The sequence below is a fragment of the Solanum dulcamara genome, chromosome 3 (assembly GCF_947179165.1).
Source record: "Solanum dulcamara chromosome 3, daSolDulc1.2, whole genome shotgun sequence".
Lineage (NCBI taxonomy): Eukaryota > Viridiplantae > Streptophyta > Magnoliopsida > Solanales > Solanaceae > Solanum > Solanum dulcamara.
This window is the reverse complement of record NC_077239.1, coordinates 32,675,808-32,819,986: the sequence shown is the minus strand read 5'-3', so window position 1 is coordinate 32,819,986 and position 144,179 is coordinate 32,675,808. Positions and strand designations below refer to the sequence as shown.

Genomic DNA, 144,179 nt, shown 5'->3' with positions numbered 1-144,179 from the left:
GTTATAAAAAGTGTATTTGAGCATTATCAAAAAAGGGGTCATTGTCGGGGATTAGGTGGCTAGAATAAATGGATATTCTAGATTAAAAAATCATATGACAAGTATCTTTCAATCATTAGTCACCTATACATGCAAGCCCTCTCTAACCTAAACATGGGTGCTAATGCAAAACCCAATCCTTAGCATAATCTCCTCTTGAGAGAGAGATTCATAATTGACAAGCACATATTAATAGCTATTTGTTAATTCAACCACTTCACATAACCTTCTCAAGCCAATATGAAGATATAAAATAGAATTACGTTTGCAACCATAACTCATAAATGAATGCATGCTAAATTAATAAGACTTATATCAAATTAACAAATCTTGAGCTGATACAAGAATCCAAATTCAAAAACTATAAGTCAATTATATAAGCACCCCCTAGAAGGATGGGATTTAGCTAAACATTGAAAAGTTGAGAGAAATTTTACCAAATTAATTGTCTCCCATTATATTTAGCAATATTACACTTGAATTTCCAAATACCCAAATATAGAATTCCCTAATTTCACCCGAAAAGCAATATTAAAACCCAAAGTAACTATAATGTTCTATTCTTTATGATCACAGAAGTGCAAACATGAACTCCTTCGATGTTAAGCTTTGAAGATAAGGACACCTGTCAAGTAAGGTCGGTAAGCCAAAGGCTAGAAAGGTAACTTGCCAAAGTGAAAGTGCGGGACTGATCCATCTTGAAAATATGTGCTTAGAATACTACTCAGAAAAAGGAATAAAAAGGAAAGAGGACATGGAAGAATGTGACCCGTCAAAGTGGTAGGTGAGCTCGACTGAGCTCGCCAAAAATTCTTGTAATTTTTGAGTAGTTTGAGAGATAAAACAGCGAGGAGGAACTTCAATTAGTAACTCTCCAAGCTGATCTTCAATCTTAATCATGATGGACAAATAGCCAACCTGATTATTGAAGTGTTGAATGACTAAAGGGAGAAAATCATCCCCCCTTAGTGATACACCGACCACATCGGCGAGCACACTACATCGCCAAAATGGCCTAGGTGTGATTTTTTTGCTAATTTTTGAGTAGATATTATTTGTCTGGAAGAGAGAGAATTAGGTACTTTTATATTGCTGTGAACTTAGAGAATAGAACATTCTATTTACTTAGGGTTTTGATATTGATTTTTGGGTGAAATTGGAAAATTCTAGCTTTGAGCATTTAGAAATTGAATTGTAATCTTTCTTAATCTAATGGGAGATAATTACTTTGGTAAAAGATTTTTCAATTTTGAAATATTTAGCTAATCCCCATTCTTCTAGGGGGTGCTTATGTAGTTGACTTGTAGTTTTTAAATTAAGATTCTTGTATCAGCTCAAGACTTTTTGATTTGATATGGATTTTGTTAATTTTGAATGTATTCATTATGAGTTATGATTGCAAACATAATTCTATGTTATATCTTAATATCTGCTTGTGAAGTGGTTGAATTAACAAATAGCCCTTGATATATGATTGTCAATTGTGATTTGAGAGAGAAAGAGAGAAATAGGTGCTTATGCTAAGGATTTGGTTAATTTGATAATGCTCAAATACACTTTTTATAATTCAAAGTGCAGGTGATTGTTGTCAATAAAAATACCCAACTAAGAGTCAGGGTCGAATCCCACAAGGAACGATTTTAGAAAAGATTTCAAGTATGAAGTACATAAGAGCTCTAAATTTTTATAGAGTTTAAATAATAAAATTGCAACATAATATAAATTAGTATGTTTCAAATATCAATTAAAAGAGTTTACTAGTTTATCGCTAACAAGATCAATAGTAACAGTGGTCAAACAAGTTTTAGAAGACTTCTAGGGTAGGTACGTAGTAAGAAATGTTTTAGGAATGTGGGTAAATGTATATCTCAATATTATTAAGTATTAATGTATAGGCTAGGTTAGACATCATACGGCTCGTATCTTTTAATCACAAGTCGTCTATCCATGCAAACTCTCTCGAACCTAAACATAGGTTCTAACACAAATTAACCTAATCCTTAGCATAATCTCCTCGAGACAGAGAGATTCATAATTGAAAAGCATATATCCATAGCTACTTGTTAATTTGTAAAGACCCTCCAGGTCATTTTTTCCTTAACACTTTCTTTTTATCTTTTAGAGCATTTTTGTAGCGATTCTAAGTCATTTATGACTTGTTGGCACTGACTATTTGGTTGCATGGTCGTTTATTTGGATTTTAGATCCATTTCCCTATTTGGAGACTCATACTACACTCCACATCTATTTTTATGATGCAAGTCCGAGAATAAGTGGCCAGTATTGATTAAAGCTTGCAGCAGTCTAATCCGAAGACTGGAGTGAGCACTTGGCATTTTATATTGATCTAGTCTACTTTTAGAAGTTGTACTCTTTTTGTTTAGTCTTGTTATACCCCATACTTTCGTACCTTGGGACATTGTATTAAGTCTCGAAGAAAGTGCCATGTGATCTAGATTATCTACCATGCTATCAAATAACTCTAAGAAAGGGAGGACGTGACTCCCCATAAGAGTGAAGATTGAAAATAGGGTTAAAAGAACCCGGAAGGAGTTGAAGGCTAAGTAATGAGTCGTAGGACTCAATGTACTTACGTAAGCTACCGACTTGGACGTCTCATATAACTAATCTACTAGAGTACATATCGAGCTTATGTATCAAGGATTACATAGGCTCTTAAAGTGAGACGAGATTATGAACCCACGAAAGAGGCGAAAGGAGGCGTAGCACCTACTCAGAAGGAAGCAGGTGATGCACCTACTTGGAAGCAAGCAGGTGACGCACCTACTTGGAAGCAAGCAGGTGATTCACCTACTTGGACCAAGTAGGTGACACACCTACTTGAGGTGGGGCCCACATGGCCATGTGGCAGTCCCTAATAGGTTGCATGGATGAAGTGGCCCAATGAGAGTTTGACGCGTGTCACCCTTAGGGGATGACACGTGTCACATCTAAGAAAGGATATATATGTTCCCTTTGATGACTAAGTCATCTTATATTCATTTTACACTTTAAAAAATAGAGAGAGTTGAGAGAAAAACTAGAGAAGCCAAGGGAGGGAGCTATGGGTTGGCCAAGATAAAAAGGTAAGGCCCGATTTCATTCTGTGAATTAATTATTTAAGGTATACTATGATGATATATAAGTGTTTAATAATGAAAAAAATCAATTTGGGGCAATGAGGAGGTTTCTGTTCTTGTTAACAAACCCGTTTTTGAATGATACTGTTGTTAGTAATATGAGTATAATTCCTTGTGTAAGGCTTTGTTTTAAGTAATTCAAGATGTTTTGGAAAAATATTTCATAGGGATATAACTTTTATTTAGACTCTAAAACCCAGTTCTGCTTTTATATTCTCGAAAAAGGTTGAGTAAGTATAGGTGAGGTGCTGCCCAGGGTTCGTTTTAAAAATTCTACAAGGACTGCTGTTGGTATTTGGGGAGTATCGTTTTGTACAAAATCTCTGTAGGGGTGATTCGAAATTTTTTGCGACCCTAAGACACATGTCTATAACTTTCATTAAGGACACAAATCCTTTTTCCCTCAATTACCCCTTCGAAACTAAGCGACAATACAAGACAGTAGGCTGTCCAGAATCCACATTTTGATAATTTTGGCGAGTTTGACGAGTTTAGGTTAAAGTAAGGGTTTTTCTTTAAATATGGGGTTTATGGTGTTGTTATGAAGTGTATTATATGTTGTTTAAGTGGCTGGAAATGTGAAAACATCATAGAAATGCTTGACTTTTGAAACAAACTAAATTAGAGTTGCTATAGTTGAATTGTCGTCGAAGTAAAGTGTTGTGCTTGTGGTGTACTGCTGAAGGTTTGTGGTGGATTGTTTCAGGGCCTAAAGGTGTTATAAAAGGGGTGTAGGTGCTTCTGGTATCAGCCACACGACCCCTCATTTCGTATAAATAATGGCTTGCGAAATAAAGATTAGAAACCCTATTTTGGTGTAGTAATTTTCATCAGGTTGTTTGGAGCTTGTGTTGTGTGATGTCACCATGTTTTAGGTATATATATGCTGCAAGGTGTTGTTGTTGGTTGGCTTTAGTGATTAGGGATGTAATTGGAAATTCAGATAGGGCACTTTATAGGGGAGGTGCTACCCAATATTTGTTAACGCCTTAACTAATTAAAGAACTAGTCGAGGAGACGAATAAGGAAATAGGTTCCATGAATACTAAGGTGCAACTGAGGGCACTGAAAATTTAAGGTTGTTGATACTCGCATTTCTTACATGTTAAATAGGTTCGGAGAACGACGACGTGGACATGATTGAGAGAAGTCCATACGAGGTATGTGAAGCTTTCTTTTGGCAGATTTTTGGCATAAGTATGTAAAACTTATCTTCTTTTCTTTTGGCATGTCTTAGCCATAAGTGGTTGGTATATGTAATGTGGAGATAGTCCCATTCTTAGAACCCCGAGCATGATTCATTAATCTTATTCACTTCTTGATGTTAGAACTCCCGCGATGGTTGAGTTATGGTCTTGTAAGCCTTTTATGTGATAAAAAGTAATACACGTGAAGCCTATCTCTTCCTTTTCTTGAAATGGCTTAATGTAAGTGAAACTCATGACTTGTACTCACTCTTGAATAATCAGGGTCTTAAAAGTTGAACTACGATCCTCGAACCTTCTATAGGCTGAATAGTGATGGAATGTGTAAGCTCCTATACCTAGGGGCTTTGGAACATGTTTTATGGGGATACCTGAGGGATGTTTGACATATTACCAAGTCTTACAGGCAAGTATATGCATTGTTAGGTGTTATGTGGATCGGGCTATCGTTTCTCGGTATTATTATATGATATACATGTATACGGATCGGGCCGTCGTTCCTCAGCACTAATATATGAGATACGGATCGGGCCGTCGTACTTCGGCATTATCATGAGATATATGGATCGAGCCGTCGTTCCTTGGCATTATTACACGACATATGGATTGGGCCGTCGTTCCTCGGCATGTGCTTGCTATATATATGGATCGGGCTGCACGTTCCACAGTGCTAACAATGTGCATATGCCTATCATGATAGATGATGTATTTGTGATACTGAGTCTCCGAGCGGGACGGATACGGTACGTGATATTGGTATACAGGAATTTATTTTATGAGGTGCCGGTACAGTACCCTATTAAATGCTATACTTGATTTCCTACATCCCTAGTTCAGTTGTTATCTCAGTAATGTATGCTTATATAATCAGTACATGTATCGTACTGACCCCTCTTTCTCCGGGGGGCTGCATTTCATGTCCGCAGGTACAGATGTTCAGTTCAGAGATCCGCCAGCTCCGAATTTCCGCTCACCTATGATTGGAGGTGCTCCACTATTCCGGAGCCTAGTTTTTTTTGTACTAGTCCTCCGATGTATATATGTTTTTGTTTATTCAGGGGTACGGCGGGGGCCCTATCCTGCCATATGTTACCATACTATTCTTAGAGATCTGTAGACATGTATGTGTGGGTTGTTCATGAGGTTATTTCGATTGTGCCTATACGGCACTTTGTGAATGTTTTTGTTATGGCAACCTTGTCGGCTTGCATTCTCTTTCATGATACGATACGAATGAAGGAGACTACATGAACATGAAAAAGTTTTGACCTATTGGGGTTTTGGTTATATTTGAAAGTTACATATACAGGGGTCCAAGTTGGACCCCAGTCACGGCCTATGGGATTGGGTCGTGACAAGTCTGCTCTATACTTGTGACCTCCAGGTTCTAGGAGAGATCTTTTGTATATTTATTTTTCTTGTTTCTTCTTATCAATCTTGTTTACGGTAGAATGGATTATTATTGTTTAGTGTCTACCCTTAAACCTATTATTTGATATTTTGGATTATGGGTTGGCTTACTACTAGTGGGTTATAGTAGGTTCCATAATGTCTCGAGAAATTGGGTCATGATAATTTGGTATTAGATCCCCAGGCTCACCTGTCTCACTTCTATAGAACTAATGTCTAATAGAGTCCTGCGAATTAGTGCGAAAACATCAGTGTCTTATCTTCGGGAGGCTACATGATGTCGTTAGGAAGATTTACCCTTTTGTTTTGCTTGTGTTCAACTTGCGTATTATTGATTCCTTGAAATCTCATTTGTTTCACTCTTTAGCAGGATGGCTCACACGCGAGGTACAACAATCGGGGATGATGCACTCAGGCCTATGAATAGAGCCCCAACTAAGAGTAGAGTCTAACTTAGAGGTTGTATGAGGGATGCAGCACTAACCCATCATGGAAGGGAACTCTAGAGCCCAAGGAGGAGCCTTAGGTAGCATTTGTACCTCCATAATACGTGGAGACGGGACCAGCCAAGCCACAACCCATACCAATTGCAGCACCAGAGCTTCAAACCATGCTCACCCAGATTTTAGAGGCTATAAGTAAGATGCGGCATGTTACACCCCATACTTTTGTACCTTGGTACACGTTCTAAAGTATCTTGAAAGGATCTCAAGTTTTATGGAAGGATTGTACGCCTCTTAAGTTTCTTAAGGTTTCCTAAAGTTTCTTAAAACTTCTAAAAGCTTCTTAAGAACTCTTAAGCTTCTTAAGATTTTCCATATGAGCCGGATAATCTATAATGCTATCAAACAACTTTAAGGAAAGGAGAATGCAATACCCCATAGTAGAGAAGATTGGAAATAGAGTTATAAGAATCTGGAAGAAGTTGGAGACCAAATGATGTGTCGTAAGACACGACTTATTTACATAAGCTACCAACTTGGAAATCTTACATACTTAAGGTACTGGAGTACATACTAAGCTTACGTAGCAAGGATTACATAGGTTCGTAAAGTAAGATGAGATTACAAACCCACGAGGGGAAAAGAGAGCACCACATGGCAGCATGAGAGAGTGACATGTGGTAGCAGCTAGAGCAAGGATGGTGGACCCCACATGCCACGTGGTAGTCTGTGATTGGAGGAAAGGGGTGTGTTGTCCCAATGAGGGCTTGACACATGTCACCACTTAGGGCTTGACATGTGTCACCACTTAGGGGTTGACACATGTCACCCCATAGGTGGCCTACAAATATATGTCTTATGACTTATTTAAGTTCCATACTTATCTAGAAAATTCAAGAACAAGAAAGAAGAGAAGAGAAGAAACTAGAGAGTGAGAGAGCCACGGTTTTTGAAAGGAAAAAAAAGGTGAGTTCTTCAATTTTGCTCCGTGAATTAATTATCTAGGGTATACCACGATGTTATAAAGGTGTTATTGATGAAAATTTATGGTTTGGATCAGCCCAAAATGTTAGCAAACAGCCACGAAATTTTAGGCGCACTAAAGAAACTTCTGAGGCAAGTTTTGACGAGTTTCATGAGTTTCGGGCAAGGTAAGAGCTTCCCTTTCAAATTGAAGTTTATGATGTTGTTATGAGGTATATTAAATGTCTTAAATAAGGTTGGAAGTGGACACATTTCATAAGTATGCTCGACGTTAGAAACAAACTAAATTGAAGTGGTTATAGCTAAATCGAAGTCGAGTAGTGGGTCATCGTTGTGGTGTTGTGGGTCATCGTTGTGGTGTTGTGGGTGCAGATGGTTGGGTTACATGTTGCAGGGATTTAAAGTGTTTTAAAAAGGGTGTGGTTCTACTGGTTTCAGCCACATGACCTTCTGTTTGGTATGGTTAAAGATTTTGTGAAATAAAGATTAAAAACTCTATTTTCGTATCGTAGTTTTGAGCTAGTTGTTTGGAGTTGTATTGTATAATATTGAGGTGGTTTACTTGTATATATGTTTCTGGTTGTTTTTGTTGGTATGGCTTTTGACACTGTGGCCGAGTTGAAACCGCGGGGATGTTGAAGTTGCAGGGGAAATGTTGCCCGATTTTTGGTAGCATCAGAACTAGTAACAAACTAGTCATGGGTAATGGATAAGGAAATGAATCCTATTAGTACTTGGTTGTAGAGTGGGATATTGGAAAGTCAAAGTCTATTAATCTTAGTATTACTTTCATGTCAAATAGGTTAAGGAGGTATCATGACAAGCCGAATTTCAATTAATCTTAAAAAAGGTATGTGAAGGTTTCTTTTGGCATGTCTTAGCCTTAAGTGATTGATATACGAAATATGGGGATAATTACATTCATATAACCTCAAGTATGACTTATAAGTATTATTCACTTCTCGATGGTAGAATTCCTATACTAGTTGAGTTAGTGCCTCTCAAGGCTTCTATATGATGGAGAGTTGTAAGTATGTGAAGTTATCTCCTTTCTCCTGGCATATTTTGGCATAAGTACGTAGAGCTACCCTTCTTTCCTATTGATATGTCTTTGACATAAGTGTGGTTCTATGATGGTAAGGTAATGTAATAATAAGATTATGATACTAAGCCCATGACGGTTCGGGTACGATATATGTAATGATGACTCTTTGAGGAAAAGTAGAGACTAGGTAAAGCTTATTCTTTCTTGTCCTTTGACATGTCCTAATTGTAAGTAAAATGTTATATGAGCTCTAGTGTAACTCCACTTTTAAGTCCTAAATGTAATATGTATCTCTTATTCACTTCTGAATGTTAAACTCTTGTAGTAAGTTGAACTACTTTCCTTGAACTCCATAGGTTGAGAAGTACTGGATGCATAAGCTCCTACTCCTAAGGACTATGTGACGATGGGTATCCTTGATTCTATGAACTTTTAGTATTACTTTAGTACATATCTAGGTTCCTCAAGATCCTAAGTGATATAGGCCTCAATGAAATTTAGAAGGCACTCGAGATGGCTACACTACTATTCTAGTCCTTGGACGATAGCTTAATCTTCTTACATTGTCGATTCTCTAATAATGATTTAGATTGTATATGGTTACTCACTACTATATTCGTGTATATTGTATTACATCTTTCACTGAGTCCCAGGCCGGCTATAATATAATAATTATTATATGATATGTGGATCAGAACGAACGTTCCTCGACATTATTATATGATATGTAGAGCAGATCGAACATTCCTCGGCATTAGTATATGATATGTGGATCGGACAGAACGTTCCTTGGCATTACTATATGATACGTGGATTGGACCGAACGTTCCTCGCCATTACTATATGATATGTGGATCAGGCCATCGTTCCTCAACATTATTATACGATATGCAGATCGGGTCACATTCTTCGGCATGTACTTACTATATACATGGATCGGGCTATACGTTCCTCATCGCCAATAATATATATGTGCATATGATGACAGAATTATGTAAATGGTACACCGAGTCCCCAAAATAGACCGGGCACAGTACGTGATGGTAATATGTATGACTTTCTTTTATATGATGCGAGTACGGTAAATGGTTAAATGTTATACTTGCCCCTGCATCCCTACGCAAACTGTAATTTCCTTATGATGTCTATGCTTTCAATACTCAGTACATATGTCGTATTGACCCCCCCTTTCTTGGAGGGAGGGGGTTGCGTTCATGCCCTCAGGTACAGATACACACTTTAGGGATCCATCAGCATGGGAGTTCCACTCAAAAGTTCAGAAGCGGTCCATTGTGATGGGGCCTAGTTTTGGTATTAACCCTCGATGTATATATTTATTTATTCACTGGTACAACGGGGGCCCAGTGTTACACCCCGCACTCTTGAGCTCGGAACGTCTTCTTAAGTTCCTTAGACACTATCATGTGAGACGGATAAGCTACGACACTATCAAACAACTCTAAGAAAAGAAGATTGTGATACCTCGCGAGAAGGGAGGTTGGAGATAGAGTCATAAGAATCCGGAAAGAGTTGGAGGCTAAGAAATGAGTCATAGGACTCGATTTACTTACGTAAGACACTAAGTTAAGATTCTTATACACTTAAGTTGCTTAAGGATATATCAAGCTTACGTAGTACGGATTACATAGGCTCTTAAAGTGAGACGAAATTACGAACCCGCGAGGAAGGGAAAAAGACAACGCGTGGCAGCCAATGGAGAAGCGACACGTGGCAGCACCTCAAGCAAGCAGGTGATGCACCTACTTAGGGTCAAGTAGGTGATGCAGCTGCTTGGGGGAGGTGGACCCCGCTGCCACGTGGCAGCCCCTAATTGGCAGCATGACACGGTGGCCAATCATGGCTTGACACGTGTCATCCTTAGGGGCTGACACGTGTCACCCCTTGGGACCACCCATATAAATGATATATATCTGAAACTTCAGCTTGTTCACCAACATTTCCAGCAGCAACGTGAACAAACAAAACCTTAAAGCTAAGGAGAGAAAATTGCGACGCCTTGGAAAAAAAATAAGGTAAGTCCCGATTTCGTTCCGTAAATTAATTATATAGCATATACTACGATGATATGGAAGTATTAGTAGTATAAAATTAGGATTTGGTGCAGCAAAAAAACGGACAGCAAGCTGCCACGACGTTACAGCATGCTGAAAATATTTCCGAGGCGCGATTTTGGCGAGTTCTAGCCAATTTCGGGAAAGGTAAGTTCTTACCCTCTAATTTGAAGTTTATGATGTTAAATTATGGTGTATTACACACCTTAGGAGCTGCTGGAAGTTGGGGGAAAGGTTTGAAAAGTTCAGCGTTCGAAATTAACGAATTTAGAATCGCTATAGTTAAGTTGTTGTCGAAATAAAGTGTTGTACGTGTAGGGGCTGCTGCTGGTTGTGTTGTGGCGTGTTGTAGGGTCTAAAATTTATCTAAATGAGGTGTGGGAGCTTCTGGTTGCAGCCACAGGCTTTGCAATTAAAGAATTCGCGAAAGAAAGATTAAAAACTCTAGTTTTGGTATCTTAGTTTCGAGTGAATTATTGGGGGTTCATATTGAGTAATTTTGTCATAATATGTATATGTATGGGCTGCTGGTTGCATTGTTGGTTGGCTGCAGGTTCTAAGGACATGGTTGGGATTTCGGATAGGGCACATTATAGGGGAGGTGCTGTCCGATTTTCGTTAACATCCTAACTAGTTAAGGAACTAGTCGAGAAGGCGAGCGAAGGGATGAATATTATGAATACTCGTGGGTAGTCTAAGTTGCTGAAAAGTCCAAGGTTGTTAATACTTACATTACTTCCATGTCAAATAGGTTTCGAGGACAACGATGTGGACGTGATTAAGAGAAGTCCATACAAGGTATGTGAAGCTTTCTTTTGGCATGTTTTTGGAATTAGTATGTAGAACTATCTTTCTTTTCTTTTGGCATGTCTTAGATGTAAGTTATAAATGATATGTATATGATATGTGGGATTCAATCCATTCATAAAGCCCTGAATATAAGTCGAAACTCTTATTTACTTCTTGATGTTAGAACTCCTGCAATAGCTGAGTGGTTGCCCTTAAGTCTTTTATGTAATGAAAACTAGTACATGTAAAGCCTATTTCTTTTTTTCCTTTGGAATGGCTTAATTTTAAGTTAAATGGTATATGATATAGGTTTAGAGGTAATTCCATTTATGAGCTCTGATTGTAACTCGTGACTTGTAGTCACCCCTGAACATTAAGAGTCTGAAAGTAGTCAAACAATTATTCTCAAGACTGCTATACAGTGAATAGTAGGTGGAGATACAAGCTCCTTTCCTTGAAATCTCTGGAATGATTAATGTCACTGATTACATAACTGTGTCTCTGATTGCATAACTGTGTCTTTGATTGCCTAAACCATGTTTCTGATTGCATAAGCTATATATGGCATTGTCTGGATGCATGTCTGTGATTCTTGAGGCCCCAACTGATGTAAGCCCTAATGACATCTAAAGGGATACCTCGGATAATTACTCCCCAGTCTTCAAGTGACGGTTCACTTGACTGTTTCATCGAGTCTTAGATAATGATTTAGTTGCATATGGTTTCTCACTACTCTACTCGTGTATACTGTAACCCATCCTTCCTCGAGTCCCATGATGGGCCGGGATATGTTATCGTGCACAGTGTTACTACTTCTTTCACCGCGTCCCGGGCCGGATGTGTATAGTTCCACGCACGAGGAGACGATGCCGTACGTGAGGTGTGATATATGTTATATGTTATGACGATACGATTATTCACCGAGTCCCGGGCCGGCTGTAATATGATTGTATATGTGGTGAAATAAGGAAGGAACACCGAGTCCCTCCTTAGAGGGCCGGGTACATATGTATATTATGATGGTACGCTATAGACGTACACCACTCCATTCACCGAGTCCCTCACTAAAGGGCCGGTTACTTTATGTAGGCATGCATATGAGATTAAAGGAATACATTGTGACCCTGAGCCCCGCAGTGAACCGGGTGTGATACGATGATATACATGATAAGATGATACCGTATACGATGGTATGATACCGTATACGATGATATGATGAAATGAAATGCATTATGATACGATGATATGTGATTATGAAGAAGTGATTATAACACCGAGTTCACTAGAGGGCCGGGCACAGCATATGATGATGTGTATGATTTACGTGTCCTAAGGTGCAGGTACAGTAATTCATTTAGTTATTATACTTGTCCCCTGCATCCCTATTTCAGTTATGATCTCAGTTACGATGTGTTATGCTTTACATACTCAGTACATATATCGTACTGACCCCCTTTCTTCGAGGGGCTGCGTTTCATGCCCGCAGGTACAGATGTTTATTCTGGAGATCCATCAGCGTAGGAGTTCCTCTCAGCTGTGTCGGAAGTGCTTCACTGTTTTGGAGCCTAAATTTTGATGCTGATCACTTAATGTATATATTTGTACATTCAGGGGTACGGCGGGGGCCTTGTTCCGCCATATGTTGTTGTTACTATTCTTAGAGGTCTATAGACATATGTATATGTGGGTTGTTTATAAGTTTGTTTTGACTGTGCCTATATGTCATGTTGTAAATGTTTTTATATTATGGCAGCCTCATCGGCGCGTGCCCTTTCATGATATGATATGAATGGAAAAGGCTACAGGAACATGAAAAAGTTTTAACTCATTGGGGTTTTTTTTTCCGAGTAGTATCCCCTTGTTCATAGTTCAATACGACTATAACAGATAGGTAGGTATACGGGGGTCCAGGTAGGACCCCAGTCGCGGCCTACGGGGTTGGGTCGTGACAGAAGTGGTATCAGAGCAGTTCGTCCTTGGAATGTCTACAGACCGTATCTAGTAGAGTCTTGTTTATCGGTGTGTTGTGCACCACATCTATAGACAGGAGGCTACAGGATATTTAGGATGTTACTTTCTTTCATATCTAAGATCGTGCGATAGAGCCGAGCTATAGGAAATGAAATTCCTCATACTAACCTACGATTTTAGCAGGAAGACAACGCCGGTAGAAGGAAGTAACTGACGATATTAGATGTTATGAAGCACACAGGTAAGCAAAGGCACGAAGGACCTATGTCAGATAAGGTATTAAAATGCGATTGACAGATACAATTGAAAAGTGAAAGGAAAGGTAAACAGGAAAGTATAACAGGTGAAGCTCGAGTGGACATAACAGGTAAGTTCATTTCCATACTGTTAATTATGGGAGCCCTGTGCGGCCGCGATATGAGATGATATGACTATATATGTGTGCCCTGTGTAGCTGAGATGTTATACAATATGAATATATATATATGTGTCCTGTGAGGCATTGTTGGTATTTTCTGCGTGCAGGTGTTGAGATAGTAAGAAATACAGAGGAAACTCTGCCCAAATTTTCCTAGAAATAAGAGGAGAATGAGATACAAGGCTACAGTATGTCTTGAAAGGTTGTCCTCGCAACAATGATGAGATTTGACTAAACAAGTATGGCTGACCTCGAGAAATAAGTTAATTGCTGAGTTAATGGCAATAGAAACTAGGAGAACGATACTGGAATAGTAGAATAAGTTAGAAAGGACCTATAAGCCAAAGAAAATGACTCAGAGAGGAATGATAGATCAGGATAAAACAAGATAGTAAGGCATTGCCTGAATTGATATAGGGATAAACTATGACAAGTGATAGTTGAAGGAAGTAACAGTATGGTTAAGACAAGAGTAAGACAAGAGTACAAAGGGAAAAGAATTGTGACGGATATGAAGTGTTAATAAGATAGCTTGTGAGACATTAAGGACAAGACTAGCTAAGAAGGGTAAGTAACCCATAGTAAGAATCGTGAAGAAAGTCAAGCGGTATTATACTATTGGTCTGAATGCGAACAAGGTACCAGGTGAACATAACAAAAACCATTATTAGAATAAGCAAAACTTAGTAAGGAATTAACTAGAAGGTATGATGTGGTCCATGTAAATGGAATGTAAAGATAGGTGTGTAACGGAAAAGCAAGCTATAGAACAAATAAGGAAGATTTATCAAGTTCCATAAGGAAAGTTTCGAATAAAGGTTATATGATGACGAAAAGGATGGCTAGTGCAAGGAAATAAAGGGTAATATGGAAATTCCTTACGCCCAACCAAAAATGAAAATAAGTTGAAGGAATAATACAAAATTTCTAATAGAGGCACTCAAGATAGATGCGATTAATTAAGTATAAGTATCGAACAAAAAGAGACATAGACAGTTACGAACTGGAGGTATAGTATGATGAAAAAGTATTAAGACAAGGCCACTACTACCACGAAGTTGATGTGGTTTTAAGCAGGATTAGAAATTAGCCTTAGGCACACGACAAAGATGCAAGCTCAGGAGGCATAAAGAAGTATGGTGTACATGTGACTCCACTCTAATGATTAGTGGTATCCACTAGAATAAATTTAGTATAATGACGAAGCTCGAAACATGAGTCATTATAGTATAAGTACATTCGAGTGGGGAATGTGCACTAATTATGAGCCCTCGCTAATTACTGATTGGGATGAATGGAATGTGGATTTGAGTGCACTACTACATTACGGATACTACTCGAGTATCAATCATTAGATTCGATTCTATTCGAGATATTCCAAATATTGCAGCACCCTATGATTGTGCTAGGGTTTCCTAGAAAGGCAACCTAACGTGGGTATGATTTAATAGAAGGTGTAGATATGGTGCAGCCCGTTAAATATGTTGGGATAGAATCATTCGCGTGTCAAATAGCTGAAGATATACGGAGAATAACATAGGTACACCCTAAAAGGGGGGAAGTGGACAAAAGAAGTACAAGCATAAAAGAAAATCAACCGATGCTATCGCATGTAAATGGGGACACTTAAACGTCAAACGAGACCCCATAAGTGATGGACGTGATCATACCCAAACTGATGCACCGGATTCCGTCAAAACCCCGAAGTTAAGCGTGCTCGAATGAGAGTAGCACTGGGATGGGTGACCGCCTGGGAAGTGAGAAAGAGAACAAAACAAGTATGACAAAAAGAGATTATAAAGGTGTGTTGGTACAATGACACATATAGAACAGAGTAAGCCAAGAGCAGAAAAAGATTATGACTGAAATACAATGCACCTCGTGAAAATGGCACAAGAATAGTTGTGCAACCTATGAATATTGGCATACTAAAAGCGAGGTCAAATGATTACTCGATGAAAGAAAGTCAGTAATAACAATGTGATTGCCATATTTAGAATCTATTCAGGAAAAGTGTAAGATGGTTCGAGGCAGAACTATTCAGATATAATCGGTATTAAGGACAAGAGCCAAAGTGGAGCCTTGACCTCGACTAAAGGAGGTAAGCCACTAGTATAGCAACTCTAAGGAATTTTTTGGACTGCTCTATGTCCGTACACACGTTTATGTAAAGATTACAATATGATGTATGGTAAGAAAACTGGAAAAAAGATCTGAGTAAAAGAGAAAGATAGCATACCTAAGGTATTACAAGTTGGATTAAGAGGAGTTGTACTAGCTTAAGTTAAAAGAAGCATCAGCAGTCTGATAGCCTATCTCAGGGAATGAAAACCCCGACTCAGAGGTGGAAAGCAGTTAATATGTATTATAGTATGAGCTGACCTCGCATTCTAAGAAACTGGGAGTTCATACGGGCTATGGTAGATAGGCTGACAGAATCAACCTGTTCCCCTCCAGTTAGAAAGTCATATTCAGCTGAGGGTTCTGCGAAAGGATTGAGGAACACAAATGAATCTTAGTATGACATTTTGCCCTTCGATTAAGGGACAGGCCCAGATGGGATCCACTAAATTATTGATGAAGTAAAGCTTATTCCGGAACAAGATATTTATTAGCAGCCTAAAGTCAGCAAGAATGGGATACATTGATCCTTCACAGAGCATTTTTAGAATAGATAAAGCTCCCTATGAGTAGGACCTACCGTCCGATTTGAAACAATACATTCAGTTTTCACAAATCAATGCTCCGTAAGAATGGGAACGATGCTCCCAGAATATTTCCCATGGAGGAGGTCCACGTAACAGGGAGTTATCCTACGAGGGGCAACCTATCTCGATTCGGAATCAGTAGATTAAACGGGTTGCGAACTAAGGACATAGCTTCCGTCAAGGTACTGTGGCAGAATAAGAATCGTGAAGACATAAACTGGGAGGTTGAAAAGGACATGAAACACAAGTGTCCGTACCTATTCCCGATGTATACGGATAGCCCCAGTCGTGGAACTTGTATATTAATTACTTGGACGAAACTGTATGCCATTCCAGTAGAAAGGCATCTCCCTATGATCCGTAAAAAGTCTTAAGGAAAGTTTTATTCAATATTCGGGGACGAATGTTCTAAAGGGGGGAAGGATGTTACACCCCGCACTCTTGAGCTCGGAACGTCTTCTTAAGTTCCTTAGACACTATCATGTGAGACGGATAAGCTACGACACTATCAAACAACTCTAAGAAAAGAAGATTGTGATACCTCGCGAGAAGGGAGGTTGGAGATAGAGTCATAAGAATCCGGAAAGAGTTGGAGGCTAAGAAATGAGTCATAGGACTCGATTTACTTACGTAAGACACTAAGTTAAGATTCTTATACACTTAAGTTGCTTAAGGATATATCAAGCTTACGTAGTACGGATTACATAGGCTCTTAAAGTGAGACGAAATTACGAACCCGCGAGGAAGGGAAAAAGACAACGCGTGGCAGCCAATGGAGAAGCGACACGTGGCAGCACCTCAAGCAAGCAGGTGATGCACCTACTTAGGGTCAAGTAGGTGATGCAGCTGCTTGGGGGAGGTGGACCCCGCTGCCACGTGGCAGCCCCTAATTGGCAGCATGACACGGTGGCCAATCATGGCTTGACACGTGTCATCCTTAGGGGCTGACACGTGTCACCCCTTGGGACCACCCATATAAATGATATATATCTGAAACTTCAGCTTGTTCACCAACATTTCCAGCAGCAACGTGAACAAACAAAACCTTAAAGCTAAGGAGAGAAAATTGCGACGCCTTGGAAAAAAAATAAGGTAAGTCCCGATTTCGTTCCGTAAATTAATTATATAGCATATACTACGATGATATGGAAGTATTAGTAGTATAAAATTAGGATTTGGTGCAGCAAAAAAACGGACAGCAAGCTGCCACGACGTTACAGCATGCTGAAAATATTTCCGAGGCGCGATTTTGGCGAGTTCTAGCCAATTTCGGGAAAGGTAAGTTCTTACCCTCTAATTTGAAGTTTATGATGTTAAATTATGGTGTATTACACACCTTAGGAGCTGCTGGAAGTTGGGGGAAAGGTTTGAAAAGTTCAGCGTTCGAAATTAACGAATTTAGAATCGCTATAGTTAAGTTGTTGTCGAAATAAAGTGTTGTACGTGTAGGGGCTGCTGCTGGTTGTGTTGTGGCGTGTTGTAGGGTCTAAAATTTATCTAAATGAGGTGTGGGAGCTTCTGGTTGCAGCCACAGGCTTTGCAATTAAAGAATTCGCGAAAGAAAGATTAAAAACTCTAGTTTTGGTATCTTAGTTTCGAGTGAATTATTGGGGGTTCATATTGAGTAATTTTGTCATAATATGTATATGTATGGGCTGCTGGTTGCATTGTTGGTTGGCTGCAGGTTCTAAGGACATGGTTGGGATTTCGGATAGGGCACATTATAGGGGAGGTGCTGTCCGATTTTCGTTAACATCCTAACTAGTTAAGGAACTAGTCGAGAAGGCGAGCGAAGGGATGAATATTATGAATACTCGTGGGTAGTCTAAGTTGCTGAAAAGTCCAAGGTTGTTAATACTTACATTACTTCCATGTCAAATAGGTTTCGAGGACAACGATGTGGACGTGATTAAGAGAAGTCCATACAAGGTATGTGAAGCTTTCTTTTGGCATGTTTTTGGAATTAGTATGTAGAACTATCTTTCTTTTCTTTTGGCATGTCTTAGATGTAAGTTATAAATGATATGTATATGATATGTGGGATTCAATCCATTCATAAAGCCCTGAATATAAGTCGAAACTCTTATTTACTTCTTGATGTTAGAACTCCTGCAATAGCTGAGTGGTTGCCCTTAAGTCTTTTATGTAATGAAAACTAGTACATGTAAAGCCTATTTCTTTTTTTCCTTTGGAATGGCTTAATTTTAAGTTAAATGGTATATGATATAGGTTTAGAGGTAATTCCATTTATGAGCTCTGATTGTAACTCGTGACTTGTAGTCACCCCTGAACATTAAGAGTCTGAAAGTAGTCAAACAATTATTCTCAAGACTGCTATACAGTGAATAGTAGGTGGAGATACAAGCTCCTTTCCTTGAAATCTCTAGAATGATTAATGTCACTGATTACATAACTGTGTCTCTGATTGCATAACTGTGTCTTTGATTGCCTAAACCATGTTTCTGATTGCATAAGCTATATATGGCATTGTCTGGATGCATGTCTGTGATTCTTGAGGCCCCAACTGATGTAAGCCCTAATGACATCTAAAGGGATACCTCGGATAATTACTCCCCAGTCTTCAAGTGACGGTTCACTTAACTATTTCATCGAGTCTTAGATAATGATTTAGTTGCATATGGTTTCTCACTACTCTACTCGTGTATACTGTAACCCATCCTTCCTCGAGTCCCACGATGGGCCGGGATATGTTATCGTGCACAGTGTTACTACTTCTTTCACCGCGTCCCAGGCCGGATGTGTATAGTTCCATGCACGAGGAGACGATGCCGTACGTGAGGTGTGATAGATGTTATATGTTATGACGATACGATTATTCACCGAGTCCCGAGCCGGCTGTAATATGATTGTATATGTGGTGAAATAAGGAAGGAACACCGAGTCCCTCCTTAGAGGGCCGGGTACATATGTATATTATGATGGTATGCTATAGACGTACACCACTCCATTCACCGAGTCCCTCACTAAAGGGCCGGATACTTTATGTAGGCATGCATATGAGATTAAAGGAATACATTGTGACCCTGAGCCCCGCAGTGAACCGGGTGTGATACGATGATATACATGATAAGATGATACCGTATACGATGGTATGATACCGTATACGATGATATGATGAAATGAAATGCATTATGATACGATGATATGTGATTATGAAGAAGTGATTATAACACCGAGTTCACTAGAGGGCCGGGCACAGCATATGATGATGTGTATGATTTACGTGTCCTAAGGTGTAGGTACAGTAATTCATTTAGTTATTATACTTGTCCCCTACATCCCTATTTCAGTTATGATCTCAGTTACGATGTGTTATGCTTACATACTCAGTACATATATCGTACTGACCCCCTTTCTTCGGGGGGCTGCGTTTCATGCCCGCAGGTACAGATGTTTATTCTGGAGATCCATCAGCGTAGGAGTTCCTCTCAGCTGTGTCGGAAGTGCTTCACTGTTTTGGAGCCTAAATTTTGATGCTGATCACTTAATGTATATATTTGTACATTCAGGGGTACGGCGGGGGCCTTGTTCCGCCATATGTTGTTGTTACTATTCTTAGAGGTCTATAGACATATGTATATGTGGGTTGTTTATAAGTTTGTTTTGACTGTGCCTATATGTCATGTTGTAAATGTTTTTATATTATGGCAGCCTCATCGGCGCGTGCCCTTTCATGATATGATATGAATGGAAGAGGCTACAGGAACATGAAAAAGTTTTAACTCATTGGGGTTTTTTTTTCCGAGTAGTATCCCCTTGTTCATAGTTCAATACGACTATAAAAGATAGGTAGGTATACGGGGGTCCAGGTAGGACCCCAGTCGCGGCCTACGGGGTTGGGTCGTGACACCCAGTCCCGCCTTATGTTAGTGTTCTTACTCTTAAAGGTCTGTGGACATGTATGTGGGTTGTGTTGGGTTATATATGCATGTATGTACAGTGGTGCCTATGATAAGCCTCACCGGCTTATATGTTATCCTGCCTGTTGATGTGCTATAACTTAAGTAGGGGACAGATTTACTTACAGATAGTAGGGATATACGCGAGTGCCTAGTTCGGGCACCCGTCACGACCTATGGGGTTGGGTCATGACAAAATTGGTATCAGAGTGATCCTTTCTCGGAATGTCTACAGACCGTGTCTAGTAGAGTCTTTTTTATCGATGTGTTGTGCATCACATATTTAAACAGGAGGTTACAAGGCATTTAGGATGTCACTTTTCCTTCAATCTAAGATCGTATGATAGAGCCTTGCCATAGGATATGAAATTCCTTTTTCTAACCTTTGCTTTCAGCTGAAGAACGACATCAACAGAAGAAAATAATGGATGATATCGGAAGCTACCCAGTATACAGGTAAGTAATGGTGTGAAAGAGGCATGCTGGATAAGGTAAGAAGATTGAAATATGATTGAAATGTAAAGTCGAAGATTGAAGGGAAAAGTAGACAGGAAAGTGTAATGGGTGCAGTTCGAGTTGGACATACGAGGTGAGTCCATTATTTTATATATATGTTGTCCCTGGGAGGCATTGTTGGTATTTCTTGAGTGCGGGTTTGGGATAGTAACGAATATAAAGGAAGTTCTGCCAATTTTTTTTTTGAAATAAAAATAAAATGAGATATAAGGTTGTAGTATATCTTGAGAGATTGTATTCATGGTAACAACAAGATCTGACTAAACTAGGAGTACAACTGACTTTGGGAAATAAGTAAATTATGGTATGGGTGGTAATTAGAAGGTCGATACTGATATGATGAGAAAAATAGTGATGGATATGAACGTCTTAAGACTGCCTGCAAGGTATTAAGGATGAGAATGACGAGGAAGGATAAAGGGGTTAAGTACGCTTGCTCCACCAGGTGGAATTAGTCCAGAGTAAGGATCGTGAATAAAGGTTAAGAAATATTACCCTCCAGAATTGACCATGAGCAGAATATAGTGTGAATATAATGAGGATCATCATAGAAGTACATAGGGCCTAGTAACAGAGTAACTAAAGAATGTGATTATGAGTAAGATTAGGAGTCAGCATCGAGTACACGATAAGGATGAAAGCGCATGAAGCACAAAGGGGTATTGTGTATATGTACCTCAACTGTGGAAAATAATAAGACCCCTAAAGGATAAGGGAGGTAGCTCTACAAGACCATTGATGCGTTGCGAGTCCATTAAGAGGAACAAGTGGTATTCACTGGTATGAAGATAGTGTTATAGCAAAGCTAGAAACATGGGTCATTAGAGTATAAGTTCCCCTGAATGGAGAATCGGACACGATTATAAGCACTAGTGACGTATTAATTGGGATGGAGGAATTGCGGCTTCGACTATGCTACTACATTAGTTATATAACTTGAGTACCAATACTTGGACTAGATTGTGTACTATTTATCGAGAATTCTAAGCACCCCATGGTTGTATTAAGGTTTCTTACATGGGCAACCTAAAGTATAGATGAGTTAACAGAAGGTGTAGACATGGTCCAGTATGTCAAATGTGTTGGAATAGAATCATATGCGTATGAGCAGTTGAAAATAAATAGAGGATGACATGGGTACGCCCTAAAGGGGGGAAGTGGATGATAGAAATACACGTATGAGATGAAATCAAATGACACTATCACATGTTGACAGGAACGCTTAAATTTCAAGAGAGATCCCATAGTGGCACACGTTAGCAGGAGCTCGAGGCCAACAATAAATAGATAAGAGCGGCGGTATCTGAGACCGTGCGAAGAATCATTGGTAGAACCCAAAGGGATGGGTTCCTACCTCAAGGGGTGAATACGATAAGAGAGTAGGACTGAGCAAACTAAGGACTATGTAATGGGTAGTAGGGCCGTGTCTGGGTAAAGATTAATATATGGCAACAATGTCATTGGCCGCTGATATGGTGACATATAAGTAGCAAGGAGAAAGAATAGAAAATCTCTTACGGTAGGAAATGAGGAGACCAAGGAGTATGTAAAGGAAGAAAAGAAAGGTGTAGGACAAAATATCATTGGCGCGAGCAAGTTCTAGTGTGAAGTCGATATGTAAAGCAAGATGGGCTGGGAAACGAAAAGATTATGTCTATCTTATAAAGGTTGCATCAGAATGGTTATGCAACCTATGGATATGTATATGTTGAGTATAGGGTCAAGTGAGAGGTACACGAGAAAAGGAGCTAGGATGTTTTAGATACGTTATTGAGAGTTTTCAAGATGTGTTAGACCAAACTACCGAGATGGGGTGAGTACTAAGGGAAAAATAGGACCTAGCCATGGTTGAACCAATGATCTATCCTGATGTCGAGTGTAAGATAGGGGCGGAGAGGGCAAGGCGAAGCATGAAGACTAGCGAGAAGATGCTAAGGTAAATCTTGGGCTAGGTTGAGTGGCTTCGCACATTATTGCAAGGATTGCAATGGAACATAATGCAAGGACTTCCCGGGGGGTCACCCATCCTAGTACTACTCTCACCCAAGCACGTTTAACTTCAAAATTCCAATGGGATCCGGTGCGTTTGTGCTGCTATGATCGCACGAGATGGAAGAATCCGAACTAGTGGTGAAACAATGACACGAGATTATGTACCTAGAGTGTTATAAGTTATGTTAAGGGAATTATAAAAGGGCTTAAGCAAAGCAAGAAGGATTAGCTAATTACTAACAGATGGCGCACTTGTCTGCCATAGTTCTTCAACATAATACCAATTAATGATAGGCAAACCACGGAACGGCTATACAGATCATTGTGTGATGGGACTTCAGCACAACTTGGTAGCCAACTCTGATGGGCAAAAAGCAAAACCCAAAAAGATGAGGATACCAGTTGATGTCGTCTAATGGAGGCAAGAAGTAATTCATGAGGTCGAAGATTCCATAATACAACCCTGGCTACAAGACTCACTTTGCATTCATGGACAGATGATTCTATATGAAATGTTATCCGCAGATTAACAATATCAACCCATGTTCCTTCAATCAAGGACTTCCTGTTTAGCGGAGATGATGTGAATTTATAGGTCGAGAGGCCGGTGATACCTTATGAAGTTCTTATAGTTGGTGTCTCGGATGAAGAAGCCCAATTTACAACTAACTACTAAAGATTAGTCCACGAAGAGATTGGAAAGACAGATAGGTCTTCGTACACTATTGTACCCTCAGATCGAGGGATAGATCATGCTTACTAGCTAAACGCTAGAGGATATGTTGCGGGCCTATACAGTTGACTTCAAAGGTATCTAGGATAATTGCCTACTATCTATCAAGATTACTTACGATACTAACTGTTATTCTAGTATCCAGATGACCCCGTATGAGAATTTGTAGGGCAGATAATGTAGGTCGCTAATTGGTTAGTTGATATTGGTAAAAAATGACTAATGGGCTCAGATATGGTCTAATAAGTTGTATAGAAGGTGAAGCTCGTGTAGGAGAGGTTATTAGCCACCCAAAATCGATAGAAGTCATACGTAGGTAATCGACATTGACTTCTAGAGTTTCAAGTTAATGATTGGGCATTTCCAAAGGTACCACCCACAGAGAAAGTAATGAGATCTAGTATGAAAGAAGACCATAGTCCTAAATACATTGGCTCTATCAGATCCTCCGCCAAATTGGCAAGGTTTCCTATGAGCTGGACTTACCAGCGAATCTGAAAGCAGTATATCCAGTCTTCCATGTATCAATGCTTTGTAGTGTGTTAGTAATCAAGCCGAGTATATCTCGTAAAGGAAATCAAGGTCACAGAGGAGTTATCCTACGAGAAGCAACCTATCGCCATCCTGGATAGGTGGAATAAGAGATTGTGAATTAAGGATGTAGCTTCCATCAAGGTGTTGTGGGAAAAAAATCACGAAGAAATGACATGGAAAGCTGAAGAGAAAATGAAATACAAGTATCTGTACCTACCCCTTATGCTACAGATAGTCCCAACATTTGGGACTCTAATAGTATTGGCTCGATGAAAGTATATGTTATTGCAATGGAACAAAGAAACTCTTCATATAGTATGTATAAGATCTTGAGGAAGGTTTAGGTTTACATTCGAGGACGAATGTTCTAAAGGGGTGAAGGATGTTACACCCCATACTTTTGTACCTTGGAACGCGTTCTTAAGTTTCTTGAAAGGCTCTTAAGTTTCATGGAAGGATCATAAGCCTCTTAAGTTTCTTAAGGTTTCCTAAAGTATCTTAAAGCTTCTAAAAGCTTCTTAAGACTTCTTAAGAACTCTTAAGCTTCTTAAGAGTTGCCATGTGAGCCGGATAATCTATAACACTATCAAACAACTCTAAGGAAAGGAGAATGCAATACCCCACAGTAGAGAAGATTGGAAATAGAGTTATAAGAATCCGAAAGAAGTTGGATGTCACGACCCAACCCCGTAGGCCATGATGGGTACCCGAACTGGTGACTCGCATATATTCCTGCTATTTGTAAGTAAATTTGTCCTTTGTTTAAGTTATAGCACATCAATAGGCAGGATAACATATAATCCGGCGAGGCTTATCTTAGGAACCACTGTACATACATGCATATACAACCCATACACAACCCATATACATCTCTACAGACCTCTAAGAGTAAGAACAGTAATATAAGGCGGGACAGGGCCTCCGCATTACTCGTGAAAAATAAATATATACATCAAGGGTTAATACCAAAACTAGGCTCTGGCAAATGGAGTGCTTCTAAACTGCTGAGTGGAACTCCCACGCTGACGGATCCCTAAAGTGTGTATCTGTACCTGCGGACATGAATGCCGCCCCCCTCCCCGTAAGAAAGGAAGGTCAGTACATTATATGTACTGAGTATGTAAAGCATAGACATCATAAGGAAATTATAGTTGGCGTAGGTATGCAGGGGAAAGTATGACATATAATCATTTACTGTACTTGTAGCTTATAAAATAAATTCGTACATACTATCATCACGTACCGTACCCGGCCCGTTCGAGGACTTGGTGTAACAACTACATCACTCTGTTATCATAAGCATCTATATACTATTAGTGCTATCTCATATAATAATGCCGAGGAACGTATGGCCTGATCTATTTATCATATAGTAATACCGAGGAACGTTCGGCCCAATCTAGATATCATATAATAATACCAAGGAATGTTCGACCCGATCCACATATTATATAGTAATGCCAAGGAACGTTCGGCCCGATCCATATATCATATATTAATGTCGAGGAACATTTGGTCTGATCCACATCATCATATTATATCATTGCATACATATACCATACCCTTCCCTTCATGGGCCTCGGTGTCATCACATTATCATATACCGTACCTGGCCCTTTATGGGACTTGGTGTCATCATATCATCATATACCGTACCCGTCCCTTTATGGGACTTAGTGTAATCATAGCATCATATACCGTACCTGACCCTTTATGGGACTCGGTGTCATAAGCATCATATACCATATCCGGCCCTTTATGGGATTATGTGTAATCATATAATCATATACCATACCCGGCCATATATGGGACTCGGTGTCAGTTGTATTACAGTATACACGAATCAAGTAGTGAGTAACCATATACAATCTAAATCATTATCAGAGACTCAATAATGTAAGAAGATTAAGTTATCGTCTGAAGACCAGAATAGTAGTGTAGCCATCTCGAGTGCCTTCTAAATTCCATTGAAGCCTATATCACTTAGGATATCGAGGGCCCTAGACGTGTACTAAAGTAATACTAACAGTTCATAGAATTAGTGATACCCGTCGTCACATAGTCCTTAGGACTAGGAGCTATGCATCCAGTACTTCTCAACCTATGGAGTTTAAGGAAAGTAGTTCAACTTACTACAAGAGTTTGACATTTAGAAGTGAATAAAAGATACGGATTACATTTAGGACTTAAAAGTGGAGTTACCCCAGAGCTCATATCACATTTTACTTACAATTAGGACATGCCAAATAGAAAGAATAAGCTTTACCTAGTCTCTACCTTTACTCAAGGAGTCATCATTACATATATCGTACCCAGCCCGTCATGGGCTCGGTATCATAACCTTATTATTGCATTACCTTTAAATCATATAACCAAACTTATGTTAAAGACATATCAAGAGGAAATAAGGGTAGCCTCACATACTTATGCCAAAAACATGCCAAGAGAAAGAAGGTAGCTTTACATACCTGTTTCGGGATTAATTGAAATACGGCTTGCCTTGATACCTCCTTAACCTATTTGACATGAAAGTAATACTAAGATTAATAGCCTTTCACTTTCCAATATCCCACTCTACAACCACGTACTAATAGGAGTCATTTCCTTATCCATTATCCTCAACTAGTTTTTTACTAGTTCCAATGCTACCGAAAATCGAGCAGCATTTCCCCTGTAACTTCAACATCTCCGAGGTTTCAACTTAGCCACAGTGTCAACAACTATACCAAAAAAACAAATAGAAACATATATACAAGTAAACCACCTAAACATTACACAATATAACATCAAAAAACCAGCTCAACACTATGATACGAAAATAGAGTTATTAATCTTTATTTCACAAAATCTTTAATTATAACAAACAGAGGGTCGTGTGGATGAAACCAAAAGTAACCACACCATTTTTAAAATACTTTAAAGACCTGAAACACGCAACACAACCAGCTGCACCCACAGCACCACAACGACAATACACTACTCGACTTCGTTTTAGCTATAACTACTTCAATTTAGTTTGTTTCTAATGTCAAGCATCCTTATGAAACTTTTCCATTTCCAACCTTATTTAAGAAATTTAATATACCTCATAAAAACATCAGAAACTCTATTTTGAAAGGGAAGCCCTTACCTTGCCCGAAACTCATCAAACTCGTCGAAACTTGCCTCGGAAATTCTTTTAGCGCGCCTAAAACACCGTGGCTTCTTGATAACATTTTGGGATGATCCAAATCATAAATTTTCATTACTAAAACCATCATAACATAGTGTTGCACCCTAGATAATTAATTCATGAAATGAAATCCGAGAACTTACCTCTTTTTTCCTCCTAAAACCGTGGCTCTCTTTCTCTTCTAGCTAGAGTTTCTTCTCTTCTTTTTTTCTCTAGAGTTTTCTAGAATTTTGAAGATAAGAACGAATTTTTGGATAAGGATAATCATAAAACTTATATATATATAGGCTACTTTAGGGGTAACACGGTTCAACTCCTAAGTGGTGACACGTGTCAAGCCCTCATTGGGCCAATACACCCCTTTTCTCCAATCACAGGCTGCCATATGGCATGTGGGGGGGTCCACCACCCTTTCTCCAACTATTTCCATGTGGCACTATCTCATACTGCCACATAGCACTCTCTTTTCCCCTTTGTGGGTTCGTAATCTCATCTTACTTTATGAAACTATGTAATCCTTGCTACGTAAGCTTGGTATGTACTCCAGTAGCTCAAGTATGTAAGATTTCCAAGTTGGTATCTTACGTAAATAAGTCGTGTCCTACGACTCATCATTTGGTCTCCAACTTCTTCCGGATTCTTATAACTCTATTTCCATTCTTCTCTACTATGGGGTATCACATTCTCCTTCCCATAGAGTTGTTTGATAGCGTTATAAATTATCCGGATCACATGGCAACTCCTAAGAAGTTTAAGAGTTCTTAAGAAGCTTTTAGAATCTTTAAGAAACTTTAGGAAACCTTAAGAAACTTAAGAGGCTTACGATCCTTCCATGAAACTTAAGAGCCTTTTTAAGAGACTTCAGAACGCATTCCAAGGTACAAAAGTACAGGATGTAACATCCTTCCCCCGTTTATAACATTTGTCCTCAAACGTGAACCAAAACCTTCCTCAAGACCTTATACATACTATATAGAGAGTTTCTCTATTCTATTGCAATATCATATACTTTTATCGAGCCATCACTATTAGAGTCCCAAAGGTTGGGATTACCTGTAGCATAAGGGGTAGGTACGGATACCTGTATTTCATTTCCTCTTTATCTTCCTAGGTCATTTCTTTGCAATTTTTTTTGTCACAACACCTTTATGGAAGCTACATCCTTAATTCACAATCTCCTGCTCCACCGATCCAGGATGGCGATAGGTTGCTTCTCAACGGATAACTCATTTGTGACTGAGTATCCTTTACGGGATATACTCGGGCTGGATTACTAACACACTTGTAAAGCATTGATACATAGAAGACTGGATGTACTACTTTTAAATTCGCTGGTAAGTCCAGCTCATAGGCAACCTTGCCTATTTAGCGGAGGATCTGATACAGCCAATGTATCTGGAACTAAGGTCCTCTTTCTTGCTGGCTCTCATAACTTTCTCTGTGGATGACATTTTTGAGAGTTCTTAATTATAACTTGAAACTCTAGAGATCGATGTCGATTATCTGCCTATGACTTATGTCGATTCGGAGTTGCTAATAATCTCTCCCGAATAAGCTTTACCTTTTACACCGCTTATTCAACCACATATGGGCGTATTAGTCATGTTTTAATACCATCAAACCAATCAATTGGCGACCTACACTTTCCGCTATACCAAGTCTCGTATGGGGCCATCTGGATACTAGAATGATAGTTAATATCATAAGTACTTTTGACAGGTGGTAGGCAATTGTCCAAGCTACCTTTGGATTCAACTATATAGGCTTACAACATATCATCTAACGTTTATCTAGTAAGCTTAGTCTTTCCATCAGTCTGAGGGTAAAATGGGTTACAAAGACCTATCTGTCTTCACAATCTCTTCGTAAACTAATCTTCGGTAGTTAACTGTAACTTGGGATCCTTCATCTAGGACAATAGCTATAGGAACTCCATAAGGTCCTACCACTCTCTTAACCTATAATCTCACACCATCTCGACTGAGCAGGTAGTCTTTGATTGGAGGAACATGGGTTGATCTTGTTAATCTGCGGATAACATTCCATATAGAATCATCTGTCTAGGGAGTGCAAAGAGAGTCTTGTAGCCAAGGTCGTGTTGTGGAATCTTCGACTGCGTATATTACTTCTTGCCTTCTTTAGATGACATCAACTGGTACCCTCACCCTTTTGGGTTTTGCTTTTTGCCCATCATTAACTGGTATTATGTTGAACAACAGTGGCATACAAGTGCGCCATATGTTAGTAATAAGCTAATCCTTCTTGCTTTGCTTAAGCCCTTTATAATTCCCTTAACATAACTTATAACACTCTAGGTACATAATCTCGTGTCGTTGCTTCACCGCTAGTTCAGATTCTTTCATCTCGTGTGATCATAGCAGCACTAACGCACCAGATCCCACCAGAATTTCGAAGATAAACGTGCTTGGCCAAGAGTACTACTAGGATGGGTGACCCCCCTAGGAAGTCCTCATGTCACGTTCCATTGCAATCCTTGCAATAATGTACGAAAGCACTAAACCTAGCCCAAGATTTACCTTAGAGTCTTCTTACTAGTCTTTATGCTTCGCCTTTCCCTCTCCACCCCTATCTTACACTCGACGTCAAGATAGATCATTGGTTCAACCATGGCTAGGTCCTATTTTTCCCTTAGTACTCACCCCATCTCGATAGTTTAGTTTAACCCATCTTGACATCTCTCTGTAACGTATCCAAAACATCTTAGCTCCTTTTCTCGTGTACTTCTCACTTGAACCTATACTCAATATATACATATACATAGGTTGCATAACCATTCTGATATAACCTATATAAGATAGACATAATCTTTTCATTTCCTGACCCATCTTGCTTTACATATCGACTTCACAATAGAACATTCTCGCGCCAATGCTATTTTGTCCTAGTCCTTTCTTTTCTTCCTTTACGTACTCCTTGGTTTCCTCATTTCCTACCATAAGAAATTTTCTATTCTTTCTCTTTGCTACTTGTATGTCACCATATCAATGGCCAATGACGTCATTGCCATATCTTAATCTTTACCCAAACACAGCCGTACTACCCTTTACATGGTCCTTAGTTTGCTCAATCCTACTCTCTTATCGTATTCACACTTTATTATAGGCACCTATCCCTTAGTATTCTACTAATGATTCTTCACACAGTCTCAGATACCGCGGCTCCTATCAGTTTATTGTTGGCCTCGAGCTCCTACTAACTTGTGTCAGTATGGGATCTCTCTTGAAATTTAAGCATTCCTGTCAGCATGTGATAGTGTCAGTTAATTTCATCTCGCGCGTGTATTTCTCTCGTCCACTTTCCTCTTTAGGGAGTACCCATGTTATCCTATATTTATTTTTAATTATTCATACGTATATGATTCTATTCCAACATATTTGACATACTGCACAATGTCTACACCTTCTGTAAATTCATCTATATTTTAGGTTTCCCCTGTAAAAAACCTTAATACAACCATGGGGTGCTTAGAATTCTCCATAAATAGTACACAATCTAGTCCAAATACTAGTACTCGAGTCATATAACTAATGTAGTAGCTTAGTCAAAGCCGCATTTCCTTCATCCCAATCAGTATGTCACTAGTGCTTATAATCGTGTCTGATTCTCCATTCGGGGGCACTTATACTCTGATGACACGTGTTTTGAGCTTTGCTATAATGCTATCTTCATCCTATTTAATACCACTTGTTCCTCTTAATGGACTCACAACGCATCAATGGTCTTGCAGAGGTACCTCCCTCATCCTTGAGGGGTCTTACTATTTTCCACGGTGGAGGTACATATACACAATACCCCTTTCTGCTTCATGCGCTTTCATCCTTATCGTGTACTCGATGCTGACTCCTAATCTTACTCATAATCACATTCTTTAGTTACTCTGTTACTAGGCCCTATGTACTTCTATGATGATCCTCATTATATTCACACTATATTCTGCTCATGGTCAATCCTGGAGGGTAATATTTCTTAACCTTTATTCACGATCCTTACTCTAGACTAATTCCACCTGGTGGAGCAAGCGTACTTAACCCCTTTATCCTTCCTCATCATTCTCATCCTTAATACCTTGCAGGCAGTCTTAAGACGTTCATATCCATCACTATTTTTCTCATCATATCAGTATCGACCTTCTAATTACCACCCATACCATAATTTACTTATTTCCCAAAGTCAGTTGTACTCCTAGTTTAGTCAGATCTTGTTGTTACCATGAATACAATCTCTCAAGATATACTACAACCTTATCTCTGATTCTCTTTTTATTTCAAAAAAAATTCGACAGAGTTTCCTCTATATTCCTTACTATCCCAAATTTGCACTCTAGAAATACCAACAATACCTTACAGGGCCAAAATATATATATATTCATATCACCGCCACACAAGGCTTTCAATATCAATAACCATATGAAAATAATGGACTTACTTCATGTGTCCAACTCAAACTGCATTTGTTACACTTTCCTGTCTACTTTCCTTTCAATTTTTAATTTTACATTTCAAGCTCACTACCTTACTCAACATATCTCTTTCATACCTTTTCTTACCTGCGGGCTTTGTCACTCCCAACATTGTCAATTACTTTCTTTTGTTGATGCCGCCCTTCTTGTTCAAATCCAAGGTTAGTTTAAGGAGTTTTTCCTATGACTTGGATCTATCGCATGATCTTAGATGTAAAAGAAAGGTAACATCCTAAATGTCTTATATCCTTTTATTTATAGATGTGGTGCACAATACACTGATAAACAGGACTCTACTAGATACAGTCTGTAGATATTCTGAGAACCAAACCTCTCTTATACCACTTTTGTCATAACCCAACCTCATAGGCCGTGACAGATCCTTGAATTGGGCACTCACATATATCCCTGCTATTTGTAAGTAAATTTGTCCTCTGTTTAAGTTATAGCACATCAACAGGAAGGATAACATATAAGTCGGCGAGGCTTATCATAGGCACCACTGTACATACATGCATATATAACCCATACACAACCCACATACATGTCCATAGACCTCTATGAGTAAGAACAGTAACATAAGGCGGGACAGGGCTCTGCCGTACCCTTAAACAAATAAATATATATATCGAGGGTTAATACCAAAACTAGGCTCCGACACAATGGAGCGCTTCTGAACTGCTGAGTGGAACTCCTACGCTGATGGATCTCCAAAGTGTGTATCTATACCTACGGGCGTGAATGTAGCCCTCTGAGAAAGGGAGGTCAGTACGACATATGTACTGAGTATGTAAAGCATAGATATCATAAGGAAATTACAGTTGGCGTAGGGATGCAGGGGAAAGTATGACATCTAATCATTTACTATACTTGTAGCTTATAACATAAAGTCGTACATACTATCATCACGTACCGTACCTAGCCCATTCGAGGACTTGGTATAACAACTACATCACTCTGTTATTATAATCATATATATATTATTAGTGCTATCTCATATAATAATGCTGAGGAACATACGGCCCGATCTATTTATTATATAGTAATACCGAAGAACATTCAGCCCGATCCAGATATACCGAGGAACGTTCGGCCTGATCCACATATTATATAGTAATTTCGAGGAATATTCGAACTGATCCATATATCATATAGTAATGCTGAGGAACGTTCGGCCCGATCCACATCATCATATTATATCATTGCATACATATACCATACCCGGCCCTTCATGGCACTCGGTGTCATCACATTATCATATACCGTACCCGGCCCTTTATTGGACTTAGTGTCATCATATCATCATATACCATACCCGGCCCATTATAGGACTCGGTGTAATCATATCATCATATACCATACCCGACCCTTTATGGGACTCGCTGTCATAATCATCATATATCGTACCTGGCCCTTTATGGGAATTAGTGTAATCATATTATCATATACCATACCCGGTCTTTTATGGGACTCGGTGTCATTTGTATTACAGTATACATGAATCAAGTAGTGAGTAACCATATACCATCTAAATAATTATCAGAGACTCGACAATTTAAGAAGATTAAGCTATCGTCCGAGGACCAGAATAGTAGTGTAGCCATCTCGAGTAAATTCTAAATGCCATTGAGGCCTATATCACTTAGGATCGTGGGGAACCTAGACATGTACTAAAGTAATACTAACATCTCATAGAATTAGGGATACCCATCGTCACATAGTCCTTAGGACTAGAAGCTTATGCATCCAGTACTTCTCAACCTATGGAGTTCAAGGAAAGTAGTTCAACTTACTACAAGAGTTTGACATTTAGAAGTGAATAAGAGATACGGATTACATTTAGGACTTAAAAGTGGAGTTACCCCAGAGCTCGTATCAAATTTTACTTAATATTAGGGCATGTCAAAGAGAAAGAATAAGCTTTACCTAGTCTCTACCTTTCCTCAAGGAGTCATCATTACATATATCGTACTCGGCCCGTCATGGGCTCGGTATCATAACCTTATTATTGAATTACCTTACCATCATAGCACCACACTTATGTCAAAGACATATCAAGATGAAATAAGGGTAGCCTCACATACTTATGCCAAAAACATTCCAAGATAAAGAAGGCAGCTTCACATACCTTTTTCGGGATTAATTGAAATCTGGCTTGTCTTGATACCTCCTTAACCTATTTGACATGAAAGTAATACTAATATTAATAATCTTTCACTTTCCAATATCCCAATGTACAACCAAGTACTAATAGGAGTCATTTCCTTATCCATTACCTTCGACTAGTTTGTTACTAGTTCTGATGCTACCAAAAATAGGGCAGCATTTCTCCTGTAACTTCAACATCCCTGAGGTTTCAACTCGGACATAGTGTCAACAACCATACAACCAACAACAAACAGCATCATATATACAACTAAAACACCTCAACATAAACCAATACAACTCCAAACAACTAGCTCAACACTACGATACGAAAATAGAGTTTTTAATCTTTATTTCACAAAATATTTAACCATACCAAACAGAGGGTCGTGTGGCTGTAACCAGAAGCACCTACACCCTTTTTAAAACACTTTAAATCCCTTCAACATGCAACACAACCAGCTGCACCCGCAGCACCACAATGACACCCACTACTCGACTTCGATTTAGCTTCAACCACTTCAATTAAGTTTTTTTTCTAACGTCAAGCATACTTATACAATTTTTCCACTTCCAACCTTATTTAAGACATGTAATATACCTCATAAACACATCATAAACTCCAATTTTAAAAGGAATCCCTTACCTTGCCCGAAACTCATCAAACTCATCGAAACTTGCCTCGAAAGTTCCTTTAGCGTGCCTAAAACTTCATGGCTGCTTGATAACGTTTTGGGATGCTAAAAATGATAAAGTTTCATTACTAAAACTTCATACATCATGGTGCACCCTATATAAATAATTCATGGAACAAAATCAGAGAACTTACCTCTTTTTTCCTCCCAAAACCGTGGCTCTCTTTCTCTTCTAGCTAGAGTTTCTTCTCTTCTTTTTTTCTCTAGAGTTTTCTAGAATTTTGAAGATAAGAATGAATTGTTGGATAAGTATGATCATAAAACTTATATATATAGGCTACTTTAGGGGGTGACTCATGTAAACCCCTAAGTGATGAAACGTGTCAAACCCTTATTGGGCTAACACACCCCTTTCCTCCAATCACAGGCTGCCATGTGGCATATGGGGTCCTCCACACTTTCTCCAGCTGCTTCCACATATCACTCTCTCATGCTTCCACATGGCACTTGCTTTTCCCCCTTGTGGGTTTATAATCTCATCTTACTTTGCGAACCTATGTAACCCTTACTACGTAAGCTTGGTATATACTCCAGTAGCTTAAGTATATAAGAGTTCCAAGTTGGGTAGCTTATATAAATAAGTCGTGTCCTACAACTCATCATTCGGTCTCCAACTTCTTCTGGGTTCTTATAACTCTATTTTCAATCTTCTTTACTATGGGGTATCCCATTCTCCTTTCCTTAGAGTTGTTTGGTAGTGTTATAGATTATCCGGTTCACATGGCAACTCTTAAGATGCTTAAGAGATCTTAAGAAGCTTTTAGAAGCTTTAAGAAACTTAAGAGGCTTACGATCCTTCCATGAAACTAAGAGCCTTCCAAGATACGTAAGAACGCGTTTCAAGGTACAAAAGTATGGGGTGTAACATTGGAGACCGAATGATGAGTCGTAGGACATGAATTATTTATGTAAACTACCAAATTAGAAATCTTACATACTTAAGCTACTGGAGTACATACCAAACTTACGTAGTAAGGATTACATAGGTTCGTAAAGTAAGATGAGATTATGAACCCACGAGGGGGAAAAGAGAGTGCCACGTGGAAGTATAAGAGAGTGCCACATAGCAGCATGAGAGAGTGTCATGTGGCAGCAGCTGGAGCAAGGGTGGTGGACCCTCCCCACCCCCCACATGCCACGTGGAAGCCTGTGATTGGAGGAAAGGGGTGTGTTGGCCCAATGAGGGCTTAACACGTGTCACCACTTAGGGCTTGACATGTGTCACCACTTAGGGGTTGACATGTGTCACCCCCTTAGGTGGAATACATATATATGTATTATGACTTATTAAAGTTCCATACTTATCTAGAAAATTCAAGAACAAGAAAAAATAGAAGAGAAGAAACTAGAGAGGGACAAAGCCACAGTTTTGGAAGGAAACAAAAAGGTGAGTTCTTCAATTTCACTCCATGAATTAATTATATAGGGTATACCATGATGTTATGAAGGTGTTAGTAATTAAAATTTATGTTTTGTAGCAGCCCAAAATGTTAGCAAACAGCTACGAAATTTTAGGCGCACTAAATGAATTTCCGACGCAAGTTTCGACGAGTTTGATGAGTTTTGGTCAAGGTAAGGTCTTCCCTTTAAAATTGGAGTTTATGATATTTTTATGAGGTATATTAAATGTATTAAATAAGGTTGGAAGTGGAAAAATTGCATAAGGATGCTTAACGTTAGAAATAAACTAAATTAAAATGGTTATAGCTAAATCGAAGTTGAGTAGTGGGTTATCATTGTGGTGCTGCAGGTGAAGCTGGTTGGGTTGCATGTTGTAGGGATTTAAAGTGTTTTAAAAATGGTGTGGGTTCTTTTGGTTTCAGACACACGACCCTCCATTCGGTATGGTTAAAGATTTTGTGAAATAAAGATTAAAAACTCTATTTTCGTATCGTAGTTTTGAGCTAGTTGTTTAGAGTTGTATTGTGTAATGTTTAGGTGATTTACTTGTATATATACTGCTAGTTGTTGTTTTTGGTATAGTTGTTGACACTGTGGCCGAGTTGAAACCTCGGGGATGTTGAAGTTATAGGGGAAATGTTGGCCGATTTTCGGTAGCATTGGAACTAGTAACAAACTAGTCGAGGGAAATGGACAAGGAAATAACTCCTACTAGTACATTGGTTGTAGAGTTGGATAATAGAAAGTGAAAGGCTATTAATCTTAGTATTACTTTTGATGCCAAATAGGTTAAGGAGGTATCAAGGCAAGCCTTATTTCAATTAATCCCGAAAAAGGTATGTGAAGCTTTCTCTTGGCACGTCTTAGCCTTAAGTGATTGATATACGAAATATGGGGATAATTCCAGTCATATAACCCCAAGTATGAATCATAAGTCTTATTCACTTCTCGATGGTAGAATTCATGTACTAGTTGAGTTATTGCCTCTCAAGGCTTCCATATGATGGAGACTAGTAAGTATGTGAAGTTATCTCCTTTCTCTTGGCATGTTTTGGCATAAGTACATAGAGCTACCCTTCTTTCCTCTTGATATGTCTTTGACATAAGTGTAGTCTATGATGGTAAGGTAATGCAATAATAAGGTTATGATACCGAGCCCATGATGGGCAGGGTCTGATATCTGTAATGATGACTCTTTGAGGAAAACTAGAGACTAGGTAAAGCTTATTCTTTCTGTTTCTTTGGAATATCCTAATTGTAAGTAAAATGTGATACGAGCTCTAGGGTAACTCTACTTTTAAGTCCTAAATGTAATCCGTATCTCTTAATCACTTCTAAAGGTCAAACTCTTGTAGTAAGTTGAACTACTTTCCTTGAACTCCATAGGTTGAGAAGTACTAGATGCTTAAGCTCCTAGTCCTAAGGACTATGTGACGATGGGTATCCTTGATTCTATGAATTGTTAGTATTACTTTAGTACATGTCTAGGGTCCCCAAGATCCTGAGTGATATAGGCCTCAATGGCATTTAGAAGGCACTCGAGATGGCTACACTACTATTCTGGTCCTTGGACAATAGCTTAATCTTCTTAAATTGTCGAGTCTCTGATAATGATTTAGATTGTATATGTTTACTCACTACTTGATTCATGTATACTATAATACATCTTTCACTGAGTCCCAGTCCGACTATAATATAATTATTAGTATATGATATGTAGATCGGACCGAACGTTCCTCGGTATTATTATATAATATGGGGATCAGACTGAATATTCCTCAGTATTACTATATGATAGGTGGAACAGACCGAATGTTACTCGGCATTACTATATGATACGTGGATCGGAATGAACGTTCCTCGGCATTACTATATGATTTGTGGATCGGGCCATCATTCTTCGGCATTATTATACAATGTGCGGATCGGCCGTACATTCCACGGCATGTACTTACTATATATATAGATCGGGTTGTACGTTCTACTACGCTAATAATATATATGTGTATATGATGACAAAATGATGTAGATGGTATACCGAGTCCCCAAAATGGGTCGGGTACAATATGTTATGGTAATATATATGACTTTCTTTTATATCATGTGAGTACGGTAAATGGTTAAATGTTATACTTGCCCCATGCATCCCTACGCCAACTGTAGTTTTCTTATGATGTCTATGCTTTACATACTCAGTACATATGTCGTATTGACCCCCCTTTCTCAGGGGGTGGGGGGGCTACGTTCCTGCCCATAGGTATAGATACATACTTTTGGGATCTGTTAGCGTAGGAGTTCCACTCAGCAGTTTAGAAGCGCTCTATTATGCCGGAGCCTAGTTTTGGTATTAACCCTCGATATATATATTTATTTGTTCACAGGAACGATCGGGGCCCTGTCCTGCCTTATGTTACTGTTCTTACTCTTAGAGCTCTGTGGACATTTATGTGGGTTGTGTATGAGTTGTATATGCATATATGTACAATGATGCCTATGATAAGCCTCATCGGCTTATATGTTATCCTGCCTATTGATATGCTATAAGTTAAATAGGAGACAAATTTACTTAATGATAGCAGGGATATATGTGAGTGCCTAGTTTGGGCACCTGTCACAGCCTATGGGGTTGGGTCATAACACGGCAGACACCAGCTCCAGTTCTAGCAAAAGCATTGAGGGTCAACCAACAGTAGTGGCCCTAGAGGTTTAGCCATTAACAGCTAATATGGCTGCATAATCGGATTTAGATGACAGGTTTATGCCATTGTGTGAGTAGAACATGCTTAGGGTATTTCAAAGACTATCACCGTAGATGTTTACTAGGATGATTAGGGAGGATGCACATGAGTTTTGACTACATGCCAGGAGGAGCTTTAGTTCTTAGGCCTTGTGGAGTCGAAAGGAGCCTACTTCACTGCACATCAATTATGCGAGCCCGCCAAGCAGTGATGGCACTCGTACTTGCAGTCTAGCCAGCTGGGTCACCTCCTATAACTTGGGATGAGTTTATAGAGGCTTTCTTGGGACATTCTGTACCACAGATCTTCTGGGATAGGCTTCTTGACCAATTCTCCAAATTACAGCAGGGTTGCATGACCATCTCAGAGTATGAGGTGAGGTTCCATATGGTATCTCACTATGCCACCATGATCTTACCCATGGAGGAGGAGATAATATATTCTTTGTGTATGGGTTATGGTACAAACTGAAGGGTTGACACGGAGCATCTAGCTTCAATAGGCCATTCATTTCTTGATATGGTCGACCATGCCCGGTACATGGAGAATATTAATCGTGAGGCCCAAGGGTGCAGCGATAAGTGGGTTTGGTACAATGGCAGTTATAGTTGGTCTTAGACTCTTATGATAGGCTGTTACACCCCACATTCTCGAGCTCGAAATGTCTTTTAAGTTTTTTAGACATTATCATGTGAGCCGGATAAGCTACGACACTATCAAATAACTCCAAGGAAAGGAGAATGTGATACCCTATAGTAGAGAAGGTTGGAAATAGAGTCATAAGAATTCGGAAGGAATTGGAGGACAAGTAATGAATCGTAGGACTCGATTTACCTACGTAAACTACTAATTTAGAAGTCTTATACACTTGAGTTGCTTAAGGACATACCAAGCTTACGTAGCATGGATTACATAGGCTCCTAAAATGAGATGAGATTACGAACCCACGAGGAAGGGGAAAAGACGACACATGAAAGCCAATGGAGGAGCGACAAGTGGCAACACCTCAAGCAAGCAGGTGACCCACCTACTTAGGGTCAAGTAGGTGACCCACCTACTTGGGAGGTAGGGCCCACAAGGACGCATGGAAGCCTAGGGGTAAGGCATGGATCCATGGCCCAATAGGGGCTGGACATGTGTCACCATATGGAGATGACATGTGTCACCTCCTAGGACCACATATATACATGTATATGTGTCTTATACTTCAGTTCTGATCCATTAAACTTCAGCAAAAACTCAAGAACAAAACCCTAGTTTAGAGAGAAACTAGCGACGGCTAGGAGGAAAAAAAGAGAGGTAAGTCCTGATTTCGTTCCATAAATTAATTATCTAGCATATACCACGATGACATGGAGGTATTAGAAGTATAAAATTATGGCTTGGTGCAGCCAAAACGGACAGCAACCAGTCCACACAGTTTCAGCACGCTAAGAAGGGTTCCGAGGCACGATTTTGGCTAGTTTGGCCAATATCGGGTAAGGTAAGGTTTCTTATTTAAATTTGAACTTTATGGGGTTATTATGGAGTGTATTATGTACCTTTTATACTGCTGGAAGTATGGAAAAATCGTGGGTATGCTAAGCGAAAGAAATAATCTAAATTGAAGTCGTCGTAGTTAAATTGTAGTCAAAGTGAGGCGTGGTGTGTCTGGAGGCCGCTGCTGGTTGGGTGGTGTGTGTTCCAGGGTCTAAATGTGTTCTAAAATAGGTGTGGAATTTTCTGGTTGCAGCCACACAATTCCACGCTTCGTACGATTAAAGGTTTCGCAAAATAGAAACTAGAAACCCTATTTTGGATATCGTAATTTCGAGCGAGTCGTTCGGAGGTTGTAATGTATAATGTTGCAAAGTTTTCTATATATACGAGCTGCTGGTTATGTTTTTGGTTGGATGTATATATTAGGGACATGATTGGGAATTCGGATAGGGCACATTATAGGGGAGGTGCTGTCCGATTTTCGTTAACGCCTTAACTAGTTAAGGAACTAGTCGAGAAGACGAGCGAGGGAATGAGGTTTATGAATACTCTTAAGTAATGTAAGACGTTGAAAGGTAAAAAGAGGTTGATGTTCGTATTGATTTCATGTTACCTAGTTTCACGGGATGACAAGGCGACCGGGACAAAGACTAACCCATAACAGGTATGTGAAGCTTTCTTTTGGGATGTTTTTGGAATAAGTATGTAAAGCTTATCCCTTCTCTTGGCATGTTTTTGGCATAAGTAGGTAAAGCTATTCTTCTTTATTTTGGCATGTCTTAGATATAAGTTATGAATGGTTTGTATATGGAACTTGGGGATAGTTCCATTCGTAAAGCTCCGAGTACAGTCCATAATTCTTATCCACTTCGTAATGGTAGAACTCCTATAATAGTTGAGCTATTGCCTTTTTAAGGCTTCTATAGGATAAAAGGTAATATATGTAGAGACTATTGACTCGTGTTCACTTCTAAATGCTAAGGCTCTTAAGGTAGCTGAGCTATTACCCTCAAGCCTTCTATACAGGAAATAGCAATCGAATGCATGAGAAGCATGAACTATAACTCCTATTCATTTCTTAATATCGAAGTTCTTGAAGTAGTTGAACTGCTACCCTCGAGTCCCTATATGATGAATACTAATTGAATGAATGAGCTCCCATGCCTAAGAACTATACAATGACAAGTGACTCTGATTGCATAAGCCATTTGGTATTACCTTAATAAAAGCCTAGGACTGTTGAGACTCCGTCGATGTGGCCCCTAATGGAAGTTAGAGGATACGTGAGACGATGATAGTTTTGATCCTCAAATGATAATCCATGACGATTGTTATACCGAATCTCAGAGGATGAACTAATTGCATATGGTTCCTCGTTAGTTTACTCGTGTAGGCTGTTAATACGTCACTCACCGCGTCCCATGAAAGGCCGGGCAGGATAAACTCACCGCATCCCATGAAGGGCCGGGCATGATAAATTTACCGCGTCCCATGAAGGGTCGGGCATTATAAATTCACCGCGTCCCATGAAGGGCCAGGCATGATAAATTCACCGCATCCCATGAAGGGCCGGGCATGATAAATTTACCGCATCCCATGAAGGGTCGAGCATGATAAATTTACCGCATCCCATGAAGGGTAGGGCATGATAAACTCACCGTATCCCATGAAGGGCCGGGCATGATAAACTCACCGCGTCCCATCAAGGGCCGGGCATGATAAACTCACCACATCCCATGAAGGGTCGGGCATGATAAACTCACCGCATCCCATGAAGGGCCGGGCATGATAAATTCACCGCATCCCATGAAGGGCCAGGCATGATAAATTCACCGCGTCCCATGAAGGGCCGGGCATGATAAATTCACCGCGTCCCATAAAGGGCCGGGCATGATAAATTCACCGCATCCCATGAAGGGCCGGGCATGATAAATTCACCACGTCCCATAAAGGGTCGGGCATGATATATGATGCAATAATCATTCACCGCATCCCATGAAGGGCCGGGCATGATTATGATGAAATGATTATGATACCGAGTTCACTAGACGGCCGGGTACAGGGTATGATAAGGTTTATGACCGCATGTTCTAAGCTGCAGGTACAATAATCTGTTAACTGTTATACATGTTTTCTGTATCCCCATTTTAGTTGTTGTTTCGGTTATGATATGTTATGCTTTATATACTCAGTACATATGTCGTACTGATCCCCCGTTCTCTGGAAGGCTGCGTTTCATGCCCACAGGTATAGATGTTCATTTTGGAGATCGGTCAGCTTAGGAGTTCCTATCAGCTATGTCGGAAGTGCTTCACTGTCTTGGAGCCTAATTTTTGATACTGATCATTTAATATACATATTTATTTATTCAGGGGTACCGCAGGGGCCTTGTCCCGCCATATGATACAGTTATTACTCTTAGAGGTTTGTAGACATGTGTATGTGGGTTATTTGTAAGTTTGTTTTAGTTGCGCTCATAAGACATATTGCAAATGTTTTTGTGGTGTGGCAGCCTCGTCGGCTCGCATGCCCTTTCTTGTTATGATACAGGTGAATGAGGCTACAGGTTTATGAAAAAAATTGACCCATTGGGGTTTGTGTATGGTATCACATCACACACGGTTCCACTTAAGGGTAGTTGATAGATACATATAAGGGGGTCCAGGTCGGACCCCAATCATGGCCTACGGGATTGGGTCGTGACAGAAGTGGTATCAGAGCAGTTTGTCTTTAAAATGTCTATAGACCGTGTCTAGTAGAGTCTTGTCTATCGGTGTGTTGTGCACTACATCTATAGACAGGAGGCTACAGGACATTTAGAATGTTACTTTCTTTCATATCTAAGATCGTGCGATAGAGTCGAGTCATAAGGAATGAAATTCCTCATACTAACCGGTGATTTTAGCAGGAGGACCACATCAATAGAAGCAAGCAACTGACGATATCGGAATTTACACAGCATGCAGGTAAGTAAAGGCACAAAAGACATATATCAGGTAAGGTATTAAAATGCGATTGACATATACAATTGAAAATTGAAAGGAAAGGTAAACAGGAAAGTATTACAAGTGCAGCTTGAGTGGACATAACTGGTAAGTCCATTTTCATACTACTAATTGTGGGTGCCTTGTGCGGCTGCGATATGAGATGATATGACTATATATGTGTGCCTTGTATGGCTGAGATGTTATACAATATGAATATATATATATGTGTGTGTGCCCTGTGAGGCATTGTTGGTATTTTCGGGGTGCAGGTGTTGAGATAGTAAGAAATACAGAGGAAACTCTGCCCAAATTTTCGTAGAAATAAAAAGAGAATGAGATACAGGACTGTAGTATGTCTTGAAAGGTTGTGCTCACAATAATGATGAGATTTGACTAAACGAGTATGGTTGGCCTCGAGAAATGAGTTAATTGCTGAATTAATGGCAATAAAAACTAAGAGGTCGATATAGGTATAATAGAACGAAGTTGGTAAGGACCTATAGACCAAAGAAGACGACTTAGAGAAGACTAATCGATCGGGATAAAATAATATAGTAAGGCATCGCCTGAATTGATACATAGGGATAAACTATGACAAGTTATAGTTGAAAGATTTGTAGAACAACTGCTGTATTACGAGGTTAGTAGAAGGATAAGTGGTATCCATTGGAATAAGGTTAGTATAATGGCGGAGCTGGAAACATGGATCATCAAAGTATGAGTACTCCTGAGTGGAGAATTTGAACCAATTATGAGCACGAGCTAATTACTGATTGGGATGAATGGAATGTGGCTTTAAATGCACTGTTACATGACGGATATTACTCGAGTATCAATCATCAGATGAGATTTTATATGATATATTATGAATACCAAAGTACCCTATGGTTGTACTAGGGGTTCTTATAAGAGCAATTAAACGTATGGACGATCTAACAGAAGATGTGGACATGGTGCAGAATGTTAAAAATGTTGGAGTAGAATCATTCGCGTGTGAATAGCTGAAAATAAATGGAGGATGACATGGGTACACCCTAAAAGGGGGGAAGTGGACAAGAGAAGTACAAGTGTAAGAGAAAATCAACCGACACTATCGTATGTAAATGGGAATGCTTAAACTTTAAACGAGACCCCATAAGGGATGGACACGATCATACCCTTACTAATGCATCGGATTTTGTCAAAACTCCGAAGTTAAGCATGCTTGGATGAGAGTAGCACTGGGATAGGTGACCCCCTGGGAAATGAAAAAAGAAACGAAACAAGTATGAAAAAAGAGACTGTAAGTGTGTGGTAGTACAATGACACATGTAGAGCAGAGTAAGCCAAGAGCAGGAAAGATTAAAACTAAAATGGAATGCACTTCATGCAAATAGCACAAGAATAGTTCTGCGGCCTACGAACATTGGCATATTAAGAGTAAGGTCAAGGGATTACTCGATAAAAAGAAGTCGATAATAGCAGTGTGATGGCCACATTTAGAATCGATTAAGGAAAAGTGTAAGATGGTTCAAGGCAGAACTAGTAATATATATTCGATATTAAGGACAAAAGCCATAGTGGAGCCCTGACCTCGACTGAAGGAGGTAAGCAGCTAGTATAGCGATGCTAAGGCATTTTCTGAATTTCTTTAAGTACCTACACACGTTTGTGTAAGAATTACAACATAATGTTTGGTAGTAAAACTGGAAAGAAGATCTGAGTAAAAGAGCAAGATAGCATACCTAAGGTGTTACAAGTTGAATTAAGAGGAATTGTATAATAGCTTAAACGAAGTGGAGCATAAGAGGCTTGATAGCTTGTTACGGGGGATGGGAATCCCGACTCGGAAATGGAAGGCAATTAAGGTAGTTTATAGTCCAAGCTGACCTCACACTCTACGGAAGTATAAATTTATATGGGTTATGATGGATAAAGCTGCCTATGAGTGGGACCTACTGTCCTATTTGAAGCAATACATTCAGTTTTCGCAGATCAATACTCCGCAAGTATATAAACTGTTACACCCCACACCTTTTAAACTCAGAATGTCTCATAAGTTCCTTGGACATTACCAAATGAACCGGATATGCTACGACACTATCAAATGACTCCAACGAAGGGAGGATGTGATACCCCGTGGTAGAGAAGGTTGGAAGGGGAATCATAAGAGTCCGGAAGGAATAGGAGGCCAAGTAACGAGTCGTAGGACTCGACTTATCTACGTAAGCTGCTAATTTAGAAATCTTACATACGTGAGTTAGTTGATTACATACCAAGCTTACGTAGCAAGGGTTTCATAGTCTCTTAAAGTGAGACGAGATTACGAATGAAATTACGAACCCACGAGGAAGAAAAAAAAAATTCGCGGGGCAGCCAATGGGAGGGTGACACGTGGCAGCACCTGAGCAGGCAGGTGACCCACCTGCTTGGGGTCAAGTAGGTGACCCACCTGCTTGGGGTCAAGTAGGTGACCCACCTGCTTGGGGGAGGTGGACCCCACTGCCACGTGGAAGCACCCCATTGGCCGCATGTTGAGGTGGCCCAATAAGGGGCTGACACGTGTCACCCTTTGGGGCTGACATGTGTCACCTCATATATATATGTATATATGCTTCTTAAGCTGTTCATTATCCAGAAACAGCAGCTAACATAGAGAAAAAAACGTGAGAAGAGGCAGCCATGGTTGGAGAAAGTTTAAGGTAAGTTCCTTAATTTTCTTCCGTGAATTAATTAGCTACGGTGTTCCTTAAGCACGTGGAGATGTATATATGCATATATATGTATATTATGATGACTAAGAAGTCATTTCTTCAGCTGTAGACTTGGGAAAAATTGGACAGAAACGTGAGAGGAAGAAGAGAGGAAAGCTACGACCTAGGGGCTGCCAAGGTACGCCTCCGAGTTTCGCTCCGTAAATAAGTTATCTAAGGTATACTACGATGAATTTAGGGTTATAATAACATAAATTTACTGCTTGGGGCAGTGAGCAAGTCGCACAAACAGCCCGCTCAATTTCAGCGCGTTTGAAGAAGTTCTGAGTTGCGATTTGACAAGTTCTAGCCAATTTCGGGAAAGGTAAGTTCTTCCCCTTTGATTTGAAGTTTATGAGGTTACATTAGGGTTTATTACACACCTTAGGGTCTGCTGGAAGTTGTGGAAAAGGCTTGAAAAGTTTGGCATTCAAAATAAGCTAAAACGTAGTCGCTATGGTTGAAGTATCGTCGAAATAAAGTATTGCTTTGTGAAGTACTGCTGCAGGGGTATTGGCTTGTTGGTGCAGGGCCTAAATATGATCTAATGTGGTTTAGGTTGCTGCTGGTTGAGACCCCATGACCCCTTGTTACGTATAATTAAAGGCGTCACAAAAATAAAGGCTAGACGCCCTATTTTGATATCGTATTTTCGAATAAGTCATTTGGAGTTTATGTTGTATATTGTTGATATGAATTGCTGCAGGTTGTTGTTGTTGGTTGGCTGTAGGTCTTAGGGACCTAATTGGAAATTTGGATGGGGCACATTATAGGGGAGGTGCTGCCCAATTTTCGTTAACACCTTAACAAACTAAAGGACTAGTCGAGGAAACGACTAAGGAAATAGATTTCATTAAGTTTAAGGCATAATCCAAGATGCTGGAAATTTAAGAGTAGTTGATATTTGTATTACTTTCATATTGAATAGGTTCGGAAGACGACGAGACGAACAGGATAAAGGGTAACTCCCAAAAGGTATGTAAAGCTTTCTTGTGGCATGTTTTGGTATAAGCACGTACAATTATCTTTCTTTCCTTTTGGCAAGTTTTAGCCTTAAGTGAATTGTATGTGGAATGTGGGAATAATTCCATTCCCGGAACTCCAGGTATGCCCCATAATCCCTAACTACAGTTAAGTGTTAACACCCCTACAAGGATTGAGTATTACCTGTTAAGGCTTCTACGTGCTAAAAGAATAGTGTATGGGAAACTATCTTTCCCTTCTCTTGATATGTATTTGGTACGAAAGTGAGATTTGAATGCCATAGTGGCTCACCGAGCCCTATAATGGGTCGGGTATGAAATATGTGTATGAAGGTCATCTGAAACAAAGTACAGACTACACAAAGCTTATTTTCTTTCTTCTTTTGGGCATGCCTTTGTCTTAGCTGTAAGTTAAATATGACCTGAGCTCTAGGGTAACTCTATTCTCAAACATCTCTTATTTACTTCTGAATATTGAACTCCTACAGTAGTCGAACTATTTCCCTGGAAACTGTTATATGCTAAAGAGGTAACTAATATACAAGCTCCAAGTCTTACAGACTATATGTTAACAAATGTTTTTGGTTCCATAAGTGATTTGGCTTTACTTTAGTACATGTCTAGGAGCCCCGAGATTATAATTGAGACAGCCCATAATGGCATTTAGAGGACACTCGAGATGACTACACCATTACTTGGGTCCTCAAACAAAAGCTTAACTTTCTTATTCTGTCGAGTCTCTGATAATGATTTAAATTGCATATAGTTGCTCATTAATCTACTCGTGTATACTGTGACCCATCTTTCCCTGAGTCCCGGGCCAGGATATGTTCTCGTGCACAGTTCACTGCATTATTCACTGAGTCCCTCAATAGAGGGCCAGGATACGTGTATAAATATATGATGATGTGTTGTAATAAGGTGGTGATGGCACTGGGGCCATGATGGTTTTACAGAGATGATTTTACAGAGATGATTCACCGGACCCCTGAAAGGGCCGACTATATGATATGACTCGAACATGCATGTTTTTGTAATTCACAAAGTACAGGTACAGGTTTCTGAATTGATATCTTATCCCCTGTTTCTCTATATCAGATATGCTTCCAGTTGTATTATATTATATTTTACATACTCAGTACATATATCGTACTGACCCCCTTTCTCGGGGGGCTGCGTTCATGCCCGCAGGTACAGATATAGATTTTGGGAGTCCGTCAGCTTAGGATTCCATGCAGCTCAGCTGGAAGAGGCTCCATTGTATCGGGGCCTAGTTTTTGATACTGTCCACGGATGTATAGAAATTGTTTTATCTATTCAGGGGTATGGCGGGGGCCCTGTCCCGCCATATGTTGTCATTTATATGTTTAGAGGTCTGCAAACATGTATATGTGGGTTGTGTATGTCAGTTTAATTCAGCTGGGTCTACATGATATATGTTATTATGTTATGGCAGCCTTGTCGGCTTGCGTGCCCTGTCATGTTGTTATACAAACAAAAAGGGCTACAGTTTATGAAAATGTTATCGCCCAGTGGGGTTCTGTTACATGATATTGTCTTATTTACGATTCAATGTGACCTCAGCTAATAGATATGTGTATGGGGGGGTCCAGGTCGGACCCCAATCGCGGCCTACGGGGTTGGGTCGTGACAGAAGTGGTATCAGAGCAGTTCATCCTCGGAGTGTCTGCAGACCGTGTCTAGTAGAGTCTTGTTTATCGGTGTGTTGCGCGCCACATCTATAAACAGGAGGCTATAGGATATTTAGGATGTTACTTTTCTTCTACATCTAAGATCGTGCCATAGATCCGAGTCATAGGAAAATTCCTTATACTAACCTTGGATCTTAACAGAAGGACGACACCAACAGAAGGAAGTAATTGACGACATGGAAAGTTACGAAGCATGCAGGTAAGTGAAGTAAATCCACGGAAGATATCCGTCGGGTAAGGTATTGAAATATAAAGTTGAAACATGAAAGAAAAGCAGACAGAAAGTGCAACAGATGCAGTTTGAAGTGGGACATATGAGGTAAGTCCAGTATTTTTATATTATTGTTGACTTTGAAAGCCTTGTATGGCTGCGATATGAGATGATATTGAAAGCCCTGTGCGGCTGTGATGTGATATGTATATATATATGTTGGCCCTGTGAGGCATTGTTGGTATTTTCTGTGTGCAGGTTTTGGCATAAGTAAGAAATGTAGAGGAAACTCTGCCGAAATTTTCCCAGAACAAGGAAAAGGGAATAAAACATAGTTTTATAACATGTCTGAGAAGTTGATACCAAGTACCCCTACTGTGTTCAACTAAAGCTGTAAGAGGTACCCTTTAGGTGGTCGATAAGGGGCACCCTTTCCACTTGAAGAAATTTTATTTCGGAGGAACAAAGGCTTAATTAAGTAGTAAAGTTCATATTACGGTATCTCCAGCCGTATTTGTATTGTAGGAATATACACAAAGGGCTCAGAATGAAGGATAAGATGTCCCGTGAATGAGTTTCACTCTTTTAAAAAAATACCAAGCCCTCAACTCCTAATTGTAAATTAGATGAGTTGTTCATAACTCGAGGATAAACTCAGAAGGAGACCAGGTAGGTCAAGTACTACAAAAAAAAAGTACTGTGATGTTTAAGAGGTTCTGATCCCTTCCAACAATGGTTGGAAAATGATGTACGATAATAGTTTATAATTTGCCACCGACTAATTGGGGAAAGAACTTCTAATAGAAGTACCTCAAAGAGATGTCAGGAACTTAATACGAATATGAACAAAAAAAGGGGATATATAAGTATGAATTAAATAATGTGATACCAGTATGCAAGGATAAAGTGAGACCGCTAATAAGGCGCCATTAGTAGCGGCTAACTAAGTTAAAAGTCTGCGTTGAGTACACAGTAAGAGTATGGAGCTTAAGATACAAAAAATGACGCGGGTACACCACGTCGCCCCAAAAATAGTGGAACCCTCAAGGGACGAGAATGGCAAACTTAAAGAATAATTGGAACAACTTCCATTCATCCCAAGAAACAAAGGATATAGGTTAGGATAAAGCCACTACTTTAAGAAAACCTGGCATAGTTATTCCCAGAATACTAGTACCGCCTAATTGAAATTGGAATGACTACAAGTACATACTGAGGAAAGCACGAGTACCCTCTAAAGGGGGGAAGTTAATGAGAAAATGGTAAAAGTAAGGTGAAGGCAATCGATATGGTAATATATTTGAGATGGACGTCTAAACTTCAATAAGATATCCTGCCGAACCAAGTTAGAAAGGTCCGGAAGCTACCAATAATTGGATGGAAGCCAGAATGCTATATAAGGTAGCGTTAAGAAGTTTATGACGAGACCTTGAACAACATAACACTAGAAGGCGGCTGCGTATAAAAACAGAAGAAGGTACCAATGAAAGGATATCGAATAATTCAAGAGACACTACAAAGGATAACGATAGTATGCTATACCAAAAGCCAAAATGTTGGTTATAGAGTTAGTCGCAAATAAAGCGATAGATAAATAACGAAAGAAAAAGGAATAGAAAGCCTCCTTTGGTAGAAAATAAGGAGAACATAAAGTGAATAAAGGATCGTGGAGATAAAGGTCTACACCGATACTAGATGCAAGATAACAGACGAAAAGACGGGGCAAAACATAAAGACTCGCGAGACAACACTGAGGTAAATCTGGAGCTAAGCTGAGTGCCCGCACCTCGTGGAAAAGGTTATAATGAAACGCGACATGAAGACTTCCCATGGAGGTCACCCATCCCAATATTACTCTTGCCCCAGCACGCTTAACTTCGAAATTCTGATGGAACTTAATGCGTAAGTGCTGGTATGATCACACGAGATGGAAGAATCTGAACTAGCAACGGAGAAACGCTATGAGATTATGTACCCAGGGTATTATAAGATACGTTAAGGAAACTGTAACAAGGTCTTAAGAAAAATAATAAGGATTAGCTATTTGCTAACTGACGACACACTTGAGTACCACAGCTCTTTAACATAGAACTAGTTAATGAGAGGAAAACCGCAGAATGGCTATATGTGCTAGTGGGCGAGGGAATTTTGACACCACTTGGTATCCAACTCTGAGGGAGAAAAAGCAGAACCCAAAAAGGTAAGGGTACCAGCTGATGTAATTCACAAATGACGGGAAGCAGTGCCCAAGGTCGAAAAATCCCACAATCTGACCAGGACTACAAAACTCATTTTGCACTCTAGCGCCAGATGACTCTGGAGGGAATGTTCCTTGTGAAATAACAATATTAGTCCCTACTCCTTCGATCAAAGGTTACCTAATCCGCCGAGAAGGTGTAAAATTATAGAGTAAAAAAACATGGTAGGACCTTACGGAGTCCCCACAGCAATTATCCCAAATGAAGGAGCCCAAGTTGCAACTAACTACCGAGAGGTGCAAAGATAAGTTAAGCTAAACTACCGAGATGGAATTAGTACTACGGGTGAAGTAAGACATGGCCACGATTGGACCAAAGATCTACCCCGACCTCGAGTGTAGAAAGGGAGGAAAGGCAGGGCAAGATATGAGGACTGGCGAGGTAACACTAGGATGCTTCTTGTACCCTCTTATATACTTGTAAAGGTAAAGAATGACACAAGATAATGTGTCTAGAGGATTATAAGCGGGGGTAAGGGAAATTGTGAAAAGGTTTAAGTAAAACTGACTGAACTAGCTGGTTACTACAGGATAGCGAGCTTCTATGCCAAAACTCTTTTGGAATTACACCAGATCATGTTAGACAAAGCACATAATGACTACGAGCGCCGTTATATGGGGGGACTGTAACATTATTCGGTAGCCAACCCTAAGGATTGGAAAAAGAGGGGAAGAAGGACCCAAAAGATTGAATGCCAGTTAAAGTTCTGAAAAGAGTCGAGAAAGACTATACGAGGCTAACGGTTCCCAAATTATCCACGTCATTACGCACCCATTTTATACTTAGTAAGAGTAGGGTGCTATATAAGTTGTTGTGATTAGGCTAAGGAATCAGCCCATTTACTTCCAATCAAGAGCACCTATGCTGCTGAAATTAGAGGGAGTTATAGAACATGGAGAATGGTAAGGTTCCGTGAGGTTTCCTCCTCTAATATCCAGATAAAGGGATTTCAATTATAATTAATGCCTTGAGATCAGTCCAAGAAGAGGTCAGGAGCACAGACAGGTCTTAGTACCGCATTTCTCCCTCGAGCTACTAAATAGATTGAGCACACTATTAGACGCTAGAAGATACATCACGAGCCGGGAGATTAACTTTGAAGGTAGCCGGAATGATTATCTATCACTTATCAAGTTGCCTACAATAATAATTACTATTCTAGTATTCCAATGGCCTCGACATGATTAAGCAAGCTATTGACTAAAAGCCCAGAGTCGGCAGGAATGACATACAGATAATCAACGTCGACATACAGAGTTCAAGTTGATGATTGGATGTTCATCATAGGGTCACCTAGAAAAGGAACTTGACCCAGAATATATTAGACGGTATCAAGTTACTCATAAGGTGGGCAACGTGGCTGGTAAGTTAAGCTTACCACCTCAGTTGGAAACTATACGCCCAGTCCATTAGATACTGATGAGTCACCCTGGGTATATTCCATAAATGAGGTCCAGTAGATGGAATCCTATGAGGAAAATCCTACAACCATCCTGGATCGGCAAACTAGAAGATTGTAAACTAAAGACGTATCTTCCGTCAAGTTACGGTGGAAAAACCAAAACCAGAAAGAGGATGATCGGGGAACTGAAGAGAATATGGAATAAAAGTATTTGCACCTGTAACCGATGTCTACAGGTAACTCCAACTCTTGAGAACTCGTATGTTAATAATATAGATGGGAATGCATGTGATAGCATAAAGGAAAGGAACCCCTCTATAATTTATATAAAGTCTTACAGAAGGTTGCATTTAACATTCGGGGACGAATGTTCTAAAGGGGGGAAGGATGTTACACCCCACACCTTTTAAACTCAGAATGTCTCATAAGTTCCTTGGACATTACCATATGAACCGGATATGCTACGACACTATCAAATGACTCCAACGAAGGGAGGATGTGATACCCTTTGGTAGAGAAGGTTGGAAGGGGAATCATAAGAGTCCGGAAGGAATAGGAGGCCAAGTAACGAGTCGTAGGACTCGACTTATCTACGTAAGCTGCTAATTTAGAAATCTTACATACGTGAGTTAGTTGATTACATACCAAGCTTACGTAGCAAGGGTTTCATAGTCTCTTAAAGTGAGACGAGATTACGAATGAAATTACGAACCCACGAGGAAGAAAAAAAAATTCGCGGGGCAGCCAATGGGAGGGTGACACGTGGCAGCACCTGAGCAGGCAGGTGACCCACCTGCTTGGGGTCAAGTAGGTGACCCACCTGCTTGGGGTCAAGTAGGTGACCCACCTGCTTGGGGGAGGTGGACCCCACTGCCATGTGGAAGCACCCCATTGGCCGCATGTTGAGGTGGCCCAATAAGGGGCTGACACGTGTCACCCTTTGGGGCTGACATGTGTCACCTCATATATATATGTATATATGCTTCTTAAGCTGTTCATTATCCAGAAACAGCAGCTAACATAGAGAAAAAAACGTGAGAAGAGGCAGCCATGGTTGGAGAAAGTTTAAGGTAAGTTCCTTAATTTTCTTCCGTGAATTAATTAGCTACGGTGTTCCTTAAGCACGTGGAGATGTATATATGCATATATATGTATATTATGATGACTAAGAAGTCATTTCTTCAGCTGTAGACTTGGGAAAAATTGGACAGAAACGTGAGAGGAAGAAGAGAGGAAAGCTACGACCTAGGGGCTGCCAAGGTACGCCTCCGAGTTTCGCTCCGTAAATAAATTATCTAAGGTATACTACGATGAATTTAGGGTTATAATAACATAAATTTACTGCTTGGGGCAGCGAGCAAGTCGCACAAACAGCCCGCTCAATTTCAGCGCGTTTGAAGAAGTTCTGAGTTGCGATTTGACAAGTTCTAGCCAATTTCGGGAAAGGTAAGTTCTTCCCCTTTGATTTGAAGTTTATGAGGTTACATTAGGGTTTATTACACACCTTAGGGTCTGCTGGAAGTTGGGGAAAAGGCTTGAAAAGTTTGGCATTCAAAATAAGCTAAAACGTAGTCGCTATGGTTGAATTATCGTCGAAATAAAGTATTGCTTTGTGAAGTACTGCTGCAGGGGTATTGGCTTGTTGGTGCAGGGCCTAAATATGATCTAATGTGGGTTAGGTTGCTGCTGGTTGAGACCCCATGACCCCTTGTTACGTATAATTAAAGGCGTCACAAAAATAAAGGCTAGACGCCCTATTTTGATATCGTATTTTCGAATAAGTCATTTGGAGTTTATGTTGTATATTGTTGATATGAATTGTTGCAGGTTGTTGTTGTTGGTTGGCTGTAGGTCTTAGGGACCTAATTGGAAATTTGGATGGGGCACATTATAGGGGAGGTGCTGCCCAATTTTCGTTAACACCTTAACAAACTAAAGGACTAGTCGAGGAAACGACTAAGGAAATAGATTTCATTAAGTTTAAGGCATAATCCAAGATGCTGGAAATTTAAGAGTAGTTGATATTTGTATTACTTTCATATTGAATAGGTTCGGAAGACGACGAGACGAACAGGATAAAGGGTAACTCCCAAAAGGTATGTAAAGCTTTTCTTGTGGCATGTTTTGGTATAAGCACGTACAATTATCTTTCTTTCCTTTTGGCAAGTTTTAGCCTTAAGTGAATTGTATGTGGAATGTGGGAATAATTCCATTCCCGGAACTCCAGGTATGCCCCATAATCCCTAACTACAGTTAAGTGTTAACACCCCTACAAGGATTGAGTATTACCTGTTAAGGCTTCTACGTGCTAAAAGAATAGTGTATGGGAAACTATCTTTCCCTTCTCTTGATATGTATTTGGTACGAAAGTGAGATTTGAATGCCATAGTGGCTCACCGAGCCCTATAATGGGTTGGGTATGAAATATTTGTATGAAGGTCATCTGAAACAAAGTACAGACTACACAAAGCTTATTTTCTTTCTTCTTTTGGGCATGCCTTTGTCTTAGCTGTAAGTTAAATATGACCTGAGCTCTAGGGTAACTCTATTCTCAAACATCTCTTATTTACTTCTGAATATTGAACTCCTACAGTAGTCGAACTATTTCCCTGGAAACTGTTATATGCTAAAGAGGTAACTAATATACAAGCTCCAAGTCTTACAGACTATATGTTAACAAATGTTTTTGGTTCCATAAGTGATTTGGCTTTACTTTAGTACATGTCTAGGAGCCCCGAGATTATAATTGAGACAGCCCATAATGGCATTTAGAGGACACTCGAGCTGACTACACCGTTACTTGGGTCCTCAAACAAAAGCTTAACTTTCTTATTCTGTCGATTCTCTGATAATGATTTAAATTGCATATAATTGCTCATTAATCTACTCGTGTATACTGTGACCCATCTTTCCCTGAGTCCCGGGCCAGGATATGTTCTCGTGCACAGTTCACTGCATTATTCACTGAGTCCCTCAATAGAGGGCCAGGATACGTGTATAAATATATGATGATGTGTTGTAATAAGGTGGTGATGGCACTGGGGCCATGATGGTTTTACAGAGATGATTTTACAGAGATGATTCACCGGACCCCTGAAAGGGCCGGCTATATGATATGACTCGAACATGCATGTTTTTGTAATTCACAAAGTACAGGTACAGGTTTCTGAATTGATATCTTATCCCCTGTTTCTCTATATCAGATATGCTTCCAGTTGTATTATATTATATTTTACATACTCAGTACATATATCGTACTGACCCCCTTTCTCGGGGGGCTGCGTTCATGCCCGCAGGTACAGATACAGATTTTGGGAGTCCGTCAGCTTAGGATTCCATGCAGCTCAGCTGGAAGAGGCTCTATTGTATCGGGGCCTAGTTTTTGATACTGTCCACGGATGTATAGAAATTGTTTTATCTATTCAGGGGTATGGCGGGGGCCCTGTCCCGCCATATGTTGTCATTTATATGTTTAGAGGTCTGCAAGCATGTATATGTGGGTTGTGTATGTCAGTTTGATTCAGCTGGGTCTACATGATATATGTTATTATGTTATGGCAGCCTTGTCGGCTTGCGTGCCCTGTCATGTTGTTATACAAACGAAAAGGGCTACAGTTTATGAAAATGTTATCGCCCAGTGGGGTTCTGTTACATGATATTGTCTTATTTACGATTCAATGTGACCTCAGCTAATAGATATGTGTATGGGGGGTCCAGGTCGGACCCCAATCGCGGCCTACGGGGTTGGGTCGTGACATAAACGACCCTCCCAGAATATTTCCCAGGAAGGAGGTCTATGTAACAGGGAGTTATCCTACGAGGGGCAACTTATTGCCATCCTGGATCGACAGATTAAAAGGGGTGCGAACTAAGGACGTAGCTTTTGTCAATATGCCATAGCGGAATAAGAATCATGAAGAAATAACTTGGGAAGCTGAAGAGGACATGAAACACAGGTATCCGTACCTATTTCCAAATGTCTACAGGTAAACCCCCACTCCTGGAACTCATATATTAATTACTTGGATGAAAATGTATGTGATTGCAATAGAAGAGAATCTCCCTACAGTTTGTATAAAGTCTTAAGGGAAGTTTTATTCAACATTCGGGGACGAATGTTCTAAAGGGGGGAAGGATGTTACACCCCATACTCTCGAGCTTGGAATGTCTTTTAAGTTCTTTAGACATTATCATGTGAGCCGGATAAGCTACGACACTATCAAATGACTCCAAGGAAAGGAGAATGTGATACCCTATAGTAGAGAAAGTTGGAAATAGAGTCATAAGAATCCAAAAGGAATTGGAGGCCAAGTAATGAGTCGTAGGACTCGATTTACCTACGTAAGCTACTAATTTAGAAGTCTTATACACTTGAGTTGCCTAAAGACATACCAAGCTTACGTAGCATGGATTACATAGGCTCCTAAAATAAGACGAGATTACGAACCCACGAGGAAGGGGAAAAGATGACACGTGGAAGCCAATGGAGGAGCGACACATGAAAGCACCTCAAGCAAGCAGGTGACCCACCTACTTAGGGTCAAGTAGGTGACCCACCTGCTTGGGAGGTGGGGCCCACAAGGACACGTGGCAGCCTAGGGGTAAGGCATGGATTCGTAGCCCAATAGGGGCTGGACACGTGTCACCATATGGGGATAACACGTTTCACCTCGTAGGAACACATATATACATGTATATGTGTCTTATACTTCAGTTCTGATCCATTAAACTTCAGCAAAATCTCAAGAACAAAACCCTAGTTTAGAGAGAAACTAGCGACGGCTAGGAGGAAAAAAAAGAGGTAAGTCCTGATTTCATTCCGTAAATTAATTATTTAGCATATACAAAGATTATATGGAGGTATTAGAAGTATAAAATTATGGCTTGGTGCAGCCAAAATGGACAGCAACCAGTCCACACAGTTTCAGCACGCTAAGAAGGGTTTCGAGGCGCGATTTAGGCTAGTTTGGCGAATTTCGGGTAAGGTAAGGTTTCTCCTTTAAATTTGGACTTTATGGGGTTATTATGGAGTGTATTATGTAACTTTTATACTTCTGTAAGTATGGAAAAATCGTGGGGATGCACAGTGAAAGAAACAATCTAAATTGAAGTCGCCGTAGTTAAATTGTAGTCGAAGTGAGGCGTGGTGTGTTTGGAGGCTGCTGCTGGTTGGGTGGTGTGTGTTCCAGGGTCTAAATGTGTTCAAAAATAGGTGTGGAATTTTCTGGTTGCAGCCACATGATTCCACGCTTCGTACGATTAAAGGTTTCGCAAAATAGAAACTAGAAACCCTGTTTTGGATATCGTAATTTCGAGCGAGTCGTTCGGAGGTTGTAATGTATAATGTTGCAAAGTTTTCTATATATACGAGCTGCTGGTTATGTTTTTGGTTGGATGTAGATATTAGGGACATGATTGGGAATTCGGATAGGGCACATTATAGGGGAGGTGCTGTCCGATTTTCGTTAACGCCTTAACTAGTTAAGGAACTAGTCGAGAAGGCGAGCGAGGGAATGGGGTTTATGAATACTCTTAAGTAGTGTAAGATGCTGAAAGGTCTAAAGAGGTTGATGTTCGTATTGATTTCATGTTACCTAGTTTCACGGGACGACAAGGCAACCGGGACAAAGACTAACCCATAACAGGTATGTGAAGCTTTCTTTTGGGATGTTTTTGGAATAAGTATGTAAAGCTTATCCCTTCTCTTGGCATGTTTTTGGCATAAGTAGGTAAAGCTATTCTTCTTTATTTTGGCATGTCTTAGATATAAGTTATGAATGGTTTGTATATGGAACTTGGGGATAGTTCCATTCGTAAAGCTCCGAGTACAGTCCATAATTTTTATCCACTTCGTAATGGTAGAACTCCTATAATAGTTGAGCTATTGCCTTTTTAAGGCTTCTATAGGATAAAAGGTAATATATGTAGAGACTATTGACTCGTGTTCACTTCTAAATGCTAAGGCTCTTAAGGTAGCTGAGCTATTACCCTCAAGCCTTCTATACAGGAAATAGCAATCGAATGCATGAGAAGCATGAACTATAACTCCTATTCATTTCTTAATATCGAAGTTCTTGAAGTAGTTGAACTGCTACCCTCGAGTCCCTATATGATGAATACTAATTGAATGAATGAGCTTCCATGCCTAAGAACTATATAATGACAAGTGACTCTAATTGCACAAGCCATTTGGTATTACCTTAATAAAAGCCTAGGACTGTTGAGACTCCGTCGATGTGGCCCCTAATGGAAGTTAGAGGATACGTGAGACGATGATAGTTTTGATCCTCAAATGATAATCCATGACGATTGTTATATCGAATCTCAGAGGATGAACTAATTGTATATGGTTCCTCGTTAGTTTACTCGTGTAGGCTGTTAATACGTCACTCACCGCGTCCCATGAAGGGCCGGGCAGGATAAACTCACCGCATCCCATAAAGGGCCGGATATGATAAATTTACCGCGTCCCCTGAAGGGTCAGGCATGATAAATTCACCGCGTCCCATGAAGGGTCGGGTATGATAAATTCACTACGACCCATGAAGGGCCGGGCATGATAAATTTACCGCGTCCCATGAAGGGCTGGGCATGATAAACTCACCGCATCCCATGAAGGGCCGGTCATGATAAACTCACCGCGTCCCATCAAGGGCCGGGCATGATAAACTCACCGCATCCCATGAAGGGTCGGGCATGATAAACTCACCGCGTCCCATAAAGGGCCGGGCATGATAAATTCACCGCATCCCATAAAGGGCCGGGCATGATAAATTCACCGCGTCCCATGAAGGGTTGGGCATGATAAATTCACCGCATCCCATGAAGGGCCGGGCATGATAAATTCATCGCGTCCCATGAAGGGCCGGGCATGATATATGATGCAATGATCATTCACCACATCCCATGAAAGGCCGGTCATGATTATGATGAAACGATTATGATACCGAGTTTACTAGAGGGATGGGTACAGGGTATGATAAGGTATATGACCGCATGTCCTAAGCTGCAGGTACAGTAATCTGTTAACTATTATATATGTTTTCTGTATCCCCATTTTAGTTGTTGTTTCGGTTATGATATGTTATGCTTTATATACTCAGTACATATGTCGTATAGACCCCCTGTTCTCCAGGGGGCTGCGTTTCATGCCCGCAGATACCGATGTTCATTTTGGAGATCGGTCAACTTAAGAGTTCCTCTCAGCTATGTCGGAAGTGCTTCACTGTCCTGGAGCCTAATTTCTGATACTGATTATTTAATATATATATTTATTTATTTAGAGGTACGATGGGGGCCTTGTCCTGCCATATGATGCAGTTATTACTCTTAGAGGTCTGTAGACATGTATATGTGGGTTATTTGTAAGTTTGTTTTAGTTGCACTCATAAGACGTATTGCAAATATTTTCGTAGTGTGTCAGCCTCGTCGGCTCGCGTGCCCTTTCCTGTTATGATATAGGTGAATGAGGCTACAGATTTATGAAAAATAATTTGACCCATTAGGGTTTGTGTATGGTATCACATAACACACGGTTTCACTTAAGGGTAGCTGATAGATACGCATAAGAAGGTCCAGGTCGGACCCCAGTCGCGGCCTATGGGGTTGGGTCATGACATAGGCCCTACCAGAGATTCCAATAGGGTTAGTTCAGTAGGCCTATTCAGGCATGATTACCTACTTCTGAAGGAAACCAATATCAGAAAGGTGGTCTTGCATGGGATAGATTTCAAAGGGACCGGATATAGGTTTTTCAGGAAGTGGTAATCTTATACTTACAAGTCAATCTTATTAGGGCTCTGTAACTACAATAGCTTAGACCATTGATCCCGAGAATTATTAAACTAGCTCCCCCACCAGCTAGACCAATAACAGCATTGCCACCTTCAGTTAGTGGCAGAGTTCATGATCTAGATCATTAGGGCATCCGATAGGATGCTAGAGGCAGAGCACGGGGAGGCAGGTCAGGTGGTAGATTAGATGCATCGAGTAGATAAGATCAAGGTAATTTCTATGTACCATAGTAAGGACAGAGGTTAAGGCATCTCTCGATGTCATTACAAGTATGCTTCTACTATATTACCAGCCTTCCACATGTTTATTTCATTTGGGATCCACCTTTTTGTATGTATCCATTTATTATGCTCCCTGATTGGGATAAAGTCTGAGTTCTTGACAAATCTGATTTATGTTTCGGCCCCTATGGGTGAGTCTTTAGTTGTAGTATTAGGTGTTGTGGTCTTGCTTAGTGACCATCCAGGGTTATGATACAAAATTTGACCTTATTCTGCTAGATATTCATGTAGTCTTGGATTACTACACTAAGATTGTTATCTTAGTTATGCATGGCATTCATCTAGTATTATGGCATAGTAACAGTCACACACCAATGGGGATTATCTATTTTATGCAGGCTCGGTGGGTTGTTTTATCAAGTTTTCTATCTTACTTGGCCCATGTATGAGATGTTAGTTGAGAGAGCCATTTATTTGACTCAATTCCAGTGGTTGTAAATTATGTGGATGTGTTCCCTCTAGACCTACTTGGCCTTACCCCAGAGCATGATATTGATTTTGCCATAGACTTGGAGCCGGAAAGTCATCCTATTTCTATTCCACCTTATGAGATGGCACCTGCAGATCTTAAGAAGCTCAGTGTTTAGCTTGAGGAAATATTAGGTAAGGATTTCATTTGTTTGAATGTTTCACTTTAGGGTGCTCCTGCTCTATTAGTGAAGAAGAAAGACGAGACTATTAGGATGTGCATTAACTACAAGCAGCTGAACACAGTGACGGTAAAAAACCGTTACCCCATGCCTCGTATTAATGATAATTGATCATCTTTAGGGTTCCATACTATTTTCAAAGATTGATTTAAGATCCGATTACTATCAGTTCATAATTAGGGCAGCGGACATCCCTATGAATTTATTAATGACTCATTACGGCCACTATGAGTTTCTTATGATGTATTTTGGGTTAACTAATGCCCTTGCCACCTTCATGGATTTTATGACTTGAGTTTTCAGGCCATACCTTGATTCATTTATCATTGTCTTAATTAATGACATATTGGTATACTCATGGACCCGGAGTTAGCATAAGCAGCACTTGCAGACAGTACTCCAGATTTTGAAAGATCAGCGGCTTTATGCCAAGTTCTCAAAGTGATAGTTTTTGCTTGAGTCTGTAACATTTCCAACAAGGGTATTATGGTTGATCCAGTGAAGATTGAGGCTATTCGTGATTGGGACAAGCCCACTATTGTTACTACAAATGCTTTGTTGAGGGATTTTCTACTATTGCAGCCCTATTAACTAGCCAGGATGTTCTTTTCATATGGTCGGACGAGTGCTAGATGAGCTTTCTAAGGGTCAAATAGTTGATTACCACCGCTCATTTTTTGACTCTTCCTATTGAGGACGAGGGATTCACAGTATAATGTGATGCATCCGGCATTGGTTTGGGTTGTGTATAAATGCAAGGAGAGTCATATCTTATGCAATGAGGCAGCTTAAGCTACATGAGCGCAACCACCCCACCCATGACTTGGATTTGGCGGTGGTAGTTTTCACATTTAAGATGTAGAGGCACTATCTATATGGAGTTCGTTATGAGATCTACACTGATCACAAGATCCTTTAGCATATTATGAGTCAGAGGAACCTTAATTCAAGGCAGCATTGATGAATTGAGCTCTTGAAGGACTATGACCTTTCTCTATTACCTACCATCCAAGCAAGGCGAATGTAGTAGATGACACCTTTAGCGGAAAGACAGTGAGTATGTTTAGTCTAGACTTCCTTTCTATTTTGGAGCAACCATTAGCTTTAGACATCCAAACCTTAGCTAACCAGATGATTCGACTTGATATTACAGATTCCAAATGGGTATTAACTAATATGGGGGTTCAGTCATCTTTGCAAGAGAAAATTTGTAGTTATCACTCTGGATGATTCTTTGGTGGTACTCAGAGACAGGGTGTTAGTAAGTGATCCTGGGTAGGCTACTTTAAATTTAGATGGAGTTTTGAGATTCGTTGAATGATTGTATATTTTGAGAGTTAGCAGTTTGACTCAGCTAAGATGTATCGTGATTTAAGGCAGCACTACTGGTGGAGCGGTATGAGGAGAGACATCTCAGATCATATGTCTCATTGTTTTTGTTGCTAGCAGGTGAAGACCAAGCATATGAGGCCTGGTGGTGTATATCATGATTACCCATTCTATAGTGGAAGTGGAAGCGCATCATCGTAGAATTCATTGTGTGTTTGCCTTAGACTTCTAGAGGTATTGACAATATTTAGGTCATCTTGGATTGATTTACCAATTCAGTACACTTCCTTCCTGTTCATAATTCTTTCATCGTCGAGACATTGGATATTATCTATATTCTGGAGATGGTTCATCTTCATGGTGTGCTTTATCAATCAATTCAGACTAGGGTTCACAGTTGACTTCCAACTTTTAGAGGGCTTTTCAATAAGAGTTGGGTACCCATATTCACCTTAGCATAGTATTTCACCCAAAGAATGATGGCCAGTCAAAGCATAATATTCAGCTCTTTGAGGATAGATTGTGGGCCTTGCTATATATTTTATTGGTCAGTGGGACCAACTATTGCCTTTAGTGGAGTTTGCATACAACAACAACTACCACTCTAGCAAATAGATGGTCCTTTTTGAGGCCTTATATGGTAGACATTATCGCTCTTTAATTGGTTGATTTGATTCTATGGAACCTAGGTCGTGTGGTACATACTTACTTTAGAAGGTCTTGGATTAGGTGACGGTGATTAAAGATAGGTTTAGGACAAATCAGAGCAGACATCAGAGATTTGTAGATCATACAAGCCAGTTGTTCAGTTTTGCAGTTGGTGACCGAGCATTTCTGCGAGTATCATCCATGAAGGGCGTGATGATATTTGGGAGGCGGGGGCAAGCCAGACCCAGGTACATAGGGCCATTTTAGATTTGGCAGACAGACGGAGAGGTTTCCTATGATTTAGCCCTACCTCTAAAACATATTACGCCAATATGTTTTGGATGCATCTCATGTGCTTCGGTATAATTCAATTGAGTTGGATGATCGTCTGATATTTATGGAGGAGCCGATGACCATTCTAGACATAAATGTTCAATAGATACGGTCGATGGCCATTTCGGTTGTTAAGGTTCATTGGAGGTACTGTCTAGTCAAGAAGGTTACCTGGGATACTGAGAAGGAGATGTGGGAGCAGTTCCCCCGCTTATTTGAGCCTTCAGGTACTTCTTGACTCTTACTTTCACAGACGAAAGTCCTTTCTATTAGTGGATGTTATAATGACCCTCCAGGTCATTTATGACTTACTGGCATTAATAGTGAAGTTTCTTGGTCGTTTTTTAGGTTTGAGGCCCGTTTCATTATTTTGGAGCTTTTGAAACATGAAATGTTGATTTCTGTCATAAATTAGGCAAACAACCTCAGAACGGACATATGACAGTTCCATCAGTTGTGGAATGTCCAAATTGGCTAATAGAATGATCGGCATGAGTATCGAGTCATTTGGTACGAGTTTGGGGCCATTTGGCCTTTTAGCCTTTGAAATTTGGCCTAAGGTTGACTTAGGTAAATAATCTTAGAAAACGTGCTTAGATAAAAATTATGTCAATGCGGCTAGTTATAGAATATCAATTTTGGTCTAGAACAACCTTTTATTCCCTCTCTAAGGCTTTTGGTCTAATTTCGAAGTCCGTTGTGAAATTTGGCTAAAATAAAACTTGGGTATGGGACCCATTTTTCAATAAAATGACCTTGTATAGAAATTTTGAATGCACCATTGAGTCAGAAACGTTAATTTGGTCGGGTAGCATATCATATTTTCGTGCATGGGATTTTGAAAAAATATCGAGCACCCCGTCGATGACTTGGACAATGCCAAAATACATGTTGCAGTAGTTGCTGGTGCATGGGGTTTCTGTTCTCCGAGTTCGCAATCCCCTTAGCCACATTCGCGAAGAGGAGTCAATTTGGTCTCTACTTTCGTGGGCTACTAGATGCATTCTCCAAGGTCTGTAGGATCCTTCTCTGCATTCTCCGACTAGACTCCACATTCATGGAGTGTTAACTCCCTAACCTCCGTGGTTGCGGGCCACATTGGCTGCGTTCGCGAAGGACAAATCCATGTTCTTTTAATAAAAGACCAAGGACGAACTCAACTTATTTGAGCTTTTTCAAATTGCGATTGTAGGAGATTTACAAGTCCAAATTGGGTGATTGCAAGTGCTATAGGTACATAATTGTTCTGGCTACATGGGTTAGTGATCAGGCAATGTCGAGGAGGCTTTTTTGGAAATAAATTCTTCCTTTTAGCTGTTGTCCCTTATGCTTTAATGGTAGAAATTGTTGAATTTTTTTGCATGATCATGTTTGGGCTATTTCAATCCCCAAATTGTGTTCTATTTTGGAACACAAGTTCAGGGTGGTATTTAGGACCTTTTCACGGAGACAATTTTGAAATTATCATAGTGGTGCCACATTCTCATTTTTGATTCTGAAATTGGTCCATCTTCTATTTTAATTATTTTAATGTTGGATTGATATTGAATCATGCTTAGAAGTTTAGAAATCATATGAAAGAACGTCCCAAAATACTCACAAAGTATTTACAAAGCAAGAACAAAAATACAAACACTCACATTCACAAAGAACATCTCATGAACATTAGTACCACACCATAGGCTTGTCCTTATTGTCAATCAAAATTGACTCAAATTCATTGGTTAGAAATCTCAAAGGACTTTGTTGAGCTTGTATAGGCTTAGGGAAGGTTAGTATATCATTTAGGTATAAGTGATTGCAGCCTCCATGAACTACTTAACAACTCATTTTTTTTAAAATTTTCCACTTTTTCAAACCAATGCAGATTCAAAATTTTATTTCCACTCAAAATGCCCCCACACATGCAACCATTTTCATCTTTTGGAGGATTAACATCTCACTTATTCACTTTCTTTCCTTATTTTTCAAAACTTTTTTTATGACTTTTTAATCCATTCACCAATCTCTTTTTTATCAAGCTCTTACGGGATAGACATCCCTTTTATGATTCTTCCATAACACCCCCAACTTAGGCTCTTTGCCTATACTTTCACAATTTAAAATTCAAGGAGGGAAAAGGTTCAAAAGAGGAATGTCTTCTCAAAATGGGTGAGGCTTGTAATAAGATTACCAATAAATGAAATTAGGCTCAAAGGAGACAACTAAGAATATATTTAGTGCAAAGGTGGGATTTTTAGGCCAAGTGGACTTCAAGAACAATCAAAGAATGCCTAAGATTATTTCTCCAATAACAGTAAATCAAGACCAACATTAAAAGAATAACCAGGGCAAGTTCTAGCTTGCACAAATAAACACAATAAATTATTTCAACCATTCACCACACATAACATACAAACTATTCTGAATGGATCAATTTCACTTCCTTGTCAAGAACAAAGGAGTCATTTTTCACACTGACCACCTAATAAGTAAAGTGTCGCAAAAAGAGTCAAAGCATTGTCAGAACATTATTTAATTCCAAACATTACCTTTCACAAAAATATTTAGGAGGGGTTTGCTCATTTCAATAATTCACAATGCTTGACTAAATCTATTAATACCAAATCAGTCACAATCTCACATTAATCACCAACAAGGTCAACAATGTCATAGTTACTCAGACTTCACCATGACAAAAAAATTGGCTACTTAGACTTTATCGAGGACAATCCCAATTCACATTAGCTATGAGTACTCTGACTTCCTCTTCTGAAAGGAACACAACCATGATGATTTTTCCTTAAGAAAGTCATCAATCGATATCTATCATTGGGAAACTTCATTTCATATCTTATATCGCAATAAAAAAGAAGAAGTTCCATAGTACAAATCAAAACTAAATAAAATAGACCAATCCAACATAATATCATATTTATAATCCAAACCTGACAAGGATAATCAAAACATCAATCCATATCCAGTAAGAAAAACAATAACAACCCAAAGGGAAGCACCCCCAACTAAAAACATCATTGTCTCCTCATAGTATACATTAGAAAATATCAAAGGGAATACGAGGAGCTCCCTGGGCTGTATTAGTTTTCCTCACTCTTAGTAACCTCGCTATCCTCACCATCAGCATCATCATTATCCGACCACTCTATCAGTACCTCAACACTCTTATCCAGTCTCAATGAGAGAAATGGTTCCTTTTCCTTCAACACCTTCCATAGCCCTTTCACCCCTTTCCACATTCAGGTGAAAGACTTATCTCTTATTTTCTCCCTTTTCTTCATTTTTTCATGGGACCAACTAAACTCACCATATGACTTAGCCATGTCGACGTAAGCCTTTTTCAAACTAGATAATTGAGCTTTTTTATTTTTGTTGGTCCTCCAAGTAAGCATTGAAGTCCTTTTGTAGGACATAGGAATGAGCTCTCCCAGATTACACACCCAACCCATGAGTTAGGTTTTTAACTAACTCTTAGACCACTCTCAACTCATTGATCGATGTATCAAATGATCGTACCAATGATGGTTTGATAGAACACTCTTCAATGCTCACAAACTTTATAGAGCCTATCTTCCACATCTTTTTTTTGTGGTGGTTCCTTCACCTCGAGCTTTTAAAGGAAAAATAGGAGCCCAGGGACTTACCCAAGTATCATTCAATCCCTCCTCAACTCTGGTATGCTTGAATAGTTCTATGATGAGGGAAGGAAACATAAGGGAGGGCTTATCCTAAATCTTGAACTCTCGGAGCTCATTAATGATCAAGTGGCCCACATTCAATGGTATGTAATCAAGTATGCAAGCCACAATTTGTGCGCTTAACACCAAAATATTGCTAGTGTTTCCACTAGGAAAGACTCAGCTACAAATGATATAAAACCAATTCCTAGATTTTGTCATGAACTCAGTCTGTGTGATACTGTCTTTTGAAATAATCCAAGGAACATTCTTGCTTGGACACAACTTCGAGACTAAGAAACTATCGGGTGCATAATCCTTTGTCGTGAAGAGCTCGATATCATGATTAGGCGGCTCATACACCTAATTTATCACTTTTGGGCCATAGCTCATGGCCTTACCTTGAATAATCATCACTTTGGTGTCCATGTTTGTCACCATGAGGTTGGCAAAAAATTCTCTTACCCATTATTCATTTGCCTTGCAAGGCTCAGCTGCAAAGCATATCCAACCCGGGGTTCCGAGTCTTTCGTAGAATTTGGGGAGATTTTTGAGGACCTTGTCAAGTGAAATCCCTCTTTCGAGGAACAACTTATTACTCATCAAGTCTTTGTAGTAGATATTTTCCCTCGAGCAGAAGTGAATCTATTTCGATCAAATTCCTCATCTATTTACACTTCATCAATATATTGGCGTGCCATCTTACCTTTTAGAAAACCTGATAATCACATTTGCATGAAACTATGAGAAACTTATGTTAAACAATGTAAAAATATTGGTGGATGTCAAAGAAAAGCATTAGAAATCGATAGGGAGCCATTTAAAGACTTTTTTGGAAAATCAGAAAACTTAGGAGAAATACCTCAAATGTTGCAAAAGCAACAAATGATTGCTTTTGTTTATGTGGCTAAAGTGACCATTGCGAAACTCGCTTAAGTGATTCCTCGTGCCCCAAACAAGAAAATTAGTTCAATCACTATATTTTGCACTAAATTTTAGTCAACATGCGTTCAAATACAATCACAATCAACATTTATCTCAAAACATGAAACATTTCATCACACAACTTCCACAAATTGATTCAATTTTTTCACAAACCATTTATCAAACAGATGATGGGTCTAATATAATCACATAATTTTGAACACAAATGGGAACTCAAGACTTCTCCACTTGTTATAATTCAGTTCAAATTCATGTTAATTACAAGTAGGTAATTAATTTCACATAGATAAACCATATATCTAAGTTATGAACTTTTTCATCCCAAATAATACCCACCAAATTTAATTAAATCAAGGGAAAAAGGTTAATGAATTTTACCATCTAAAGAATACAAGAGATTAGAAAACATACCGGATTGTGTTCTTCACAAATCAACAAGATTTGGGGAGTTTAAGAGAAAAGAAACAGTGAGGTACCTTTTTGTTTCCCTTTTATTAGACCAAATTTTTCTTCTGCTCATCTTTTCACATACCAATAACGCTTAAATGGCTAACTTTCCACTTTTGCAAACTTCACTAAAAATGTGCGGCTCACTTTTTCAACAATATTATCGCATAATGGCATCCGCTTTTGCGGTCACACTGTCTCTGAAGCGAATTCTGAGGCCTGTCAAGTGCTGGCAAATTTTTGACAATTTGTTCCACGTGAGTATCCATGTGACGACTCGCCAAGCCAATTTTGGCGAGCTTGATTTCCCAAAAGGTGCTTCAAGCTTCATTTGAGGTATTTCACCCCCGAACATTATTTTTCTCAACATTCTTGCCTCCAAACCTATTCAAGTTAGCTACAAATATTTGAAATTATAAGTATTAGTCAAAAAATAAAATCCTAATCAATTCTAACAATTAAAAACTCAAAAATTAAACTAAAAATAAAAAAATTAGATACTGATAGGTTTCCTCCCATCAAACGCATAATTAAACGTCGTGGCACAATGCCGGTTTCATCACTCTTTGTTTTTCCACTTTGAGGCGATGAACCTTCTCCCCAACTTTATATCAATTTCTCATCGAAAATGAACAAATTAAGAATCTGAGTTGATCTCTCCACTTCGAAGACAAATTTCTTACCCAATTTCAAATTGTTCCTTCTTTGAGGATCATTGGGCATAAGTGAGAGGATCAATAAGTCTTTTGAACATTGAATTTCATAAATTTTAGCTTTAAAATAAAATATACTCTCACTTTCAAATGAACTAAAGTTGCCACAAATGATGTTTTTGACTTTTTCTTGCAACTTTAGTATCATTTCTTTTATTTTGACATCTTGCAATTTTACACCCAAGATTTCATCCATGTTAATCATAACCCCTTCTTCTTGAAAATCCAACTCCCATTTGCTATTTTTGACCACTTGATGAGGAGCATGACATGCTTCAATTCTTGTTGTTACATTGGTCTTCAAACTTGAGCATTAGATGTTGTAGCCTCTCACCATGTCCAAGATTTTGGTCCAAGATTTTGAGCCTAGTTTGACTCACCACACCCAATTTTTCGCACATTTTCTCATCTAGATAAACCTTCACATAACTATCCCTAACATAAAGTCCTCCACAAAAAGTTTATGGGTCATCAACATACGGATTACAACAACCAAGCATTGTTCCTTTACAAAAAGACATAGAAATAATAAAATAAAGAAAAAAATATTCACAATTTGGATAGAAACTAGTAAACTATAAATTCTAAATCAAATAAAAATGCCAAGTTGTTCCCCGGTAATGGTGCCATTTTTGATAACACTCAACTACACTCTTAAGAATCAAAGTATAGGCAATTGTTGTCAATATAAACCCAACGTAAAGTCGAGGTCGAATCCCGCAAGCAACAATGAGTAGGCAATTAAAAAATTAAGAAATACAAGCTACTAGTTTGAATCCGAAATAACAAATAAAATTCTGATATACTATGAAGGTATCGGTAACAATCAATGATAAAACAAAAGGAAAACAGGAACAAAGTGTCACGATTCAAACCTTGGGCCTAGATGTGACACGTCGAATTAGGCACCCAAAAGTACCTCAAATAAGCCTCTTAGCATTCATTTAGCCTTTCATAGGTATTGATAAAAAAATAAGTGGAAACCATAATAGTAAATCTTCAAATTATATATGACCAACAATATCTCTAATTTTTAGATTTACCGGGAGCTAAGACAAGTCTCTAGCCCACCCTCAATTAAAATAGAATGAATTGGCATAGTAAGTGTCTAGAGGTCTCAACATATCATAAGCTACAAAGACAAAGGTGTATTATTCACGAAACATGGGAACTCACCAAAACTAGCCTTCAAATAAAATTTCAACTAGCCCCGTGAAGGAGAACGAGGAGGAGCACCAGTCCCTACATGGTGATATCATGTAGGCAAAAGAGTATGAGTTAGTGCTTTTAATGTACTATATATGTAGGCATGCATGAACATTGAGGAAACATTAAAACATTTATGTAATATGAAGCATAATGCAATGTGTGCATAGTTAATCATATACATATCCTTTAAAATATTCATTTTGTGGGAAGATGACCATAACCGACATTTAAGACCATGCGAGCTATTACATGGAATCCAACATAACCCCTATGTTGGACGGAGAGACTACTTGCCGGGTAGAACTCTGTCAACTTCATTCATTTCTTTAACTTTAACTTTAAGGGCTTTCATGGATCCATTAGCCTAAGCCTACAAGGGCTCCTATGTTGGAACATAGTTAATGAGACAAGGGGTTGCTACTAGGATTTTCTTACCGAATACCACCTCAATAACCTTAAAAGAGATAAATAGAGAAATTACTTATAAACCATCAAATCTTAGATATAAAATTATTTTGCATCAAAATAGATCAATAATTATTAGCTTGACCATGATTCCTTCTACTAAGTAGAAATAAGAATTATCCATAAAAAATTATTACTTGAAATCAAAAGATTTCGTTGAAAGAGGTTTGGACTCTATGGGTGGAAGAATCTATGTATAAACACCCACATAACTTAGAGAAAACTTTAAATAAAATAAACATAATTTATCATATAATCAAAATACTTTAGGCATGGGAGTGAAGGAAATACTCTCATTAAAGCCTTATATACCTTAGAGTAAGCTTGAACAGAATTGAGTAAATAAACATAATTTATCATATAATTAAAGTAATTTAGGCATGAGAGGGGAAGTAATACTCTCATTGAAGTCTTATATATGCTAATATAAGATAGGTAATTAAACTTCAAATACTTAATAATCGATGCATTTGGAATCATGATATGAAAACCCATTAAGTTTTATACTTGAATCAAATAGAAGACTTTGATAATTCATTTGGGATTCATGGATGAAAGGATCCATGAATCAATACCCACATACCTTAGATCCAAAGCTTTACTCAAAATCGAAGAATTTAATGAACACTCTTATATCCTAGCATTTTCTCCTCGTTGGAGCGTTTTGTGTACTAACCGGAGTATATGAATCACCAGAATAGCATTTCTACACTACTAAATCCTAAAACTATATTTTAAGAATGAGTAAAGAAGGTATAGAGATAAGAGTTGCTTGAGAAAGCTTGATGAATAAAATAATGAAATAAGGTTGGCATTTATAGGTGTAAAAGAGAGACCTAACAATAATTAAAATAATTATAACGAAAAAATATGAAAATTTAATGGACAACTATGATGTCATGGTGATGTCAAATGGAGGAGTATTGATGTCATAGGTGATGTCAAATGGATCTAGATCTTCCATGGTTGGTGAGATGAATCTTGTTTTTACAGAATACCCTTTTTTGGAGCTACATTTGAACAAGATAACTTCCTAATTAGGATTTGGTATCTTCATAAAAATTATAGCTCTAGAAGTCTCCTTTTATGTCGTTTAATAATAAACTAATTTGGGACAGCCTATAGTGAGATATGATTTGTCCTCTACAAAAACTCCATTTTATCATAATACCATGTCTTGTAACGATTAATTCATTTGACCTACTTAACCTTTAAAACTTGAGATACTGTCTACAAAAGGTGTAGTTAATGATGTTGAGGTTATTTAGAAATTTGAATCACCTAATATAGACCAACCTATGAAAATTTATATCCAAAATACAGAAACAGTATCATTTTCATTGAGAATTGGAATACCATATACAACATTTTTAGAGGATGTTATATTATCTCCCCCTTGGGAACATTCGTCCTCGAATGAGATAATACATAGCTTGAGTAGAGTAGAGTGTAACCCATCATTTATGCAATAGTGCAATTTAAAGCATACTTCGAAACATATTTCATAATTATGCATGCATATGACAAGAAAAGTTGAAATGCAAGGCTTTAAAGTTATTGAGCAAGGACAACTTAATACCTTAGTCTTGAGTAGTGGGAAAAATGAGGTTTTCGCTTCATCATATCTGCTTCACATGTAGTACTTTTTAATTGTCTATCCCTCCCAAGGGATTTGATGGATGCAACTTCCTTGTTCCTCCACCTCTTGACTTGCCGATCCTAAATCTCCATCGGAACCTTCTCATAGGTCAAGTTTTTTTCAATATTCATTACTTCTCAAAGCACAATGGAACTTGGATCACCTACATACACTTCTTCAATATAGACACATGGAATACCGGATGAATCGAGACTAACTCTAATGATAAATCGCATTCATAGTCCACCTTACAAAAAAATCCTTAGGACCCTATACCTCTATACAAAATTCTATTCCAAGAGTAGTACTCCTTACTACCGTATTGAAAAATTATGAGACATAATAAAAAAACACCCAATACATCATACATTCACGCATATTCCATCAATACCACATTTAATTCTAGTTATAACCATTCAAATATACTTATTTAAAATTCTTAACAAAAAGTCATCAATAGCCTACTATAATCACTCACATATCTACAATCACGCATTCAAGTCTACTATTTTAATCACTTTATATCTCCCTTGAAGTAAACATTACTTAAGAATTTTAATGCCTACCTTAGCATCTCAACATCCACATTTGCATTAACCCTACATAGGGCACACCAATATATTGTTACCTATCTAATGCACACAGAAGATTCATCTAGCTCTTCTTCCATGTCTATAACCATAAAAGAAATAAGCATGCCGCCACCATCATGATATGGAACACCCACTCTCTCTCTATCTATCATGACTCATCTAATATCATTAATATTAGAACATAAAACCGACTTGATAACTAGGTAATCCATAACATCTACATTTACATTAACCCCTACATAGGGCACACCAATATATTGTTACCTATCTAATGCACACAGAAGATTCATCTATCTCTTCTTCCATGTCTATAACCATAAAAGGAATAAGCATGCTGCCACCATCATGATATGGAGTATCCACTCTCTCTCTATCTATCATGACTCATCTAATATCATTAACATTAGAACATAAAATCTACCTTGATAACTAGGTACTCCATCTCCCCTTTGTGAGAGAACTTCAATCTTCTTATCAACCACCAATTTCTTTAATTTAACTAAGATTGGACCCATGTCTTGCCTTACTTTTACATCTCTACCAATGATGATTTTGAACTATTTTGAATAAGAATACCACCCTCATTAATATCAATCCCCCTTTGGATTGGAACTCTTCTTGAAGGAATCTTCTGAAAATTGCAAAAAACAATTATTAGAAGGAAAATACCTACAGTATGCTCTATCGCATAAAATGGATAATCAAAGAAGGAAAACTTTCCTAAATGCCTCATAGTATCCTATTCATAATTGTGGTGCACTTAACAACTATGAAAAATACTTTATTCGACGCGGTATGTTGGACTCTGAGGACCATTCAAAACCTCAGGCTCTGATACCAAGTTTTTTAGGACCCAAACCTAGGGCCTAGACATGACACATGACACAGCAAATGAGGAACTCGAAAGTACCTCAAACAAGCATCTTTGTATTCATTTAGCCTTTCATAGGTAATGATAAAAATAAAAAAGTAAGCGGAAACCATAATAGTAAATCTTCAACTTATATATGACCAACAATACCTCTATCTTTTAGATTACCGGGAGCTAAGACAAGTCTCTAGCGTACCCTCAATTAAAATAGAATGAATTGCCATAGTAAGTGTCTAGAGGTCTCAACATATCATAAGCTAGAAAGACAAAAGAGTATAGTTCTCGAAATATGGGAACTCAACAAAACTAGCCTTCAAATGAAATCTCAACTAGCCATATGGAGTAGAACGAGGAGGAGCAATAGTCCTTACATGTTGATATCATGTAGGCAAAAGAGTATGCATTACTACTTTGAATGTACTAAGTATGTAGGCATGTATGAACATTAAGGAAACATTAACACATTTATGTAATATGAAGTATAATGCAATGCATGCATATTCAATCATATAGATATCCTTTAAAACATTCATTTTGTGGGAAGATGACCATAAACGACATTTAAGACCATGCGAGCTATTACATAAAATCCAACATAACCTTCTAAATTGGCTGGGGAGACTACTTGCCAGGTAAAACTCCATCAACTTCATTCATTTCTTTAACTTTAGCTTTAAGGGATTTTATGAATCCATTTCTCGAAGACTACAAGGGATCTTATGTTGGTACATAGTTAATGAGACAAGGGATTGCTACAAGGATTCCCTTATCAAATCTCACCTCAATGCCCCATTCAGTGTTAAGTCAATCCCATAGAATAGTTTAATACTTCAAAATATTCATAGCATATAGCTTGAGAATTCAAAATATCATATTCGCTGGAATAGCTCATTAAAACATTCAAATATGCAAGAATTATCCTTGTTGCATAAAGAATCCATCATTCATAGCATTTCATCATTCTTTTATTTCATAAGACTCCCTTTTGATTATAGACATTGCTTTCATAAATATTTATTTAGAGTCAAAGCTTTCAAGTCAAACTCATTGAAAAATATAGTAAAATTAAGTAGGTTCAAATCACTTCAAATTTCAAATATTGTATGTAAATGAAATTATGCATAAATACTTTGAAATCCATTAGTTTAAAAATTATATTTTTAACAACCCATCACGAATTTCAATAATCTTAAAAGAGGTAAATAGAGAAATTACTTGCAAACCATCAATTCTTAGATATAAAATTATTTTGCATCAAAATAGATCAATAATTATTAGCTTGATCATGATTCATGCTACTAAGTTAAAATAAGAATTACCCATAAGAAATTATTACTTGAGATCAAGAGATTTAATTGAAAGAGGTTTGGACTCCATGGGTCCTTAGAGTAAAGCTTAAAAAAATAAACATAATTTATCATATAATCAAAATACTTTAGGTATGAGAGTGGAAGGAATACTATCATTACAGCATTCTATACTTAGAGTAAGCTTGAAGAGAATTGAGTAAATAAACACAATTTATCATATAATCAAAATAATCTAGGCATGAGAGGGAAAGGAATACTCATTAAAGCCTTACATACGCTAATATAAGATAAGTAATTAAACTTCAAATACTTAATAATCTATGCATTTGGAATCATGATATGAAAACCCATAAAGTTTCATACTTGGATCAAATAGAAGGCTTTGATAATTCATTTGGGCTTCATGGATGAAAGGATCCATGAATCAATAATCACATACCTTAGATCTGAAGCTATACTCAGAATTGAAGGACTTAATGAACACTTTTGAATCCTAGCTTTTTCTCCTCGCCGGAGCGTTTTGTGTACTACCCGGAGTATATGAATCAACAAAATAGTATTTCTACACTACTAAAATCTAAAACCATATTTTGAGAATGAGTAAATAGGTGTATAGAGAGAAGAGTTGCTTGAGAAAACTTGATGAACAAAATAATAAAATAAGATGGGTATTTATAGGTGTGAACGAGTGACCTAACAATAATTAAAATAATTATAAAAAAATCTATAAATTTAATGGACGATTGTGATATCATGGGTGATGTCAAATAGAGGACTATTGATGTCATGGGTGATGTCAAATGGATCTAGATCTTCCATTATTTCTGAGATGAATCTTCTTTTTATAGAATACCCTTTTTGGAGCTACGTTTGAATAAGATAACTACCTAATTAGGATTTGGTATCTTCATATGAATTATATCTCTAAAAGTCTTGTTTAATATTGTTCAAGAATAAACTAATTTGGAATAACCTAAAGTGAGATATGATTTTTCTTCTACAAAAACTCCATTTCATCACAGTACCAGGTATTGCAAAGATTAATATTTTTGACCTACTTAACCTTTGAAATTTAAGATATTGCTTAAAAATTTGTAGGTAATGATATTGGAGTTATTCAAAAAATTTAATCACCTAATATAGACCAACCTATGAAAAGTTATACCCAAAATACAGAAGCAATATCATTTTCATCGAGAATTGATACACCATATACAATGTTTTTAGGTAGTGTTAAACGAGGAAAAAGATCTTTTCAAGAAAATAATCAAAGGGATTCGGGGAATGGGAGATCAATTAACATTCACATGATCTATTGCACCTTAATCCCATACAATCTCAATCAATCATGGGTAAAATTATTATATGCGTTGGAATCTAAATTATCTATCTACTTCTCACGAATATAGATAAATATTTTTCAACTAGTTCTCTCGAATCTAGTTAAGTGACAACCCAAATATTCCAATTATAGGCATTACATGGATTCACTATTTCTAGACAAAATCTGACGTAGAAGTTGCTAAACCTCTAACTATGCGCTAATCAACTTTTCTCAACCTCAATTGACTCTCTCAAGTTCAATCAAAGTAAATGGGAAAGTATAAGGAGTGATCAAATCCATAGAAAGTATTTAAAGCATGAAATTGATTAGATAATCAAAGACCCTATTCATAAATGAGAATATATTCAGTCAATTGCAAAAGCAAAAGAATAAAATCAACAACCCTATCAACTGTCTATTTCTAGATCAAAACCTCAATCCTACTATGATAATTATACCAATAATTTATGCAATAAAAAGCATGGAAGTGAAGAAAGGATAAAAATAGTTACAATTTAGAGTTCAATCTTCAATCCAAACGTGAATAGTAAGGAAATTTTCACTGAAAACCTAAGCTCAAGATATGGAGTGTTATTCAAGGTTCCAAGGTATCTAGATGTCAAGATGTAAAGATATTTTTTCCATAAGCTCCCCATCAGCTTTTGTGAAAATTTGGATTCCAAATGTATGAAGTTCCTTAATTTCCCCTGACACTGCTGTGCTAGTCGCTTAAGTGAACCTCGCTAAAGCGAGGTCTTGATTGCTAAGGCAAATTCTAACTCTGTTGACTATGTTGTTAAAGCTAACTCTGTCTGCTCACTAAAGTGACATTGACCTATTGTTGACTATCTGCAAAAGAGGTTCTTGTGTCGTTTTTGCGACATCAGAGACTCCATTTCTCCTTATTTCAGCTCTTTATTTCACTTTTTTCTCCTCAATTCTTGTACTTTTCATCAAAACCTCTTGTAAGCCATAAATACCTTAAATAAACACAATTCAAAATATAATTAGCCTCAATCTTTAGATTAACAACACAATCATAAAAAAGGAGCTCCAAATAAATGAAAATCATCCACTCACCATCTTCTTCCACAAGCAAGCTTTCAAGAGAATTTAAGTTCAAGTATCCAATTCAAGTGCATTTAGGGAAATAATTGTCTAAGGTATATGGGAATTCATCCATGGATACTTCCATCCATGGAGTCCCAAAGGTTTTCTCTCAAATCCTTCTTCTATGATTATATTCTAGCCCTAATTCTTATGGAATTGCATTGGATCATCTTAATTATGGTTTATTTTATTATTATTGACCTAATTAAGAATAATTCAAGTTTTATTGCATAATTTCAAGTTGATTTTCATGGACCCATGCCTTATGCTATTTTCAAGTATGTAATTCTCACACATTCAACTAATCACGGATTCATAAGGATACTCTTATGACTATTTTATAATACTGGATTGGTATATATTATTGTCTTTCATAATAATGTTATGACTAAGATTTATGATTTTCGTTGGGATATTGACTAAATACTAAGAGGACTTTAATGTGGAGTTCAATTCGGAAGCTTAAGTAGCAACCCAAGGAAATTGTAGTATCAACCTTTAGTCCCTAACTATGTTGCCCATGTAGTTTTGCCTTCATTTCCTAGCTAGTAGATCCACAAATATTTCATGTTTAAGATATTCTCATGTAGTCTACCTTGGCAAGTAGCCTCTCTCTTCTCGATGTGAGAGTTACATCAAATTACATATTATAGATTGCATGGTCTTATATGCCAGTTAAAGGTCATATCCCACACAAAGGTATATTTAATGGTATAAGTTCTCAGGATGTGTAAGATGCATTGATCGTATGATTATGATATTAAAATATTTTCAAGTTTTACTCATATTTTCAAGGTATTGGTCATGCATTCCATGTTAATATTGCTTATGTCCTATTATAATTTTTAATGCATTATTATCACATACTTAGTGCATTCCATCTACTAACACATAATCTTTCCTTATATTGTATCATAATATAGGATCAGATGATCACATACATCTCACTCATGTCTAGATTTTTAGCTTACTTTCTCCTATTATTGGCGAGTCCTCATGATTAGAGGACAAGACATTTATTTTACATTGTTCCTTATGACTTTTACTTTTGTATATTGCATGAGCTAGGAACTTGTCTTATGCCCCCATCTAGATTAGTAGAGGCATGATAGATATTCATGGAGTCTACGTTATCTTTTCCTTTAGAGTTGAGGTTGCTTTCTGTATAATCGAGATAATAATGTTTCTTGTTATGTCTTATTTGCCTTATGTATGCTCATGTATGATATGCAAAAAGGATTAGTTGCAGTCCTTCGAGATTTTAATAGTCGTGTCACACCTAGGATCTAGCTTGGGCTATGACACTAATGCCCCTACCTCCTTCATAGATTTGATGACTCATGTGTTTAAGCCATAGCTTAACTCCTTCATCATTGTCTCCATTGATGACATATTGGCATACTCATGAAGCTGGAGTGAGCATGAGAAAAATTTGAGGATAGTACTCCAAGATCAGCAACTTTATGTTAAGTTCTCAAAATGTGAGTTTTGGCTTGAGTCTGTAGCATTATTGAGGAACATTGTGTCTAAGGATAGCATTATGGTGGTTCTAGAAATAGTATTCTTGAGGAACGTGGTCTCCAAGGATGGCATTATAGTAGATCTCGAAAAGATTGAGGTTATTCGTTATTGGGCTAGGCCCACCTTAGTGATTGAGATTCGTAGCTTTGTCAGACTGGCGGGTTACTACAGGTGCTTTTTTTTGTTGAAGGCTTCTCTACTATTTCAATGCCTATGACTCGATTGACTTGCCAGGATGTTCCTTTTGAGTGATTAGAGGAGTGTGAAATGAGCATTCTGAGGCTCAAGGAGTTGCTTACAACTACTCCTATATTTACTCTTCTAGTTGAGGGAGAGGGCTTAAAGGTATACTGCGATGTGTTTGATGTTTGGTTTGGGTTGTGTATTTATGGAGCGAGTACGTATTATAGCTTATGCATTGATGCAGCTTAAGTTGCATAAGTGCAACTACCCCTCATGACTTGGAGTTGGTTGCGGTAGTTTTTGCTCTTAAGATTTAGAGGAACTACCTATATAGAGTTCATTGTGAGATCTACAATAATCACAAGAGCCTTCAGTGAGTCATAATATATCCTTTTGTATATATTATGACTAGTCTTTTTCTTTTTGAGATAAGTCTTATTTTTGTGGTCCACTTTCGGGACTTGTATCCATTTTATAGTAGCACTGTACATATGACTTCCAAGTTCTCAGAGGGATCTTTTATTTGTATATATATTTTTGGTTTTCTTCTACTTTTGATCCTGTAATTTCTACTATTGTTTAGTTCTTGCATAGTTTCTATCCTTAATCTCATTACTTACAGTTTTGGGATATGGGTCGGCTTACCTACTAGTGGTTATAGAAGGTGTCATCATGACTCGAGGAGTCGATTTATGACAAGTTGGTATCAGAGACCCATATTCTTTGAACTCATTTGTACAAAGATAACATCTAGTAAATTCATGCAGATCAATGCAGAGATATCTGTAACTTATCTTTGAGAGGCTTCATGATGTCATTAAGAAGATTTCCTCTTCTTTATTGCTTTTTTACAGTATGTGTCTAATTGATTTCATTGAATCTCAATTGCTTCACTCTTTTATAGCATGGCTCACACGCGCAGTAGTAGAAATGGGGGTGCTGCACTCGGTAGTGGTAGGACTACAGTACTAGCCCGAGAAGATTTCCTCTTCTTTATTGCTTTTTTGCAGTATGTGTCTAATTGATTTCATTAAATCTCAATTGATTCACTCTTTTATAGCATGGCTCACACGCGTAGTATTAGCAATGGGGGTGCTGCACTTGGTAGTGGTAGGACTACAGTAATAGCTCGAGATAGAGAGAGGACATCAAAGCTGGAGCCTCAGGCAACTTAAGGACCTCTATAATTAGTGGGTACAGGGCTAGCCCAACCACTACCTACACCAACTATGCCCCGTAATCTTCAGGTCACCATTACTCAGCTCCGAACTATACTTCGGGGTATGCAACAGACACTCGCTACATCCCAACCCTTGCTATGCCGGCACTATAGGGTTAGCCTATACTAGTGGCTCTATAGATTCACCCACCACGGGCATATATCGCCGCCCAGCTGGCTGTTATGGATGGTGTTTTGCCACTATAGGAGCAGAAGATGCTAGGGGTGTTTCAGAAAATAACACTGCCGAGGTTTTCTAAAGAGATTGGGGAGGGTGCCCATGATTTTCTACCATGCCCCTATCCTACACCCTGGACATGATAGGCATTGGGAAACCATTGTTGGTCCCAAGCAAACCACTTTGCCTAGGTAACTCACTTAGTGGAAGATTATTAACTCATAAACGTACTCAGATGGTCATAATAAAACATGCAACTTAATACTCTTAGCGTAACTCATAAAACTCAAATATGTACTAATGTAAGAGACTTAGCTCGGTGTTTTCAGAAATATACACAAGGAAATAAAATGAACAATGTGTGACTAGTCTAAAAGCTTCTAAAATACTGAATCTAAAATATGTACCAAGACAGGACCACGACTACCTCAAACTTATAAATAACAATTGAAAAGTAAAGACTTAAGAGTGGTTATGAATGCAAAGAAGTCTCACCAAAGCTGGATAGAAATATGGATCTCCAATGATGCATATGTTGAAGATCTCTACCACCTGTGTCTACATCACAAAACGATGCAGGTCGAATGATACCAATACATGAAATGTACAAGTATGTAAAATGGCAAAGAGGAACTCACATCAGGATACTTAACTCAAGAACTTAACTCTAAATTAACTCAACTCAATAAAGCATGCAATAAGATATGACAGTATTTTACTTCTTGAGAAGTTTCTCTAACCGACAACCATCACTTATAAGCTACATGATTAACAATGAACTCATGTCGTTTCCAAAGCCGTCCAATACCTTTCTAGGGTAAGGGACATAAACTTATCTCTAGATCCAATAAAAGTCCTCTTTTGGGACTATGAGTAGTGCATTAATGAACGGTACAATTCTATCCTATGCTGGCTACGTATTTTATGGGGTTCGAGTTATTCTATACTCTAATCCAATCGGTTCTCAATACTAGTTCCAAAATATAGTTCGTTGTGCTCATAACTCAAGTGAGTGTATTTACTCAACTAACTCATTTAGTCTCTTTTGGACTTAGCTCAAAACTCAATTGTTCTCAACTCAATGAATGCATTTAAAAATATAATTTAACTTCTTAACTCTATCACAAAATAGATGTTTCAAGTGTATTAATTCTCAACTCATTTATACTCAAAATATTCATGCTCAAAATAATTGTTAAGAGACTTCTCAAACTCATGTATGCTCAAACTCTCTCATTTAAAGATGAAAATATATCATGCTTTACGCTCAAACAATTCATAAAATATTTAATGTAAAAACTCATTTAGGGTTCATGTAAATGTAGACATGAACGTCAATCTCAAGGACTCAACTTATTAAAATCATCAACGTATATTCTAATATTACGAGAACTCAATAGAATTTATATAGATAACACAAAAATTCAATTTATCAAAATACAAAACTCAAACTCTACTGGACTGAATGAAGATGTAGGGCACGTTGACCAACTTAGTCCAATATTCTGATAGCCTTACATACCTATAACAAAAATTAATAAGGCAAAAATCAAAGACTTGAATTGAATCTTGTAAGACCTAGAAGTTGAAAAGTTGAAAAACAAGGTTCAAAGGAAGTTTCTCAGATAAATACTAGTTTTTGGCACCAGGTGGCTCTCCACGAAGCCCTTCATGAGCCATAGTGCTCTTCACGGGCCATGGAGAGCACCCGTGAAGGCCACTGATAACAAGGGAGAATTTGGAGATGGGACCACGAATGCCTTCATGACCTATGGTGTTAACAACGAGGCTTGATATGGTCTGTGAAGCCCAACTCATTAGGCTTCTATTCAAGGTACCTACCATGGAAGGCACTACGATCCGTGGTGAGAACCATGTTTCGTTGTGGTCACCGTAGAGGTCACCACATAGAACCCCAATTTCACAGATTTCAAGTTACCATGACCACCACCATAGGTCGTGGTGAAATTCATGGACCATGGGGGGACACTCGTCCAGGTGCAGTTTTAGTTTTAAGTTGACGGTATTTTGGTATTTTCCTATGTTTTCATTAATAAATGTGGATGGTTTTTGGGAGTTTATTCTAACCTATAAACTACCCTAAAGCCCTAATCTCATTCATTCTACCACAATTCACATATTCAAATAATTCTCTCTCTACAAAAAGCTCTCAAAAAATCCATTGAAGACCTTCAATGGATTCTCTCAAGCTCTCTATCAAAAATCCCAATTTCTTCCCATTTATTTGATCCTCTCATTCGAGGTGTGTAGTTAGTTCATCCAAGGGTACTTTCACCCATAGAGCCCAACAAATTCTCATGTTTTTGATAAATTAAAGTATGTATTATTATGGGTTTTATGAACTATATTTCAATTAAATAAATTATGATTCTAATTATGATTATGGGTCTATTTAAATATAAATTAATGATTATTGCATGAAATTGAAGAATTTTCTATGAATTTCTTACATTGATATTTAGAGTTCATGATATGGTTCATGGGTATTTTCAATCATACATCTAATTGATATTATATTTATGAATTATATATGGGTTGATATAAAGCATATGATCATGCATGTTTTCAATCCAATTTTATGATTTCCAAGTCAATTGATCATGTATTCATGTTTCTACCTTAATTTCAAGTATAAATCATGATCATGAATTTTAAGTATTCAAGCAAGTTTTATGTAAGAGGATGACATAAAACCCTAATGATGCTTTTATGAAAAGGATTTGTAATGATGGAAGATCTACACTCACATTACATGAATAACATGATAATGAGCTATTCTTATGAATAAGTTTTATGAATTATGACTATGGAAAGCTTATGATTTATGAGATGATATCTATTTCATGTGATGTTGACTTAGCACCGAGAGGATTTTGATGTGGAGACTCGACCCAAGGGGTCCTTAGTAGCAAACTCTAGTCTCTTAACTATGTTGCCATCGTAGGATTGCCTCTATGTCCTAGCTAGTCAATCCACATATAGCACATGTTTATTATACAGAATCTACCTTGGCAATTACCCTCCCCCTTCTCGATGGGGGGTCATCGGATTCCCTTATAATAGCTCGTATGGTCTTATTGTCGAATAATGTTATCTACGACATATGTATGGTTCTTATGATGTTTTAAATCAAAAATCCTATCCTTAACTTTATAATATCCTCTTATGGTTTATTGTGAATTGATCCTTCTTATGCCTACTTATGATTTTACTACTTCTTCATCATGCTATTTGAAATGGTCATTTGCCCAACATGGTTTTATTATCTATTGTGTTGCCTACATACTTAAGTACATTCAAACATGCTAATACATACTTCATTACCTATATTATATCACAATATAGGGATGGATGCTCCATCCCACTCTTGTGTCTAGTCGGTGATCCATTTAAAGACCATGTGGTGAGTTCTCAAGTTTTGAGGAAAAACCGAGTCATTCTTTCCTCTTATTGTTATTTCTAGAATATGATGATTGTTTGAGACTATTTCATGTTGTGTCCTTACTTTATTTGAGGGTGAGCTCGGAATATGTCCTTGTCACGACCCAACCCCGTAGGCCGCAACTGAGGTCCGACTTGGACCCTCCTATGCGTATTTATCAACTACACTTAAGTTGAACCGTGTGTGATGTGATACTATATACAAAAACCCCAATAGTTTAAAACTTTTTCATGTACATGTAGCCTCTTTCATTTGTATCATATCATGAAAGGGCATGCGAGCCGACAAGACTGCTATAACAAAAACATTCACAACATATCGAATAGGCAACATCAAAACTAACTCACAAACAACCCACATATACATATGTCTACAGACCTCTAAGAATAGTAACAACAACATATGGCGGAACAAGGCCCCCGCCGTACCCCTGAATGTACAAATATATACATTAAGTGACTAGCATCAAAATTTAGGCTCCAGAACAGTGAAGCACTTCCGACACAGCTGAGAGGAACTCCTATGCTGATGAATCTCCAGAATAAACATCTGTACCTGCGGGCATGAAATGCAGCCCCCCGAAGAAAGGGGGTCAGTACAATATATGTACTGAGTATGTAAAGCATAACACATCGTAACTGAGATCATAACTGAAATAGGGATGCAGGGGACAAGTATAATAACTAAATGAATTACTGTACCTGCACCTTAGGACACGTAAATCATACACATCATCATATGCTGTGCCCGGCCCTCTAGTGAACTCGGTGTTATAATCACTTCTTCATAATCACATATCATCGTATCATAATACATTTCATTTCATCATATCATCGTATACGGTATCACACCATCGTATATGGTATCATTTTATCATGTATATCATCGTATTATACCCGGTTCACTATGGGGCTCAGGGTCACAATGTATTGCTTTAATCTCATATGCATGCCTACATAAAGTATCCGGCCCTTTAGTGAGGGACTCGGTGAATGGAGTGGTGTACGTCTATAGCGTACCATCATAATATACATATGTACCCGGCCCTCTAAGGAGGGACTCGGTGTTCCTTCCTTATTTCACCACATATACTCTCATATTACTGCCGGCCCGGGACTCGGTGAATAATCGTATCGTCATAACATATAACATATATCACACCTCACGTACGGCATCGTCTCCTCGTGCGTGGAACTATACACATCCGGCCCGGGACGCGGTGAAAGAAGTAGTAACACTGTGCACGATAACATATCCCGGCCCATCGTGGGACTCGAGAAAGGATGGGTTACAGTATGTACGAGTAGAGTAGTGAGAAACCATATGCAACTAAGTCATTATCTAAGACTCAATGAAACAGTCAAGTGAACCGTCACCTGAAGACTGGGGGAGAAATTATCCGAGGTATCCCTTTAGATGTCATTAGGGCTTACATCAGTTGGGGCCTCAACAATCACAGACATGCATCCATACAATGCCATATAGCTTATGCAATCAGAAACATGGTTTATGTAATCAAAGACACGATTATGCAATCAGAGACACAATTATCTAGTCAAAGACTCAACTTATGCAATCAGACGCTTTTACCATTTCAGAGCCTTTAAATGGAGAGGAGCTGGTACTTCCACTTATTATTCATTATATAGCAGGCTCGAGAATAGTAGTTTGACTACTTTCAGACTCTTAATGTTCAAGAGTGACTACAAGTCACGAGTTACAATCAGAGCTCATAAATGGAATTACCTCTAGACCTATATCATATACCATTTCACTTAAAGTTAAGCCATTCCAAAGGAAAGAAGAAATAGGCTTTACATATACTAATTTTCATCACATAGAAGACTAAAAGGCAATGACTCAACTATTACAAAAGTTCTAATACCAAGAAGTAAACAAGAGTCTCGACTCATACTTAGGGATTTACGAATGGATTGAATCCCCAAATATCGTATATATATCATTCATAACTTATATCTAAGACATGCCAAAAGAAAAGAAGAATAGTTCTACATATCTATTCCAAAAACACGCCAAAGGAAAGCTTCACATACCTTGTATGGACTTCTCTTAATCACGTCCACATCGTTGTCCTTGAAACCTATTTAACATAGAAGTAATGCAAGTATTAACAACCTTAGACTTTTCAGCAACTTTGACTACCCACGAGTATTCATAACATTCATCCCTTCGCTCGCCTTCTCGGCTAGTTCCTTAACTAGTTAGGATGTTAACGAAAATTGGGCAGCACCTCCCCTATAATGTGCCCTATCCGAATTCCCAACCATGTCCTTAGCACCTGCAGCCAACCAACAATGTAACCAGCAGCCCATACATATACATATTATGACCAAAATTACACAATATAAACCCCCAACAATTCACTCGAAACTAAGATACAAAAACTAGAGTTTTTAATCTTTCTTTCGTGAATTCTTTAATTGCAAAGCGGAGGGTCATGTGTGTCACGACCCAACCCCGTAGGCCGCGACTGGGGTCCGACCTGGACCCCCCGTACATATATCTATTAGCTGAGGTCACATTGAATCGTAAATAAGACAATATCATGTAACAGAGCCCCACTGACGATAACATTTTCATAAACTGTAGCCTTTTTCGTTTGTATCACAACATGACAGGGCACGCAAGCCGACAAGGCTGCCATAACATAATAATATATATCATATATCATGTAGACCCAGCTTAATCAAACTGACATACACAACCCACATATACATGTCTGCAGACCTCTAAACATATAAATGATAACATATGGCGGGACAGGGCCCCCGCCGTACCCCTGAATGGATAAAACAATTTCTATACATTCGTGGACAGTATCAAAAACTAGGCTCCGATACAATGAAGCCTCTTCCAGCTGAGCTGCATGGAATCCTAAGCTGACGGACTCCCAAAATCTGTATCTGTACCTGCGGGCATGAACGCAGCCCCCCGAGAAAGGGGGTCAGTACGATATGTGTACTAAGTATGTAAAACATAATATAAAACAACTGGAAACATATCTGAGATGGAGAATCAGGGGATAAGATATCAATTCAGAAACTTGTACCTGTACTTTATGAATTACAAAAGCATGCATGTTCGAGTCATATCATATAGCCGGCCCTTTCGGGGGTCCGGTGAATCATCTCTGTAAAATCATCTCTGTAAAACCATCATGGCCCCAGTGCCATCACCACCTTATTACAACTCATCATCATATATTTATACACGTATCCTGGCCCTCTATTGAGGGACTCAGTGAATAATGCAGTGAACTGTGCACGAGAACATATCCTGGCCCGGGACTCAGGGAAAGAAGTGTTACAATATACACGAGTAGAGTAGTGAGTAACTATATGCAATTTAAATCATTATCAGAGACTCGACAGAATAAGAAAGTTAAGCTTTTATTTGAGAACCCGAGTAGCGGTGTAGTCATCTCGAGTGTCCTCTAAATGCCATTATGGGCTGTCTCAATTATAATCTCGGGGCTCCTAGACATGTACTAAAGTAAAGCCAAATCGCTTATGGAACCAGAACATTTGTTAACATATAGTCTGTAAGACTTGGAGCCTGTACATTTGTTACCTTTTTAACATATAAAAGTTTCCAGGGAAATAGTTCGATTATTATAAAAGTTCGATATTCAGACGTAAATAAGAGATGCTAAGAATGGAGTTACGCCGGAACTCATATCATGTTTAACCTACAACTAAGACATGCCAGAAGAAGAAAGAGAATAAACTATATATGGTCTGTACTTTTCTTTATGGGATCTGCATACACATATTTCATACCCAGCCCATCATGGGGCTTGGTGAATCATTATGGCATCATAATCTCACTTTCGTACCAAACACGTATCAAAGGAAATGAGAGATAGCTTTCCAAATACTAGTGTTTAATACATAGAAGCCTTACTAGGCAATACTCAATTCTTGCAGAAATTCCAATACTAAGCAGTGGACATGGGTTATGAGGCATACTTGGAGTTTTGGGAATGGAATTATCCCCACATTCCACACACACTTCACTTAAGGCTAAAACTTGCCAAAAGGAAAGAAAGATAATTGTACGTGCTTATACCAAAACATGCCACAAGAAAGCTTTACATACCTTTTGGGAGTTACCCTTTATCCTGCTCGTCTCGTCGTCTTCCGAACCTATTCAATATGAAAGTAATACGAATATCAACTACTCTTAACTTTCCAGCATCTTGGATTACGCCTTAATGTTAATGGAATCTATTGCCTTAGTTGTTTCCTCGACTAGTCCTTTAGTTTGTTAAGGCGTTAACGAAAATTGGGCAGCACCTCCCCTATAATGTGCCCTATCCAAATTTCCAATCATGTCCCTAAGACCTACAGCCAACCAACAACAACAACCTGCAGCAATTCATACCAACAATATACAACATACACTCCAAACAACTTATTCCAAAAATACGATATCTCAATAGGGCGTCTAGCCTTTATTTTGTGACGCCTTTAATTATACATAACAAGGGGTCATGTGGCTTCTACCAGCAGCACCATAACCCACATTAGGACATATTTAGGCCCTGCAACAACAAGCCACACCCCTGCAGAGCAACTCACAAGAACAACACTTTATTTCGACAACAATTCAACTATAACGACTACAAATTAGTTTATTCCGAACGCCAAGTATTTCTAAGCCATTTTCATATTTCCAGCCACCAATAGGGAGTGTAACATGCTCCATCAGAACAAATAAAGCTCAAATTTAAAGAAGAAACCTTACCTTACGTTAAACTTGTCAAACTCGCCAAAACTATCCAAAATGTGAAATCTGGATAGCTTACTGTTTTACCTTGTCGCTTCGTTTCGAAGGGGTAATGGAGGGAAACAGGATTTACGTCCTTCATGAAAGTTATATACATGGGTATTAGGGTCGCAAACAATTTCGAATCATCCCTACATCAATTTTGTACAAAAGGATATGACCAAAATACTCACAGCTGTCCGTGTAGGATTTCCAAAACCAAATTTGAGCAGTACCTCCTCTACACTTCATCACCACTTTTCAAGCTGATACAAGTGGAACTGGATTTTGGAGTCTGAATGAAAGTTATAGAACCACGAAATACCTTTCCAAAACATATTAAATCACTTGAAACGAATCTGTACACAAGAAGTTATACGATTATTACTAACCACTGTCCCTTCCAAAAACGGGTTTATTAATTAACGTTTTCTCTTATTTTCTCTTCCAAATTCCAATTGCAAAGCTGGAGTTTTACTTCCATGAAGGTCTTAAAATACATATATACATATCCACGTACTTAAGGTACACCGTATATAATTAATTCACGGAAGAAAATTGGAAAACAAACCTTTAAACTTCAAGAACCATGGCTGCCTCTCTATTTCTCTCCCTCACGTTTTTTTCTCTCTAAGTTGGCTGATGTTTTGATGGATAACTGAAGTATATGATATATATCAACATATATATGTGGCTTTAGGGTGTAACACGTGTCAACCCCAAGAGGTGACACGTGTCCAGCCCCTATTGGGCCACCGTATCATGCTGCCAACTATGGGCTGCCACGTGGCAGTGGGGTCCACCACCCCCCAAGCAGGTGGATCACCTGCTTGCTTGAGGTGCTGCCACGTGTCGCTTCTTCATTGTCTACCACGTGTCGTCTTTTTTTTTCCCCTTCCTCGTGGGCTCGTAATCTCGTCTTATTTTATGTACCTATGTAATCCGTGCTACGTAAGTTTGATATATGCTTAAGTAGCTCAAGTGCATATGACTTTTAACTTAGTAGCTTACATAGGTAAATCGAGTCCTACGACTCATTACTTGACCTCCAATTCCTTTCGGACTCTTATGATTTCATCTCCAACCTTCTCTAGTATGGGGTATCACATTCTCCCTTCCTTAGAGCCGTTTGATAGTGTCGTAACTTAAGTGGCTCACATGCTAACTTCTAAGTAACTTAAGGGACATTCCGAGTTTAAAAAGGGTGGGGTGTAACATCCTTCCCCCCTTTAGAACATTCGTCCCCGAATGTTAGCTAAAACTTCTCTTAGCACCTTATACAAATCGTAGGGAGATTCATTGCTATTTTCTTAACACGTACTTCCATACCAATATTTCATATACGTGTTTCAGGAATCGGGGTTACCTGTAAATATTGGGAATAGGTGCAAATACTTGTGTTTTATATCCTCTTCAATTTCCCAGGTCATCCCTTTTCTGGTTTTGGTTTTGCCACAGTATCTTGACGGAAGGCACGTCCTCAGTTCGCAACCTTCTAATTTGCCAATCCAAGATGGCAATAAATTTCTCCTCATAGGATAACTCTTCCATCTCATGGACTTCATTTATGAAACATACTATGGGTGGATCACCAGTACAGTTGCGAAACATTTATATTTAATAGACTAGGCGTATGGTTTCCAAATCAGGTGGTAAGCTTAAATTACCAGTCACATTGCCCACCTTATGAGTAACTTGATACCTTCTAACATATTTTGGGTTAAGTCCCCTTTTCTGGGTGACTCCGTTATGAACATCCAATCATCCATTTGAACTTTGAATGTCGATGTCGATTATCTGTATATCATTCCTGCCGACTCTGGGCTTTTAGTCAATAGTTTGCTTAATCTTGTTTGGCCTACCAGCTTAGTCTTTTTCCCATCAGGGGGACCTATAGGCGCTTCCTTACAACATCTTGTAGGGGGTCATTTGGATACTGTAATGGTAGCCCTTCTCGTAGGCAAACCTAATAATTGATGGACGATAGTCCTAGCTACACTTAAGCCAACCTCATAAGCTCGCAATATATTTTTTAGCAGTTGATAGTATGCTCAGTCTATTCAGAAGCCCGAGGTAAATGCGGTATGAAGGTTTGTCTGTGCTCTCGACCTCTTCTTGGACCGAGGTCCAAACGTTAACCATATTTGAAGTTCCTCTATCTGAGATATTAGTTGGGGAACTTCACGGAATCTTACTACTTCCTTGTCATATAGCTTCACCTAGTTCCAGTTGCATAGGTGGTCTTGCTTGGAAGCAAAGGGGTTGATTCGTTAGCCTTCTCGCAATAACCCGCATAGCACCCTACTCTTGAAAAGTTTAGAATAGGTGCATGGTGACGTTGATAATTTGGGAATCCTTAGCTTCGTATAGTTTTTCTCGACTTTCTTTAGAACTTTAACTAGCCTATATAGTTATTCTGTGGTTTTCCACTCGTTAACTGGTTCTATGTTGAAGAACTGTGGCATTCAAGTGCGTCGTCAATTAGCAATTAGCTAATCCTTCTTATTTTGCTTAAACCCTTGTTACAATTGCCTTAACGTATCTTATAATACTCTGGGTACATAATCTCATATCGTTTCACCATCACTAGTTCAGATTCCTCCATCTCGCGGGATCCCACCAGCACTAACGCATTAAGTTCCATCAGAATTTTGAAGTTAAGCGTGCTGGGGCGAGAGTAATATTGGGATGGGTGACCTTCCTGGGAAGTCTTCGTGTATCGTTTTACTGTAATCCTTTCTACGATGTGCGGGCACTCAATTTAGCCCAAGATTTACCTTAGTGTTGTCTCGCGAGTCTTTATGTTTTTCCCTGTCCTTCCTTTGTTATCTTACGACCAGTATCGGCATAGACCTTTAGTTCCGCTATGACCATGTCCCTTTTTGGTCAGTTTGGTTTAACTTCCCCTATTGTATCCCCCCCCCTTTCTGTACGCACCCATTCATTAGGGTGGGCTACTGAGTAGCGCTAAAGTTCTTTTATATAGTAACCTTTGGAGCCATTTTGAGTTTTGGCTATTATTAGCTGGCATATCTTTAATGGAATTTCACATATGAGCTCCCCTATCCTTTATTCATTTTGTGTTCTTCTCATTTTCTACCACAGGAGGCTTTCTATTCCTTTGTCCTTGGTTATACATTTATCACAACATCATTTGCGATAAACTCTATAGCCAACATTTTGGCTTTTTGGTCTAGCATGTTGTCATTATCCCTCGTAGTGTCTCTTGAGTTATCCGATATCCTTCCATGGTTACATTTTTTTGTGTTTTTATCCGCAACCACCTTCTAGTGTTATGTTGTTCAGGGTCTCGTCACAAACTTCTTAACGCTACCTTATGTCGCATTCCGGCTTCCATCCAATTATTGGTAACTTCCGGAGCTTTCCAACTTGGTTTAGCAAGATATCTTATCAAAGTTTAGACGTCTATCTCACATTTATTGCTATATCAACTGCCTCCTCCTACCTTTGCCATTTTCTCATTAACTTCCCCCCTTTAGGGGGTACCCGCACTTTCCTCTATTTGTACTTTGTTCTAAGTCTCTATGTCCAGTCTAATTTTTTGTCCAATTCCTTTCACCAATCTATTTGGTACCACATCATGTCTTTATTTATCTGCATGTTTATAATCTGACTATCCGTGTACGGAGCCTTGATTAAATTACGAAGCGATAGAACCTTTCCATATCTAACATAATGTCTTATCTACTAATCAGTACTTGAACAATGTGACCTAGGGAACAACTTGTCCAAGGCCACCTTCTACTTTTTCTTTTTCCAAGAATTACTTAGCACCTGTAGTTGTTCCAATCCCTATTAGGTAGTGCTAGTATTCTGACGATAACTATTCTAGGTTTTCTCGAAGTAGTGGTTTTGTCCCAACCTATATCCTTTGTTTCTTGGGACGAATAAAAGTTACGTCATTTGTTCCTTAAGTTTTCCATCCTCGTCCCTTAAGGATTCCACTATTTTTGGAGCGACGTTGTGTATACGCGTCATTTCTTTGTATCTTAAGCCCCATGCTCTTACTCCGTTCTCAATGCAGGCCTTTAACTTAGGCAACGCGTACGAAGTGCATCTTACTAGTGGTTCCAATTTATCCCTGCATACTCGTATCACACTGTTCAGTTCATACTTACATATCCCCCTTTTAATTCGTATTCCTGTTTAGTTCCTGACACCTCCTTGAGGTGCTTCTGTCTAAAGCTCTTTCCCTCAATTAGTCGGTGGAGAACTATAAGCTGTTATCGTAACCCTTCTTTCAATCATTGTTGGAAGAAAACAGAACCTCTTAAACATCACAGTACTTCTTCTAATACTTAACCTACCTGGTCTCCTTCTGAGTTTATCCTCGAGTTATGAACAACTCATCTAATTTACAATTAGGAGTTGAGGGCTTGGATTTTTTTTTTCAAAAAGAGTGAAACTCATTCGCGGGACATCTTATCCTTCACCCTGAGCCCTCTGTTTATATTTCTACAGTACAAATACGGCTGGAGATACCGTAGTCTGAACTTTACTACTTAATTAAGCTTTTGTTACTCCGAAATAGAATTCTTCAAGTAAAAAAAAAGTGCCCCTTGTCGGCGACCTGAAAGATACCTCTTACAGTTTTAGTTAAACACAGTAGGGGTATTTGGTATCAATTTCTCGGGCATCTCAAGAATCTATGCTTTACTTCCTTTTTCTTGTTCTGGGAAACTTTCGGCAGAGTTTCCTCTACATTTCTTACTTATCCCAAAACCTGCATGCAGAAAATACCAACAATGCCTCACAGGGCCAGCATATATATTTACATGTCATATCACAGCCGCACAGGGCTTTCAATGTCATTTTTTTTATCGCAGCCACACAGGGCTTTCAACGTCAACAATAATATAAAAATATTAGACTTACCTCATATGTCCAACTTCAAACTACAACTATTGCACTTCCTGACTGCTTTCCCTTCAGGTTTCAGCTTTACATTTCAAATAATACTTCACTACCTTACCTAACGGATATCTTCCGTGCCTTCACTTTACTTACCTGCGTGCTTTGTAACTTTCCATGTCATCAATTACTTTCTTCTGTTGGTGTCATCCTTCTGTTAAGATCCAAGGTTAGTATAAGGAATTTTTTCCTATGACTTAGATCTAAAGCACGATCTCAGATGTAGAAGAAAGGTAACATCCTAAATGTCCTATAGCTTCCTGTTTATAGATGTGGCGCGCAACACATCGATAACCAAGACTCTATTAGACACGGTCTGCAAACACTCCGAGGACGAACTGCTCTAATACCACTTCTGTCACGACCCAACCCCGTAGGCCGCGACTGGGGTCCGACCTGGACCCCCCGTACATATATCTATTAGCTGAGGTCACATTGAATCGTAAATAAGACAATATCATGTAACAGAGCCCCACTGGCGATAACATTTTCATAAACTGTAGCCCTTTTCGTTTGTATCACAACATGACAGGGCACGCAAGCCGACAAGGCTGCCATAACATAATAATATATATCATATATCATGTAGACCCAGCTTAATCAAACTGACATACACAACCCACATATACATGTCTGCAGACCTCTAAACATATAAATGATAACATATGGCGGGACAGGGCCCCCGCCGTACCCCTGAATGGATAAAACAATTTCTATACATCCGTGGACAGTATCAAAAACTAGGCTCCGATACAATGAAGCCTCTTCCAGCTGAGCTGCATGGAATCCTAAGCTGACGGACTCCCAAAATCTGTATCTGTACCTGCGGGCATGAACGCAGCCCCCCGAGAAAGGGGGTCAGTACGATATGTGTACTGAGTATGTAAAACATAATATAAAACAACTTGAAACATATCTGAGATGGAGAATCAGGGGATAAGATATCAATTCAGAAACTTGTACCTGTACTTTATGAATTACAAAAGCATGCATGTTCGAGTCATATCATATAGCCGGCCCTTTCGGGGGTCCGGTGAATCATCTCTGTAAAATCATCTCTGTAAAACCATCATGGCCCCAGTGCCATCACCACCTTATTACAACTCATCATCATATATTTATACACGTATCCTGGCCCTCTATTGAGGGACTCAGTGAATAATGCAGTGAACTGTGCACGAGAACATATCCTGGCCCGAGACTCAGGGAAAGAAGTGTTACAATATACACGAGTAGAGTAGTGAGTAACTATATGCAATTTAAATCATTATCAGAGACTCGACAGAATAAGAAAGTTAAGCTTTTATTTGAGAACCCGAGTAGCGTTGTAGTCATCTCGAGTGTCCTCTAAATGCCATTATGGGCTGTCTCAATTATAATCTCGGGGCTCCTAGACATGTACTAAAGTAAAGCCAAATCGCTTATGGAACCAGAACATTTGTTAACATATAGTCTGTAAGACTTGGAGCCTGTACATTTGTTACCTTTTTAACATATAAAAGTTTCCAGGGAAATAGTTCGATTATTATAAAAGTTCGATATTCAGACGTAAATAAGAGATGCTAAGAATGGAGTTACGCCGGAACTCATATCATGTTTAACCTACAACTAAGACATGCCAGAAGAAGAAAGAGAATAAACTATATATGGTCTGTACTTTTCTTTATGGGATCTGCATACACATATTTCATACCCGGCCCATCATGGGGCTCGGTGAATCATTATGGCATCATAATCTCACTTTCGTACCAAACACGTATCAAAGGAAATGAGAGATAGCTTTCCAAATACTAGTGTTTAATACATAGAAGCCTTACTAGGTAATACTCAATTCTTGCAGAAATTCCAATACTAAGCAGTGGACATGGGTTATGAGGCATACTTGGAGTTTTGGGAATGGAATTATCCCCACATTCCACACACACTTCACTTAAGGCTAAAACTTGCCAAAAGGAAAGAAAGATAATTGTACGTGCTTATACCAAAACATGCCACAAGAAAGCTTTACATACCTTTTGGGAGTTACCCTTTATCCTGCTCGTCTCGTCGTCTTCCGAACCTATTCAATATGAAAGTAATACGAATATCAACTACTCTTAACTTTCCAGCATCTTGGATTACGCCTTAATGTTAATGGAATCTATTGCCTTAGTTGTTTCCTCGACTAGTCCTTTAGTTTGTTAAGGCGTTAACGAAAATTGGGCAGCACCTCCCCTATAATGTGCCCTATCCAAATTTCCAATCATGTCCCTAAGACCTACAGCCAACCAACAACAACAACCTGCAGCAATTCATACCAACAATATACAACATACACTCCAAACAACTTATTCCAAAAATATGATATCTAAATAGGGCGTCTAGCCTTTATTTTGTGACGCCTTTAATTATACATAACAAGGGGTCATGTGGCTTCTACCAGCAGCACCATAACCCACATTAGGACATATTTAGGCCCTGCAACAACAAGCCACACCCCTGCAGAGCAACTCACAAGAACAACACTTTATTTCGACAACAATTCAACTATAACGACTACAAATTAGTTTATTCCGAACGCCAAGTATTTCTAAGCCATTTTCATATTTCCAGCCACCAATAGGGAGTGTAACATGCTCCATCAGAACAAATAAAGCTCAAATTTAAAGAAGAAACCTTACCTTACGTTAAACTTGTCAAACTCGCCAAAACTATCCAAAATGTGAAATCTGGACAGCTTACTGTTTTACCTTGTCGCTTCGTTTCGAAGGGGTAATGGAGGGAAACAGGATTTACGTCCTTCATGAAAGTTATATACATGTGTATTAGGGTCGCAAACAATTTCGAATCATCCCTACATCAATTTTGTACAAAAAGATATGACCAAAATACTCACAGCTGTCCGTGTAGGATTTCCAAAACCAAATTTGAGCAGTACCTCCTCTACACTTCATCACCACTTTTCAAGCTGATACAAGTGGAACTGGATTTTGGAGTCTGAATGAAAGTTATAGAACCACGAAATACCTTTCCAAAACATATTAAATCACTTGAAACGAATCTGTACACAAGAAGTTATACGATTATTACTAACCACTGTCCCTTCCAAAAACGGGTTTATTAATTAACGTTTTCTCTTATTTTCTCTTCCAAATTCCAATTGCAAAGCTGGAGTTTTACTTCCATGAAGGTCTTAAAATACATATATACATATCCACGTACTTAAGGTACACCGTATATAATTAATTCACGGAAGAAAATTGGAAAACAAACCTTTAAACTTCAAGAACCATGGCTGCCTCTCTATTTCTCTCCCTCACGTTTTTTTCTCTCTAAGTTGGCTGATGTTTTGATGGATAACTGAAGTATATGATATATATCAACATATATATGTGGCTTTAGGGTGTAACACGTGTCAACCCCAAGAGGTGACACGTGTCCAGCCCCTATTGGGCCACCGTATCATGCTGCCAACTATGGGCTGCCACGTGGCAGTGGGGTCCACCACCCCCCAAGCAGGTGGATCACCTGCTTGCTTGAGGTGCTGCCACGTGTCGCTTCTTCATTGGCTACCACGTGTCGTCTTTTTTTTTTCCCTTCCTCGTGGGCTCGTAATCTCGTCTTATTTTATGTACCTATGTAATCCGTGCTACGTAAGTTTGATATATGCTTAAGTAGCTCAAGTGCATATGACTTTTAACTTAGTAGCTTACATAGGTAAATCGAGTCCTACGACTCATTACTTGACCTCCAATTCCTTTCGAACTCTTATGATTTCATCTCCAACCTTCTCTAGTATGGGGTATCACATTCTCCCTTCCTTAGAGCCGTTTGATAGTGTCGTAACTTAAGTGGCTCACATGCTAACTTCTAAGTAACTTAAGGGACATTCCGAGTTTAAAAAGGGTGGGGTGTAACAATGTGGCTGCAACCAGCAGATCCCACACCTCATTTAGAGAACTTTTAGACCCTGCAACACGCCACAACACAACCAGAAGCAGCCCCTACGCGTACAACACCTTATTTCGACAACAACTTAACTATAGCGATTCTAAATTTGTTTATTTCGAACGCCGAACTTTTGAAACCTTTTTCCCAAATTCCAGCAGGTCCTAAGGTGTGTAATACACCATAGTTTAACATTATAAACTTCAAATTAGAGGGTAAGAACTTACCTTTCCCGAAATTGGCTAGAACTCGCCAAAATCGCGCCTCGGAAATATTTTCAGCATGCTGTAACGTCGTGGCAGCTTGCTGTCCGTTTTTTGCTGCACCAAATCCTAATTTTATACTACTAATACTTCCATATCATCGTAGTATACACTATATAATTAATTTACGGAACGAAATTGGGACTTACCTTATTTGTTTCCCAAGTCGTCGCAATTTTCTCTCCTTAGCTTTAAGGTTTTGTTTGTTCACGTTGCTGCTGGAAATGTTGGTGAACAAGCTGAAGTTTCAGATATATATCATTTCTATGGGTGGTCCCAAGGGGTGACACATGTCAGCCCCTAAGGATGACAGGTGTCAAGCCATGATTGGCCACCGTGTCATGCTGCCAATTAGGGGCTGCCATGTGGCAGCGGGGTCCACCTCCCCCAAGCAGCTGCATCACCTACTTGACCCTAAGTAGGTGCATCACCTGCTTGCTTGAGGTGCTGCCACGTGTCGCTTCTCCATTGGCTGCCACGCGTTGTCTTTTTCCCTTCCTCGCGGGTTCGTAATTTCGTCTCACTTTAAGAGCCTATGTAATCCGTACTACGTAAGCTTGATATATCCTTAAGCAACTTAAGTGTATAAGAATCTTAACTTAGTGTCTTACGTAAGTAAATCGAGTCCTATGACTCATTTCTTAGCCTCCAACTCTTTCCGGATTCTTATGACTCTATCTCCAACCTCCCTTCTCGCGAGGTATCACAATCTTCTTTTCTTAGAGTTGTTTGATAGTGTCGTAGCTTATCCGTCTCACATGATAGTGTCTAAGGAACTTAAGAAGACGTTCCGAGCTCAAGAGTGCGGGGTGTAACATCCTTCCCCCCTTTAGAACATTCGTCCCCGAATGTTGAATAAAACTTTCCTTAAGACTTTATACGGATCATAGGGAGATGCCTTTCTACTGGAATGGCATACAGTTTTGTCCAAGTAATTAATTTACAAGTTCCACGACTGGGGCTATCCGTATACATCGGGAATAGGTACGGACACTTGTGTTTCATGTCCTTTTCAACCTCCCAGTTTATGTCTTCACGATTCTTATTCTGCCACAGTACCTTGATGGAAGCTATGTCCTTAGTTCGCAACCCGTTTAATCTACTGATTCCGAATCGAGATAGGTTGCCCCTCGTAGGATAACTCCCTGTTACGTGGACCTCCTCCATGGGAAATATTCTGGGAGCATCGTTCCCATTCTTATGGAGCATTGATTTGTGAAAACTGAATGTATTGTTTCAAATCGGACGGTAGGTCCCACTCATAGGCAGCTTTATCTATTCTAAAAATTCCCTACGAGAGATCAATGTATCCCCTTCTTGCTGACTTTAGGCTGCTAATCGATATCTTGTTCCGGAATAAGCTTTACTTCATCAATAATTTAGTGGATCCCATCTGGGCCTGTCCCTTAATCGAAGGGCAAAATGTCATACTAAGATTCATCTGGGTTCCTCAATCCCTTTCGAAATAATTTCCAGCAGTTAGCTGTAAATTGAACTTTTCTATCTGAGATAATATATGTGGGGACTCCGTGAAATCTTATTGTTTCCCTACTATGTTATTTTGCAGAACCCTTAGCTGAATATGCCTTTCTAACTGGAGGGGAACAGGTTGATTCTATCAGCCCATCTACCATAGCCCGTATGAACTCCCAGTTCCTTAGAATGCGAGGTCAGCTCATACTATAATACATATTAACTGCTTTCCACCTCTGAGTCGGGGTTTCCATTCCCTGAGATAGGCTATCAGACTGCTGATGCTTCTTTTAACTTAAGTTATTGTACAACTCCTCTTAATCCAACTTGTAATACCTTAGGTATGCTATCTTTCTCTTTTACTCAGATCTTTTCTCCAATTTTCTTACCATACATCATATTGTAATCCTTACATAAACGTGTGTACGGACATAGAGCATTCCAGAAAATTGCTTAGCATTGCTATACTAGTGGCTTACCTCCTTTAGTCGAGGTCAAGGCTCCACTATGGCTCTTGTCCTTAATACCGATTATATCTGAATAGTTCTGCCTCGAACCATCTTACACTTTTCCTGAATAGATTCTAAATATGGCAATCACATTGTTATTACTGACTTTCTTTTATCGAGTAATCATTTGACCTCGCTCTTAGTATGCCAATATTCATAAGCTGCACAACTATGCTTGTGCCATTTTCACGAGGTGCGTTATATTTCAGTCATAATCTTTTCTGCTCTTGGCTTACTCTATTCTATATGTGTTATTGTACTAACACGCCTTTGTAATCTCTTTTTGTCATACCTGTTTTGTTCTCTTTCTCACTTCACATGGGGTCACCCATCCCAGTGCTACTCTCATTCGAGCACGCTTAACTTCGGAGTTTTGACGGAATCCGGTGCATCAGTTTGGGTATGATCACATCCATCCCTTACGGGGTCTCGTTTGATGTTTAAGCGTCCCCATTTACATGTGATAGCATCAATTGATTTTCTTTTACGTTTGTATTTCTTTTGTCCACTTCCCCCCTTTTAGGGTGTACCTATGTCATTCTCCGTATATCTTCAGCTATTTACACGCGAATGATTCTATTCTAACATATTTAACGGGCTGTACCATATCTACACCTTTTGTTAAATCATCCCCACGTTAGGTTGCCTTTCTAGGAAACCCTAGCACAACCGTAGGGTGCTTTAATATTTGGAATATCTCAAATCGAGTCTCATCTAATGATTGATACTCGAGTAGTATCCGTAATGTAGCAGTGCATTCAAAGCCACATTCCATTCATCCAAACCAGTAATTAGGAAGGGCTCATAATTGGTGCACATTCCCCACTCGAGTGTACTTATACTTTAATGACTCATGTTTCGAGCTTCATCATTATACTAACTTTATTCCAGTGGATACCACTAATCATTAGAGTGGAGTCACGTGTACACCATACTTCTTTACGCCTCCTGAGCTTGCACCTTTGTCGTGTGCCTAAGGCTCATTTCTAATCCTTCTTAAAACCATATCAATTTCGTGGTAGTAGGGGCCTTATCTTATTACTTTTTCATCGTACTATACCTCCAGTTCGTAACTGTCTATGTCTCTTTTTGTTCGATACTTATACTTAATTAATCGCATCTATCTTGAGTGCCTCTATTAGAACTTCTGTATTATTCCTTCAACTCATTTCCATTTTTGGTTGGGCGTAAGGAATTCCATATTACCCTTTATTTCCTTGCACTAGCCATCCTTTTCGTCATCATATAACCTTTATTCGAAACTTTCCTTATGGAACTTGATAAATCTTCCTTATTTGTTCCATAGCTTGCTTTTCCGTTCCACACCTATCTTTACATTCCATTTACATGGACCACATCATACCTTCTAGTTAATTCCTTACTAAGTTTTGCTTATTCTAATAATTGTTTTTGTTATGTTCACCTGGTACCTTGTTCGCATTCAAACCCATAGTATAATACCGCTTGACTTTCTTCACGATTCTTACTATGGGTTACTTACCCTTCTTAGGTAGTCTTGTCCTTAATGTCTCACAAGCTATCTTATAAACACTTCATATCCGTCACAATTCTTTTCCCTTTGTACTCTTGTCTTACTCTTGTCTTAACCATACTGTTACTTCCTTCAACTATCACTTGTCATAGTTTATCCTTATGTATCAATTTAGGCAATGACTTACTATCTCATTTTATCTCGATCTATCAGTCCTCTCTAAGTCATTTTCTTTGGCTTATAGTTCCTTTTTAACTTATTCTACTATTCCAGTATCGTCCTCCTAGTTTATATTGCCATTAACTCAGCAATTAACTTATTTCTCGAGGTCAGCCATACTTGTTTAGTCAAATCTCATCATTGTTGCGAGGACAACCTTTTAAGACATATTGTAGCCCTGTATCTCATTCTCCTCTTATTTCTAGGAAAATTTGGGCAGAGTTTCCTCTGTATTTCTTACTATCTCAACACCTGCACGCAGAAAATACCAACAATGCCTCACAGGGCACACATATATACATTCATATTGTATAACATCTCAGCCACACAGGGCACACATATATAGTCATATCATCTCATATCGCAGCCGCACAGGGCGCCCATAATTAACAGTATGGAAATGAACTTACCTGTTATGTCCACTCGAGCTGCACCTGTTATACTTTCCTATTTACCTTTCCTTTCGCTTTTCAATTGTATCTGTCAATCGCATTTCAATACCTTACCTGACATAGGGCTTTCGTGCCTTTACTTACCTGTGTGCTTCGTAACATCCAATATTGTCAGTTACTTTCTTCTATCGGCGTTGTCTTCCTGCTAAAATCGCAGGTTAATATGAGGAATTTCATTTCCTATAGCTCGGCTCTATCGCACGATCTTAGATATGAAAGAAAGTAACATCCTAAATATCCTGTAGCCTCCTGTCTATAGATGTGGTGCACAACACACCGATAAACAAGACTCTACTAGATACGGTCTGTAGACATTCCAAGGACGAACTGCTCTGATACCACTTCTGTCACGACCCAACCCCGTAGGCCGCAACTGAGGTCCGACCTGGACCCTCCTATGCATATTTATCAACTACACTTAAGTTGAACCGTGTGTGATGTGATACTATATACAAAAACCCCAATAGTTTAAAACTTTTTCATGTACATGTAACATCTTTCATTTGTATCATATCATGAAAGGGCATGCGAGCCGACAAGGCTGCTATAACAAAAACATTCACAACATATCGAATAGGCAACATCAAAACTAACTCACAAACAACCCACATATACATATGTCTACAGACCTCTAAGAATAGTAACAACAACATATGGCGGAACAAGGCCCCCGCCGTACCCCTGAATGTACAAATATATACATTAAGTGACTAGCATCAAAATTTAAGCTCCAGAACAGTAAAGCACTTCTGACACAGCTGAGAGGAACTCCTATGCTGATGAATCTCCAGAATAAACATCTGTACCTGCGGGCATGAAACGCAGCCCCCCGAAGAAAGGGGGTCAGTACGATATATGTACTGAGTATGTAAAGCATAACACATCGTAACTGAGATCATAACTGAAATAGGGATGCAGGGGACAAGTATAATAACTAAATGAATTACTGTACCTGCACCTTAGGACACGTAAATCATACACATCATCATATGCTGTGCCCGGCCCTCTAGTGAACTCGGTGTTATAATCACTTCTTCATAATCATATATCATCGTATCATAATACATTTCATTTCATCATATCATCGTATACGGTATCACACCATCGTATATGGTATCATTTTATCATGTATATCATCGTATTATACCCGGTTCACTATGGGGCTCAGGGTCACAATGTATTGCTTTAATCTCATATGCATGCCTACATAAAGTATCCGGCCCTTTAGTGAGGGACTCGGTGAATGGAGTGGTGTACGTCTATAGCGTACCATCATAATATACATATGTACCCGGCCCTCTAAGGAGGGACTCGGTGTTCCTTCCTTATTTCACCACATATACTCTCATATTACTGCCGGCCCGGGACTCGGTGAATAATCGTATCGTCATAACATATAACATATATCACACCTCACGTACGACATCGTCTCCTCGTGCGTGGAACTATACACATCCGGCCCGGGACGCGGTGAAAGAAGTAGTAACACTGTGCACGATAACATATCCCGGCCCATCGTGGGACTCGAGGAAGGATGGGTTACAGTATGTACGAGTAGAGTAGTGAGAAACCATATGCAACTAAGTCATTATCTAAGACTCAATGAAACAGTCAAGTGAACCGTCACCTGAAGACTGGGGGAGAAATTATCCGAGGTATCCCTTTAGATGTCATTAGGGCTTACATCAGTTGGGGCCTCAACAATCACAGACATGCATCCAGACAATGCCATATAGCTTATGCAATCAGAAACATGGTTTATGTAATCAAAGACACGATTATGCAATCAGAGACACAATTATCTAGTCAAAGACTCAACTTATGCAATCAGACGCTTTTACCATTTCAGAGCCTTTAAATGGAGAGGAGCTGGTACTTCCACTTATTATTCATTATATAGCAGGCTCGAGAATAGTAGTTTGACTACTTTCAGACTCTTAATGTTCAAGAGTGACTACAAGTCACGAGTTGCAATCAGAGCTCATAAATGGAATTACCTCTAGACCTATATCATATATCATTTCACTTAAAGTTAAGCCATTCCAAAGGAAAGAAGAAATAGGCTTTACATATACTAATTTTCATCACATAGAAGACTAAAAGACAATGACTCAACTATTACAGAAGTTCTAATACCAAGAAGTAAACAAGAGTCTCGACTCATACTTAGGGATTTACGAATGGATTGAATCCCCAAATATCGTATATATATCATTCATAACTTATATCTAAGACATGCCAAAAGAAAAGAAGAATAGTTCTACATATCTATTCCAAAAACACGCCAAAGGAAAGCTTCACATACCTTGTATGGACTTCTCTTAATCACGTCCACATCGTTGTCCTTGAAACCTATTTAACATAGAAGTAATGCAAGTATTAACAACCTTAGACTTTTCAGCAACTTTGACTACCCACGAGTATTCATAACATTCATCCCTTCGCTCGCCTTCTCGGCTAGTTCCTTAACTAGTTAGGATGTTAACGAAAATTGGGCAGCACCTCCCCTATAATGTGCCCTATCCGAATTCCCAACCATGTCCTTAGCACCTGCAGCCAACCAACAATGTAACCAGCAGCCCATACATATACATATTATGACCAAAATTACACAATATAAACCCCCAACAATTCACTCGAAACTAAGATACAAAAACTAGAGTTTTTAATCTTTCTTTCGCGAATTCTTTAATTGCAAAGCGGAGGGTCATGTGGCTGCAACCAGCAGATCCCACACCTCATTTAGAGAACTTTTAGACCCTGCAACACGCCACAACACAACCAGAAGCAGCCCCTTCGCGTACAACACCTTATTTCGACAACAACTTAACAATAGCGATTCTAAATTTGTTTATTTCGAACGCCGAACTTTTGAAACCTTTTTCCCAAATTCCAGCAGGTCCTAAGGTGTGTAATATACCATAGTTTAACATTATAAACTTCAAATTAGAGGGTAAGAACTTACCTTTCCCGAAATTGGCTAGAACTCGCCAAAATCGCGCCTCGGAAATATTTTCAGCATGCTGTAACGTCGTGGCAGCTTGCTGTCCGTTTTTTGCTGCACCAAATCCTAATTTTATACTACTAATACTTCCATATCATCGTAGTATACACTATATAATTAATTTACGGAACGAAATCGGGACTTACCTTATTTGTTTCCCAAGCCGTCGCAATTTTCTCTCCTTAGCTTTAAGGTTTTGTTTGTTCACGTTGCTGCTGGAAATGTTGGTGAACAAGCTGAAGTTTCAGATATATATAATTTATATGGGTGGTCCCAAGGGGTGACACGTGTCAGCCCCTAAGGATGACACGTGTCAAGCCATGATTGGCCACCGTGTCATGCTGCCAATTAGGGGCTGCCCCGTGGCAGCGGGGTCCACCTCCCCCAAGCAGCTGCATCACCTACTTGACCCTAAGTAGGTGCATCACCTGCTTGCTTGAGGTGCTGCCACGTGTCGCTTCTCCATTGGCTGCCACGCGTTGTCTTTTTCCCTTCCTCGCGGGTTCGTAATTTCGTCTCACTTTAAGAGCCTATGTAATCCGTACTACGTAAGCTTGATATATCCTTAAGCAACTTAAGTGTATAAGAATCTTAACTTAGTGTCTTACGTAAGTAAATCGAGTCCTATGACTCATTTCTTAGCCTCCAACTCTTTCTGGATTCTTATGACTCTATCTCCAACCTCCCTTCTCGCGAGGTATCACAATCTTCTTTTCTTAGAGTTGTTTGATAGTGTCGTAGCTTATCCGTCTCACATGATAGTGTCTAAGGAACTTAAGAAGACGTTCCGAGCTCAAGAGTGCGGGGTGTAACAGTCCTAGCCCCCATCTATGTAGTTTTGTAGAGGCATATTGGATATATATGTACGGAGTCTATGTTGTCTTGATTCATTCTAGCTATTCTATGTCTTCTTGGACATTTTATGAGTTTCCACTTAATTGTTTCCTTATGCATGCTTATAATATTCTGAGAGGTTTGGTTGGGTTTCTTCGAGAATCCTAATCGTTGTGTCACCTCTAGGCCCTAGTTTGGGTTGTGACAAAACTCTTGAACCCTAGCTCTTCTCCTTCTCTACAATGTGTTCTCTCAAACTTTCTAAGTGTTAATAAGAGAAAATACACATTGAGTACTGCTAAGGGATTAAATTTAGTCCAAATTGGCTTATTTAAGTTTGGGAAAGGTGGGGAAAATACTCAAAAACCCCTTATTAAACTTGGTCTTGGTCGCTACAAGTGCCTTTATACGGACCATGGGTACTTCTACGTACCGTCGAAGGTCACTTGTAGGTACCCTAGTCAAAAATAAAGTGTCACGACCCAAATCCGTAGGCCGCAGCTGGGGTCCTACCTGCCCCTGTATACTTAATTATCAGATGTAACAATCAATATAAGAACTATACATACGAACCCCAGTGGGTCATAGTATTTCCATATACCTGTAGCCTCTTTCATTTGAGTCTTGTCATGAAAGGGCGTGCAAGCCGACAAGGCTTTCATAGTATATTGATATTTACAATACATCACGTAGACATAACTGAACAGAACTTACACATATAACCCACACATATGTCTACAGACCTCTAGGAACATTAACAGTAACAAATGGCGGGACAGGGCCCCTGTTGTACCCCTAAATAAACAAATATATACATTAGAAGGTCAGCACTAAAAGCTAGGCTCCAGAACAGTGGAGCACTTCTGACATAACTGAGTGGAAATCCTAAGCTGGCGGATCCCTGAAATGAACATCTGTACCTGCGGGCATGAAACGCAGCCCCCCCTAAGGAAAGGGGGGTCAGTATGATATATGTACTGAGTATATAAAGCATAAAACATCATAACTGAGACAATAGCTAAAATAGAGATGCAGAGGGCACGTATAACATTTAGCCATCTACCGTACCTGCATTTTATAAAATAAAGGCATACATGCTATCATCACGAACTGTATCCAGCCCGTTTGGAGACTTGTGTAATAACTACATATTTTTTTCATCATAAGAACATATATACCATTAGCTTTGTGGAACGTATAGCTCGATCCATATATATACAAAGTACACGCCGAGGAACGACGGCCTGATCCACATATCTTGTAAAAATACCGAGGAACGACGGCCTAATCTGTATATCATATAACAATGCCGAGGTACGACGGCCTGATTCGTATATCATATAACAATGCCAAGGTACGACGGCCCGATCCGTATATCATATAACAATGCCGAGGTACGACGTCCCAATCTATAAACAGCACAACATGCCATGGAGTGTACAGCCCGATCCTTACATAGCAAGATATGTCGAGGTACGTTTGGCTCGATCCATATATATCATAATGCATATACGTGCATGTAAAACTCTGCAACATATCAAACATCCCTTAGATATCACCATAAAGCATGTTCAAGAGCCCCTAGGTATAAGAGCTTACACAACCCAATACTATTCAACCTATAGTAGGCTCAAGGGTCATAGTTCAACTACTTCAAGGCCCTTATCATTCAACAGTGGGTACAAGTCATGAGCTACATCCAAAATCTATAAATGGAGCTATCTCCAGATCCATGTTCTATAGTACCTAGAGTCTAGTCTTCCTAGAAGTAGGAAAAGACAAGCTTTACATGTACCACTCTCTATCACATGGAAGAATTGAAAAGTAATGACTCAACTTGTTATAGGAGTTCTAACCAGTAGGAAGTGAACAAGAGCCTTAAGTCACACTCAGAGTTTTAAGAGTGCAATAACTCCCAATTTCCTATACATAATACTTACATCTAAGTCATGCCAAAAGAGAAGAAAGGGTAGCTTCACATACTCATCCCTTTCTAACGTATGGAAGGCTTGACTTTACTGTAAGAGTGCTTTCATCAAGGAGTACATAAGAACTATGAATTACACTTGGAATTTACGAGTAGCTTTACCCTCAATTTCATATCATTCACTATTTAACTTGAAGACATGCCAAATGAAGGAAATGTTAGCTTTACCTACACTACTTTTCAGCATATAGACGACTTGAGGAATGGGAGCTTAACTACTTTAAGAGTCTTAACATTCAGAAGTGAGCATGAATTATGAATCATGAATTATGTTCAGAGCTCATGAATAGAATTACACCACGCTTCATACACATATCATTTGGAGGTGACACATGAAAGCCCCTAGGGGTGATACATGGCAGCCCCCTAGTGTACCATCTTATGCCATGCAGCCTCCCATATGCTACAGCATGGTAGTGGGGTCCACCTCAAATAGGTGTGTCACTTACTTGACCCTAAGTAGGTGCATCACCTGCTGGTCCAAGTTGGTTCATCACCTACTTCCTTTGAGTAGGTGCGTCGTTTCCTTATTTCTCTTTCATGAGCTCGTAATCTCGTCTCACTTCAAGAGCCTATGTATTCCTTGCTCCTTAAGCTCGACGTGTACTCAAGTATCTTAGTATGTAAGATGTCCCAAGTAATAGCTTCCATAAGTAAGTCGAGTCCTACGACTCACTACTTAACCTCCAACTTCTTTCAGATTCTTATAACCCTATTTCCAATCTTCTCTCTTATAGAGTATCTCTTTCTCCTTTCCTTAGGATTATTTGATAGCGTTATAGATTATCCAACTCACATGACGACTTCTAAGAAACTTAAGAGCCTTCCCAGAAACTTAAGAAGCATTCCAAGGTACCAAAGTACGGAGTATAACACCATTCCCCCTTTAGAACATTCATCCTCAAATGTGAACCAAAACCTTCCTCTGGATCTTATACCGACTATACGGAGAGTTCCTCTATCCCATTTTCATAACATATACTTTCATCAAGCAATCAATATCAGAGTTCTAAAGATTAGGATTACTTATAGATGTAGGGAATAGGTACGGATACTTATGTTTCCCTTCCTCTTTCGCTTCCCAAAGGTCACCCATCCTATTACTATTCTTGCCCAAGAACGCTTAACTTTAGAGTTCTAATGGGATCTGGTGCATTAGTACTGGTATGATCGCATCCACCCCTTATGGGATCTCATTTGAAGTTTAAGTATTCCCATTTATATATGATAGCGTCAGTTGATTTTATCTTATGCTTGAACTTCTCTTGTCCATTTCCCCCCTTTAGGGTGTATCCATGTCATTGTCTGTTTATTTCTAATTTTCCAAATGCATATGAGTCCTTTCCAAACTATTTAGTATATTGCGCTATTTCCATATCTTCCTTTACATCACCTATACTTTAGGTTACCCTTGTATGAAACCTTAATACAATCATGAGGTGCTTAGATCCTCAATATACAGTACCAACTCCAGTCTTGAACACTGGAACTCGAGTAATATCCTTAATGTAGCAGTGCATTTAAAGCCACATTCCATTTACCCTAATCAGTAATTAACTCATCACCATTTATCCCGATGTATCAACTCAGCCGGTGCCTTAATATGTCGTTCTATCCAAATCTAGGTGTCATCTCTAAATCATCTTCTTAGGATCACAATTCTTTTCCAACTTCATTTTACCACACCAGTATCGACCTTTCAAGATATATTACAATCTTATATATCATTCTCCTTTTATTTCTAGGAAAATTTGGGCAAAGTTTCCTCTGTATTTCATACTATCTCAACACCTGCACATAGAAAATGCCAATAATGCCTCACAAGGACAACATATATATTCATATCGTATAATACCGTAGCCACATAGGGCACCCAATATCAGCAACAGTAAAAAAAATAGTGGACTTACCTCATCTGCCCAACTCAAAGTGCACCTGTTATCCTGCCTTGTCTACTTTTCCTTTCTATTTTTAACTTTTCATGCCAATTATACTTCAATACCTCACCTGACATATATCTTTTGTGCCTTTACTTACCTGCATGCTTAGTAACTTCTAATATCATCAGTTACCTTATTTTATCGTTGTTGTCCTTCTGCTGAAACCATAGGTTAGTATGAGGAATTTCATTCCCTATGACTCGGCTCTATCGCACGTCTTAGTTATGTAAGAAAGGTAACATCCTAAATGTCTTGTAGCCTCCTGTTTATAGATGTGGTACATAACACACCGATAAACAAGACTCTACTAGACACGGTCTATAGACACTCCATGGACGCACTGTTCTAATACCACTTCTGTCATGACCCAACTCCGTAGGCCGCGATTGGGGTCTGACCTGGATCCTCGTATACTTAATTATAAGATGTAACAATCAATATAAGAACTATACATAAGAACCCTAGTGGTTCATAGCATTTCCATATGACTGTAGCCTCTTTCATTTGTATCTTGTCATGAAAGGGTGTGCAAGCCGACAAGGTTGCCATAGTATCTTAATATTTATAATACATCACGTAGATATAACTTAACAGCACTTACATGTATAACCCACACACATGTCTACACACCTCTAAGAATATTAACAGTAACATATGGTGAGACAGGGCCCCTGTCGTACCCTTGAATAAACAAATATATACATTAGAAGGTCAGCACCAAAAGCTAGGCTCCAGAAAAGTAGAGCACTTCCGACATAGCTGAGTGGAAATCCTAAGTTGGCGGATCCCTGAAATGAACATCTGTACTTGTGGGTATGAAATGTAGCCCCTCCCTCCCCTCCAAGAAAAGGGGGGTTAGTACGATATATGTACTGAATATATAAAGCATAAAACATCATAACTTAGACAATAGCAGAAATAGGGATGCAGGGGGCAAGTATAACATTTAGCCATCTACCGTACCTATATTTTATAAAATAAAGGCATACATGCTATCATCACGTACTATATCTGGCCTATTTGGGGACTTGTGTAATAACTACATCCTTTTGTCATCATAAGAACATATATACCATTAACGCTGTAGAACGTATAGTCCAATCCATGTATATACAAAGTACACGCTGAGGAATGACAGCCCAATCCACATATCTTGTAAAAATACTGAGGAACGACGGCCTGATCCATATATCATATAACAATGCCAAGGTACGACGGCCCGATCCGTATATCATATAACAATGCCGAGGTACGACGTCCCAATCCGTAAACAGCACAACATGCCATGGAGTGTACAGCCTGATCCTTACATAGCAAGATATGTCGAGGTACGTTTGGCTCGATCCATATATATCATAATGCATATACGTGCATGTAAAACTCTACAACATATCAAACATCCCTTAGATATCACCATAAAGCATGTTCAAGAGCCCCTAGGTATAAGAGCTTACACAACCCAATACTATTCAACCTATAGTAGGCTCAAGGGTCATAGTTCAACTACTTCAAGGCCCTTATCATTCAACAGTGGGTACAAGTCATGAGCTACATCCAAAATCTATAAATGGAGCTATCTCCAGATCCATGTTCTATAGTACCTAGAGTCTAGTCTTCCTAGAAGTAGGAAAAGACAAGCTTTACATGTACCACTCTCTATCACATGGAAGAATTGAAAAGTAATGACTCAACTTGTTATAGGAGTTCTAACCAGTAGGAAGTGAACAAGAGCCTTAAGTCACACTCAGAGTTTTAAGAGTGCAATAACTCCCAATTTCCTATACATAATACTTACATCTAAGTCATGCCAAAAGAGAAGAAAGGGTAGCTTCACATACTCATCCCTTTCTAACGTATGGAAGGCTTGAGAAGCCCTAGTTTGATTACTGTAAGAGTGCTTTCATCAAGGAGTACATAAGAACTATGAATTACACTTGGAATTTACGAGTAGCTTTACCCTCAATTTCATATCATTCACTATTTAACTTGAAGATATGCCAAAAGAAGGAAACGTTAGCTTTACCTACACTACTTTTCAGCATATAGACAACTTGAGGAATGGGAGCTTAACTACTTTAAGAGTCTTAACATTCAGAAGTGAGCATGAATTATGAATCATGAATCATGTTCAGAGCTCATGAATAAAATTACCCTAGGCTTCATACACATAACATTTGTCACTTAAATCTAAGACATGCCCAAAAGAAAAGAGAGACAGGCTTTACATACCTCTTACGGGTTACTCTTGATCCTGTTCGCCTCATCGTTCCTTGAAACTAGGTAACATGAAAGTAATGCAAGTATCAACAACCCTTATCTTTACATCATCTTAGGTTACATATGAGTATTCATAAAACTCAACCCCTTGCTCGCCTTCGCGACTAGTTCCTTAACTAGTTAAGGAGTTAACGTAAATCGGGCAGCACCTTCTCTATAATATGCCCTATCCGAATTTCCAATTACATTACTAATAACTACATACAACCAACAAAAACAACCTGAAGCACATATATAAGAAGTTCACACCAACATAATACAACACAAACTGTAAAAGACTCACCCGAAACCACGATACCAAAATAGGGTTTCTAGTTTTCATTTTGCAAAACCATTAACTATACGAAGTGGAGGGTTGGGTGTATGCAACCAGAAGCTCCCACACTCATTTTAGAATACTTTTAGGCCATGCAACACAACACTAGACACCTGCAGCAGCACCTCACATGCACAACACCTTATTTCGACTATAATTTAACTATAGCAACTTCAAATTAGGTTGCTTCGAACGTTAAACATTTCTATGACATTTTTACACTTAAATAAGCATAAAAGGTGTTTAATACACCCTATAACAACACCATAAACTTCAAATTGGAAGAAAAGTCTTTACCTTACCCGAAATTGGCCCAAACTCGCCAAATCGCGCCTCGGAAACCCTTCAAACTTGCTGAAATTGCGCGGACTTCTTGTTTTACATTTGGTGCTTCTCCAAGTCATGATTTTAAATTATTAACACCTTCATATCATGTCCAAACAGTTACCAAAATGTGAAAGAATAGAACCAAGCCATACCTTAACAAATGGCTTCCCAAACTTGCTGAAAATTAACTTCAGAAACTCCTTAACATGGTGAAAGTTGAGCACTATTCGTGTCCCTTCTTTTATGCCCCAAATAGTAATTTTATGCGATTAAACCCCGTCATGTATCCATGGGATACCTTAAATAATTAATTGACGGATAGAAAATGGAGGGCCTACCTTGTTCTTATGGCTGTCGTGACTCTCTCTTCTCTCCCTCAAGTTTTCTCCAAATTTCCTAAAGTGTAGATGCTGAAAAATTATTTCCTTAGTCATAATTTTAGCATATATATACCACTTTTGGAGGTGACACGTGTCAGCCCCTAGGTGTTACACATGGCAGCCCCTAGGGTGCCACCTCATGCCATGCAGCCTCCAATATACTGCCACGTGGCAGTGGGGTCTACCTCAAGTAGGTGTGTCACCTACTTGACCCTAAGTAGGTGCATCACCTGCTGGTCCAAGTAGGTGCATCACCTACTTGCTTCGAGTAGGCACGTCGTTTCCTTATTTCTCTTTCATGATCTCGTAATCTCGTCTCACTTCAAGAGCCTATGTATTCCTTGCTCCTTAAGCTCGAAGTGTACTCAAGTATCTTAGTATGTAAGATGTCCCAAGTAATAGCTTCCAAAAGTAAGTCGAGTCCTAAGACTCACTACTTAACCTCCAACTTCTTTCGGATTCTTATAACCTATTTCCAATCCTCTCTCATATGGAGTATCTCGTTCTCCTTTCCTTAGGATTATTTGATAGCGTTATAGATAACCCGACTCACATGACTACTTCTAAGAAACTTAAGAGCCTTCCCAGAAACTTAAGAAGCGCTCCAAGGTACCAAAGTATGGGGTGTAACATCTAAGGACCTGTTGGAATTTAGGAAAGTGGGTCTACGAACAACTCCTAAAGGTCATAGACTGTTGTACGGGCTGCCCTGCTAACTCGTAGGAGAAGTTTCAGAATCTCCTCTGAATGTGGAGTCTATGGACCAACTCCTACGGCTTGTGCATCCTTCTACGGGTTGTAGGTGTTAAACCCCACCCTTTTTAAACTCAGAATGTCTCATAAGTTCCTTGGACATTATCATGTGAGCCGGATATGCTACGATGCTATCAAAATGACTCATAGGAGGGGAGGATGTGATACCCCGTAGTAGAGAAGGTTGGAAATGGAATCATAAGAATCCGGAAGGAATTGGAGGCCAAGTAATGAGTCGTAGGACTCGATTTACCTACGTAAGCTACCAACTTGAAAGTCTTACATACTTAAGCTATTGGAGTACGTACCAAGCCTGCGTAGCATGGATTACATAAGGCTCTTAAAATAAGATGAGATTACGAATCCACGAGGGAGGAAAAAAAATTGGACACGTGGAAGCCTAGAAGGGTGACACGTGGAAGCACCTCAAGCAGGCAGGTGACCCACCTGCTTGGGGAGGTGGACCCCACTGCCATGTGGCAGCACCCCATTGGTCGCATGGTTGAGGTGGCCCAATAAGGGCCTGACATGTGTCACCCTTAGGGGCTGACACGTGTCACCTCATATATATATATATATATATATGTGTATATGACTCTTCATTTGTTCAATTATCCAAAATCATCAGCTAAGCATAGGGAGAAAACGTGAGAGAGAGGCAGCCATGGCTTTGGAAGCTTAAAGGTAAGTTTTCCAACTTTCCTCTGTGAATTAATTATATACGGTATTCCTTAAGCACGTGGATATGTATATATGTATTTTACGATGTCTACGGAACCAAAACTTCAGCTTTATAATTGGAAACTTGGAAGAAAGAAGAAGAGAAAAACGTTGGAGACAAGAGAGAGAGACTACGGGTTAGGCCTATTGAAGGTAAGCCTCCGCGTTTCATTCTGTGAATTAATTAGTTATGGTATCCCGTGGTTATATGACAATGTTTAATAATGAGAAAATCTAATTTGGGGCAGAGAGGAAGTTGCACAAACAGCCCGCTCAAGTTCAGCGCGTTTGAAGAATTTCCGAGTTGCGATTTGACAATTTTGGCCAATTTCGGGTAAGGTAATGTTTATCCTTTCAATTTGGAATTTATTTTATTGTTATGGAGTGTATTATACACCTTGTGTGTGGCTGGAAATGTGAAAATAGTATAGAAATGCTGGGCGTTGAAGACAAACTAAATTGGAGTCGCTATAGTTGAATTGTCGTCGAAATAAAGTATTGCTCTTGTGAGGTGCTGCTGCAAGGGTGTGGCTTGTTGTTGCAGGGCCTAAATATGTTCTAATTTGGGTTAGGGTGCTACTGGTCGAAGCCACATGACCCCCCGTTGCGTATAATTAAAGGCATTACAAAATAAAGGCTAGACGCCCTATTGTGATATTGTAATTTTGAATAAGTCGTTTGGAGTTTATGTTGTATATTATTGGTGTGAATTGCTGCAGGTTGTTGTTGGTTGGATGTAGGTCTTAGGGACCTAATTAGAAATTCGGATAGGACACATTGTAGGGGAGGTGCTTCCCAATTTTGGTTAACGCCTTAACAAACTAAAGAACTAGTCGAGGAAACGACTAAGGAAATAGATTCCATTAATACTAAGGTGTAACCTAAGATGCTGGAAAGTTAAGAAGAGTTGATATGCATATTACTCTCCTGTTGGATAGGTTTAAAGGACGACGAGGCGAACAGGATAAGGAATAACTCAGACAAGGTATGTGAAGCTTTCTTTTGGCGTGTTTCTGGAATAAGTATGTAGAGCTATTCTTTTTTTCTTTTGGCATGTCTTAGATGTAAGCTATAAATGCTATGTATATGATATTTGGGATTCAATCCATTCGTAAATCCCTGAGTATGAGTCGAGACTCTCATTTACTTCTTGATATTAGAACTCCTGCAATAGCTGAGTCGTTGCCTTTAAGTCTTCTATGTGATGAAAACCAGTACATGTAAACCCTATCTTTTCTTTCCTTTAGAATGACTTAATTTTTAGTAAAACGATATATGATATGGGTTTAGAGGTAATTCCATTTATGAGCTCTGAGAGTAACTCGTGACTTGTAATCACTTCTGAACATTAAGAGTATGAAAGTAGTCAAACTATTATTCTCGAGCCTGCTATATAATGAATAGTATGTGGAGGTACCTACTCCTCTTTTTAAAGGATTTGAAATGATAAATGCCTTTGATTGCATAAGTTGAGTCTTAGACTAGACAAATTGTGGTTTTGGTTGCATAGACTATATCTCTGATTGCATAAATGGTGTGGCATTATCTTGATGTGTGTCTGTGATACCTGAAGCCCCAACAGATGTAAGCCCTAATGACATCCAAAGGGGTACTTTGGATAATTACTCCCCTAGTCTTCAGGTGATGGTTCACTTGACTATTTCATCGAGTCTCAAATAATGACTTCGTTGCATATGGTTTCTCACTACTCTACTCGTGCATACTATAACCCATCCTTCCTCGACTCCCACGATGGGCTGGGAACGTTATCGTGCACAGTTTTACTACTTCTTTCACCGTATCCTGAGCTGGATGTGTATAGTTCCACGCACGAGGAGACGATGTCGTACGTGAGGTGTGATATATGTTATATGTTATGACGATATGATTATTCACCAAGTCCCGGGCCGGCTGTAATGTGATAGTATATGTGGCAAAATAAGGAAGGAACACAGAGTCCCTCCTTAGAGAGCCGGGTACATATGAATATTATGATGGTACACTATAGACGTACACCACTCCATTCACCGAGTCCCTCACTAAAGGGTTGGATACTTTATGTAGGCATGCTTATGAGATTAGAGTGATACATTGTGACCCCGAGCCTCGCAGTGAACTGGGTGTAATATGATGACATGCGTGATAAAATTATACTGTGTACAAGAATATGATACTGTATACGATGATATGATACCATATACGATGATGTGATACCGTATATGATGATATGATAAAATGAAATGCATGATGATACGATGATATGTGAATATGAGAATATGATTATAACATCGAGTTCACTAGAGGGTCGAGCACAGTATATGATGGTGTATAGGATTACGTGTCCTAAGGTGCAGGTACAGTAATTTGTTAATTAGTATACTTGTCCCCTGCATCCCTATTTCAGTTATGATCTCAGTTACGATGTGTTATGCTTTACATACTCAGTACATATATCGTACTGACCCCGCTTTACTCGGGGGGGGGGGGGGCTGTATTTCATGCCCGTAGGTACAGATGTTCCTTCTGGAGATCCATCAACTTAGGAGTTCCTCTCAACTATGTCGGAAGTGCTTCACTGTTTTGGAGCCTAATATTTGATACTGGTCACTTAATGTATATATTTGTGCATTCAGGGGTATGGCGGGGGCCCTGTCCCGCCGTGTATTGCTGTTACTATTCTTAGAGGTCTGTAGACATATGTATATGTGGGTTGTGTGTGTCAGTTTGCATCAGCTGGGCCTACATGATATATGATATATGTTAATGTGTCATGGCAGCCTTGTCGGCTTGCGTGCCCTGTCATGTTGTGATACAAACAAAAAGGGCTACATGTTTATGAAAATGTTATCGCCCAGTGAGGCTCTGTTACATGATATTATTTTATTTACAGTTCAATATGACCACAGCTGATAGATATGTATATGGGGCATCCATATCGGACCCTAGTCATGGCCTGTGGGGTTGGATCATGAGAGTAGGAATGGTCCTTGACCACTGAAATTTGACTAAGTGTCAAGGGGTCATATGATCCTCTTCTACGGACCGTAGACAACTCTAAGGGTCATCTTGACAACTCATAGGAACAATCCTATGGGCTCTTCAAAGGGTGGATCTACGGGCCATTTTGTATGGCTCATAGGAGAACCTATGGATCATCAATAGGGATTTTAAGAAGGGTTCTCAAGTTCATTAAATTTTTTTGTGTGTTGGACTCTATGAGTCCCACTTAAGATTCGTAGAAACTATGATGAGTCATAGGGTGTTACAATTTCTTCCCCTAGGGATCATTCGTCCTAGAATGATGACCAATTCAAGGTTTACATAAGGGCACGAATATAATGCTAGAACTCAAAACATCAACATTCAAGAATAACTCACTCAATTCCTCAAAACTCAAGTAGCCACTAATTCAAAGATAGGAAATAGGAATAGTACCTTCAATATCAACACTAGGAGGGATGAATAAATGCAGGTACTTTTCTTCCATATCCTCCTCGGCTTCCTAAGTAGCCTCCTCAATGAATTGATTTTTCCATAAAAATTTAACTAAAGCAACTTTTTTGGTTCTTAATTTACGAACCTGACGATCAAGAATTTGGATAGGAATCTCCTCATAGGACAAGCTATCTTTCACCCCAATGTTTTCAGTAGGAATAATGAGTGAAGGGTCTCCTTAGAAATTCTTAAGCATGGAGATATGAAATACTGGATGAACGGCATCTAACTCTAGTGAGAGCGCTAGCTCATAGGCAACATTACCAACTCTCTCGATAATCTGGTAATGACCAATATTGCGAGGATTCAACCTCCCTTTCTTCCAAAATATCATAACACTGTTTGTGGGTGAAACTTTCAAATACTTCCAATCATTTACTGAAAACTCCAAGTCTCTCCTTGTCATGACCCAAACTAGGGCCAAGCCACGACACGATGATTGGGATGCGAGGGACCCTAACCAAGCCATCTTAGAATACAGCGCGTACATAAAGTAAGGAAACATAGTATATCAGCAGAAGTAACAACTCAAAGGAAAGGGTCTAAGGGATAGAAACTCAATCAATGGCCAACCAGACTATATCACAATAGCGTCTAAACATGCCTCTAGTCTAGTCTTTGATGGGGCCTTTGGACAAGCTCGTAGATCACCCGAATAAATTAATAAAAAGTCAAGTAAATAATGAGAAGCAAAGTCATTTCCTCGATAGAATGAGAAATCGCCAACTCCTTGAAATCTAAAGCAACTCTAGCCACGAAGAGGATGGTCGTGAGTGTCATCCACCCTTACATTATGAGACAATATAGGCAAAATATGTATTAGTATGTACTAAGTATGTGAGATATGCATGAAGAGATATGCACGGGAACAATATGCCACAATATGCATGACCAATCATAATGAACATATGAGCAAGGCTTAAAGAATTTGAAATATATGAAACTCATGGTCAATGCATATCATAAATCTTTATCATAAACTCATAACTTTACATTTAAGTTGTGTGGGATAAGACTTTTAATCGACACCTAAGACCATGCGAGATATTACATGAAATAGGATGAAACCCTCATCGAGAAGGGGGAGGCTACCTTGATGGGGTATACTCTATCATGGTACTCTACCCAACTCAATTGTGCTATATGTGAATCGACTATCTATGCTATGAAGACAATCTTACATAGGTAACGTAGATTTTGTTCTTTAGGTTGCTACTAAGATTTCCTTGTGTAAATAATTGAGTTACCAAACTAAAACCCACCTATAAGCCCTCTCGGTGCTTAGTCAATATCCCAATGAAAACTAATAAAACATGATCATAATATAATAGGAATCCATAACTCCAGAGAGAATTGTACTTATCACCATCTTTAATATTATTGTGTGAGAATTGGACTTATCACACCATAATAACTTTTTTGATCATAACATTGATCATCATCTTAAATTCATAATTAAAATCATAGTCCAAACTTTAAGATAGAACTTTCATTGAAAATCATTAAAACTCATAGTCAACTCATGAAAATAATTTTTAACTTCATAATCATAACTTGAAATTACCTTTATGAATGGTTATCCATAATTCAACTTAAAATGATGCAATTCATGTAGTAACATGCTTTGATTAATCATTGATATCAATTTAAAATGAAATTTAAACAGCTCAATGGAATTTATCAAAACTAGGGTTCATAATCAATTGTAAAATGAAAGAAAGCTTGAGAAAAATTTAATACTCCATGGGTGAATGGAACCCATAGATCAATCTCCACATACCTTGATTGAAATCACTAAGGATTGAGAAGAAACCTTGGTGAAATATGAAAACCCTAGCTTGAGCTTGAAGAAAAACCTTGACAGAATTGAGTTCCTTGCCTTAGATATTTTTAGAAGAATAATTTAGAATGAGGGAAATTTCAAAGAATTGGATAGATGTAGGTTTGAACGTATCTATAATTGTGTCTAGGTTCATTGAACTAAATTTGGGAAATAACCCAAATATCCTTCATTAAAACTTTAAAACTGACCTACGGATTGACCCTACAGGTTGTATAGAAGATGACGAGTTGTCAAGATGATCATCCTGCAGTTCTAAGAAAATGGATTAAATTCAAGTCTCTGAAGTTTGCAAATGAGTCGTTATTATGACTCATCAACTCATTTACAGGTCGTAGATTTGATCTATCCTATAGGTCCCAGAACCTGCAAGCTTGAGAGCCTCTAAACTTTGGTTACGAGTCATTTCTATGCCATAAAAATTTTTAAGGATCGTCCTATCAAGTCGTAGACTCGACCTTGAGGAAGTTCTGAAACATGGCCTCTAAATTCTACTTACGAGTCGTGTTTATGACTTTTCTAGAGGATTACGAGTCGTAGGACCTTTCTTTGAGGTTGGTCATGATCAACTTCCAGGGTGCACTCTATGAATCATCCTTATAAGTCGTGGGACTATCTATGAGTCGTAGAATGACTCGTAAAGCTGGAGTCCATCTAAAATTTTTGAAGATTTTCTTTTGGATTCCAACTCTCCGACTTTCAGGCTCTTACACTCTTTCTAACATTGGTGTAAGATTTTTGGCAATTTTATGTTGTTTTCAACCTCTCTTGTATAATATTCACTTTCTCCATAGCTTAATGAACCAAATTGAGTCCTATCAACCCAGCTTCACCTACCTCAAACCAACTAATTGGAGATCTACATCTTCTCCCATAAAGAACCTCATTTGGAGCCATTTGACTGATCGAATGGAAACTATTACTATAAGCAATCCAAATAAACAGCAAGTGGTTATTCTAATTACATTTGAAGTTGATAACTCGGGAAGTTAACATATCCTCATGGGTATGAATTGTACGTTCTTCCTGACCATTTGTTTGCAGATGGAAAGCAGTACTAAGGTTTACTTTTGAACCTAAACCTTTCTGAAATGACTTCCAAAACAATGAAATAAATTGAGTACCTCTGTCTAAGATGATAGACAAGGAAACTCCATGCAATCTGATTATCTCATGAATATATGACCTTGCATAACTCTGTTGAATCTGTAGTCTTTACGGGCAAGAAGTAGGTTGATTTAGTCATTCTATGCATAATCACCCAAATAGAATCATGTTGCCTGCAAGATCGTAGTAAACCTGTTATGAAATCCATATTGATCTTCTCCTACTTTTATTCTAGAAACTCTATGTTCTAAGCTACACCACAAGGCCTTTGATGCTCAACTTTTACTTGTTGGCAATTCGGGCGCTTGGAAACAAATTCTACAATATCTCTATTCATACCATTCCACTAATAGACTTCTCTCAAGTCATGGTATATCTTTGTAGAGCCCGGATGAATTGAATATTATAATTTATGGGCTCTACCATGACTCTGTCTAAGAGACATCAATACATGAAACACAAAATCTACCTTGGTAACTCAACACTTGATCTCCCCCTTCGGCGAAATCCATTACTTTCTATTTATAGCATCTTCTTTCAATTGGAGGAGAATAGGTTCTTGGTCTTGCTTTTATTTTACCTCAACCACTAATGAAGACTCGAAACCCATTCTGACCAAGCATTTCTCCCTCATGAGGGTCCACAAGACGAACTCCCAAACATTCAAGTCTATGCACATCTTTAGCTAACTCTTTCTTCTCTTCTTTAACATGAGCGGTACTTCCCATGGAAAACATGCTAAGAGCATCAATAATAACATTAGCTTTACCTAGATGGTAGGGAATATTCATGTCATAATCCTTGGGCAACTCAAGCCATCTCCTTTGCCTTAGGTTCAACTCTTTCTTCTTAAACACGTATTGCAGACTCTTGTGATTAGTGAACACATCCACATGCACTCCGTAAAGAAAATGACGTCAAATCTTGAGATCAAATACTACCCCTGCCAACTCTAGATCATGATTTGAATAATTCCTGTCATGAATCTTAAGTTGTCTGAAAGCATAAGCTATAACTTTTCCTTTCTACATCAACACACAACCTAATCTAACTCTAGACACATCTTAATAAATAACAAACTCATATATTCCCACGGGTAGGGACAAAATCAAAGCATTAGTCAACCTCATTTTCAACTCTTAAAAGCTCCTCTCACAAGCATTAGACCATTGAAACTTAGTCTTCTTCTGAGTCAACTTGGTCAATGGTGATGATAAGGATGAGAATCCTTCAACAAAACTCTTATAATAGCAAGCCAAACCCAAGAAACTTCTTATATATTATTCAGGGATGTAGGTCTGGGCCAATTTTTTATAGCTTCAATCTTTTGCGGGCCAACTCAAATGTTATCACCAGAAATAATGTGCCCTAAGAATGCCACAGATGCAAGACAAAACTCAAATTTTGAAAACTTAGCATACAACTCCTTTTCCTTGAGAGTTTGGAGAAAAAATCTGAGATGGTTGGCATGTTCCTCCTTGTTCTTCGAATAGATCAAAATGTCATCAATAAACACGATAAAAACATGTTTAAGTACTGCTTGAAAACTCTATTCATGAGGTCTATAAATATTATATGAGACTTAGTCAAATTGAAGGGCATAACTACGAACTCATAGTGACCATACCTAGTTTTGAAGACCATCTTCAGGATGTCACATTCTCATACTTTTAATTAACAATAGCCTAATTTGAGGTCTATCTTACAGAAACAAGTGCCATCCTTAAATTGGTCAAAAAGATCATCAATTCTTGGAAGAAGGTACTTATTCTTTATGGTGACCTTGTTCAACTGATTTTATTCAATGCACATTATTAAAGACCCATCTTTCTTTCGCATGAATAAGGCAGAACCACCCAAATATTAGATACTCGGCCTAATGAAACCCTTATCTAGGAGGTCCTTCAACTATTTATTCAACTCCTTTAACTCAGCGGGAGCCATTCTATATGGAGGAATAGAACTGGGATGAGTATCGAAAAGGACATGTATTCTGAAGTTTATCTCCCTATCAGGAGGGACTCCAAGTAAATCCTCAGGAAAGAATTCTACAAACTGATTCACTATAGGGACTGAATGAAGGAATGGTGTCTCCACACTGTCATATCTGACTCAAACAATATGGTAGATACACCCCTTGGAATCTAACTTTCTGTTCTTAAGGTATGAAATGAATTGACCCATAGGCAATGCTAGACTACCCTTCAACTCTATAACTGGCTCATTCAGAAATTGGAACTTGACTAGTTAGGTCCTATAATATATTAAGGCATAACAAGAATAAAGTTATTACATTCCAAGAATGATATCAAAGTCAACTATGTCTAACTCAACTCAATCTGCCATAGTATCATTATGATAGATGGAGACTATACAATCACGATAAACCCTCTTAGCTAGAATAGACTTGCTAATGGGAATAGAAACACTAAATGGTTCTAAAAGTCATTCAAGACGAATTCCGAACATAACGGCTACATAAGGAGTCACAAAATACAAGGTAGCACCTGGATCAAGTAAATCATAAACATCATGAGAAATGACTCAAAGAATATCAGTGACAATTTCTGGTGTGTTCTCCTAATCATGACGATTAGAAATGGCATACAGAAGGTCTAGACCCACATTTGTTCCTGAAGTAGCACCTCTATGATTACTTCTATTAGGCGGTGTGTCCAAAGATGATTGGGCTCTATTGCCCCTATTACTTTCATAACCAGAACTAGGGCCAAGCCATGACACGACGATCAGGATGCAAGGGACTCCAACTAAGCCATCTGAGCATACATCGCATACATAAGTTAAATAAACCTAGTAATATAAGCAAAATTAAAAGCTCAAGGGGATGGGTCTAAGGGACAGGAACCAAATCAATGTCCAACCGAACTTCATCACAATAGCATCTAAACATGCCTCTAGTCTAGTCTTTGATAAGGCCTTACGACAAACTCCTATCTCACTCGAATCAAATAAAGAAAAGTCAAGTAAACAATGAGAATGAAAGTCATGTCCTCAATAGAATAAAGACTCACCAACACCTTGAAATCTAAACCAACTCTAACAATGAAGAGGATGGTTATGAGTGTCATTCGTCCTTACATTATGAGACAATGTAAGAAAAACATGTGTTAGTACATAGAAGGTACTAAGTATGTGAGATATGCATGAACAAGTAAAGAAACATAAACAATATGCCATAAGATATATGACCAATTGTAATTAACATGAATAAGGTTTAAAAACATTTGAAAACATATAAAAACTCATGGTCAATGCATATCATAAAACTCATAGCTTAACTTCAACTTGTGTGGGATAAGATTGTTAACCGACATCCTAAGACCATGCGAGCTATAACATAGAATTTGATAGAAACCTCACTGAGAAGAGAGAGGCTACATTGCCAGGGTATACTCCATCATGGTATTCAACTCAACTCAATTGTGCTCTATGTGGATACAATAGTTAGTCCATGAAGGCAACCTTCGTGAGCAACATAATTTGGGTTTTTAGGTTACTACTAGGATTTTCTTGGGTAACTAACTACGTTACTGGATCATACCCCACCTAGAAGTCCTCTCGGTTCTTAGTGAATATCTCAACGGAAACTCAAAAAAATATGATCATAGCATAATAGGGAAATATAGAAACTACCTATGAATCCATCTTTATAAAGCATCTTAGGAGTAGCTCATTAACTTTAGTGATTCATAAGAATCCATAACTACGGTGAGAATTTCCCTTATCATCATCTTTAAACATGATTGTGTGAGATTTATACTTATCACACCATAATAACTTGCATTGATCAAAATTGATCATTATCATAAATTTCACCATTAAATCATAATCTCAATTTGTATCATAAACTTTCCTTGAAAATCATTGAACTCATGATCAACTCATTAAAATCATCTTTGAACCTTAAAATCATAATTGAGATAGCTTTATGCATGGGCATTCATAATTTTACTTAAAATGCAATTCATGTAGATACATGCTTCAGATAATCATTGATAACTATTTAAAATGAACTTAAATCAGCCTAATACAATTCATCAAAACTAGGGTTCATAATCAATTATAAATTTATGAAAACTTAGAGAAAACTTTGGGACTCCATGGGTGAAAGGAACCCATGGATCAATACCCACATACCTTGGTTGAGATTACTCAAAATTGAAGAAGAAACCTTGGTGAAATCTAAAACCCTAGCTTGAAACTTGGAGAAGAATCCTTGAGAGAATTTAGTTCTAGCCTTGGAGAATTTGGGAGAGTGATTTATAATGAGGGAAATCTTAAAGAATTGGGTAGATAGAGCGTTGAACTTAGCTATAATTGTGTCCATATTCATTGAATTGAACTTGGTAAATAACAAAAATACCCTTTATTAAAACTAAATTTTTTTACCCTATGAGACGACTCTACAAGTCGTAGAAATGATGACGAGTCACCAAGACGCCTTGTCTTGTAGGTATGAGGAAAGGGCTTAAATTCAAGTATCTGAAGTTGTCTAATGATTCATTTCTATGAATCATATCCATGACTATGAGTCATCATTTGGACTCGTCTTGCAAGCCTAAAAACGTACAAGTTTAGAAGTCTCTGAAGTTTGGTTATAACTCATTTCTATGAGTCGTAAAGGTTTCTATGATTTGACATGTTGAGTCGTGCACTCGTCCTTGAGGAACTTCTGAAATGTGGCCTTTGAAATTTTGGAACGAGTGGTTCTTATGACTCATCCTATTGAGTCATAGAACCTATCCTGAGGGTAACACTGTACAATACTCAAGGAGTTACTTTACGACTCTCTCTTACAAGTCGTAGAGTGACTCGAAAGTATGAGTCGGTTCAAAATTTTGACAATTTTCTCCTTGGTTCCAATTTTTTGACTTCTGGGGTCTTACAATATCTCCCCCTTGGAAATAATTTTCTTCGAATGAGATTAACTTATCATAGGAAGGATAGGTAAAGAGGACTAGTGTCATGACCCAACCCCGTAGGCCGCAACTGGGGTCCGACCTGGACCCTCTTATGCGTATTTATCAACTACACTTAAGTTGAACCGTGTGTGATGTGATACTATATACAAAAGCCCCAATAGTTTAAAACTTTTTTTTATGTACATGTAGCCTCTTTCATTTGTATCATATCATAAAAGGGCACGTGAGCCGACAAGGCTGCTATAACAAAGACATTCACAACATATCGGATAGGCAACATCGCAACTAATTCACAAACAACCCACATAAACATATGTCTACAAACCTCTAAGAATAGTAACAACAACATATGGCGGAACAAGGCCCCCGCCGTACCCCTGAATGTACAAATATATACATTAAGTGACTAGCATCAAAATTTAGGCTCCAGAACAGTGAAGCACTTCCGACACAGCTGAGAGGAACTCCTATGCTGATGAATCTCCAGAATAAACATCTGTACCTGCGGGCGTGAAACGCAGCCCCCCGAGAAAAGGGGGGTCAGTACGATATATGTACTGAGTATGTAAAGCATAACACATCTTAACTGAGATCATAACTGAAATAGGGATGCAGGGGACAAGTATAATAACTAAATAAATTACTGTACCTGCACCTTAGGACACATAAATCATACACATCATCATATGCTGTGCCCGGCCCTCTAGTGAACTCGGTGTTATAATCACTTCTTCATAATCACATATCATCATATCATAAGGCATTTCATTTCATCATATCATCGTATACGGTATCATACCATCGTATACGGTATCATCTTATCATGTATATCATCGTATCACACCCGGTTCACTGCGGGGCTCAGGGTCACAATGTATTGCTTTAATCTCATATGCATGCCTACATAAAGTATCCGGCCCTTTAGTGAGGGACTCGGTGAATGGAGTGGTGTACGTCTATAGCGTACCATCATAATATACATATATACCCAGCCCTCTAAGGAGGGACTCGGTGTTCCTTCCTTATTTCACCACATATACTATCATATTACAGCCGGCTCGGGACTCGGTGAATAATCGTATCGTCATAACATATAACATATATCACACCTCACGTACGATATCGTCTCCTCGTGCGTGGAACTATACACATCCGGCCCGGGACGCGGTGAAAGAAGTAGTAACACTATGCACGATAACATATCCCGGCCCATCGTGGGACTCGAGGAAGGATGGGTTACAGTATGTACGAGTAGAGTAGTGAGAAACCATACGCAACTAAGTCATTATCTAAGACTCGATGAAACAGTCAAGTGAACCGTCACCTGAAGACTGGGGGAGTAATTATCCGAGGTATCCCTTTAGATGTCATTAGGGCTTACATCAGTTGGGGCTTCAGGGATCACAAACATACATCAAAATAATGCCACATAATTCATGCAATCAGAAATATAGTCTATGCAATCAGAAACACAATTTATCTAGTCCAAGACTCAACTCATGCAATCAACGACATTTATCATTTCAGAGCCTCTAAAAAGAGGAGCTGGTACCTCTACTTTCTATTCATTATATAGCAGGCTCGAGAATAGTAGTTTGACTACTTTCAGACTCTTAATGTTCAGGGGTGACTACAAGTCACGAGTTACAATCAGAGCTCATAAATGGAATTACCTCTAAACCTATATCATATACCATTTAACTTAAAATTAAGCCATTCCAAAGGAAAAAAAAGAAATAGGCTTTACATGTACTAGTTTTCATTACATAAAAGACTTAACGGCAACCACTCAGCTATTGCAGGAGTTCTAACATCAAGAAGTAAATAAGAGTTTCGACTTATATTCAAGGCTTTATGAATGGATTGAATCCCACATATCATATACATATCATTTATAACTTACATCTAAGACATGCCAAAAGAAAAGAAAGATAGTTCTACATACTAATTCCAAAAACATGCCAAAAGAAAGCTTCACATACCTTGTATGGACTTCTCTTAATCACGTCCACATCGTTGTCCTCGAAACCTATTTAACATGGAAGTAATGTAAGTATTAACAACCTTGGAATTTTCAGCAACTTAGACTACCCACGAGTATTCATAACATTCATCCCTTCGCTCGCCTTCTCGACTAGTTCCTTAACTAGTTAGGATGTTAACGAAAATTGGACAGCACCTCCCCTATAATGTGCCCTATCCGAAATCCCAACCATGTCCTTAGAACCTGCAGCCAACCAACAATGCAACCAGCAGCCCATACATATACATATTATGAAAAAATTACTCAATATGAACCCCCAATAATTCACTCGAAACTAAGATACCAAAACTAGAGTTTTTAATCTTTCTTTCGCGAATTCTTTAATTGCAAAGCCTGTGGCTGCAACCAGCAGCTCCCACACCTCATTTAGATAACTTTTAGACCCTGCAACACGCCACAACACAACCAGCAGCAGCCCCTACACGTACAACACTTTATTTCGACAACAACTTAACTATAGCGATTCTAAATTCGTTAATTTCGAACGCTGAACTTTTCAAACCTTTTCCCCAACTTCCAGCAGCTCCTAAGGTGTGTAATACACCATAATTTAACATCCTAAACTTCAAATTAGAGGGTAAGAACTTACCTTTCCCGAAATTGGCTAGAACTCGCCAAAATCGCGCCTCGGAAATATTTTCAGCATGCTGTAACGTCGTGGCAGCTTGCTGTCCGTTTTTTGCTGCATCAAATCCTAATTTTGTACTACTAATACTTCCATATCATCGTAGTATATGCTAATTAATTAATTTACGGAAGAAAGTTGAGAAACTCACCTTTAATCTTCAAGAACCAAAGCTGCCTCTCTTTTCTCTCTTCTCACGTTTGTTTTCTGTTTGTTTTGCTGCAGTTTGAAGACCAAAACTGAAGTATATCCCTAATATACATACATATATGTGGTCCCAAGTGGTGACACGTGTCAGCCCCTAAGGATGACACGTGTCAAGCCATGATTGGCCACCGTGTCATGCTGCCAATTAGGGGCTGCCACATGGCAGCGGGGTCCACCTCCCCCAAGAAGCTGCATCACCTACTTGACCCTAAGTAGGTGCATCACCTGCTTGCTTGAGGTGCTGCCATGTGTCGCTCCTCCATTGGTTGCCACGCGTCGTCTTTTTCCCTTCCTCGCGGGTTCGTAATTTCGTCTCCCTTTAAGAGCCTATCTAATCCGTACTATGTAAGCTTGATATATCCTTAAGCAACTTAAGTGTATAAGACTCTTAACTTAGTGTCTTACGTAGGCAAATAGAGTCCTACGACTCATTTCTTAGCCTCCAACTCTTTTCGGATTCTTATGACCCTATCTCCAACCTCCCTTCTCGCGAGGTATCACAATCTTCTTTCCTTAGAGTTGTTTGATAGTGTCATAGCTTATCCGGCTCACATGATAGTGTTTAAGGAACTTAAGAAGACGTTCCGAGCTCAAGAGTGCGAGGTGTAACAACTAGCAACCCAACATGAACATGATGACACCTTAAAATGCATAGAACATAAAAATTTCAACTCAATATGAAATATGACTTCAAAATCAACTTTCATGAATATACATGCATATGAATGACCTAGGAGTAACTAAATATGTAAGAGTTCAATTAACTTGAATAAGAATAACTTACTGCTTTAGGCTTGAGTAGAGGGAAAGAGGTATAGGTATTGTTTTATCATAACTGTCACCGCTTTCCAAGTAGCACTTTCTCCTTGTTGATTCCTCCATAATACTTTGACAGACACAACTTCTTTGTTTCTTAACTTCTTAACTTTCTGGTCTAAAATATCCATCGGAACCTCCTCATAAGTCAAGTTCTCTTCGACATTCACATCTTCCAATAGTGGAATAGAATTCGAACCACCCACAAACTTTATCAACATAGATATATGAAATACCGGGTGAACTAGATAATTCAAATGAAAACTCTAACTCATAGGCCATTTTACCAACACGTCTCACTATCTTATAAAGTACAACATATCTAGGACTTAATTTTCCTTTCTTACCAAAATGCATTACACTCTTCATGGGGTGAAACCTTCAAATAGACTCAATCATCCACCTCAAATTCAAGTTCTTTCTTCCTAATATCGAAATAGGACTTTTGATGATTTTGAGCCATCTTCAATATCTCCCTTATGAGTCTCACCTTTTACATGGCATCTATTACCAAATCTGGACCGATCAAGGCCATCTCTCCTACTTCAAACCATCTCATTGGGGACCTACATCTTCTTCTATACAAGGCTTCAAAAAGAGCCATTTTGATGCTAGCGTGATATCTATTATTATAGGAAAACTCAACCAAAGGCAAATTATCATCCCTACTTACTTTAAAATCAATAGCACACACCCTCAACATATACTCTAAAGTTTGGATCGTTCTTTCGGCTTGACCATCAATTTGAGGATGGAAAGAGGTACTTAGCTTAACCATTGTACCAAGACCATTTTGAAATGATTTCCAAAATTGTGAAGTGAATTGAGTACCTCGATCTGATATAATGGATAAGGGAACACCATGAAGTTTTACCAACTAATGAATATATAACTTAGCATAGTCTTTTGCACCATAAGAAGTCTTAACCGATAAAAAATAAACCGACTTAGTCATCCAATCTACAACAACCCAAATGGAATCATATTACTTCTTAGTACAAGGCAAACCCATTACAAAGTCCATATTCACATATTCCCATTTCCAAGTAGGAATTTCAATGTCTTGGACTAGACCTCCCAGTCTATGATGCTCAACTTTAACTTATATGCAATTTGGACACTTAGCTACAAATTCTGATATGTCCTTCTCCATGCCATTCCACCAATACACTTTCCTCAAATCATGATACATCTTAGTGGAACCCAGATGAATTGAATATTGGGAACTTTGAGATTCATTCAATATCAACTCTCTTAACCCATCAGCATTGGGCACACACAACCGACCTTGATAACGAAGCACACCATCTCCCCCTTGGAGAAAGCCTCAATGTCTTTTTCGGAAATTGACTTTTTTAACTCAACTAACACAAGATTATGGTCTTATTTGGCCTTAACATCCACCACAAGAGATGATTCCAAACCATTATGCGCAAGAACATCTCCATCACTAGAATCAACCAAACGCACACCTAAGCGTGTCAATCTATGAACATCTTTGTTTAATTCTTTCCTATCTTCTTCAATATATACAACACTACTCATGGACAATCAAGCCATCTTAACATATATGGCGATCAGGATGCGAGAGAGCCCAACCAAACCATCTTAGCGTACGTACATCACATATATAAGGAAAAGAAACATAGTAATATAAGTAGAAGTAAAAGCTCAAAGGGATAGGAACTAAATCAATGTCCAACCGAACTACATCACATAGTGCCTAAACGTGACTCTAGTATAGTTTTGATGGGGGCTTAGGACAAGCTCCTAGCTAACCTGAATCAAGTGAACAAAAGTCAAGTAAACAATGAGAATGAAAGTCATTTCCTCAATAGAATGAGGACTCGCCAACTACTTGAAATCTAAAGCAACTCTAGCCATGAAGAGGATGATTGTGAGTGTCGTCCGTCCCTACATTATGAGACAATGTAGGAAAAATATGTGTTAGTACATAGAAGGTACTAAGTATGTGAGATATCTATAAATAAGTAAAGGAATGTCAATAATATGACATAAGATACACGACCAATCATAATGAACATGAGTAAGCCTTAAAAACATTTGAAAACATATGAAAACTCATGGTCAATGCATATCATAAAACTTTATGATAAAACTTGTGTGGGATAAGACCATTAACTGACATCTTAAGACCATATGAGCTATAACATAGAATCCGATGAAACCCTCATTGAGATGGGGGAGGCTATCTTTCCAGGGTATACTCCATCATGTACTCAACTCAACTCGACTATGCTTTATGTGGATTCACTAGCTAGGCCATGAAGGCAACTTACATGGGCAATGTAGTTTGGGTCTTTAGGTTGCTACTAGGATTCCCTTGGGTAACTAATTATTAACCAGACCGAACCCCACCTAGAAGTCCTCTAGGTGCTTAGTCAGTATCCCAATAGAAACTCATAAAAATATAATCATAGCAAAATAGGAAAAGATAGTGTCACGACCCGACATAGGGCCTAGTCATAAAATGGAGATTGAAACACTGAAGGGGATCCAACCAAGTTTCTTATACATATCATAAGCATACATAAAGTAAAGTAAAAGTGGAAATATCATAAGTGAGTCTAAAATATGAATAGTAAATGAAGAATGTCATATGACAACATAGACTCAAAACATTTATTCAACTAGATGCCTCTACTCATAAGCATGGGCGGGGGATAAGACATATCCCTAGCTCACCCTCAGTATGAAACATAAAAAAAGACTTCGAAAACACTAACCAACTCGATGACTAGTCCCCGATAAATGAGGACTCACCCACCACAAACATCACTAGATAGGAAAGCTTAATTAGCCACATGGATGAATATGATCTTCAATCTCAACCCCTACATTATGAGACAATGTAGAAAAAGAGTATGTATTAGTATGTTGGAATGTACTAGGTATGAGGGGATGACATGCAACATAAATCATGGGATGCAATGATAAAGTAAAACACATGATAAGATGAGATAAGTAAAGTCATGGTAGAATCATAATAACCAAAGAATTTAAAAAGCATAATTTAAATCATGACATACATAAGATATCATATATATGTAGGATAGGAACCAAACCAACAATAAGACCATGCAAGCTATAACATGGAATTTCGTTGCCTCTCCATACAATGATAAAAAAGGGGAATCTACTTGCTAAGGTAGACTCTATCCTGCTAGGCGGGTCAAAGATACGCTATTTATGGATACAATAGCTAGGCCATGAAGGCAACCTACAGTGGCATGTATTTTAAAAGACATGAGATTGCTACTAGGTCTTTTAGTAGGGCCCCCACCTCAAGTCCACTAGGTTCTATGTCAAATCCCACGGAATACATACATAGTATAAAAATCATAATTACATATATCATAGTCATAATCATAGCTTTGATGTGAGAATTGTCCTTTCATCATTACAATTATATTTGAATAATTCATATAGTTAGGTCCTAGGTCACCACATATGGCCCTAAGTCACCTTACTTCATAACTTGCATGAAATTCATATCTTGAACTTAGAGTAAAACTCAATTGCATAATCAATTGACTTGAAAATCATGAAATTTACTTGAAAACATTCATGATCATATACTTTCTTCAGCCCATACATAATTCATCAAGATGATATCATTTGGAGTATAATTGAAAATTTCCATAATTACATCATGAACCCTAGAGATTAATATAATAGAATTCATGAAAGAACTCTTCAATTCAATGCAATAACCATTAATTTATATCAAAATAGATCCATAATCATAATTTGAATGATAATTCATGCAATTGGACTAGAGATCATAATATTAATATAATACCAAACAATTCTATCGAGCCGAACAACAAAAAGAGAAAGATAGAATACCTTTCTTAGCTAACCGGTCTAGAATTAGGTGTAGCTATATCACAAGCTCATGTTTCTACGATCTTAATCTGTATTTACTTGAATGATGCTATAAATCTTCATCAAAGTGCTTACATACTTTAATTTGATAGAAAACCTGAGAAATTGATTGGGCTTCATGGATGAAAGAATCTACGAAACAATACCCACACACCTTAAGTGAGAACACCAAATGATTTGGAAGAACTTTAGAGTTTTGAGTGAATTTACTTGAAGTCTTCAATGGAGTCCTTGAGAGTCTTTTGTATAAAGAGAAATATTTGAGTAGGTGAATTGTAGAAGAATGAATAGAATTTGAGGTTTAGGTTAATTTATAGAGCTGAATTAGGTCCTAAAACATCTAGGTTCATTAATTAATAATTAGGGAAAAGTCTAAAATGCCCCTACTTAAAAAATACATTCGTACAAAATGATCGCCCAGGTTCGTGATGCAGAGGTGTTCCCAGATAGGTAAATTTTGAGCGAATGAAATTTTGGCCAGATTTTGGCTCAGGAAAAATTGCACTGAATGGGATAAAGTCAGCGACGCGGGCTTGTCGTACATTTTACTATTTTGCGTAGTTTCTTTAAAAAATTTATCTTTCGATATACATGTCCTAAAAATTCACCGAGACCATTTTTCCATAGGTTTTGACCCCTGATCGATATTTCAAACTCAAATTTGCCAAAAAGATTGAGGATAATGCATTACATGAGCAGCCTATTCCCAAAGCATTCTAAAGGCACTTATGAGCATTTTGAGAAATGTTACAATATCTACTTCTTGGGAACATTTGTCTTGGAATGAGATTCAACTAATATAGGAAGGACATGGAAGAAGGACTAGCAACCCAACATAAATATGAGGACACTTGAAAAAAAATACATAGACCATGTAAACTTCATACTTAACATAAGGCATAGTCCTTGAGTAAAAAAATCATTTTCATGAATCATGCATGCATATGAATGACATATAGAACTGAAACGTAGGAGTTTAATCGATTTGATCATGAACAACTTAGTACCTTTAGGCTTGAGTGAATGGAAAGATATATGGACAACACTTCATCGTGTTCGATTCCTCTTCCCACTTAGCACTTTCTACTTATTTATTCCTCCATAACACCTTGAGGAATGCAGCATCTTTATTTCTTAACCTCTTCAATTATCGGTCTAAAATATCAATCGGGATCTCATCATAAGTCACATTCTCTTCAATACTCATATTCTCCATTGGCATAATAGAATTTGGATCACCCACAAACTTCCTCAACATTAACACATGAAATACTGGATGAACCAATATTAACTCAAGTGGCAAGTCTAACTCAAATGCTACTTTGCCAATACGTGTTACACCCCACACTCTTGAGCTTGGAATGTCTCTTAAGCTTCTTAGAAGTTATTAAGTGAGTCGGATAATCTACTACACTATCACACAACTCTAAGGAAGGGAGAATCTGATACCTCATGGTAGGGAAGGTTGGAAATAGGTTATAAGAATTCGAGGGGAGTTGGAGGCCAAGAAATGAGTCATAGGAATTGACTTACTTACGAAAGCTACCAACTCAGAAGTATTAAAAAGTTAAGCTACTTGAATGTAAGTAGAGCTTACGTAGCAAGGAGTACACGGGTTCTTAAAGTAATACGAGATTACGAACCCACAAAGGGGGGAAGAGCGCCATGTGGTAGCAATAGGAGGTGCCACATGGAAGCTTGGAAAAGTGACACATGGTAGAAGGTTACCCACCTGCTTTGGGGTGGGCCCCACCAAGGACACGTGGCAGCCTAGGAGGCATGGCATGGACACATGGCCCAATAGGGGCTGGACACATGTCACCATTATGGGCTGACATATGTCACCTCCTAAAGAGGTGTATATGTGTATATATTAGTAACTAAGCCTCATTTTTATCTGGTCTTTAACATTAGCCAAGGAAAAACTTAGAAAAAATTGAGAGAGAAAAATAGAGTACCTACGGCAGCTAAGAACCTAAGGTGAGTTCCAATTTTTCTCCATGAATTAATTATCTAAGGTGTTCCTCAATCACATGGAGGTATATATATATATATATATATATTATGATGACTAAGGATTCATTACTTCAGCCCTACACTTAAAAACTAGAAGAGAAAAATGCTAGGAGCAAGAAGAGGAGGGCTACAGGTTTGGTCCCAAAAAGGTAAACCTCCGACTTTCATTCCATGAATTAATTATTTAAGGTATCCCAAGGTTAAATAATGGTTTTTAATAGCATAAAATCACTATTTGGGGCAGTGAAGAAGTAACATAAATAGTCTGCTCCATTTCAGCACATCAAGAGGTTTCCGAAGGGCGTTTTGGGCGAGTTTTGGCTAATTTCGGGTAGGGTAAGGTCTTTCCTTTCAACTTGGGGTTTATGGTGTTGTTATGAAGTTTATTAAACATCGTTTAGGTGTCTGGAAATATGAAAACTCCATAAATATGCTTGACATTAGAAGCAATTTAAATTGGAGTCGTTATAGTTAAATTATAGTTGACGTAAGATGTCGTGCTTGTGGTGCGCGGCTGTAGATGTGTGGTAGGGTGTTGCAGGGATGTAACAACATGGTCTAAATAGGGCGTGGGTGCTTTTGGTAAGAGCCACATGACCCCCCCACCCCACCCCCCCCCCCCACCCCGTTTTTTGTATAGTTAAAGGTTTTATGAAATAAAGATTAACAACCCTATCTTAGTATCATAATTTTAAGCAAGTTGTTTGGAGCTTGTGTTGTGTAATGTTTACATGTTTTATATGTATATAAGATGTAGATTGTTGTTGTTGGTTGGCTTTAGTGATTAGGGATGTAATTGGTATTTCGGATAGTGCATATTATAAAGGAGGTGCTGCCCGATTTCCGATAACACCTTAACTAACTAAAGAACTAGTCGAGAAGATGAGCGAAAAAATGAGTTCTATGAATACTTGGGTGCAACTTAAGATGCTAAAAAGTCAAGGTTTGTTGGTATTCCTATTGCTTCCATGTTTAATAGGTTCAAAGGACGACGAGGTGAACGTGACAAAGAGTAACCCGTAAGAGGTATGTGAAGCTTTCTCTTGGCATGTTTTTGGCATAAGTATGTAAAGCTATCTCTCTTTCCTTTTGGCATATATTAGCCTTAAGTGAATTTCATGTGAAATGTGGGGGATAATTCCATTCCCAGAACTCCAAGTATGCCTCATAATCACTATCCACTACTTGATATTAGAACCCCTGCAAGAACTGAGTATTGCCTCTCAAGGCTTCTACGTGTTAAAAAGTAGTGGATGGGAAGCTACCTTTCCTTTCCCTTGAGATGTATTTGGCATAAAAATGAGGTTATGATATCATGTCTATTCACCGAGCCCCATGATGGGCCGGGTACAAACTATGTATATTATGACCATATGAAGAGAGGTACAGATTATATAGAGCTTATTCTCTTTCTTTTTTTGGCATGTCTTAGCTGTAAGTTAAATATGATACAAGCTCCGGGGTAATTCCATTATTAAGCATCTCCTGTTTACTTTTGAATATCAATCTTCTATAGTAGTTGAACTATTTCCCTGGAAACTTCGATATGCTAAAGAGGTAACAAATGTACAGGATCCAAGTCGTAAAGACTATATGACACCAAGAGTTTCTTGTCCCATAAGAGATTTGGCCTTACTTTAGTACATGTATAGGGTTCCTGAGAGTACAGTGGGTATAGCCCCTAATGGCATTTAGAGGGACCTCGAGATGACTACACTACTACTCGGGTCCTCACACAAAAGTATAATCTTCTTATACGGTCAAGTCTCTAATAATGTTTTAAATTGCATATGGTTACTCACTACTCTACTCGTACATATTGAAACCCTTCTATCACTGAGTCCCAGGACGAGTACATAAACGTGCGCAGTTTACTGCATTATCCACCGAGTCCCTCACTAAAGGGTCAGGTATGCTACACGAGAACATGATAATGCAATGACATGAAAACTCACTGAGTCCTTCACTAGAGGGCCAGGTACGTATGTATAAGGTGGTGATGGCGTCGAGCCTTTAATGGCCCTTCGAATATGATTCACTGGATCCCTAATAGGGCGGACTATATTATATAATTTAAGCATGCATGCTTTTATGAATCACAGGGTACAGGTAAAGGTTTCTGATTTGATATTTTATCCCCTGCTTCTCTATTTCAGATATGCTTCCAGTTGTATTATGTTATGTTTTACATACTCAGTACATATGTCGTACTGAACCCCTTTGTTTAGGGGGCTGCATTTCATGCCCATAGGTACAGGTACAGGTTTTGGGAGTTCGTCGTCTTAGGATTCCATTCAGCTCAGCTGGAAGAGGCTCCATTGTATCGGAACGTAGTTTTTAGCATTGGCCGCTGATGTATATAACTGTTTTTGTATATCCAGGGGTACGGCGAGGGCCCTGTCCCGCCATATGTTGTCATTAATATTTTTAGCTGTCTGCAGACATGTATGTGTGGGTTGTGTATGTCAGTTTGCTTTAGCTGGGTCTACATGATGTATGGTATACTTTATTATGTTATGGTAACCTTTTTGGCTTGCGTGCCCTTTCATAATGTGATATAAATAAAAGAGGCTACAGGTTTATAAAAATATCATAACCCAATAGGGTTCTGATGCATAATATTATATTATTTGTAGTTCGACTTGACCCCAGCTGATAGATGTGTATACGGGGGGTTCAAGTTGGACCCCAATTGTGGCCTACGGGGTTGGATCATGATAGAAGTGGTATCAGAGTAGTTTGTCCTTGGGTTGTCTACAGACCGTGTCTAATAGAGTCTTGATTATTGATGTGTTACGTATCACATCTATAAACAGGAGGCTACAGGACATTTAGAATGTTACCTTTCTTTCACATCTGAGATCGTGCTATAGATCCAAGTCATAGTAAACCGCCTTATACTAATCTTGGATCTTAATAGAAGGACAACATTAATGGAAGGAAGTGACTGACGATATTGAAAGTCACAAGGCACGCAGGTAAGCAAAGGCACAGAAGATATCGATTGGGTAAGGTATTGAAGAAAAACTTAAATATAAAGTCAAAAACTGAAGGGACAAGTAGACAGGAACTGTAACAGATGCAGTTCGAAGTTGGACATACGAGGTAAGTCCAGTATTTTTATATTATTATTGAAATTTAAAGCCCTGTGTTGTTGCGATATAAGATGATATTGAAAGCCCTGTGTGGCTGTGATATGATACGAATATATATATATGTTGGCCCTATGAGGTATTGTTGGTATTTTCTGCATGCAGGTTTTGGGATAGTAAGGAATATAGAGGAAACTCTGTCGAAATTTTCCAGAGTAAGAAAAAGGGAATGAAACATAGCTTCATAAAATGTCCTGAAAATTGATACCGAGTACCCATATTATGCTAAACTAAAGCTGTAAGAGGTACTCTCCATGTCATCGATAAGGGGCACCCTTTTTACTTGGGGAATTTTATTTCGAAGAAACAAAAGACTATCTGAGCAGTAAAGTTCAGACCACGGTATCTCCAACCATATTTGTGCAAAAAAAAAGAAGGTCAGGTTGAAGGGTAAAATGTCCCGCAATTGGGTTTCACTTTTCTTGAAAAGTACCAAGACCCCAACTCCTAGTTATAAATTGGATAAGATGTTCATGACTTGAGAACAAACTCAGGGGTAGACCATGTGAGCCAAGTATTAAGAAGTACTGTCATGTTTAATGGATTCTAGTTTTCCTATAACGATGGTTGGAAGGTGCTCTATGATAACAGTTTATCAGTTCTCCACCGACTAATTGGAGAAATTTTTTTTAATAGAAGCACCCCAGGGAGATGTTATGAACTAATTATGAGTATGAACTAAAAGAGGGATATATAAGTATGAATTTAAAGGTGTGGTACAACAATACAGAGATAAGGTAAGACCGCTAGTAAGGTGCACTTGGTAGGTGTTGACTAAGTTAAAAGCCTGTGTTGGGTACACAGTAAGGGCAAGGGGCTTAAGGTATAAAGTAATGATGCGTGTACACAACGTCGCCTCGAAAATAATGGAACCCTTAAGAGATAAAGGCGACAAACTTAAGGAATAAATGGTTTAACTTCCATTCACCCCAAGAAACAAAGGATATAGGATGGAATAAAGTTACTACTCCAAGAGAACCTTGGACAGTCATTGTCAGAATACAAGTGTTTCCTAGTTAAAATTTGAGACGACTACAAGTGTGTATTAGCCTTTCATAAAGATAAGTAGAATGTGGCCCTGGATGAGTTGTTTCCTGGGTCACATTAGTCAAGTACAGATTAGTAGATGAGATATCACATTAGGTGTGGAAAGGTTCTCGTTGCTTCGTGATTTAGCCAAGGTTCCGTACGTGGATAATCACGTTATAAAATATGCAGAGAGACGGAGACATGATATAGTACCAAGTAGATTGGGGAAGGAGATTGGATGAAATTGAGACTGGACATAGAGACATAGAACAAGGTATAAGCAGATAAAAGTATAAGTACCCTCTAAAGGGGGGCAATGAGAAAATTACAAGGGTAAGGTAGAGGCAATTAATATGGAAACATATTTAAGATGGATGTTTAAGCTTCAATAAGATCCCTTGCTGAACCAAGTTAGGAAAGTCTGAAAGTCACCAATAATTGGATAGAAGTCAGAATGCTATGTAAGGCAGTGTTAAGAAGTTTTAATAAGATCTTGAGTGATATAACGTTAGAAGGTGGGTGCGTATAAAAAGAAAAAGGTATAAAAATGAAAGGATACTAAATAACTCAAGAGACACTACGAAGGGTAATGACATCACGCTAGACCAAAAGCCAAAAGGATGGCTATAGAGTTGGTCGCAAATGATGTTGCGATAGATAAATAACCAAGGAAAAGGAATAGAAAACCTCCTATAGTAGGAGATGAGAGGAGCAAAGAGAGAATAAGGGAAAAGAAAGAAGTACAATAAGATAGGACAAGCAAGTCTCAATGTGAGTTAGATGTGTACAGTAGAATGAACCAAGAGACAGAAAGACTACGTCTACCCCCTACAAGTTGCATCAGAATAGTTGTGCAACCTACGTGTATGTATATATAAGCCTCAGGCTAAGTGAGTAAGTACAGGATAAAAGGAATAGGGGTTCAGCAATGACAATACAATTATGATATTTTGGGATACCCTACCGAGAAATATGAAGATAGGTTAAGCCAAACTATCAAGATGGAAGTAGTACTATGGGCAAAGTAAGACATGGCCATAGTTGGACCAAGGATCTACTTTGACACCGAATATAGGATAAGGGAGGAAATGGCAACGTAACACATAAGACCTAGCGAGACGATGCTAAGATATTTCTCAGGTTAAGTTGAGCACCTTCTCATACTCTCATAAAAGTAAAGGACGACACGAGATAATGTATCTAAAGTGTTATAAGCTGGGACAAGCTGGGATAGGGAGATTGTGAAATGATTTAACCAAGAGGAATAGAACTAACAGGTTACTAAAAGATAGCAGATTTATATGCCAAATTCCTTCAGAATTATATCAGGTAATGATAGACGGAGCACAGAACGACTATGAAAGCCAACTCTAAGAATTGAAAAACAAAACCCAAAAGTTAGAATGCCAGTTAAAGTTTTGAAAGGAATCGAGAAGGACTATACGAGGATAAGGATTCCCAAATTATCAACGTCATTACGAACCTATTTTATACTTTGCGAGAGTAGGTTACTATACGGGTTATTATGAGTAGGCTAATGAATCAGCCCATATGCTTTCAATCAACACCACCTATACAGCTAAAACTAGGTGAAGTTATAGGGCAAGGGGGTAGTAAGACTCCATGAGGTTTTCCTAGCTATTATCTCAAATAGAGGGACTTCAATTATAATTAACGTCTGGAGATCAGTCCAAGAAGAGATCGAGAACATAGGTAGATCTTAGTATCGTATTTTTCCCTTAAGCTGTTAGACAGACTGAGCATACTATCAAAATGCTAGAAGATATATTGCGAGCCTGTATGGTTGGCTTGAAAAGTAACAAAGATGATCGTCTACCACTTATTGAGTTTGCCTACAAGAATGGCTACCATTCCAGTATCCAGATGGCCCTGTACAAGATGTTGTAGGGTAGAGTATGTAAGTCCCTCTATTGGGGCAAAGACTAAAAGGCCCCGACATGATTGAGCAAGCTATTGACTAGCAGCCTAGAGTAGGCAGAAGTGATATGCAAGTAATCGACATCGACAGTCAGAGTTTAAATTGATGATTAGGTATTCATAACAGGGTCACCCAAGAAGGGAATAATAATATTTGGGGAGAAAAGGAAACTTAGCCCAAAATACATTAAACCTTATCAAGTTTCTTATAAGATGGACAAAGTTGCCTGTAAGTTGAACTTACCACCTGATTACGAAACTATACGCCCAATACGTCTGATATGGATACTTTACAAATATACTGGTGATCCACCTAGAGTATGTCCCATAGATGATGTCCACAAAATGGAATCCTGTGAGGAACAACCTATCTCCATCTTGGATCGGCAAATTAGAAGGTTGCAAACTAGGACGTGACTTCCATCAAGGTATTTTGGCAAAACAAAAACCATAAAGGGGATGACCTGGGAATTCAAAAAACAAATGGAAAAGATATCCGTACTTGTTCCCTATATAAAAAGGTAATCTAAACCCCTAAATGGATTAAGAGACGACGGTTATACAGAATCCCCGAAATCCTTGTGAAACACTATGAGGTAAGTTAACATTCGAGGAAGAATTTTCTAAAGGGGGGAAGGATGTTATACCCCACACTCTTGAGCTCGAAATGTCTCTTAAGCTTCTTAGAAGTTATCAAGTAAGTCGGATAATCAACTACACTATCACACAACTCTAAGAAAGGGAGAATGTGATACCCCATGGTAGCGAAGGTTCGAAATAGGCTATAAGAATTCGAGGGAAGTTGGAGGCCAAGAAATAAGTTATAAGACTCGACTTACTTATGGAAGATACCAACTCGGAAGTCTTACAAAGTTAATCTACTTAAATGCAAGTCGAGCTTACATAGCAAAGAGTACATGGGTTCTTAAAGTAAGATGAGATTACGAACTCACAAAGAGGGGGAAGAGTGCCACGTGGAAGCAAGAGGAGGTGCCATGTGGTAGCTTGGGAAAGTGACACATGGCATCATGTGACCCACCTGCTTGGGGTCAAGTAGGTGACCCATATGCTTAGGGGTGGTCCCCACCAAGGACACATGGCAGCTTAGGAGGCATGGCATGGATATATGGCCCAATAGGGGCTGGACATATGTCACCCTTAGGGGATGATATGTGTCACCTCCTAAGGAGGTGTATATGTGTATATATTAGTGACTAAGACTCATTTTCAGCTGGTCTTAAACATTAGCCAAGGAAAAACTTAGAAAAATTTGAGAGAGAAAAAGAGAGTACCTACAGCAGCCAAAAACCTAAGGTGATTTCCAATTTTTCTCCATGAATTAATTATATAATATGTTCCTCAATCACATGGAGGTATATATATATATATATATATTATGATGACTAAGGATTCATTCCTTCATCCCTACACTTAGAAACTGGAAGAGAAATGCTAGGAGAAAGAAGAGGAGGGCTACGGGTTTGGTCCTAAAAAGGTAAGACTCCGACTTTCGTTTTGTGAATTAATTATTTAAGGTATCCCATGGTTACATAATGGTGTTTAATAGCATAAAATCACTATTTTGGGCAGCAAAGAAGTGACATAAGTAGTTTGCTCTATTTCAGCACATCAAGAGGTTTCCGAAGTGGGTTTTGGGCGAGTTTTGGCCAATTTCAGATAAGGTAAGGTCTTTTCTTTCAACTTGGGATTTATGGTATTGTTATGAAGTTTATTACATGTCGTTTAGGTGGATGGAAATATGAAAACTACATAAATATGCTTGACGTTAGAAGTAATTTAAATTGGAGTCATTATAGTTAAATTGTAGTCGACGTAAGATGTCGTGCTTGTGGTGCACGGCTGCAGGTGTGTGGTAGGGTGTTGCAGGGATGGAACATGGTATAAATAGGGAGTGGGTTCTTCTGGTCACAACAACATGACCCCCCCCCCATTTCGTATAGTTAAAGATTTTATGAAATAAAGATTAATGACCCTATCTTGGTATCGTAATTGTAAGCAAGTTATTTGGAGCTTGTGTTGTATAATATTGCCATATTTTATGTATATATGAGCTGCAGGTTGTCGTTGTTTGTTGTCTATAGTGATTAGGGATGTAATTACGAATTCGGATAGGGCATGCTATAGAGGAGGTGCTGCCCGATTTCTGGTAATGTCTTAAATAACTAAAGAACTAGTCGAGAAGACGAGCGAGAAAATGAGTTCTATGAATACTTCGGTGCAACTTAAGATGC

The 144,179-nt window shown here is 38.7% G+C and overlaps 1 pseudogene; it reads right to left on the bottom strand.

The window, feature by feature from the left end:
• Window positions 1-22,649: 22,649 nt before the first annotated feature.
• Window positions 22,650-22,768, bottom strand: LOC129883933 (5S ribosomal RNA; annotated as a pseudogene).
• Between the last annotated feature and the right edge of the window lie 121,411 nt (window positions 22,769-144,179).